Source organism: Platalea leucorodia (genome assembly GCF_965183815.1).
Source record: "Platalea leucorodia genome assembly, chromosome: 2".
NCBI lineage: Eukaryota > Metazoa > Chordata > Aves > Pelecaniformes > Threskiornithidae > Platalea > Platalea leucorodia.
In genome coordinates this window covers 128,471,322-128,614,083 of record NC_138824.1, presented here as the reverse complement: position 1 = coordinate 128,614,083, position 142,762 = coordinate 128,471,322, and the positions used below count along the sequence as shown (strand labels likewise).

The following is a 142,762-nucleotide window of genomic DNA, read 5'->3' as shown; positions in this document are numbered from 1 at the left end:
GAAAAACTAGCAGCTTTTTACTACTGCCATTCCCTACAGCCACAGACAAGCTCACACAGATGGGTGATGACAGTATCACTTATTCCCATCCCATTCCTATTTGTGATGTTTTCTCTCTCTGCTTACTGTTACAGCACCCATTGCTGCCATTTCTCAAACGGTCTCTGCAGGGGGGGACTTGCAAGCATTTCCCTACACCTTGCAAGCCACACAGTTTACACTTTAATTGGGATGTAGATTTTTTCTGTGCTGCTTCTGAATAACTAAAATGTCTTTTCATACATGTGAAGAGAAGTGTGTCATCCTTTGATCATCACTACTTTTCCAGTAACCATCCCCTACCTAATATATCAGTGGCTATTGCAGTGTCATTTCCTTGTATCCAGTGAATATTAGAAGAGGCAGGCAGATGAAGAACAAGAATTGAAATGAAATTCTGAAGAGAAATACAAACTCCTGCCATTACAGCATATTCATGCCGTGTCATAAGCCAACTAAAAATGTCTAGGCATGCTTACTGCAGTCATTCTCCTTCCCTGCCTGCAACACACTGCTCAGAAAAACAGAATAGAGGAAAGCAAAGCCATTGATGTCCAGGGGAAAAAGAGTAGGAAAAAAGACTTCCCGCCTCAGTAAACCTTGGGATTTGACACTTACGGTGCTTGATTCTCCAAAGAGGTCAATGAGAGGTAAAAGCTTTCATCACCTCAAAGAGCGCTTAGAGCTTTGTAGACTCAACCCTGTACGTCTTGACAGATGTTTTGATTTGTTTTGCTGAAATATGTAGGACGGGTAGGTAGATCTCTCCTACATGCTGTCTGTCTCTCACTCTGTATGCCTTACTTTTGCGGACATTTTAGAAAAATCTACTATCATGGTACATCTAAGCCAGTTCACTTCACATTGTGGGAACCAGCTCTGTGAGTCTCTTCAGAGCCCTGTCAAAGATAAAAAAGAAGTTTGCATAAACTTCAACAGGCTTTGGATCAGATTCTGCAGAATATGCCCAATATGGATTTTGCATTAAAAGCAGACACTTCTATATGCTAAGATTCAGCATTTTCAGAGAGGGTGAGCTATACAGGAAAGCATGTATTCATGGCATTTATATTTCCTTCCAATGACATATAAAGAAGCCATGCAATATATGGATGCATTTTGTTCAAGCTACCCATTTAAGTGAGGAAAAAAGAGAATGAGCAAGATTGTCCTTCCCATGTCATTATCAGCCATGGTGTGATTAGGAACAGAAGTTCCATCACTTTAACAGCAGACGTGAGAGTCTGGCACCCTTACAAAGTTGGAGGACTGTCTGTGATGACTTGAAGGAAAAAAAAGCTTTCCCTGTTAAGCAACTTTCCCGTAAGAAAAAGATGTGCCAATGGCAGCAATTTTTGTCACAGTTTGGTAACCCTAAATATTCCTCTCCATTAGCCTCCTGCATGCTGCAGTGTGAGCATCTGTAGGTGTCTCAACATCAGCATTTTCGTTTGGATTAGGTGAGCGCTTTTGATGAGACTTTCCTGGTTGTCCCCCATCTCCTGCTCTGGCTTGCAGAGTGGAGCAGCCTTGGAGCGCACAAGCAGATTCCTTTCACGTGGAATGGAAGCCAAAGACATGCTCCAGAAACACTCCCAACACACTCCAGCTGCTAACGGTGATTCAGTCCGTGGGTCCAAACTAAAGCTAGTCTGAATCGGCCTCCTGCCCCCCACCCCAAACGCCAACTGTGTCACTCCACAGGTCTGATCTGATGCTACCTCACCACTGGCTTATGGTAAAGAACTGAGATACCATTGCCACAACTACCCAAAGTTTGCCCTTTGTGCCTCTTTTTGTTTTAACAGCAGAGACCTGCTTACCCACTAAGCAGCAACCATCCAGTGCAGTGAGATCCCAGGTGGCATTGATAGCGCCAAGATGATCTTCCTACCAGGAGAGCATTTGTTCTTGGTCAGGTGTCCTGTGGGTGTTGCTGGTCAGCCAAGTCTGTCTGTTAGTTTAAACCCCTTGACCCATCATTTCACGCTTTTCAGATTGCCCCAGAAGTGGTCCTTTACTGAGATTAGATGCTTAGGGAGCTGGTTATGCAGATTCCTCCCTTCCCAAGGTAACTTCACAGAAATTGCAGTGCCAGAAGTAATGTGATATGAGCTCGAATATCTAGCCAAGTGATTCCCATGCAACAGATCAGATAATGAAATTCAAATGTATATCTGCAATGTTTGCAAGCAGCTGCTTGAAAATAGCCCAGGCAACTGTTTGAAAACAGTGCATGGAGGCAACAATCAGATGATTGCTATCGCAAGAGGTATCAGGAATGTTTGTTGTTATATCTGCCCCTGGGTTCGCTGGCTGCCCCGAACGCCACAAAGAAAAAGATAGACAAAGCTTAGACGCAGTGATGGGCACTCTGAAATACCGCCCGGTGGTGCGATGCTCTTTCTGGTACTCGGCAGTCCTCTGGGAACTGAGGGGCTCACCAGCTGGGGAGCTCCTACCGATGCACATGCTGTGGTGCGAGCTGATACCGCTACTGCGTGCTGTGGAATTAAATGACAGTAATTAAGATGGAAAGCCACCCAGGCCCCTTTCCAAAACGGGAAGGCACACAAGAGTCCCCCTGAGTCAGACTTGCTGCCTAGCGCTGGCCACCAGCTCTCACAGGGGTTGCCTGCGCAGAGTTTGTCCAGGCAAAATAGCAGTCAAAGGTTTCAAACAGCGGCGAACCCACTGTTTGCCTAATGAGCTGGTCTGCTGGTCAACTGCTCCCTGTTCAAAATCTTTTCTTCCTCCTACCTGGAACTTGTGTAGCATCGGGCTTAGCTATGCTCTTTTACAAATCTAGCTTAGATAGATGACTGAGCTAGCTACTGCCAGAAATTGTTGCCCCTCCACAAGCAAAGTCAGTTTTTGATCTTCTCTGGACTGAACTTGAGGCTCCCATGAAAATTACTTACTGAGCTCTTCCTCTTTGACAATTACTTGGACATCTATGAACCAGTCTTTAATCTCATCAGTGTAGTACAGGCTACGCTGATTTCTTTATTGCTTTTTTTTTTAAATCAGAAGGACACATGAAACTGTCAGATAGACATCTCTGATTTCCAGCAATCTATAAAGATAACTTTAATCAGATAAATATGAAATCTCATTTTTATAAGAGGTTTCATTGATTGCTTTTAAGAAAATAGGTTTGGGCATTGGCTGACATTGACTGTGGTACCATTCATTAATGCTTTATTCACCTCCCATATCTGCTTAGCCATAATTTTGCCTTGGACTGGTGTCAGACTAATTGGGCTTGGGAAATCCAGGTCATCACAATACCATTTTTAAGTACTGACTCACAGTTTGAAGGGGCTGCCATGCTGCTGGCTAGCACGTGATCTGCATGACACCAGACATGCACGGGTGCTCAGTCTATTGCAGGAGAGACCAGACAGACATACAACTCAGTCTTCTGCACGCGCGGGGAAGCAGTGCCCAGGACATCATGATTTCTGAGGGCAACCCTGCTTCATGCTGTTTAATCAAGAGCGTAACTTCAGCACATTTCTGGTCCTTTGTAGCTTCGCTTGTCTTTCAATATTTTTACAAATCACTGCCAGTGATTCAGGAAGCTCCTCAGACACTTCTTTCTTTCGATACTCTTGGTCGCAAATTTTCTGATACTGCTACTGTACATTGCTATAATGGTTGCTATTTGACATCCTGCATTGCTACTGATGAGATAGAAAGTATTTCTTCCTTCCTGAGAAATAAGCACATCCCATTTCTTTCCAAATAGAGAACATAAATATTCAATGAATATTTCTTCTTCTTGTGTATCACGATTGACAGCTCTGCCGCCTTTAACACTGGACCTACAGGGACTAACAAAGGGAAGAGAAGTTACTGAACTTGATGAGTGATGTTTTTTGTCAGAAAAATTGAGTATGAAATGCCAACAAACAAATTTAAATATGAAATCACAGGGAGGTTACAACCAACCAAATCACTGGGTTCTAAAATGCTTTCTAAACTCCCCCCCACCCCTTGGGATCTGAGGACAAAAAGAACTACATTAAGATTATTATTTTAATGAAAAAGATTATTTGGTGTGGCACTACAGATAGCAGGAGGATTTGATGATCCAAAAAGGTGCCTTTGAATCCTGTTCTCCTGTATGACAGCAAGGATTTCATTAGGTCTCAGTATACTTAAATAATGCCTTCTTGCCCTTAATCCTTAAACCCAGCATTTTTTCATTAATGCTTTATCGTCTTCCATCAGCTGTCTCTTTCCTAGCTGGTGACTTGTTTGCACAGCTATCAGACTTCCTGTTATTCACATTTCTTATATATAATAAGGTTTGTAATGATCATTATTGGCTGCCACTTTCACTTCTTGTCTTTACTAAGACGGACTTGAAATCAAGAAGCCTCTCTCAGAATGACAGGTTGTGGGTTTGGGGAAATCTAATTAGGTTTTCTCAAAACCAATATTCTTATTTTTATGCTAACATTTTTCCTTGTAACAATTACTTGACTGTAGCTGACCTCTGGAAATTGTCTTGGGAAAGTACCAAGTAGGCTGTTGCAGGCTCGGAAGTGGTCTGTCTGCACGCAGCGGAGTTCGTCAGCATTTCCATGAGGGAGCCACCAGTTTCTGGCTCTCCGAGTGACTCGTTTTTACCCTTTCTAAAAGAAAAATCAATCTATCATCCCCAGCAAGTACGAGATTGTTTCACTGGTGCCGGCTCCAAATCTCTGGCGTCCAGCTCCTCTGTTGGGACTTTGTGGTTCCCCCAAGCCCCAGCCGCAGGGGTGGGCTGCCAGGTCCAACAGCCCCAAGTATCCTGAGACCCAGCCGCCGCCTGCCAGCCTGGACGTGCCAGTGGGGCCAGGAGGTGAGGTGAGGCAGGCAGACGGGGTCATTTCGCAGCGGGGAGCAGCTCCCAGGGATCTCCTCAGCAGTTTTTAGGTAGAGCAGCGCGGGGCTTCTCACTGCACAGAGGGTTTGATAGGCAGCTTGCAGGGCGAGGAAGCCTGGGCACCCTGATGAAAAATAGGCAGGCTCTAATTGAATCCCTTTTGGTTTATAACCTGCTGGCAGCTCAGCTTCAGGAGTGTCAGAAAAATCCCCTGTGCGCTGAAGAAATACAACAGCTCTGGGCAGGCAAAGGCATTTTTCATACACAACCTCAGGTGAATCACTACGTTACGTTTGAACTTCAGTTCTTCATTAGCAGTGGGGTTGTTGGCTATTCCTCCCTACGAAAACCACACAAGCAGCATGAAGCACGTGAGTTAAACGAGAGTAAGCACTTTTCAGTTAGTGCTGAACTTTATAAAACATGAGACTGCGGCGGCAGTGAAGCTCCCGTGAGCACAGCCCTGCAGCAAACACGGCCCGGGTCTCCCCGTGCTTGGATGCCGCTGGCAGCGCAACACCCGGTGCAGCGACAGGCACTGGGGTACACGGGGTGGGACTCAGCGTCTTCATTGGTTCATCAAGCTTGCTGCTCATTTATAGTCGTAAATGAGATGTTTGGCTGCGGCGGTATAAATAACAGGTGACGTTTTAACAACGCTGGCAGCATTGTGCAGAAACTCTTTTAGCATTAATGAGTTATGGAGGTCCGTGTGAGTTTTGTGAGGTTTATTTATTCTCCTCTTTTGAGGCAATTGCCTGTTTGCTTCTGAAAACAAAAGTTAAAACCACTCACATGCATTGAAAACAGCTTCTCAGGAGGATTTCTGACATAGCAAAATGGCAGAGGTATAACTCTGAGTGAGTGAATGCTGGAGGACAAGAGATGACTATGAAGAGAAGCATCCTACATGCACATGTTGTGAGCAATGGGATGGGAACTGGTCCTGATAATTCAGCCTTCTGGACACAGGAGACTTGGCTTTAACAACAGGCTTTGTTGTTAAAACACATTTTCTATGTTGGCATCTGCCTCTAGGTGACCTGGGCCTCTCACATGCCTGGAACAGTCCATTACAATAAAATGGAATATGTATATATACATGCATAATATTGCAAAACCTTCTCTCACTGCCAGCCCCTTGCTTTTTTCTAAATGGCACAATAATTAGGGTGAACGATTTGTCACAGAAATATATGGAAAGTCTCAGTCTGATAACAGAGGGGAAAAAAAACATCAGCTGCAAATCTAAATAGTATAAGTACTGAAAGTCTGTACTTTAATCCAAAGCTCCTTGAGAATTTTAAGCTGTTTAACAATATTTAACAGGCTGTTTCAAGCCACGTGAAGACATTACACCGCTGCCTGCCAGTAACAGCAGCACGGAGGCATGGAGGGTGGGAGGGAGGGCTCTGCAGTCCCTCGCCTTTCCTTCGGCGCTGCTTTCTGCCTCCAAGCTGGCGCGCTCAGCAGATGCTTCTTAAAACCCACCACGTTAGCGCCGTTCCTCCCTCCCACCCCACCCACCCACTCGGCACCAGAGAAAGGATCTGCTGAACTTCCGTAATCGCCGAGCAAGCGACCAGCCCAGAGAAAAAACAGATCCCCTGCGGCTCCCGGCTCCCCGCGTGCATCCCCATGCCTTCCTCCTCCGCCTGCAAGAGCTGCAGAGCATCAAAGGTTGTGCATTTATAGTCTTTAAGCTCGTATTTGATGTCATTTCTCCGGGTAGCTTTACCTTGGCAACGCCTTCCTGCCTTGAGTGTTGTTGCAGAGTCCCGTACCCGCTTCTCCTCTCACCCTGCAGCCTGCTGCCACCGTGGCCATCCCACAGAAAGGGAAGGGGCTGTTCTCCTGCACGGGCAGGACTGCTCACAACCGGGGTGCATCTCAACTTCACACTCAACTGCTGCCCTTGCTACAGTGTGCAGGAACACTTTTAGATATTCAGAGCCTGGACCTGCGACAGTTTGGACTCATGGCTGATCTGACGCCTACACCGATTTTTGTTTTTCATCACCTGCTGAAACTTGGGTTTTTTTTCCAGCATTCCTGCTGAAATACCCACTGCACAAAATCGCCAGCCTGGTTATGGGCCTGTGTTGCCAGCAAGGGAGATGGAAACTTCTTATCCTCAGACTGGGGGCATGTTGCCGACACTAAATTTGGGATTTCCAGTTGCAGAATCAGTTTTTTCCACCCATCCTAATAATGCATCTGGAATACTGTGTCCAGTTTAGGGGTCCCCAGTAAAGAAACATATTAACACAGTTTGGCAGCGGGTCACTAAGATGGTGAGGGAACAGCAGCATACGACATATGGGGAGAGGCTGCGAGATTGGGTTTGTTCAGCCATAAGATGAGAAGGTATGGGGAGATCTTACTGCTGTCTGCAAGGGGAAGGCATGGAGAAGATCGAGCCAGACTTTTCTCGGAGATGTGCTGTAGCAGGAGAAGAGGTGCAAGGTGGAATGTGAGAAATTCAGATGTGCTATGGGAAAAGCTTCTTTATCATAAAGGTCACCAAAGATTGAAATGGTGCCCAGAGAAGTTATGAAATCTCCCTTCTTGCAGATATTCAGAACTCAGCTGGACAAAGCCATAAATAACCTGCTTTAATTGGGCCTGCTTTGAGCGTGGATTTGGAGTAGGTGGCCTCTGGAGCGCCTTCCCGACTTCAATTAGCTTGTGATTCTGTGAACTTCATTTATTGAGCTCTGCTTTTTCTTCCCCTGTGTGGCTTCTGTTAGCCAAACCCAGCCCCATTTCTCTTCTCTGTGATTTGGGAAGATGTGGCTTTATCAGCACAGAGCAGGGGTTGGAAACTGTTTTCTTCCCATTGTAGTGAGCAGATCTGTGCATCTTTCCAAGCCTTCGTTCTGGGATGGTATACAGCATGGTATACAGCTTGCCTCTGCCAAATAGTCACACAACTAAACTTCATTTTCACCTGGCTCGGAACAATCAATTGTGTAAGAGATCCCGTGAGTCTTCCTCAAGCACTGAAGAGCAAGAAGCTTTATCTTAGAATATACTGAGCCTTGAAGCCTGGAGGTGACTGACAAAACATAGCTGAAGCACAGTGAGATTATGCTTCTAATGACTTTTGATCAGGGAAAATAGTCCTGTTTGCTCAGTATTCCCTCCAGGAGTCTTTGACACCAGGACAAGAATTTGGGATTAATCTCAGCAAATGCAACTCCCGAAAAATCTTTTCCTAAACATCCAGGGAAATAAACATCTGTCTGTTTCCAAAGACTTGTTTTGCCCAGTAGTCATCCCTGCTGTTAATTATGCCTTGACTTTACTGTGACCGTGAACTCTCTCTAAAATGAAAAAAATACCTCTTTGATGTAGAGATAATATACTAGTTATAAACCCTATTCCCTAGCATCTCTCAGAACCGGACAACTAAAGTACTAAATATATGCAGTACCACTCAGAGCTGGTATTATATTGCCAGCACTTCAGAGTTAATTATTTTTGCTTTCAAAGGAGGAAAAGTAATTTTTAAATTGGTTTAATATCAGTCTCACACCAAAGGTGTTTCTTACTGCATTTCTTCCATAAGCCATCAGTAGCATTAATTAATTTTTTTTTTCCAGATCCTTCTTTCGCTGTGAAGACTGGATCTTTAAGTGAAATAAGTAAATAGCTGTCACCTCAGTAACGGGTCCTTCCAGAATCAGCGTTGGAATTTGTAGGATGAGAGCCACATCTTGGCTCTTGAGGAGAGGGGCACGGTAGTGTCAGAGTTAAAAACGCTCAGTAACTGGCAGAGAAAAATACCCGCCTTTACGTTGGGAAAAAACAGACCTTGTTGTACATCATGGTCCATGGTCCCAGGAGCAGTCCAGTGCTCAAAGCTACCTCACCGAGGATCTTACTAGCTCCCAGGAAGACAAGACTGGAAAGGATGGAGCCTTGTATCTCCTCATTTTAAACTTAAAAAATTAAACTTAAAAAATTAAAAAATATTGTGTGAGAGCAAGAGACCACTGGGCCCAGCTGCTGGTCTAATCAGTGGAAGAAGCTTACGAGGGAGCGAAAAACCAGGGCCAGGGGAAAGGAGACATTCCTAAATAGCCAGTTGCTTTATCAGCAATTACATCTTCTCTGACACCAAACTTCACTTGCTGATTTTTTTTCAAGTCTCTTTGAACATGTTTGTGGTTTCTGCCCTTGCAACATCCCACGGTTATTAGTTCCACAGTGCATGGGGTGTGTTGTGGAAAAAGCCCTTCCTGGTGGTCTCAAAGATGCTGCCCAGTAACCCAAGAACTAGAGGTATCCAGTGAAATCACATAAGCAGTGAATAATGCTTCCTCTGGGGGCTTCATCATCTTGTTTTCTGGGCAACAGTCGTTGCAAACGGACTGGCCAGGTCCCTGCATGAGAATCAGGGATACAAGACACTGAAGTGACAGTAGTCTTGTGGGTTTTGTCACCCTATAGCGCTAGTATATCCCTTCGAGGATGATATAACTGGGAGGAAGGCAGCCCTTGTTCCAAGATATGGGCATACCCGGCTATTACAGGGTCCTGCTCTGCACCTTGCTCCTTGCCAGGTAATTGCCAGACTTCTGCGACCCTTTATGATTACGTCTGGATTTTGTTCAGTCTTCCTGGGGCAGCACCAGCCTCAGCAGCGCATCCATTTCCAGAGCATCCTCTCTCCAGTGGGAGAGCTGAACTTTTCTTCCTACCTTTGCTTCCAGTCTCATCCTTCATTCATTTAAAGCATTTGACATAGGACGTGGTTGGAGAAAGTGGGGGATACCAGCAGGATTTCCCTTCTTTGCACACTTGGTGACTCCTTTAAGAGCACTTAGAATGGGAAAGTGCAGCTTCTGCATAAGGACATCTACTGACACTGTCTACAACAGTCCCAAGAGCTCATTAATTCTATTTATTCCAGTTTCCACTATCTGATGAGCATGGAAATCGCATAAAGGAATTGGACACACTTGCCTCCTGCTGCTGATGTGGTACCCAGGCTGTGAGTTTGTGCTACATTGCCACAGCGTGATCGCAGGCTAGCTTCTACTCCTTACCTTCAGGCTTTGCAGGCAGAGAGCTGCACCAAACAGAAATGCTCTGACTGCCTTCCGAGGTCACCTGTTAATCAAGCAATGAGGACAAGAAATTAAAATGTGCATATTTCAATGCAGAATAGATTTACCCCTTCCACCAGCAAGTACTAGCAACACCGTACATTTTAGCATCAAATCCCAGTAAAATTACTTAGACTCAAGATGGCACATAGATTCCAGCGCTATCAAGTCACAGTTACAAAGCCGTAGTATTGCGCCTGACAGCTTTGTACAAGGTTTAAAATCAGGTAAGCCTTGAGTTAACTTAGTTGTACATAAATACGCGAGCTAAGACAACCTCACGTCAGGGCGCTGTATTCCACACCTCTCCTCTCATGCAGAGGAGAACATGTTAGAGGCAAGCCATGCATTTCTTTCTGGTACAAGTCATTTAATAGCCTCTCTATATAAATGTGTATGCGCACAAGCACAGGCACACATACTTACAGCCTCACCCTCAGCTTGAGAGTGTTTTTCCTGGGATTTGCCGTTCACACACTGTGAGCGCAAACAACACAAGACATGGTATTTTCAGTTTGGTCTACTCAAAGATATCCTCTACGTGTAGGATATACAGAAGGAGCTACTCCTTAAGCTTTCAAGGTTGCGGTGATTGCTGTCAATATCCAGCTTTTCCCAGCAGGGGAAAAGTGTGGCAAGTTCTCTACAAAGCTTACTTATAAGAAAAACCCATCAGAAGCAGTGACAGACCAGGACATCCCGCAGGTCAGGTGGAGGAGAGGCAATGGGATTTCGTCTTATGTGCACCAGAAAAGAAATCAGGTTGCATTTTTTAGGTTGTCTGATATTGCAGTTCCTTACTACATGGGAAGTGAAGGGACTGGGTTTGTCAGACTGATGTCACCCTTTCTAAGCCATCCTTCAAGTGACCGGGCTCAGAGGCATCTCATGCATGTTTTCAGCTGCTGTTATTTCTCCTGCTTGTTTAGTTGCAAGACTATTTGTTCATCTTCAGATGATGTTTGACATCTCACTGTAAATAGTCTGGGTTATAAACATCTCAGGTGTCAAAGTCTAAGTGTGTTTGCCTGCCATTCTGGTTTGCATCTCTTTCTTATTCTGCCTGCTCAGCAGCTGTGTCCTTGGTGAGGACTGTGTTTGAACTTGGAGTCTGATTTAGACACAGGTTGGGTATTAACCAGTTAGTAGAGCTGGCTGGAAGATGAATATTCAGCTCCAAACCAGGAAAAATTACTCCAGAGGGGCTGGCAAGGAGCAGGGGACCTGGAGGCCACGAGCACATGGCTGCTGGGGAGAGACAGGGCTGGGAACTGGGGCTCAGTCCCACAGCAGATGGAGTCACTCGATGGACCAGGTGCATCCTTGCTCCTGTCTACTTCTGGCAGGATTTCAGAATGGCCACGTTCCTGCAAAGCATTTCCTACCACTTTTGGTCAGAAGTACAGCCTAATCCAGGCAGGTGAGGGCCACTTTTCACATGGGAGATCTTTACCAGTCCATCTCAGCCTGACATTGCAGAGCCAGGCAACCTGCAGTAGGCTGAACACTGGCCAGCAGCAAATATCTGATCCAGCAATAATTCAGGGGCCAAAATTCTCAAAAGCCAATCAACTTACATCATTATTTTATAGGATTTAAATGGAAACAGTAATTCATCAGAAATGCATAAGGAAGTGACTCTCCATCCAATAGACATGCTTCCCATATTAAAAGAGACGCAGAAGCAATTATCTTCATATGCCTTTTCCTATGCAAGTGGCTTAGTATCATGCCTCCGTCTCAGAAGATATTAAAATGTGACTTGGGATTAATTAAATCACAAGACACCTGGAGGGAAAGTCAAAAGCATGTACACTTTCTATTCCAGACATTTTAAAGTGAAGAAAGACGAATATTTACCACAAGACCTTTCAGTCTTGATGGGGAAGAGGAACTGAAGACCAGCTTGGGAATTTCAGGGCAGAGAGCACAGAACAACCCAAACCATGAAAATGTACGTGCTTGCAATTGTAGCTACCACCGCATGCAGCTAATGGTGTCTAGTGTCCGGCAGCAGCTGAAGGGCTAGTGAGAGGTTCCCGCAGGTGCTGCACATTGTGCATGTGACTATTTAAATTCAGGTTACCTATAAATCAACAGCAGACCCCTTTTAGTGATAAGTCTGGTGATGGCAGCAAATAGAGTGGCACTGCCTTTCAGTTGCTTCCAATTCATCACGGGAATCGAGGCTGCAGCTTTCCACCCCCTGCCACCGCAGCGAGAGGTGAGGCGTCGCTGGAGGGAGGAAGGCTAGGGCTGGAAAAGCACAGGCAGACTGAGCAAGATGATGGGATGAACTCGAGAAGACATAAGGAAACAGATGCTGGGCAACCAGCAAGAGGGGAATAAATGCCTGGTTATGCAAGGGGGTTGGGAGCAGGTGAAAGATGGGGAATGGAGCTCGGGATTGCAGTAGTAAGTTTGTGGATCAAAACTCTAGGAGCTGTTAGCCACAGGTGTTGCTTGGGGGTCTTACAGCCAGGCCCCAGGCTCCTTCTAGCTCCAGGCCTTTTCTTCAGGAGGCTGTACAGCAGGCACACAGGCACAGCAACACATCCTTCCCTGAAGAGCTGCCACAGCATTTTCTCAGTGCTGGCGTGTTTTCAAGCTTCCCTCCTGTGCCAGGTAAGCTTCCCCTGTTATAAGCAGTCACTACCCTTCCTCTGGCATCTCCCAGAGAGCTGAGGATGGACTGGTAGCCCCTGCTTTCTCCTTGAAACCTCTCTCTGGTTGGACTGTGTCTGGCAGCTGTGGCCCCATGTGGAGCTACCCAAACCAGAGCATTGCTTTATCCCTCTCTCACCTGGTTGCAGGAGGACGACGTGAGCCCCTTGCAGCAGCCAGCTGGGGACCCCTACACACCACGTCCAGAGAAGAGCGAAGGCTGCAGAAGCACTGGAGGAGCAAGAGAGCACTGGAGAGCACTTCTCCCTGCCAGGCCAGATGGGAAAGCCAGCACCTACAGCCATGGCACAAGGTGCTGGGTGACAGTCAGGCCAACACTGCGTGGAAGGAGGCTTTGGTATCTCAGTGACAGGCTGACAGCATTATGGCAGACCACTCCTGCTTATCCTGCCTTCCTTCATGGCTCATAGCAAGGTGGGTTGGTCCCATCTATCCATGCGGGTTTTCCAGTATGTTGACCAGGAGTCCCTCTGCCAAGCCTCTTCCCCAGCTGTGTCACCCCCTGCCTTTGCTTCATTTCCAGCGGATCATTGCTGAATACAGAGCTGAGCCCCCCATCTCACCTCCTGCAGAGAGGCTCAAGGTTGCCCCACTCTCCTCCCCCATCTTGTTCCAGCCATTTGGGCAAGGAAAGCTGTGCAGTGTCCTCCACCTCCATGCAGCTGATCTCCTTATTGTACATGAGCTCACACGGGTCAGAGTCTCTGAGAATAAATTCACCCGAGATCAAAGTGGAAATGAAGTCCCAGTGTCCCTTGACTCCAGCTCAACACCTTTCTTGCGCTTTCCCACCATACCAGCTAGTAGCTCCCCAGCAAAACATTGCTTTAATGTAATTTCCCAATTGTTAGTGACTGTTTCCTGAAGGATTAGAAACTGGGGAAAGCTTTAGTGGAATGCAAAGAAGTTAAGAGAAAGAGCCAACACCATCTTCAGGGAAAAGCTCAAGGAAAAGCGAGAGAGCAAACACGTTACCGTGCATCAGCTGGAGCAGAGTAGCTGTCCATCTGCCTCCTACTACCCTGTGTAGGAAAGCAGGTATCCCAGCAAAGCTTCAAGCCCTGGTGGAAAAATTGTACCGTAATCCATGTTACCGTGGGTTTGCCCAGGCGCGAGAGCACAGTTACACAGAGGTGTCGGTGCTTGGCTCACGCGAGGTGCCTTCCTACCCAAGGCGGTTTGTTTGTGTGCCTGAGCCCCTAGTGCTTTTAAACCGAGCTCCAGAGCCATTTCACAGCCTGCATCGGCTGCGGCGACGCTGGCTGCTGCCCCTGCTCTCTTTATTCATGAGCTCCTCTCTCTGCGGGAAATGCTCCTTACACAGATCTCTTGCTCCCCATCCCTCCTCTCCCCCGACTCCCACTCGCCAGAGACAGGATGGGATCCAACGGTGCTCTGTCAAGTTACAGGGGCTGCCTGACAGCCACGGTGAGGGAGCACTTTATATTTCGGAGCTCTGCGCAACGATTGCCTAATTAATCCCCATCCCCCACCCCGACATCCAGTACAGAGTGAGGACGCCTCAATTTTCTCGTCCTCCTGATGTGGGGAAGATGCAGCACGGCAAACTTCAGCGATTCAGTCCCGTTCAGCGCGAGAAGGGACCTGGAGAGAGGACGCTAACGCTGAGACCCCCGGCCCCAAAGTAGAATACGGGGGAATAAGGAAGCCGTCTCATGGGCAGGACTTCTCCTCACCAGCATCCCTCTCCACCTCGCTGTGCTCGGAGGACAATTAAATTGCACTGTCGCTTCCCTTTCATTGTGATCTGATTAACGGGGGAATTAATGGGGGCAGAGGAAGAGGCTGCCTTTTCTTTTCCAGGCCTGCGCGAAGCCAAAGCCAGGGCAACTGGCTGTGAGCCTTCGTGAAAACCACGATGCTTGCCAGGATGCCTTTATTAGAGAGGAGAAGGGGGAGAGGGGACAGGGCTGCTGTAGGAACGAAGGGCAGGTACAGACAGCAGCCTCGTTTACAGCAGGGTTTTGCACCAGTGCAGCTAACCCTTCAGTTCAAAGTCCCCCCACAGGCGTCTGCCACCAGCGTAGGCTGGAAAAAAATCACAGCTGAGACTTCTTGGTGGCTGCACGAAGGAGCAAGTCCATAATACAAGGAGGGTGTTTGGCTCGCTTGATCGCGCAGCTCCAGAGCTCACGCAACACCTTCGAGCGATGATTTCCCATTCTTCCCTAAGGACCCACTCCTCCCCTGAGCTCACGGCGTCGCCGTCCCCGTGGAGCAGCCTGCAGCAGTCCTCTCCCCCGCTGACAGTGCCACCCTGATGGGTGACTGAGCTTGCCATGGTGCCTGTCACCCGAGTGGGACAGCAGGTTGCCGGATACTGTTGTGGAGACATGCATACTTGAAAATATAATAAAATCCCAGCTTCTCACAGGTTGTTTGTCCGGGCTGTGGGTTTGCTGTGCTGCAAATGGAGGCATGGGAGCTGGCTCTTGTGGTATCATTTCAAGTCCATGGTGGTGTCATGGTTTGGATGCACTACTCTGCAAGCCCAGCTATCGCTGCTATTACCAGCTGCAGTCCAGAAGCTCGTTGGCAGCTTTTGCACAGCATGGAGCCACAGCGATTAAACCATGGGGCCAGCGAGCTCTGCGCAGGATGCACATGAGGATGCTTTGTGAAACAATTCTCTGTGTAAAGCCAGATGGACTCCAAAGGCATCTGGTTTCATGGCACTCCTGCTGCTCCAGAGCATCCCATGTATCCCTGTGCCACACTGCCTCATGCCCTGGGAGCAGGGCTGTGTGATGGCACTGGGACAGGTCTGTGCTAACAGGGAACCGGGGAGTGCAGGAGCCAGTGGGAACAAGCCCAGAGAGTGGTGGTGAATGGAGTCAAATCCAGTTGGCGGCCGGTCACCAGTGCTGTTCCCCAGGGCTCAGTGTTGGGGCCGGTCCTGTTCAATATCTTCATTGATGATCTGGATGAGGGGATCGAGTGCACCCTCAGTCAGTTTGCAGATGACACCAAGTTGGGTGGGAGTGTTGATCTGCTGGAGGGTAGGAAGGCCCTGCAGAGGGATCTGGACAGGCTGGATCGATGGGCCGGGGCCAACTGTATGGGGTTCAACAAGGGTCAGTGCTGGGTCCTGCACTTGGGTCACAACAACCCCATGCAACGCTACAGGCTGGGGGAGGAGTGGCTGGAGAGCTGCCTGTTGGAAAAGGACCTGGGGGTGTTGGTTGACAGTCGCCTGAACATAAGCCAGCAGTGTGCCCAGGTGGCCAAGAGGGCCAATGGCATCCTGGCTTGTACCAGGAATAGTGTGGCCAGCAGGACCAGGGAAGTGATAGTGCCCCTGTACTGGGCACTGGTGAGGCCACTCCTCAAGTCCTGTGTTCAGTTTTGGGCCCCTCACTACAAGAAGGACATGGAGGTGCTGGAGCGTGGCCAGAGAAGGGCAACGAAGTTGGTGAAGGGTCTGGAGCACAAGTCTTATGAGGAGCGGCTGAGGGAGCTGGGGTTGCTCAGCCTGGAGAAGAGGAGGCTGAGGGGAGACCTTATTGCTCTCTACAACTGCCTGAAAGGAGGCTGTAGCGAGGTGGGGGTCGGTCTCTTCTCCCCAGGAACAAGCGATGGGACGAGAGAAAACAGCCTCAGGCTGCGCCAGGGGAGGTTTAGGTTGGATATTAGGAACAATTTCTTCACCAAAAGGGCTGTCAGGCACTGGCACAGGCTGCCCAGGGAAGTGGTTGAGTCCCCATCCCTGGAGGTATTTAAAAGGTGGGTAGATGTGGTGCTCAGGGACATGGTTTAGTGGTGGACTTGGCAGTGATAGGTTAACGGTTGGACTCGATGATCTTAAGGGTCTTTTCCAACCTTAACAATTCTATGATTCTATAAGAGGAATAGAGAAGACATATTCCCAGGTCCACGCTCCCCCTCTGCAGAGCTCCTGTGGTACCTTTGCTCTTTGCTTTCTGTTATATTCCATGTTATCGACATTTTTCTGTTCACCTGAGTAGCCCAGCCCGTGGATGATCTTCAGGATCTTGGAGACCAAAGAGTTGATTGCGCATATCCGTCTTCCAGCGTCCAGACTGAGGAAAGAGAGAGGAGACCTGATGTCCCTGGGAAGCCATGGGTCATGTAGTTGCATTGGCTACATCCTTAAATTTACATCTTCAGTACATCCAGTGCTGGAATGTCATGGTAATATTTTCTGTACCTAATACTTTTTGAAAGTTCATACACATTCAAACTGTTGAGATGTGCTTGAATCCCTCAGGTCATGCTAACTGCCTTCTGTGTGTGGGATAGTCTCTCCAGATGGCAGATCACATAACAGATGAGCAACTTCATTGTCATTTCTCTGCAGAGCTGGGGAAGAGCAACCCAGGTCAATGGAGAGTTTCTGAAGAAGCTTTGTGTGCGTGGACTTCTCCCTGACACCAGGGCAGCGGAGGTGGTGGCACAGCCAAGGACCAAAGGAAAGGGCCAATTCCCTGCTGGGGCTCTGGGGATGAAAACAGTACAGAGCAAAAGTAGTGGGTCAAAAACATTTTTGGAGTCTGGAGACTCCTGGGCAGGAAGAAGAAGGTTTAAGAAGTCAAGGCAGGTAGATCACCCACCCACAAAACTGTGAGATGGCTAAAAAAGCCCGAACGGTAGCCTGGGTGAGGAAGAAAATGACACTAAGCATCTCAACTGTGTACCTTTGCACATGCTGACTATCATAGCTGTACAGAGGCATAACTGCTGCTCAGGAGCACAAACAGAAGGAAATGACGATTCTTAATTTCAGAAATAAAATGACAGAAGGAGGCAAATTAGTAGTGAGTTAAAAGTTACTTGAATTCAAAAGAAGCCAAGGACCTAAAATTGCATAGTGAGTGCAATGGTGGGTCTGTGTGTGTTACAACCTAATGAGGAGATGGCAACGCCTACCTGTATCTGATGAATGAATTATTAGCTGTTAGTTCTTAACTTCCACGCCTATCTATCTCCTTCCCTCCCATTTTCACCTGGGGCTGCCTCTTGAGCAGGCACGGTGCTGATCCAGCCTTGTCAGTGGGACCAGTGGGCTGAGTTAGCTCAGGGGTCTGAGAGCAGACGCTCTTTTAAGACGGGTTTATTATCCAAATAGTACCCTGCTGCTTTGTTTTAATTACTGTTGCTTGAATTCTGACATTAGGTCCCACCAGCAGGGTCAGCTTTGCTGTGCTGTCACTGTCCTCCGTGGTCCCACAACTGCCCAGCGCGGCTCCTTGCGGACCCGATCTTGACCTGTGCTTGGCTACACCTCATCGCCCTGGCCTTTCCCCACTGCCAAAACAGCGGCAGCAGCGAGCACAGTGTGGTTTTGTCTGAAATGTAGGGGGGTGGGCGGATCTGTATTCCCAGTAATGCCCAAACAACCTCTAATGACAATTCGGCACCTAATGCTTGTGTCACACTGCCAGAAGGTGTTAATGGTGTGTATTAATGAAGCATGACTTCTGCTGAGGTTTTATTTAGGCGGTGATGGCATGAGGATTGTGGGAGACAGGCGTCGTAGCCAGTGACCCTCTGAAAGCCAGGGGAAGTGTGCTAGGAAAGGGAGCTGGAGCTGCAGAAACTAATAATGTCACTGACTTCAAAGATGAAGGATTCTCTTTATGCTCTGAAAGTGACTGAATAAAATGACTGCCATCATTACTTAGCAAAATAGGATTTTCTACTTGTGTCGGATTATTTTAAACATCAATTTGATTAGCCTGATTGCTGTTGATTTGTCCCTAAGAAGTGTATTACATTAATTTAGCCTTATATCTAGAAAATACTTTGAATTACAATACCATTTATTAACGTGAGTTGCTTTTTCCCAGCAGACATGTTAGCTTTGCCCACAGCCCTTGAAGCTTGGTTTTTGGAGATGAGTTCACAGTGTTAGTTTCAGCCATGGGCAGAGCTGCCCTCTCCACGAACACTTGCAAGCCACTTGGCCATAAAGGGGCTCCAACCATCCCGTCCACTTAGTACAAGAGAAAGTAGATAACCCCTCGTACCCCGCCGCACTACAGGCACCTGAGGGGCAGGGCTAGTTCACACGTTCTGGATAAACCCCTGACATGATGAAAAGCACTGCTTTTCCTAATGTTTTGAAGGAGGAGGAGTTCCCGGGAGAGGAAGGAGGAGGAAAGCTTACTGCATCCTTGGTGAAGGCACCACCAAAGGTGAGATCCTATGGCCTGGGAATGTAGCCAGCATTTAAGCCCATTGCGCTAAGGTGTATGATTAACAATACATTGTTCCACCTCCGCTTCCTAGCTGTGATCCGTGCTTTTACTCACTGAAACCTTCCTGGTGAGCTCCCATCCACTCACGGCACCAGGACAGAGATCGCTCTTCATCTTCGGACACAGATTTGGAGCCTTCCTTCTGAGTAAAGGGCGCCTAGCGACCCAAACAAGCATTTTAAGGACACCCCTGTATGATTTTGTGCAGTTGGTGTCAGTAACTGATCAAGGCATCTCTTAGGGTGCTGCTGTAGTCTTTGGCTGCAAAAGAGCTGCGGCTTTTTGCTCATGTGCCTCATGCGTGGGGCCAGCCCTGGAGGTGGCCAAGCACTGCAGCAAGTACCCGTAGCAAAATAAAACACAGACTGACCTCCTCCTCAGGATAAAAGCAACTTGAGAAGGAGCACCCTGTTGAGTCCATCTGGAACTGCTGAAGGACATACTCGGGGAATTTCAGGATTAGTCTTGGCAGCAACAGAGCAAACCCAGGTTATTAAATCCTACAGCCGACTAGGAGCGACTCTGGGCCTCGCTCCTTTGGCCGCCTCTTACAGCCCAGACGCACTGGGAGCGCTCCCTCGTATCATCAGCTTCTCGGTCCTGCCAGGTGAAGGAAACGTTTCCAAGATTTCATTTAATACCTGTATTTAATCCATTAGCTCTCCCTGCAGACCTCCTGAAGGCTGGGCTGTGATTAAGGAGGAGATAAGTGCCCTGTTTATTGCTCTCCTGATACTTCTCCACTTTCCTCTCCACTTCCATGGGCAGTTTTTACCTGGCAGTCGTGCAGTGCCTCGGAAACGCGCATGGGACCCCCCCCCCCCCCGCCCTGTCCCCTCAGGACAGGTTGAAGGGGGGAGACCCCCCCCAGGTCCAGCAATGCAGCTCTCACTCTCCTGTGCCTGCACCAGGGTACGACGCTCCACTCATCACAGAGAGGGAAACGTCACGGGTCACACCACCAGGGAGCAAGGGGTCAGAGCTGGGAGCAAAACCCTTGCTCCAAGCATCCCGACCTCTGAGCAGACATCCGTATCATCAGGAGTAGCCAGCCTGGATTCACCAAGGGGAAGCCATGCTGGACCAACCTGATAACCTTCTGTGAAGAAGTGACTGGCCTGGTAGATCATAGAATCACAGAACGCTTTGGGATGGAAGGGACCTTTAAAGGCCATCTAGTCCAACCCCCCTGCAGTGGGCAGGGACACCTACAACCAGATCAGGTTGCTCAGAGCCCCATCCAGCCTGGCCTTGAATGTTTCCAAGGATGGGGCATCTCCCACCTCTCTGGGCAACCCCTTCCAGTGTTTCACCACCCTCATCGTGAAAAATTTTTTCCTTGTGAATCTACCCTCCATTAGTTTAAAACCATCACCCCTTGTCCTGTCACAGCAGGCCTTGCTAAAAAGACTATCCCCATCTTTCTTGTAGGCCCCCTTTACGTATTGAAAGGCTGCAATCAGGTCTCCCCACAGCCTTCTCTTCTCCAGGCTGAACAACCCCAGCTCTTTCAGCCTTTCCTCATAGCAGAGGTTTTTCCATCCCTCTGATCATTTTTGTGGTCCTCCTCTGGACCCTCTCCAACAGGTCCATGTCCTTCCCATGCTGAGGACCCCAGAGCTGGACACAGGGCTCCGGGGGTCTCACCAGAGCAGAACAGAGGGGCAGAATCCCCTCCCTCGCCCTGCTGGCCACGCTGCTTTTGATGCAGCCCAGGGTACGGTTGGCTTTCTGGGCTGCCAGAGCACATATTGCTGGCTCATGATCAGCTTTTCATCTACCAGTACCCCCAAGTCCTTCTCCTCAGGGCTGCACTCAATCTCTTCATCCCCCAGTGTGTATTGATACCCGACCCATGTGCAGGACCTTGCACTTGGCCTTGTTGAACCTCATGAGGTTCACACAGGCCTGCTCCTCAAGCTTGTTCAGGTCCCTCTGAATGGCATCCCATCCCTCAGGCATCAGATGTCCCCTCAGATGAGGGGACACCAGTGGATATTTACCTGGACTTCAGGAAGGGCTTTGACACTGTCTCCCATAAGATCCTCATAGAGAAGCTGATGAAGTACAGGCTGGATGAGCAGACAGTGAGGTAAATTGAAAAGTGGCTGAAGGGCTGGGCCCATGTCGTGGTTTAACCCCAGCCAGCAACTAAGCACCATGCAGCCGCTCGCTCACTCCCCACCAGTGGGATGGGGGAGAGAATCAGAAGGGTAAAAGGGAGAAAACTCGTGGGTTGAGATAAGAACAGTTTAATAACTAAAGTAAAATAAAAATAGAACAGTAATAATAATAATAATAACAATAATAATAATAACAAGTAATAAGAGTACAATAGTAATACAAAGCAAACGATACACTCTACAATTGCTCACCACCCTCCGACCGATGGCCAGCCCGTCCCCCAAGCAGCGATCGTTGCCCCCTCCCCCGGCTAGCTCCCCAGTATATATATACTGAGCATGACGTCCCATGGTATGGAATAGCCCCTTGGCCAGTCTGGGCCAGCTGTCCTGGCTGTGCCCCCCCCCAGCTTCTTGTGCACCCGGCAGAGCAGGGGAAGCTGAAAAGTCCTTTACCACTGTGAGCGCCATTTAGCAACTACTTAGCAAGAACAAAACGTCAGTGTATCCTCGACATTGTTCTCATCCTAAACCCAAAACACAGCCCCATACCAGCTACCAACAAGAAAATTAACTCTATCCCAGCTGAAACCAGGACAGCCCAGAAGGTGGTGATCAGTGGCATGAAGTCTAGTATGAGGTCAGTAACCAGCGGTGTACCCCAGGGGTCAATGCTGCATGCAAACCTATTCAACATCTTCATTAATGATCTGGGCGACAGGGCAGAGCGTACCCTCAGCAAGTTTGCTGATGACACCAAACTGGGAGGAGTGGCTGATACGCCAGAGGGTTGTGCTGCCATCCAGAGGGACCTCAACAAGCTGGAGAAATGGGCTGACAGGGACCTCATGAAGTTTGAGAAGGGGAAGTGCAAAGTCCTGCACCTGGGGATGAACAATCCCATACGTCAGTACTGGGGCCACCCAGCTGGAAAGCAGCTCGGCAGAAAAGGATCTGAGGGGTCGTGGTTGACACCAAGTTGAACATGAGCCATCAGTGTGCCCTTGCTGCAAGGAAGGCACCTGGTATCCTGGGCTGCATTAGGTAGAGTATTGCCAGCAGGTTGAGGGAGGTGATCCTTCCCCTTTATTCAGCAGTGGTGAGGCCACCCTTGGAGTCCTGTGTCCAGTTCTGGGCTTCCCAGTACAAGAGAGAGATGAACATACTGGAGAGAGTTCAATGAAGGGCCACAAAGATGATGAAGGGACTGGAGCATCTCTCCTATGAGGAGAGGCTGAAAGAGCTGGGGCTGTTCAGCCTGGAGCAGAGAAGGCTCAGGGGGGATCTCATTGATGTGTATCAATACCTGAAGGGAGGGTGTAAAGAGGATGGACCCAGGCTCTTCTCCAGTGACAGGACAAGAGGCAATGGGCACACACGGCAACACAAGAGACCTGAACATCAGGAAATGCTTTTTTACTGTGAGGGTGACTGAGCACTGGCACAGGTTGCCCAGAGATGCTGTGGCATTTCCACCGTTGGAGATATTCAAAAGCCATCTGGACACGGTCCTGGATGCAGCCTGCTTGAGGTGGCCCTACTTGAGCAGGGGGGTTGGACCAGATGACCTCCAGAGATCCCTTCCAACCTCAGCCATTCTGCGATTCGGTGATTTTTGTATAGTTACAGCCCTTGGTATGAGGAAAAGTTACCAGCAAGCCAGACCAAGAGTCACCTGCAACCATCTGTTCTCCTTGATTCCTTGCCATTAAGCTATAGGCTTGAGTATCATCTGTTTCGTTCTCTCAGTTTAAAGGGCAAATTTGATTTTTCATATTTTCCCTTTTCAAAATACAAAGGGAGGGCTGGGGGAAGGGAGGGCGAAGTGGCCAGGCCGGGAAGGAACGAAAGTAACCATCTCCAGCAGACCACACTCTGCGTATGGGTCTTTCCGCTAACATGCTCCGTGAATCCTGCAGCATGGCCATGGCTCCTGTAAAAAACAGAAAGAACGAGCACGAATATCTGAGTCACGGCAGCTCTCCGTGCTTCTGCGGCTGTCGCTGCTATGGCACAGACTGCACCGGTCTCACTGAACGTTTGGCTCCTTCTAGCACTAAAAAATGCTGGATTTCCCAGTCAGAGCAATCCATCGGCAGCCGTGGGGTCAGAGCGGTTCCCATTTCTGCTTCGTTGTTACATCCCCAAGTTTCCTATGGGACAGAGAAAGGTCCTGTTTCATTGCCCCTTTCTACTCAACAAACATTACAAATAAAACCTTAGTAATGCTAGATTTGTTTCCCTTCCAACATGGATTTCCAGTGTTGATGCTCTTTTTATTACTGATAGACATGAAGCAGTTTTTATACCCACTGCGGACTTGACGTGCGCTAGACATTTTCTGCAAACAGGGAGCCGTTCATCTCCTGTTCATTGGTTTTGACCACCTGAGCAAATGTGCTTCCACGCACAGTATTCATTTGTCTTGGTTTTGGTATTTCTAATGGCTTCACTCACACCTTTCCCGGGGCAGACTCCATTAGCATGTGAATTAGCAATCCCACAAGGAGCTCATTAGTACGGTGCCAAGCCAGAGTCTTTAGTTCATGGGAGCACCTGGTCCACTGGTGCACCGAAGAGGCTAGTGCCTGCTGCATGAGGAGCAAAAAATGCAAAGAGTTAAAAAAAAAAAGAAAAACAACATTGAAAGGGCTGAAAATGTGGCATTTTGACACCTCTCCAACTGGAAGAATCCACGTCTGCTGCCGCCTATGGAGATAAGCTCTTTTATTCTGGACTTCAGACAGGCTGCAATGACGTGACTGTCTAGATAACAAAAACTTCAGCTATTATTTGCTGCTCTTGGCAGTAGCTGCTGCCTAAACCATACAAAATTCTTCATCTGTTAACGTTCCCAAAGGGAGACATGTTTCAGGAGGGCTCAGAAGCTCCCTACATGACTTTATGTACTTGTTTCTCATACACAGCCATACCAGCACACTCAGATGAAACACTGGAAGAAAGAGGTACTTTATAGTGTGACACCGAACTCATTTTTGCAACTCCTTGCTGCGAGGTATTCTTGCACCGAACCTTCCAGCACGGTGAAAGTAGGAGTCAGATCGTTCAAACGGACCTGCAACTCCTGGTGAAGTTGATATTGCTAACTTGCGACCTTCCTGATGCGTTTGTATAACATCCAAGAGGTTGGCACGCTCAGAGAACATTACCCTTCCTAATGGGCTCTGAGGCAAGGGAATACACCAGGATAAATGCAACATGAGCCAAGTCCCTCTTCAGCATATTGCATTTTTCTTTGCTCGGATATAGCACCCATGTGGCCTGGGAGAGAGTGCGAAGGTGAAATTTCTCTCAAGATGTGTCATTTTCTAAAGGCCATATTTCCCCTAACCCCATTTCCCTCCAGTCTTCCCTGTTGTAATGGGAATAGTTTTCATCTCCTGTCATCACCAGAAGGGCTGAGAGACGTTGAAAGCACTTCTTCTTGGAAGAAAGCATTGTATGGCAAAGGAAGAATAATTGTGGTGACAGCGCAGGGAGAGCAGATATGTCTCCTTAAAAATATTTTACAGCCTCATTTGCATTCCAAAAAAAAGAAATTTTTTTGTTAGAAGCAGCAGGGAAACATCATGAGAAATGCAGCAACTCTAAAATATTGCCAAGGGTCAAAAAGTACAAGGGTTAAAAAAATAAAACAAAGACCAAATCCAGTCCTACCAAATCACACCCAGTTCAGGCAGCAAAGATTGCATGTAAGGGAGTGACCAGCCCGGGGCTGATGCCGCTTCCCTCTCCACTGTAGGAAATTAGGGGGCCTGGTAGGCATTGCTCCCGAGCCCAGCCAAAGCCTCATCTCTGGAGAAGGCATAGACCTACCCCATCCTCCGTTAAGCCTCTCTGCTGGGACGCGGTACAGCGGTGGGCCTCAGCGTGACAGTGCCACGTGCCCCGAGAGTGGACGTGGCACAAGCCAGAGCTGCTTGTGGTGGTGGTGGAGAAGCGACTGAAACTGCATTTTAAATGGACACCTGTGTGTGATTGCAGAGGGGCTGAGTTTATGAAAGCCCATCAGCACTCATCGGGAGAACAACCAGCACCTCTGCAAAGAGCAGGTATCGATAATGTGACCAAAATGACCCAACCTATCATTCCCCCATATGGGACAGGGCTGGTTCAGGTGCTGCAACCTAAGCGTACCCAGGTCAGCTGGTAGCAACCATTAAATAGTGCTTGGCATACTGCTCTCCTCCTTCCCCCTCAATGTATGTTACGAGGACACAGGAAAAGCATGGACTCTAACAGTGCCTGGCAAATTTGGCATTAGATCAGGCAGATTTCCATTGTCAGAAGCGCAGAAAAAAAGAAGTGTTTAAGAATAGGAGGATCCCTTTACCAGGTGGAACTGAGCCAGGCTTCTCAGCTCTACGCACAATTTTAGCTCACTGCAAAATTACCACTGCTCACCCTCCTTCCAGCAAGTGATGGGATGGCAGAGGCTGGTGATACGGATTCCAGGTGAAAAATAAGCAGAAGCAGTATGTCAGGGCTTTAATCACATCTGTATGAAATGTGATTTTTTCCTCCTTGCCAGACATACCTTTTTTTTTGTATACAGACATTAATGCTCGTGGAACAATATTTGATCAGCCTTAATTTTCAGGCTGGATCCTTGCCTGTTTCTCTGGCTGAGCAGCCCGAGGCTTCCTCCTGCTGCCGTGGCCAGCTCTCGGCGGGATTTGCGCATTCGTCGCTGCGTGCAGCCGGGGTGAAGCGCAGGCACGGTCGCTAATGCACTGCAGTGGAGCCGAGTCGCTTCCGATGCGGCTGGCCCAGCCTCCTCTCTGCCATCCCTGGCTGGTTCATTAGCATCAAACTGTTCAAAGGGATGTAAATTAAATTATATTTAGGTCAGAAACATATTTTGAGCAAAAATACCTATTATATTTAAAGTATCTTGTTCAGAGACTCTCTGTCTGCTGCTTCCAGGACGGTTGCACAAATACTCACTGTCCTTAATATGTTTTTTAATGATACAGCAGGCACTTCCAAAATCTGATTTTTGTTTAAATATAAATTAGGTTCATTCTCTCTCTTAATCTAATTAATGCTGGTAAATAAGAAACCACCTTCTGGCAGCTCATTTAGGTATCCCAAACAGGCAAAAGCCCAGATGTCCCTGGCTAACTTTGAAAGAGAGAGAAAATAGCTCTGCCATCGAGAGTGATGGGGTTGTAGTCCCGGACAGCCGGGCGCTGCCGGTGCTCTGCTCTCTGCTAGGAGGGAGCAGGCAGGCAGGCAGGCAGGCAGGCAGCTTTCCAGGAGCAGCAGCAGTCGGACATCATTCCCCACGCTTTGGGCTGCCGCTCCTTTTAGGCAGCAGCCTCTCCATGATGCTCTGCAATCACATCTTAAACAGCGTCAAGCATCTGGCTACGTCTCCTGTCAAGACTGTTTGAGTGATGATCTCCTTGGACTTTATAAATATTGATCATTATTCTGGAAGCAGCTCAGCAGACAGAAGCTACTCCTCAGCCTCGGCTCCCGCGCTCCTGGAGAAGAGGCTGTGTTGACTCATGGTCAATACACTTCAAACTGGAGTGTATCGTGATGCTTAGGGATCCTTGGCTCTCCATGCTTAGATCAATACTCCAAAGCCTCCTGTGAACCAGCCAGGGACACGGTTACCTTGCCCAGGGCTTCCAAAGGCACACAGCAATACCAGTCCTGGAGCAGCCCAGAGCGATTTTTTGCAGCGCTGCGTGACACCCCCCTCCTCCAAGGAACCGAGCCCACCGCCTCACTTCTTTACGCCGATGCATACCAGGGCAGAGGAACGGGGCTGCTGCTGCCTCTCCTCCGCGACCCACCCAGAAGAGCATACTGGACAGCTCGCTGGCTTGCCCCACTGCTTTCAGGCCTCACGTCCCTCCACCTGCTCCTAAACTTCCCATTGCCCTGAAGGCTTTGTCATGCATTTGATTCCCGAGACAACTTTCTCTCTCCTCCTACGGGGCGCAGCGGGAGACAGGGACCCAGGCACACAGCGTGCCCTGGCGCTGCAGGCGTCCCCGAGGCAGGGCTCCTCAGACGTGTCAGGGAGGAGGTGATGCTGGTTTTCCGCCCTTCCTCCAGGGGGTCTTCAAATCCCTCAAACCTCACAGAGCAACCCTCTGTTTGATCTGTTTGAAGGAGGCAACAACACAGGAACAGAAGAGCTGGATGGACAGGGATTCCTTGATGGAGGAAGCCAATTTTCAGGAGCGTAGTGGAAAAAATTAAAAGATTCCTGTTTTCCAGTGTTGATAGCCATCTTCCCCTCCATCAGCAGCTTCACCGATCTGCTCTGGCCTGCTCTCTGCTGGGCCATGGAGGGTGTCACTGTGCTGCGGTTTCCCTGACCTGCCATGGGAGCGGGGACAGAGGCGGCTCTCGCACGGCTGCGACAGGCACCCGGCACCTCTGACCTTTGGGGAGAGGAGTAGGAGCACCATGAGAAATGCGTTTTTCTTTCCAGCCTGAGCTGCGGTGGCCTGGTCTCAAGCACACTCGTCAGACAAAACGCACTTTAGGCTGAAAGCAGACAGACAAACTGGTTTGAATGGGGTGAGACAGAGCATTCACCCAGGAAGGCTTCAGCGCTCGAGCACGCTCATGGTGTTATTAGGTTAGCGTTAATGCAGCACATGTGGTCCAGCAGCCAGAGGAAATGGCTGGGGCCTTCCTCAGAATTGATGGCTTCATCCCTTGCATTAGCACCAACCTGCTGGCGGTGGCTGGCTCCGCTTGCAGCAGCGGCCGGTCTTCCTCTTCTGGCATGTGTGCAGAGCCCTGCTTCGACTGCAGGACAAAAAGAAAAAAAAGGCGCTATCGATTGTACGTGCTCCTGTTCTTTCAAGCAGTGCTTGTCATGACAGGGCAGCAGCAGCGTATAGCTGTCCTTCGACAACAGCCCTAACCGGCTGGAAGAGAGCAGAGCAGCCATCCTTTCCGAGAGCCAGAAGCGGTTAGGGAGGGCAGGAGACAATGACGGCATCTGCTCCTGTATCTTGACCTCACCAGTCCTCCTGAGGGCTGCAGGCGGTGGATGAGAGACGGAGGCATGCCCTACAAACCACCGCGCCGATTCCCTCACGTGCAGGACAGGCCTTGCTGAATGACAAACGTGACAACCCCCATGCAAACCACAATTAAGTATGTTTCAGTAAAACCACTACTTTATAGATGATTATGCTGGATATAGATGCAATATCAGTGCTCTTATAGTAAAACCCAGTATTTCTTCACTTAAGCTTTAATAAACCTACAGCTTGATTTTGCAGGCTAAAAGCTCAGTTATAAACTACTGGTGAGTTACGAGCATGAGTAGTTGTACTCTAGTCAGGGTTAGTTCTCCGTTTCTGTCTTTGGCTCCTTGTAAATCTACCTGCTTTTCTCCAGTGCTAACCTTGAATTCAACCAGATTAAATCTAGACAGAGTTGGTACAGCACTTTTTTTCTGTTAGCTGATCACTGAATCTGACATCAGCTCTGTGGCTTGATATCTAGAAGCTTGATAGCACATCTTGGAAGTGTGTCTACACAAGAGTACCATTTTAACGAGCAATACGATGTCTGTGAGACCTCCACCATCAGCCTACGCTTCCCTCGAGGAAGGAGGAAAGGAATGGAAGAGCTGATCAAAAAGGGCCTCCCACAGTACCAGTGTAATGAAACATCCTACCTGGAAGTGCAGGAGATTCCAGGAGGCATTCAAGGAAGCTCTGGGAGGAGAAACGATGTGCAGTGGGATTTCAAATAGCCCTTCCCTCAAAGGAGAGCCTCAAATTGTTTTTTTTTTTTCTTGAATCAAGTAAATCAAAATGATAAGCAATCAACATTTCCAACTAGGCACACGACAAACTGGAAGATGACAAAGGGGAGAAGCTTCTGTTTATTTATTCCTCTTTAAAATGACTTAAAAGCAAATTTAAAACACTATTTAAAAAAAAGAGGAAATTCAAAATATCAGGAAGCTGAAAATAAAACCACAAAGTAGGCATTACAAGGTTAGCAGAACATAGAAAGCATAGTTAGTATAAAACAGATTTACAGTCTCAGTGAGCAGCAAATTCATGCTGCCCTTGTAAATGGAACAGCACATAATACTGCCCCTACCCTCTGGAACACAAAATTCTTTTATCATTTTGTTTTATTGTAGTACTGGATAGGAAAACACAACAATTTTAAAAAACAACATTTTCAATTGAAAGAGAAAAACATCAAAAATACGATATTGCTCTGTAGGCACCGATAAATGTTCTTCTATGGGAAAAGAGTGTGCCAAAGCAGAATTCAAAATTGCATAATTCCTCTTAAAATGATACAGCCCTGGTGTGACTGCAAATAAAAACTAGCTATGCTATTTCTCTGGCGCTGCCTGACTGCAGCCCTGCCCACTACGTACCGCCTGCAACACTGGGGTTCAGACAGGGCTGGGCAGAAGCACCAGGCAGCAATACTGGAAAATGAAGGTATATCCTGATAAGTCAGAGCGCTCTGACAGCTGAGACCCGTGGAGGGCTTTCATTACACTGACAAAGAGTGACTGTGTGCGTTTGCCAAGGCTTTCGCTCTGCGTGCTTCGAGTTACACCTGACCTTGAGGTGTTGAGACCTCGTAAGGAGCAAACGGGAGCAAGAAAAGGTTGCTGCCTACAGGCCCGCTTAGAAATAGCCACTGCGGAGGCCAGTGGCTGCTGGCAGGAGGTCAGCTACGAGCCCTGCCCAAGCTTGCCACCAGCAGACGAGTGCTTCCCTCCTTCCCCTCACTGAGCACAGGCAGCTGTAACGTGGCCGACACGCTCCTCTGCAGAGCGCTCTGAACAGACTACAGAGCCCTTATGTCCTCTGAGGGCAGGGATGTGGACTTCGCTGGGGTCTGCAACAAAAATCAGCCCAAAGCAATCGGGAGGAGGCAGCTGCTGGGGCCTTGGACAAGGTTAAAGTAGTGCCTGTGCAGGGCACCCTGAAGCAGATTTTTATCTTGCAAGCATGCTCACTTCTGCGGCTTGTCCTCCCCTGCCTGTTTTGGCACACGCAGCCTTCCTGCTCCCCCTCTCTGGTGGGCAAGATGCCTGAGATTACCAGTCCCGAGCCCCAGTGTCCCTGCGCACAGGGGAGGAAAGATGCACTTCAGTCTTCTGTTTTACTAGGGAGTCTCTGAATTAAAAAGTCACTTTTTAAAAAGTGCCATGGCAGGAAGCAGTTAATCAAACATATCCTCAAACATGCGTCGCCCCATGGCTATGTAAACCTCTTTTTCTTCCGGTGTCATCTGGGCCACCAGCTCAGGGCGCTGGCTCACTTGGCTGTAAGAGTGCGGACGCCCAGCCACTGTGACGGTGGGGTCCTCTGCCACCACCTCAAACTCTTCATCCTCCTCCTCATCCTCCAGCCCATATGTTGTGGTGGCTGTGGCGGGAGGGCGCGGAGGGGATTCCTCCTCCGACTCGCTTGTCTCGCTCTCGGAGTCACTAGCGTTGGCACCGGAGAGAGGAGCGGCACCTCCAACAGTGACTGTTGAAGCAGAAGGTGTCTTCTTCTCGTGGATAAGCAGGGCACGCATCACCTCCTCATTATCATCCAGAGCTGCCCGGCCCTCCTCACGCTCCTGGAAGGCATCCAGATCCCGGCCCCCTGCAAAGAGACACAAGGGAATGATCGTTTCCTCACAGAGATCTGGGTGACGGCCCTGAAGGCTTTCGGGACCCCTATTAGTTACTGCCACTGAGCACGCTTGGCCAAGTCACATCCTTTCTCTACGTCAGCCCCTTCTCTCCCTTAAAAGGCAGAGATAGTTATGTTTTTTTCTCATAACAGCAGAGCTGTTTTTTTCTCATAACATTTCCTAGGAGCTGCGAGGCCTGGAGTCACCGTGGCTCCCAGCTGGGAGCCGCGGCCAGGAGCACATCGTTAAGAGAAGACAACAAACGCATGATGGGCAGACACCTGGAAAAGATCCTCCCCGGAGGTGTCCAACTCAGGCGCCCCTCAGCTGGGCTGATGCGCTTCCTTACTGTGGAGCAGAAAGCAGTCCTTGGGACCGAAATCTGGGCTTTCCGATACCCAGACTGTGCACCTCATCATGACACTTGTCAGAGATACACCAAGTATCGCAGTGCTGTTTCACAGGTGAACAAGCACAGGCTGTTTCCTTTTTGTCCCTTTGTTTCCAGGTTGTATGACCACAGCCTGGAGGACTCACCGTGATGACCGAGACCGTGGGGTGTTGCCAGCACAGACCATAAACACAGACCCAAAACCAGGCCCTGCCCTGTTGAGCTCCCTATCTATAAGGATTAAGACAGAGAAGCAGATGAATCCAGGCAGACAGGGAGTATGTGGAAACCATGTGTTATAAAACAACATTCAAAGTAGCCGTGTCTGGTAAGCTCAGAGGTGCACCTACCAGCCAGGAAGGGGAAAAGCTCATTACTGGAACACGGTGGTAGCGAGCAGGATCTATCTTGTGAAGCAGATGCAGCTTACAGCCTGCAGCCAAGCTGTGCAGTGCAGCGTGGAAGGCTGTCTTAAAACAGCTCCTGCTCTCCAAGCTGAAACACAACCCAGCCAGGCTCTCTGGCTCCCTACCTGGACCTCTTATTTGAAGGGGACTGCAGTTTCCCAGCCGACAGACACACGGCCTGTGCTCCTCTTTCAGTAAGCTTGGCTGTACAATAGCTGGGAGGGTTTGACATGGCTTGGGTAGGCAGCGTGTCTGCAGTTCATGGATTCAAAAGGTAAAAATCTGTTAAAAAAGTGGCATTCGGCAGAAAACTTCTCCTAATCCTACATTTGATGAGAGGACCGTGAGTCCACCCAGCACCAATAAACCTACAGGCAGTATGGAAAAAAAAGAAAAAACCCAGAACAAAAAAATGAAATACAGAGAACCTTATGTAAAAACAAGGCCTAAAATGTAGGACAGGCTCCCCATGGCAAACTCTCTCTCTGGCACCTAAAGACGCTGCCTATGAACAATCGCTGGCGCTGAGGTGACGGCATTCTGCGTTCATACATGAATGCCACTTGCCTGCTTTTCCAAGACCTGGACCCTCATGGTTTCAGCACCACATCCAGGCAATCGTCGCCCAAGCTTTCCCCCTTGGTCAAAAATGCACTGGTTACTTTTTTCAACTTGAGATGAAAAAAAATGCTGAGAAACAGGTGAACTAAGGAAATAAGTTCTGCATTTAGCACTAAAAGCCAGGGGAGTCTGTGCTCACTCCATTTCTGTGGTAAAATAAAGGCCAAAAGACCCACCCCTAACTTCATTGGACTCATGTTTTTATTGTAAATGAAGTTGTAGTAATGTGCGATGGCTGCAACTACTATTATTAATGCACTGGCAAAATTCTTGAAAGAAAAGGAAGAATGAAGGCGTTGTGTTGGCAGCCTTGTGCTCAGCTTGCTGCTTGGGACTGTGGAGCATAAGAGGCTATTGGAGAGCATCTCTGTGAGATAATATCGTAGCTCATCACATTGAGAGCTGTGAAGCGACCACAGCCTGGGGTAGCTCCACAAAGTCTGACTTTGTGGCGCAGGAACAGGGCTGTCTCTTGCTTGCAGGAACTGTTCCTGACAGTTCCAAGCAGTGAATCTTTTCTGTCAACAGTCCCAAGTTTCCTTCCTCCCTGTTTAAGTCATCCCAGAGGTATAGAAATGTGTCACAGCAGCAATTTCAGGCTATGTCCACAAGTCCCCTATTCAGTCTCCAGTAGTGGTGGAGGTTAGGCAGCAACGCCATCGTGCTGTAAGGAGATATACTCCCCCTCCATGTCCTTCAGTGCCATCGGAGAAACATTTATGCTGTGTACACCAAAAGTCATCTCAAGGAGCCAATTTAAAACTACAGGTGAATTGAATGTCTAGCAGAAAAACGGGGTGAGAACTCACCATGGCTGGTGAGTAATAACGACATCTGCTACAGACTGCAGGAGGAGGTTGTTTCAATCACCTTACTTTGTTTAATCTATTTGGAAAAAGTTTGGGGATCCGTATGCTTGAAAGGCGTTACACGCAAACAAGATCATTAGATATCTTCTGACCATTATTTCACATCCATTTTCTTCACTTCTGCTGCACCTACATACTCCTCTCCTCTCCTGAGCATTGCACTGGTTCCAGGGTCTCATGCTTACACATGCGGTTCCCTTTTGCCATCTTCTCTTCCTAGGGCATCAACAGTTTCATTTTATAATCCTCAAATGACTTGGAAGATTGCATCTATTGATTCACTCTTGTAAAAATACAGAAGGTTTCTATTTCATATTTTTAGTGTGTAAGTTTAAATAGCACGCTTACCAAGGCAGAGTGTTTCTACTAGTGGTTACAACATCTTGACTATTGTCTATGGACAACCTGACCCAAACATGAATGAAAATAAAAGTAAACATAATGAGAAACAAACAGAAAACAATAAAGATTCCCCTGCCGTGGTGACAGACCTTCCTACTGTACTTCCCGCAGCTTTATTTCTGACATATTATTCATATAAAACACATTTTGAAAAACAATTGGCAAGAAGGTGGCTGGGAGCACAAAACCAGTGTTGGTAGATTTGGTAGGTTTCAGAGTGACCAAATGTTAATAAATGTTATTTTTCAGCAGTGACCTATTAGGGGGGCAGCTTTCTAGATGAGACTGAAAGACCTTTGTCCAAAAGCAATAAACCCTCAAGGTGGAAGACGTAACAGATAATTAACATTTTACAAGCACAAACAATTTTGTGGGTAACTCAGCTTTACTGACCTAGATTTCAATCCTGGATCTAATAAACCAGGATTTTTTACATCTACCTCCACATAGGTGCTTTGCACAGCAGAGGGGAGCAGACAAAATCTGGAGTGCAGCGAGCAGCAGCTGTACATACGCAGGGGAACGTATTTTTGACAGCACTCTAAGAGCATCACATAAGCAGAGCAGTACTTCTGCTCTGTGAATTTTCTTACCATCTTTGATTTCATCGGGGTCATAAGCCCCCTGCACAGTGCTCTCCCGTAGCCAAATTGGTCTCTCTCTGGCTGGCTTTCCTTCACTCGCAGACCGGTTAAGATCCTCCTGGTCCTCCATGCTGATGACGACGTTCTGGGTATACAAGTCCTCATATGATGGTCCTTTTGTAGTCCAAGCTTCCCGATGGTGTCCACCTGCAAGGCCAGCTGCTGTCCCTGAACCAGTACCAGCTGCACGCTCCTTGCTACATGAAAGTCAAAGAGATAAAAACAGAGCACTCAGAACAAGCCCTTTCTCAGCCAGCATTGCAACACTTAAGCTATGATTAGTTACCTCCCATAATCTGCACCGAGAACTTGCATTCTGATTTCTAACATGTGGTGCCAAGAATTTCTACGCCAGCTTGCTGGTTTGGGGAACTTGGGGGTCTCTAATGGGAAACCCTACAGGAGGCCACGGCAACTTCCACAACAGAGACTGAAAAGAGGAGACAGCACTAAAGCTGCTGATGCGCTCATCTAAAAACAAACATAAAATCTCAGAATACCCTGAAATAAGTGTCACAGCAGCAAATGTAGCTGAACAGCAGTCTGGTATTTGGAAAAGTCTCTTTTTGGCTTTTTCACAGCAACCCTATACTGCATTAAAAAAAAGCGCTAAATTTAAGCAAGTCAGATGACAGGCCCAGAGACCCAGCATCCTCAGATCTGTAAACCATTATTAATCACAGGACTCTGAAGGAGTTAACTCCCCATGAAAAACACAGTTCAAACCTTTGCTTGAATTGTGAGCGACAGCGCCCGTGGTGAGTCACATCTCCCGTGTTACACAGGAGATCCGTGCTATCCACAGACGCAGCCTCGGGAGGGCTGGGGAGCCCAGGCAGAAGAGGAGACGAGAGGGCACCTTCAAACCAGAGGAGCAGGGCTGGGCAAAGGGCTTTGTGCGGTGGTGGTGTGTGGGAGGAGGGAAGACAGAACTGTCTTCATCGTGGAAAAGCTGGAGAAAGACAGACGATGACTGACGCGAAGGGTATGGCAGTCAAAGCCTAGCCCTCCTTTATTTTTCTGAGAGAAGCTGCAGCCAGCACATTTTCCTCCAGGCTCCTTTCTAGCTCAGGAGACTGATGGAGAAAAGAAACATTCCTGCTTGGATCTGATGGAAAGAGGACATCAGGTGGAGCATTTTCTGCATAGAGGTGGCAATAAGCCTAAAATACTCTCTCTGGCCTGTGCTGCTACACATGCACTGATCAGGGAAAGCAGCTGAATGGAAACTCACTGCTGCCTGGGTGGGGAAAGCCAAACGTGACCGTTCCTCTACTTCAAAATCATATTTCATCTTCTCAGAGAAACAGATCCACTGCAGACTGCGCCCACCCTCAGCCATATAATTTCAGTCATCTAACTGAGAGTGGTACCTAAGGCTTTTCCCAGATAACAGACCTGCCTGGACTCCTCCTCTTGTCCAGAGCAAATCCGTCAGGGATACTCACAGTGTCCCTGCGCTGCTGCCAGCTGAGCTGACAGAAGTTGTCAGTGAGCACGGTTCAGCCACTGCTATCTACCCAACAACCTTTCCTCCAACTGAGAAGCTTAAAATAAGGTTGCAGCTGGAGAAGACCTGAGTAACATGCAATTTTTTAATTCAGCAAGGACTTAACCGCTGCTTGGTGAGCTAATTCTGCTGAAGTTTTAGGGGTAAACAGTGAGGGGAAAATATGCAGGTCAGTGATCATCTCTCTTCCCCGGGTAAAAAATATTGGTGTGTTCAGCCGCACTTTGGATTGAGGGCTACTCACAGGCTCCCAATAGTGAGTTTGCTGGGGTCTGTTAGCAAAATACTTCACAGCATCCGTGTTAGCGTGTGTCCGCACACTAACCGGTTCTCTCCTGCAGCCAGCCCTGCTAGGAGAGCTTCACAGCAGCCTTCAGTTTTGGGGGAGAAGACTCATGCACATGTATTACTTATATAACCTAAGGAACCACACGGAGACCTTCTTCCCAACGCGTTATTTCAAGTGTTGGTACCCTTCAGCTCCCCAAGACAGGCGTGTGTTCTGTGAAAAGCACCGCTCTGCTTCCCACACAATAGAAATCTCTAACTAGCGTTTCCCTGACGATTTTATGTAATCCACTTTCCTCACAAGATACACAATGCAGCTCTCCCTCCCCACAACTGCAGCGTGACAGCTAAATACTCAGTAGTGCCAGGAACTGCCTAATAATACTTTTGCACAGAGGTCCCCATAAGTGTGCCTGAAATGGACTTTTTTTCCTACGCGGTATCATTTAGCAGCAAAACACTTATTCCATGACGTCAGGAACATGTCAAAAATGAAAGTAAGAACTCTAAGAGACACCTACAGTACTAATTACTTTAAGCCATCTACTGCAAGGTCCCACACTTAGGTGGAACCATCTTAGACGCTTTCTGTCTACTTTCAGACCCTGGTGAGCTTTGCAAACGCGTCTCAATTTACTTCTTTGTTTGTGGAACTGCATCTTCAGCAGGAGGAGTTGGTAGAAGTCAGCAGCCCCTCACGACTACGTGACCGGGGGACTACTCCTTACTGCCAGAAGAGATCTTACTGTTTAGCAACCCTGTTCCAAAGTACAGGATTCAACACCATGGATCAGGCACCAGCAAAAGGCCAGATGCACGCGTTGCCTTATGGGCAGTCCGGAGCAGATGAAGGGAGTGCGCTCTTAAATCTCTCTCTCTCTCTCTCTCTTAGATCCAAGATCTGCTTTTTCCCCACCTAGGTCTAGACTTTGCATGGCCATCCTGCAGCCAGGAACTGTGGCAGCTCAGTGGCCCAGATGTGGCTACATTTGCTCTGTTACCATCTGTTTTACCTTGATGGAAATCCCTTAATGAGCCGTTAGCTGCCTTTAAAGGCGACATAAATAATCCTTGACATAGCTGAGGTATGGCCCACAGAAACCACACGGTGCAATGGGGAAACAACTTGAAATTTTCATCTCAATCCTGCCCAGACTATTAAGAAAAGGTCTTGCATAATGGGGATAACTCCTTTTGTGCCGTGTTTGAAATAAAGCACTTTTTCACTTAGCTGCTCTTAAGAGCTCCAACTTCACAACAGACAACCCGTAGTCCTTGACGGCATGACCGCAGAAATTTAATTCTGTGAAGATTTTTGTTATATAAAATCATGCAATTTTGACGTAAGAAAATGGAGGGGACATTAAAATCCATCTGTTTTAGAAAACCACAGAGAAGGGCTTAGGTGAAGCGGGTTTATTTTGAAACCTGTAGGGCTAATTCATGCCCTGCCAAGATTAAGAAAATTAACGGCCTCCTAGAAAGATATAAATGAAGATCTGCCCAGTTTCCCACGGCAGGTGAATGACAGTTACACAATGTCAGTGTGGTCGCTTAGAGCTGTAACTCTCCTGAAAACACATGAAGTTGCCTGCGTCGGTGCAAAGAGACGATGCAGGCCCTTCATGACCTTTTCTGTGTGTTTCAGAATCAGCAAATGTCAGTTTTGAAAATGATTTCAGACACTGAAGACTCCATAAAAACGGAGGGAATAAATAACCCAGGGCTTGGCACTTTAAAAAAAAAAAATCTCACAGCAGCGCTTTCATGCAATTAGCTGCTTTGAATTAATAAGAGTTAATAAATAATTAAATCATTGTATGTGCTGAAGCAAGTTGTGTTCAAGTAAGCATTTAAAAAGCCGCCTATTTATTTTGTCATTCCTTGCACAAAGTAATTAATCATTTACAATGTTTTTTAAGTATTTAAGAGTCAAGTAAGTGGGTGCCGCTATTTAACCATGGGACTGCACCAGGAATCTGCTGTGATAATTTCTTGTGCCCAGAAGGGGAAGGCTGAGAAATTACTCTCTTTTTGGTGGGGTTATCGCAGTTCTACTACTCAAACTACAGAAAAAGGTTTTTAAAGCAAAGGCTAGTGATTCAGCTTGGGCATAAAGGCTTCAAAGACTCCCCATATCACCAAAGCCATGTTGAGTGACCTTGGAAAAATCTCTTCCCGTCTCTATATTGCTTCTGTTTTTCTATCAGAATGATGAGGAAAATTAGCTACCTTCTTGGCTAGAAAAAGACTATGAATAGACAAAGAATTTTTTATTATATTAATTAGAAACTGTCTAGCATGAATATATGAGGAACATTCTCTCTCAAGGTTAGCCTGAGAGAAAAAAAGAGTATGCTGCTTGCTCTCCCATTAACTAAAGCCAAGCACCCCAAGGCACTGTGGCAATGCTTCCCCTCGTGGTACATTTCCCCCCCACACCTCGTGTGTTTAATTAATTTTTTTTAAACACAGAGAAGTGCATCACATTTCACCACAGCTGACAAAACTGACAGCTCCCCACATCTTTCTGCATTATTTAAACATCATCTGTTTTTGTTCAGCTAGGAATGTTCTGAAAGAAAGTGTCATTTCCCATGGGTAGGAACATTTTAAAGAGTTTTTGACTACAACATGGTCTCCTCCTGAAAAGAAGAGGTATGTAACAAGTAGGAGAAAATCAGAAGTAAAAAATACCCTTATTACAAGTAACGTCTTTGAACTAGAACGCAAAAGCTGGGTAGAAGCAAAAGAAATAGATGAAAGGTTTGAGAGAAAGAAGACAGTGTAGATGGCACCTTCAGAGCTTTGCCAAACAGCTGCAGTTTGCATGTCTTAAATACTGGGGCAAGGGCTTGGTATACATAGCAGCTGCAGCACAGCAAGCAGCAGGTAATTCAAGTACCCCACCCCACGGAAAACTACATGTGGGAGGCTGACCAGAAGATTAGCCATCTGCCTTGGTTAGTAAAAAATGGTTACGGCCCTTTGTCTCCTCGTAAACCACACATTCCTTGGGGAATCTTTCAGTCGCTTGCATAGTTGGTGCTGAACAAGTCAGTCCTCAATGCAGGCAGAGGTTGCACAAGGTTTGGGAAAGCCTCACAGAGCAGATGAACGCACTACAAGGAAGCAGCGGAGCGAGAGAAGAGCAGGCGTGTTCCCACCTCTGCTTCAGGGCAGGAATCTCTGTGGGTTCTGGCTCGAGGATTTCATAGGCTAAGTTAACATCTTCCGTCTCACGAAGCAGCGCATAGATGGGCTCAATCTGCTCATTAAATCTTGCCACGAGTGTCCTTGCGTCCTTTTTGGGCATCGCCGACTCATCTTCTTCCACTTCGGTCTCACAGAAAGTACAGCGGAAAGTTCCTAAAATGAAAAAATTGCTAAGCATTGGAAGGAAAGCAACAGGCCCAGCTCTTTATACAGCCTTTTAAACAGCAGCGCTTTGCTGTTTTCTTAGCTTGATGCTAAATAGCTTTTCTCCCCGTGACAACCCCTTCCCACACACAGTGTACCTGGTTATTATTTCAGCAGACAACAAAGCAGGCATTTTGATGCCATCCAGTGATACCCAGTTGGGTACAGCTTCTCGCTCTGAAAAGCCCAGATGGGCTGCAGTACCTCTACTGAGACATCTCCTAATCTCACTCCCTCTTTCTTGCTGCGCATTTTAAATGTCAGCTACAACTGGGCTGTGATAAAAAGCTTCACAATATACTCCTAGGAGTTCAAATATCGTCTGTTTCAGGTGCTTGCACTGGTCTCTCCCAGGCCACACGAACAGGCTAATTTCGCAATGAAGCAGGGTGGAGTTTTACACTGCACCAACCACTCCGCAGTAACTGCTAGTATAACCATTTTCACTCTGCAACTGATGCAAAAAAAGATGGAAAGATGGCTGCTCCTTCTGTTTCAGGGCCCAAACATGCAAAATAGTCATTACTGCAGAGCAGCAAATACAAAAATTTATCCCATCTAACCCCCATATTAACTTCATGAAATTAAGAATGGGAAGATAAGAATTGTACGAATGGCAATTAAGAATAAGCTCGTTTTACAGACCTCACCTGGATCTATAAAAACAGGTCAGACATAAAGGCAAGTGAGACGGTTGCATGGCAATGCAGTTACAAAAAACCTACTGAACTCCTGCACAGCAGGCTTTTCAGTTTCATCGCTCCACCTGCGAGTAGGACCTTCAGGGCAGCAGACGCACAGTAGGACCTTACCATATGGTCCAGTACGAGGGGAGCAGCACAGTGCAATGACTTATCCTTGCGAGCGCTGGACTGAGAAGGTACCTCTGCCTCCTCAGAACGCTTGCATCCAGAGCGATGCTCACAGGCGTCTCGATTTCTCTTGTCCCTGTGTGATTTTTTAATTTATCCATTCTGCGACACCTATACACAGCTAGCATCATCTCTCAATACCCCAGTGAAGAAAAGACAAGACCTTTTTACTAATAGGGAGCCTGAGGATAGGTCATACCAGGGAAATGATAAGCTTATGTCTAAAAATCAGTATTAGAATCAGTACTGAAGCCTGCTACATCGCCAATGCTATGTACGAACACAGTCGAAAGAATGGGGTTTGCCCAGGGCACACGGGCATAATGTAATGAGACAGGCTGGCAAGCCAGGGCTTCTGGTATCTTGTTTTGCTGCTTACACAGATTTGCAAGTCTTGTCACTTCATTTTTCAGTGTACCTCTTTCTCTGCCTGTAAGACAGCGATAAAAACAGACCTAACTTCTTCACTGATGGCTGTGAGGGCTAGACAATGCTTTCACGCCTCTTGGAAAACACACAAAAGCACTGTTTATGACAGGAGGTAGATCTGTTGCCTCTCACCACAGTCTGTAGAGATGCAGTTTTCTACCTCGGCACCGTCTGAAGTAGCTTTTGCTCCTTGTTACTCATAAATTAACGCGAGCGTGTTGTATATGTGGCCTCTAATATGTACACATTTCCTGCAATAAACTCTCTCTTTAGAAAGTTTGTCTTACCTACGTGTAAAAGCTAGAGCACCCAACAACAGCAATATGCAAAGTAAAGGATAAGTGGATGAAGTGCTCTTCTCTCCCATCCAAGCATGAAACACTCTGCTTATTTTTTCAGGCTGTAAAAATTGCCCCTCCTGATTCAAAAATTGTACATTATATAAGCTGTCAGCCTGGCAAAAATTGAAGCCAAAGTCTGGTCTCCTTATCCCACATCTGAGGCTATTGCTGTGACAAATTGGCAAACAAGTTGAATCAATTTAAAATAATTAGCACATCTCAGTCCCCATAATGGACTAAATGAACAAACACAGGTTAATGAGGAAAACTCTCCTCTTTTTACACCCCCCCAAAAGTCCGGTTACATGTTCCTGAGACTTTTCACGCTTCCATCTGTGAACCCCATGAGTATTTGCAAAAGATTAAGATCATAGGGAGAATGGTTCCAATTCAGAGTACCAAAAAATCAGAAAGTAAATACAGCTCTAATGAGACGGAACTCCTAAAGCTATCATGGATTTGCTGCAAATTCTACCCCTCAGGGTTCTTAATAAGCAAAAAAAAAAAGTTAATAGATGAATTATGTAAAGAATCTGGGAATGAGTGAAATGACAAGCTTCCTCCATTAATATGCTGATTTTTTTCGAAGTGATGCAGCATTTCACAAGAGGCATATGTGATTAGAGGGGAAGTTGCTTTGCCATGGCAGATGGCATTTATATGTTGCAAACCTCTTTTGTTAGATTATAAGAGGTCACAAAATGTCACCAGAGCTTTTATGACATGGCACATCACATCAGCAGTGACACATGTTCCTTACAGATAGGAATTGCACGTGACAAACATGAAGTGGAGGCCATCCAAAGGCTGAGAATGGCAACGTTCCCACTCCAACGATGTATTTCTTCCTTCAGCCCTTACACAACTGATAGTTTTCCATTCAAATATGCTGCGTAAACCAGGACAAGTAGCTATCCTGCGAACAGACATGAGGCTTTCCGCATCTTGGAAATGCTAATGGAGAGCGCATACCTCCCCTCCTTTCCACACATGCTCAGGCGCTCAACAGGCCTCTCTGGCTGCACGCTAAAAACCAGCCATCTGAAACGGATCTCCTCATCCCCTCCCAGACTCTCCAGGGCAGATACACTGGTAATCTGGCTCCCCAAGGCATACTAAGATTAAAACAGCTCAAGCTCTGAAGTACAGGGCCAGAATATTTAGAGATAATTCCTAATGACTTGATTTCAGTTGAGAGAAGGAAAAGGTCAACTGCCCACGCGCAGCTGATGTCCGTGTGCATGCTGCATCTGCTCTAATTAACACATTTAACTGCTACAGCCTCCTGAGCCCGAGCCCAGGTCCTGCTCGTACCCTTCTCAAAGAGCTCAAGCCTCACCTCCAGCCCAACAAGGTGTCTTCCTTCCACTCTGGCCTTTGGGATACTGCCCCAGGCTCTCGCTACTCTGACACTGACAAACTATTTAATTTTCAACCTAAACTTATTTCCATTCATTTCAAACCTACTTACTGTAAAACCAAAAACTGCACCTCAGCTCAGCTAGCTTTCATCTTGTTGTTAATCCTTCAGGTATATTTACAAACTGCTGTCTTACTCATCCCTCCACCTTCATTTTGGCAGGCTCAATAAGCCACGCGTTTTTCTTTGCCTTTTAAAACTGGCCACTCATTGCTCCGACCATGCTATCAGCCTCATTGGGCATTTTCTCCAGTTTGCTCTCATCTTTCTGCTGTAAAGCTGGAAGTACATACAAGTGCCCAGATGAGTCTTCCCAAAAGCCCAACAGCATTAGTGCTTCTCTGAGAGCCACTGAGACCTTTTAAGATCACAGTACAGATCATGAAAGCGCTGCCTCAATTATCACAAGATCTAGCAATGCTCCCAGACCTTTCTTCCTCCTTTGTAGTTTCCAGCTGATGAGCTCCATGTTTATAGGAGACATCTGCATTAGATGCTAGGTGCATGACACTGTACTTTATACTATACTTCCAGCTCTGTTTTATTCCTCCAGTCTTCATCCTCATCCAATTCTTTATTCTTGACTGCATCACAAAACATTAAGCTAATATATTTTCAAAATCTCCCACAACCTTCTTTTAGAAGTAGCATTATTACCACTACACGGAGAGTGAGCTAAGGCACAGATGGCACAATTTCAGAAGTATCTGCTGATTTGAGCAGTACTTGAATCAAATGCCTAAGAAATGCGTTTCTGAAACTCCTGTTTCAGCAAAGAGCATGCAGTATTTTTACCAATCTTCTTCCAGGCTCTAGAATCAGGCATCTCAAACAAGTTAGGTACAGCAGCTCATGATAGCCTAACTAATAATAAAAGTTTAGCTCAAAATGACTAGTCCGACACCACACGCAAACTCGGCGGGCCTGGAGGATCAGATCATGTTCCTGCGGCTACTACAGCCATTTCCTTCGAGTCATTCCCTGACCCTCACACTGCACGTTTTTCCTTCTTCTGCAGCAAGCCACACAAAAAGTGCATTATAAGCGCACAGCTCATGTCTCTTATTGAGCAAAGCATACGTTTTGTGGGGAAAAAAAATTGTGGCAGACAAAAAGTTAGAGGATGTATAAGCAACTTTAATTTCAGCACTCTCTAACCCCGAGTGCTTAATTTGATGTTAAAAAGAGAGTATTAAGAGCTTGAGGAAAGGACAGGAGTTTCCTAGGTTCCTACGAACAGGAAGCCGGACAAACGCCTCCCGCCATGCGATGTTGCACCGACAGCCACACGGTTCATCTGCAGACCTGGAGCCCTTGGGTCCGCACAGGCCTCCGCCATTGGACTGAATGAAATAGCAGAGAAGATGACAAGCTGCTAGCGCTGCGCGGACCGGCGGCGGGGGGAGCAGGATGCCCTGCCAGCTCGCCTCCTGGCAGCAAAGGGAGGATGAGAAGGAAACACCCTGTGCCCTGCTCTGTCTTCTCGGATGAGATGTGCTTTGTGGGAACCTGCTATCCTACCTGCTAGCCCCACGCCTGAGGTTTCCTCCCCAGCTCTTCCCATCTGCTCCCACCCCAGTTCCTGGCTTCTCCCCACTCTGATGGTCCTGTTCTCCTTGCCAGCAAGTCCTGATCTATCTAGTCCTGCTTTCTCTACTTGGACTGTAGTAAGGCCTTTGACACAGTCTCCCACAGCATCCTCCTGGAGAAGCTGGCTGCTCATGGCTTGGATAAGTGCACTCTGCGCTGGATAGAAAACTGGCTGGACGGCCGAGCCCAGAGAGTGGTGGTGAATGGAGTCAAATCCAGTTGGCGGCCCATCACGAGTGGTGTTCCCCAGGGCTCAGTGTTGGAGCCGGTCCTGTTCAATATCTTCATTGATGATCTGGATGAGGGGATCGAGTGCACCCTCAGTCAGTTTGCAGACAACACCAAGTTGGGTGGAAGTGTCGATCTGCTGGAGGGTAGGAAGGCCCTACAGAGGGACCTGGACAGGCTGGATCGATGGGCTGGGGCCAACTGTGTGAGGTTCAACAAGGCTCAGTGCTGGGTCCTGCACTTGGGTCACAACAACCCCATGCAACGCTACAGGCTGGGGGAGGAGTGGCTGGAGAGCTGCCTGGCGGAAAAGGACCTGGGGGTGTTGGCTGACAGCCGCCTGAACATAAGCCAGCAGTGTGCCCAGGTGGCCAAGAGGGCCAATGGCATCCTGGCTTGTATCAGGAATAGTGTGGCCAGCAGGACCAGGGAGGTGATGGTGCCCCTGTACTCGGCACTGGTGAGGCCACTCCTCAAGTCCTGTGTTCAGTTTTGGGCCCCTCACTACAAGAAGGACATGGAGGTGCTGGAGCGTGGCCAGAGAAGGGCAACGAAGTTGCTGAAGGGTCTAGAGCACAAGGCTTATGAGGAGCGGCTGAAGGAGCTGGGGTTGCTCAGCCTGGAGAAGAGGAGGCTGAGGGGAGACCTTATTGCTCTCTACAACTACCTGAAAGGAGGTTGTAGCGAGGTGGGGGTCGGTCTCTTCTCCCTAGTAACGAGTGATAGGACGAGAGGAAACGGCCGCAAGCTGCGCCAGGGCAGGTTTAGGTTGGCTATTAGGAAAAACTTCTTCACCGAGAGGGTGGTCAAGCATTGGAACAGGCTGCCCAGGGAAGTGGTTGAGTCCCCATCCCTGGAGGTATTTAAAGAACAGATAGATGCGGTGCTCGAAGACATGGTATAGATGGACTTGGCAGTGATAGGTTAACGGTTGGACTCGACGATCTTAAGGGTTTTTTCCAACCTTGAAGATTCTGTGATTCTATGATTCTCATCCGGGGCTTCTCTCACTTCTGAGACTTGCCCATCCATCCTTCTTTTCCTGGGCTGCTTTTTCCAATCTCGGCCTCTCCCCACTCCCGTGCCTCTGTGCTCCATGCTCTTTGATCAGCTAATTCTGCTTCTTAATTTGAGCCCCGGTCATCAGATTAATTTCCTGTTTCAAGCCAGAGAGATGGATGATCGTTTCACAGCACAACCTGCCATTCAGAACAATATAACACAGGCAAAGAAATACGCATTTCTCCCATCTCCTCTTCCATTTTCTCATCAGCCCATTCTTCAAAACAGCCATACCTTTTCCTAAGCAATTTAAACTTAGTTGGATGCGTGGAATGGGAAAAACTCAGCATAAAGTAAGTGTTTGAAAAAGTTTTGAACAGAACAAAAAACACAGAGCAATTCCTACGCCCGCCCTCCACAAACGATCCATGCTCATGTAATGGAAATACTTAGCAACCTAAGTAATAGGCAGCCCTGTCAGTAAAAATTATAATTAACTTCCTTTCATTTCTCATTGATTTTCAAGATTTAGAGGACTGTTTACAACAGCACCTAAAGGCATTTCTCTCCTGAATCATTAAAGAGACAAATAGTAGGCCGAGCGGCTACAACAGACCTGGATCATTAGTTACCATAACATACTCCACATTAGGATATAAGGATACTCATCTACTAGAAGTAGCAACCCGAGGGGTTAAATTGAAGCAAAGAGAGTTTTAATGACCTTAATGGACTGAGCTAGTAACAGAGCTAATTGTTAAAAGTTGATTGTTAACTGGATTAATGATAATGCAGATTAGACTGTAGGAGTGGTTGATGTTTAGTGATTCCCAGACTTCAGCACACCTCTCAGCCCTCATTAAACTGTCCTTATCATCTCAACGAGAAAGCAACCCAGTGTGCCTGAGTGGGAAACTGCTCCTGCCCCAAGGAAAGATGAGTCTCCTGTCGATTTTATCAGGTAGCTTTCCCTGGCCCCATCTCTCTTCTCTCCCCATACTGGAGACCTATAGTCCCAAGTACATTTGTATACACATTTGACTTCCAAAAACCCAGTTGTTTTAGGCAAAAAATAGAGAAACCCACCAATAAAATCTGCCTCCTGAACAACCACGGCAATACCATTCTCTCTTGCAAGTAATTCAGTGTTTCTACACATGCATTAAAAGAGCCAATTACAGAGCACAGTGTGTTACATAAAATGTAATGCCACATCTCATCTTTCTGAGACAGGTTTCATGGTCCACTGGATCTCAAGCTCTTGAGGACGCTCCACAGCCCAAGGCTGCAGTACTGTACCTTGAAACGTGACAGAGAAAGTGTATATTTTTTTATTAGTCCTGTTTGGGATAGTCCAGAGCAGACGCTGTTGTCAGAGCTTCTTACAGTACAAGAACAAACACTGGACCACGTGTAGGAAATGTCAGCATTTGGGGAAGATTTGCTAACCCCACTTCTGGACTAAAACACCCAGCTTTGCCATTGAAACCCAAAACGCATCAGGCTTCATTGCAACAGTCTGAAAAGGCTCGCTTTAAAATTTCTGACCGTAGAGAAGATAAGGTATATTGCAACTGAGATGTGTAACATTGGGCAGAGACGGTGACAGAGCAAATCCAGAACACGCAGGGGCTATCTGAAAGCAGAGAACTGAAAAGTACACAGGACAACGCTGCCCAGAGGAGACGGTCAATGCAGCGGCTGTAGTTCGAAGGCGAGTACGCAGCACCCCTGCGAACGGCGCTGCAACCAAAATCGTGATGCTCACCAGATGAGGCCTGCGCAGACGTGAACTCGGACTGCTAAATACAGCACCCTGCCCCCAGAACTGACCCCTCTCTTCGTCACAGGCTAAGAAAGTACAGCATCTCCTCTCTCCCCCTCTGCCTTTCCTGAAGAGGTACTACCAGGTGCACACAATTAGGATTATGGGCAGGAAGGACAGCAACAACCAATGCTAAAGGCTGCCTGACGCATCCTATTATCAGATCCTAGACCGAAATTTGCTAAAACATCTTTTATATCACAATTCTGCCTCAGATGAGTGAGGAAGCGTGTGGAGTGCGCGTTTACAAAATGTCAAGCACAGCAGTTCAGCTAGAAATGGGGCTAGGAACAAATAACGTAACTAATACTGTTATCTGAAGAGAGATTTTAATCTCTTTATGAATTTTTCTATGGTACCTGAATTCCTAAGAAAGTTCTGTTATCGACAGCTTACAACTGAGATCGAGAACCTAAAATGAAGGAAAAAAAATTCCTTTTAACTTTATGTGCCCCAAATCCAGACCCAGTTTCTCCCAGGTAGGTACATATTCTAGTACCAATCCTACCGAGTCAACAGCTATGAGATCGATGCTTCTCAGTATCAGACCATAAGGTTTTAAGACAGTTTTCTGTGAATTAAAGAACAAGCAAGGATCATTCACCTGCAAACAGCTTGTTTTCACTGGCCTGTTCAACATGATATGGGGCTGTACGGTGGAGGCAGGAGGATAAAACACAGCTCAGCAGCAGCATTCACATATATAACAGGTTTGGGAAGGAGTCTTATATACTTCTACCCTCCAAATCAGCCTTCAAAAAAGGTTTATTCTATGAATTCAGTAAGTGCAAAAACCAGTATTTGATCATACAATTCAACACCATTTCATAATACGTGCACACCAAGATATAGCTCTGACTTTTGAGTACCTGATTTTGAGCCTTAATAATGCTTCTTAAACATTTTTCTTGTTTAATATAGATTCAGAGTGTTGAATTGCCCACCAGGTATTAAACAGAGAGTAAACATTTCATTTGGGATTAATGTCAATCAGTTTTCTTTTCAAAGCTTCTATTATTGTAATATAGATGTAGCAGACACAGCATTTACGGGCACTTATGCAGTAGCACTATTTCTGATTCAGATGAGGTAATTCTGCCAGAAATGTGTTCAAGAAGGTTCAAAACTGCAACTCGCCAACATATGAAAAATTATCAAAACAATTTGTTCAAAAAATAAAAACAAGATGGCAACTTACAACAACAACAAAAAAGAGGTAAAGGCGTACTCTCAAACACGCAGCATGATTAGCAAAAGGTGAAAGAAATATATTTTATAATTGCCATTAACCAATGTCTCACTATAATCAGACGGAAATTTCACTTAGCCAGTGCATATGTTCATGTATTATTTATTCTCCCTGAGAGCAGTGTGTAAATGTATAAAAATTGAGGACTGGCAGTCCTGGAAACAGAAGGTCTCTCTGTTAAGCTGCAGAGCGGATTTACTCAGGCAGCTACATTATCCTAGGCATAATTTGGAAAAATGGTGGTGCTGGAATGTTATTACAGATGGCCAAGAATAGTGTCCAGCACTTGTTCTGGACCCTCTCGGCACAAAATGAACCCTGCTGTTAACAATAAAAGTAGGAATTGCTGAGGTAAGACACCCTTGGCAACACCTTTGAATACATAAGGACAGCATTTTTCTTCCCCGAAAATCTCAAGCATTTAGGGACAGGGAAACAGAAGTAGAAAAACATTCAGAGACTCGCTCCAGATCCCCGTTTCAGGCAACGGCAAACACGAAATACTTCCCATGCCTGAGATCCATTTGTTAAACCATGCTAGCACTTCTGATTTTCTGGAAGACATCTATCCTTCCATGTTTGCTGTGACTACCGAATCCCTTTACTAACATATAACAGATTCCCTGAGAAGAGAGATTTACAACTCTGGCACACTTACTATGCTACTTGTAGTCAAAAAGAGTTTCAAATTCAAGAGAAGGTGGCTCAGAAAAAACCGAAACCCTTTACTTTCAAATTCTCTTAATGTGTGGCAAGAAAAATTCCCTACTGCATAGGCTTCCTCCGCAAAGCTACTAGGGCCGCCAACAGAGAACAATACAGATTAATAAAAAAATTTAAAAATGTCATTTTCTCCTCATTATAATAAACTCCAGTTAAAAAGAAGGGTACCCAAAGGAACACGCCGTGGATGCTGAGACTTTGCATTTCATGCACATCCGCTCCTGTACGCACAAGAAATCTATTTAAGAACAAAGAGCAAGAATGACATCCTTAAACCATCGTCCCGAGGCGGTATCTGAAAGGCTAACAGGGCCAATGTCAGAAGCATGCGTTACCATACCAGTGCTCCAAGCAGCGGCGGGCCGTGGGATGGCAGCAGCTGGCAATGGCAAGGAAGAGGAAGCAAGGCCGCGAGCTCCGAGCCAGCGCGTTGTTTCCAGCCTTATTCTCAATGGCATCACACAATGGGCCTACACGAAGAGGACAAGCTGCTCTTCAGTCTGCTTTTCCCTTTTTGTTTTCTGAGAGGCTTTGGAGGCCCTTCACAACGAACAAAGTAGGTTTTTCAGATGCTGGTTACTTAAGAACAAAGACGGTCCATCATCAGAACAGATGTCATGTTACCCTCCTTCCTGAAGGTCTGGAACAGCTCATGGGCAACACTCGCCAGCTATTTACAAGCGTAAGAGATCATGCTCCGAGCCTGCAGTTTTTGAAAGGTGCCCCAGCACTGAAAAAAAATATACGATTGTATGTGATAAGAACGTGTATTGCCCTCCAATTGACTTTTTGCGATTCACTTTTTGCTGGGACTATGAAGGATGATGCAAGCTAGCATCTTCTACTCAACTACCTTGTATTCTCGGCTATAAAAAAGGTAGCAGATCCCTTTCTGAGACTTGTGCACATACCCTTTGCCTGGAAGTCCCACTTTTTAACTGCTGCCTTACACAGTATTTTTATAAATCTATTGATTCTTTTTATATTTCTCACGTTTTATCACATGAAGCCTCACTTGTTACCTGCCATCAAGAAAAGCAGAATATTCATGTATTCTTTTTTTGTACCTTTAGATATTCTTCTGGACAGTCATGCCATCCCCTGTTCTCCTTAACGCTATGCCTTTTAAAAACTCCTTCATGCATAAGTTCTTCTTTCGTCTTTACTCTCAAAGGAAATACCTTTCCCCCCCTCCTTGGGAAAACTGGGCATGCCAAATGAGACACCCCAAACCGGTCCAAGGGTGCGTGAAGGGCCACCTCTCACGGCTGGGAAAGGATGACAGCCGAGCCAGATCCCTCCTGGAGAACCCCCTGTACCCAACCTGGTGCTCAGCGCCGTGGCCAGAGCCGGACAGAAGGGAACGAAGAGAAGTCAAAAGAAGTGCGATGGCAAAGTTTCCTCCAAAGATGGTGCACTCAGTGCCTGACCGCCCTCCTTCCCTCCGTGTCCATACGGACCCATCAGTGATGGGAGCGGCACTGAAAGCTTGGGCAGCGCTTCGCAGCTGAGGCAGTGGCTGGCAGGAGGGACCCCATTTTCTCATAAAGTAGAAAAGAGAGAGCAAATGGAAAGAGAGGCTTCCCGGGACTGAGCTGAGCTCCAAACTGCGGGAAGGTGCCAGAATTGCCGTGGAGAGAAAAAACTTGGCAGTTTTTAAGTGGCAGAATTGCACGGATGCCAGGAGGTAACCTGGAACAGAAAGGGAAGGTAACGCACACTAGGCCTACAAAAATGTTGGAAAAATAAATTGGGGGGGGAATAACAGGGCACTAGGTGAAATGTGCAGGAGAAACTGCTGAGGCTGCTCAAATCCTGGCCCATGATACTGGACAGGATCTCTTGTGAAGCCGGGACTGAGGTCTGGGTAGCTGTCTCCCACGCTGCCTCAGAGAAAGAAGCAACAGGGGAGATTTATTTTTCTGCCTTCCCAGAGAACAACCTTATCTATCCCTTTTCTTTTGACTGGTGCAAAGGGAACCACATGGGCCTACGTCGGTGAGAGGGACTAAAACGACAGCATGGCCTAGTGAGACAGTCGCAAGTGCCGTGGGCACATGTTAAAAAATAAGATTTCTGCTAACAACCCTTCAAAGACCAAATTCCCAGCACTCTCACCTCGACTACCTGCTTGGAAAGGAGGTGCTGTTTTCAATTACTGCTCTTTTTAGAGGAAAAATATCTTCTACAGCTAAGGGCAATTTTTGCCTTCTCTACTGCAGTCTCTTATCACAGGTTTCATGGTAAAACTGAGAAATGCTCACCGATGGAGCCAGGCATCTCCGTACTGCAGGGTTTGTATATAACCCTGTCTTACCAGCATCCGACCACTTAAAAAGATTTAAAGAGCAAGCCATCCCATGTGCACATAACTTTCTTTAAACTGTTCTCTCACTCCCGCAACTTGCAGGCCAAAAGAAGCAGTTTGGAAGGGCAAGGACAATGAAATAAACTGGTTCCCGAGATTATTTCACTTATTAAAAAAATAAGTAAGACAGGACATTTCAGGCACTAGAGATGCAAAATACTAAGAGTCTGACCTTCCTGCAGTGGCACACCGGAGAACTGATCAGAAACAAAGCCAGCGAGACTAGTTTTCCAGTTCAGTCTGACCTATGCATAACAAGAAATAAGCCAGTAATTTATTTCCATTCTCATCATTTGCAACACCAGCAGGAGAAAAGGACTTGTTAGCATCAGGAGTATTTTAACAGTGTTTCTGACCTAAAGATTACTGCTGTTGCAGATGACCTGCTAATGATTTGCCATCTCACTCATGGAACTGTTAAAGAGACGTATTGATGAAGCTTATAGTAATGCCAGACAAAGCAATAAAAAGCCTCCTTGACATCTGCAAATTTTGAGAGTCCAGAGGGACCACCTCTCTTTATGTGATTCTATCTTATTTCTGCTTTAAGTTCATTTCTTCTTACTGCTAGCATCTCAAATTAGATCACCTGAAAAATTAGAGCTGAAGAAGCTTAATTCAGCCTTGCCTTGTCTTCCATTCACTGTTACATACAGACAGAGCCCTCAGATTATTTTGCATAGGAAATACCTCTTTAACAACCTAAAACAGCACTACCGTTTAAAAGTATAGAAGAAAGTACAAAAGAAAAGAAGAGCGGTTAAAAAACGCAAAGAAATAGCACATTTCATCCCACCTTTTGTATTTTACAATGTATGTTTGTGGAGAATGTGCTATTTAAGGCAGACTGTACAGACCTGACATTCTTAGATAAATCAGTATTTAATGTACCATCTGAAATGTCTTCCAAAACAAAAACATAAGTTTTCCATAAATTACACCCCAGCAAAATATATCTTTGGACATCAGGCTGGATGAACACTGACAGGAGATGCCATGACAGACAGGCTGGACAACAGAAGCTGAAGACACAAAATAAGGAACGTAGTTTAACAAATGTACTAGGCTAACAAAATAGACTGACAGTTTATCTAAGTGGACTAAGTGATCGAAATTTATTGTTGACTTCCATTACAAAACAATAACCAAAAATGTACTGCCTATTTTATTTCTTTATTTGATCAAACAAAACATCTAGTTCTTACACCATTTCATTAACCTCTTCAGTCAAACAGAAAAAAATAACAAAGGTAACACGGATAAACTACTCTTCGGATTGCTAAAGCATCAAAACTCCGGAGTTGTACCTCTGATACTGCCTTTCAGCTTTTGCCTAGTCTGTTTTATGAGCGTATAGAGAATTAATGTTTGTAAAGTGTTTTGAGCACAGCAAGTGTCAAGTCCTTTCCTCTGACACAGACCACAGATCCAAACCAGGCGCATCCATGGATAATGTTTCACACTATCCATACCGATAGCGCTCGTAAAGGTCCTATAAACATCTTAAATGTTTTTATTTCTGATGATCTACAATTCCACCGAGACAAAACCAAGAAGAAAATGACCAAGTTTTCCCAGCTGCTTTTTAGGAGCTAGGCGTACCTGCAGATATATAAAAGAATGTGAGTACATTAAAAAAAAAGCCAAAACCCTAAAAACATTCCTGCTTTTCTTTTTATATAGTCTTTTCTCCATCAGAAACTTCTCATATCTTCAAAAACAAGTGCTTCTCCGGTAACTCATTTTACAGAGCTGCTTCTCTGCTCTTCCTTCCCTTTTCCCAGGGGGAGCAGCGGCTTCACTGATCATGTGCCACAACAGCTCCTGATTAATTCTGATAGACAACCAGCAGTTAGCTGGCACATCATCATCATCGCCCTAGGATGAACAATAACCTGCCTCGCCATCTGCTCCCAAATTTATTTTTAACCAGTCATCGCTCCCTCCAGTGCGCTGAGCGTGGCGGGAATGGCACCCTTCCCCCTGGAAGCGTTGCGCTGCGAGGCGGTGGCAGGGGGTAACGTCCAGTTGCGTGTCCCTGAGCATCACGGTGGATAGGAAACAGATGGATAAATGCACGATCAGAGGAAAGAAAAATTGCTTCTTCACCACAGGGGCAGGTAACTGCCTGTTCTCCAGCAGATAGGGAGTGCCTGCTGGTTTTCAGTTCTTTGGGCAAGCGTGATAACGTTAAATGGTCCAAGGTGGTAGGAGAAGTAGGGGGAGGTGATGTGTGTTGACCATTTACCGAGGCCCGTGCAAAATTTCAACATAAAAGCTTTTTCAGTCACTTCACCTCTGAAAGTTAAACCTATACCACATTGACAGACAGACACTGCCCCAAGTGAGCTGTGCTGTTGTGCCAGTTAGTCTCAAGCCATGACATCCCTGGTGCAGCATGGACTTGATTCATTAACTTCCTTTGAAGAGGAGCAGCAAGATGTTACATCAGCACGGGAAGCTAGCTGGGAGCCGTGGGAAGGACACGAGCACAGGCTTGATGAAGTCATATGGCAGCACGGAGGTTCGTTTTGTAACTGCATGGCCCTGCTCACTGCCCTCGCGCTCACTTTCAGGTACAACAGTACCGTCCAGGAGGTGACCATTACAGTGTCACTGCGGCTATGCCGCTGCTGAGAAGGACCGCTGTCACCAGCAAACTGCAGGTGGACAATGACATATGTGGAAACGGATGTCATGTTGTAATAGAGACTTAGAAAGAAATCAGGTGGAGCCTAAAGCTTTGTACAGCTGGTAAAATGAGCTATACATCTTTGCTATATTGTCAGCAAGATCTGATGGTGATTACTCCACAGAAAACACGGAATTGTTGAAAGCAGTCTCCGGGATATGAAGAATCGTCAAAATCTCAGAAGGACAAACACAAAGGGCAAAAAGAGAAGCTCTGAGGGATCTGAGAAAGAGTAGAAACATAGAGGGACCTTAGCAGTTCTCCAGTCCAGCCTCCTGGTCAAACCAGGGCCATCAGACCTGACTGCTCATGACTTTACCCAGTCGTGTCTTGAAACCTTCCGAGGGTGGAGACTGCACAACCTCTCCGGGCAACCTGCTGCACTTGCTTGACCACCATCACGGTGAAAAGGTCTTATATCGGGTTGGAACCCCTCATTTCAATTTATACCCATCACCTCTCATCCTCCCACCAGGCACCACTGTGAAGATCCTGGCTTTGCCTTCCTGGCAGTCTCTTGTAAGTGACAGCTATTAGATGCCATGCATCTGATGCTGGACTGTCCTGCAGAACATCCTCATAAGCAAACCAGGGAGAAAGGCTAAAGGTGAGTTGACAGTAAGGAGGATGCACAAATGAAAAATATTCTCAATGAGAAGGTATCAATAATTCGGTATCAGCTGGGATAGCCCTATGAAGTGAGGCCCTGATGACAGCTATATTTTCTAGTGACTGGCAAATAACTAAATTCCATGAATTTAGTTCACAGTTTAGAGGGCAGAAGGGGTTACAAATGCTTTGGGAGACAGGACTGCAATTCCAAATGGAGAAATGCTTGGAGTAATTATGAAATTCAGTAGAGACAGGCAGAAAATACTGCACTTGAGGGTTTTTTTTAAAAAAGGGGAGAGGGGGGTTGCCAGAAGGGGAGAAATGTTTCGGTAGCTCACTGTAAAAACTCAGGTTTATAACAGAGGACAAAACTGGGAACCAACAGTGTTGCGCTGCAAAAAAAGAAAATCTGCCTGCTGTGTATATTAATAACTATGTCGTGCAAAGCGTGAGACAATAGTACGTTATCCTGCTTTCTTCTGCCCTACAACTATCTCTGCTGATAACCCGCGTGCAGCTTCAGATCCCATACCTAAAGGTGGGGACTGACGGTTAACGATTCCAAAGGAACAAAATGACACAGCTTAACACATGTTTCATTGGGGAAAAACTGGAAAGACAGACTTGTTCAGTTTTAAGGTGGTGGTGGTAGGAAACAGCAAATTTTGGATATTTAGTATGTGACAGTAATGAAAACGGTAACAAACTGTTCTTCAATTTCACACATACACACAAAAGATTACTCACAGCTTTAATTTGGGGTAAAAAAAAACTTTAGGTTAGGGTATTAAGAAAAACTGAGGATAAGTAGCACTGAAATATGCTAGTCATGGAGATTAAATTTATCCTGCTTCAAAACAGAATAAAGGGCTATCTCTTCTAGCCCTGCACTGTATCTGAAAATAGCCTTCAGCATATTCTGAAATGCAGATATCTTTTACTGTATACTCCTTCCCTACTTTGTGCCTACTTTTCAAAGCAGAAACAAAGATAACATTTTTAAAGCTGCAACAAACATAAAATTGACAACCGAGTAAGAAAAATTCAAACAGAACTTCCTTCCCACCACCGAGGGATGGTTAATAAATAAGATTGCTAACAGCAGCTTTCCTTGGAGAAGTTGATTCTGCATGAGGCAGCTCTGACACCAGCAATTACACCACCATGTCTTTAACTTGAAGTGAAGCAGCATGCTCTCATGCAAACTTTCTTTTGCTCAACAGCAGAAATTATGAATAAAATTTCCTTCTAAGAAACTCCTGTAAGAACGCTGAAGACCGTCATGCTGGGGAACCTCTCTGCCCACTGTGCTGTGCCCGGACTGGAGGTCCGTCTGATGCTGTACAACATGGGATTCCCAGCATGAGAAGGAACGTAAGATTATCCATTCTCCCTTTCCTTCTTGTTAGTTCCAATAAATGATATTTTAATCAATACCTCACAGAGTCTGCGTGCCTTTCTTACTGGGGTCATAGCAAACACTTGTACCAGTGCCTTACACATATGACTGATGCCGACCATCTGCTGACCTGTTTAAGTGAAAATCACAGCAGTGTTTTTTACTTTAACACAGTATTTCACGTCTGACTCGGCACTCAACATCTCATGATGCTCTTGTCCTGTTTTCCCAGTCTCCAACACATGCAGGCTGAAAGAAGAGCATAAAATTGCAGGTTGATTCCTATGAGAAATTCTTGATCCTCACATTCTTTTCTATTGCTCCTGGCACACTCACTTACAAGGTACGCTGCAAGGCACGCACTCGCCCTTTGGGAGACGCCGGAGAGAGTGAACTTGCTGATTTGAAAGTGGGCTGGAAGAGAGCTTAATCCAGCTTGAGTTAATTTAAGTGATCACCACTAAAAAAAACAAACCCATAACATTCTTGATCCTTTGTACTTTTTAGCAGTTTCAAGGCTGAAGACAAAAATTTACAGCTGAGGAATGTTACCAAAAGCTACCTTCACGCTCAAAACACTGTCCAGAATCTGAGCCGAGATATTTGTGATCTCAGTTTGCTATAGGTGGTTTTAACAAATCAAAATAAAGCACACTAGAATAATAATGACTAGCATAAAAACTATTTTAAGATCAAGTGACAGAGTTTGTTTTTATAAATAAAAAGGTTTTTTAATGAATAGCTTTCTTAATGAAAACTAAAACCTATTATTTTTGTAGGACAGTTCAAGGTCTCTCCTGGATTGGACTGTTCTATACAAAAGAGAAGTTTAACATACACCAGACCATATGTGAGCTTAATTTTAACACGTGCCAGTTTAATAGGTCTTCCAGAGTCACAGAATGAAACTGGGATTCCTATGGTGCACATGACAGCTAGAGAGGGCTCTTCCCACTGGACTTAAGACACTTAAAACCAGACATGAACATAGGGGCCACTGGTCAGCGGGGCTCCCTTCCCTGGCAGCGGAGAGAAAGAAGCTCCGTTACAGACCTCTCCTGCCTCGGGTGTCCATGTCTGGCCTGTAAATGCTTTAAGTTAGGAAAGATGAATACCTTGTCCAGTATCTATGCCCAGGTTTGGCAGGAATTTCTCTCCCCCTCTCTCCCATTTATCCAGTTGCATTATTAGAACATCTTCTAAGGCCCTGCAAATACATTTTTAAACAAAACCAGTGCTGAGGCTAATTTTGGCTTCCTTCCAAAGTCTTCAAAAGAGTAGAAAAGTTATCTGCATCAGTTTCCTGACCTGCGTTTTATTTTTATTTTAGCAGTATTAGCTAATGAAGAGTGCCACCGTACATTTGATATTTTGCAGCACAGGCAGATGAAAGATTTTACAGTTTCCAACTGTGACTTGAGAAAGAAAATAACAATACCCAAGCCTTTCAGGTTTTCTCTGAGGATGAGAGTTTGGAAGTCTGAACTCAGAGTCTCTTCCTAGGTTTGTCACCAAGTTATTTCCAATTAGGGACCCATCATATACATATCCATGCAACTTATGTTTACATATGTATATAACTTCGCAAGACCTCACTGTAACAGTCAGTTATTGCCATTAGAGAAGAACATTATTCACACAATTATTAGTTCTTTTTAATATATTAATTTTGCTGCCAGTAAGTGCCAACATATTTTAATATTAATCATGAAAATACAGCTTAGTGCAAGCGTACACTGTCTGATACAGCATAAAAGGCAGTAAACTCATTTGCAGAAAAACAATATATTGCATTTCTTTTGAGAAGGGCGTTTGCGTATTGTGTCGGATACATATGTACAGAAGTAAGAAATAAAGTTGCAAATCTACCTTAACATTGCTAATTTACTGATGTTTGAGTATCAGTTATCCACTCTTTTTCAATCAAAGGCAGAAAGCTCCCGTACTGTTCTGTTTCAATCTTTCAGGTCCATCACTGCAGTAATTTCTAGAGTCCGATGTCAATAAATTTTCTTCTCTGCTCTGCCTCGTCTCTTGGAATGTATACATTTTTGAAAAATCTAACAGAAATAGTATTCTGAGTACTCCTCTATTCTTGTATTAAATATACTTCTTTACAGAGCAAGTTTCTGTCAAAAATTTCTCTTCCCACTCAGATCAATGGTCTTTCTTTATTTACACAATCCAAGATCCCCTCTACCACTTTTACATCAGCTTTCCTTTTAACAAAAAACTCTGACTTTCCTAAATATTTCCCAATGAATTCTGCCTCATTCACAACAATTTAGGGAATGAAGCAATTTGTTCTGGTTCCATTTGAACACACAGGGACCAAGGGATGTTTTGCCTTAGAGCTACAACTAAATGAGGCGAACAGAGAATAAAAACAAAAGCAAAACCCCAAACCACATAACCTCGCTCTGCTGGCACCTGCACCGATCACTTGCTGCACTGAGAAAAGCAGAGCTTTTAACGGGAAGCGGGCACAAAAGCAATCGCTTATTATCACCGCAGTCCCGAACCAGAACACTCTCGATTCTCCTTGGGCACAAGATGAAGAACAGCACTACAGAGTTAGCGGCATCCTCTTCTGTGTGCTCCAAGGACTACCTTTCAGCTACTTCATCGTGTAAAAGTCACAGCCATCCCCAGTTAATCCATTCATTGTCTGCCTGATGCACATCCAAAGAGATTCACAAAAACACGGCGATGCAGGTCAAAGATGCAAGAGAAATCTCTCTCCGTTTCACAACAAAGTATTCAGTACTTATAAAGGATTTACTTCAGGGTCATGGAAAGCCAGACAAAAGATTTCAGTTGAAGCACGAAGAAACGTTCAGATTTTTGACAAAAGCCATCAGCAAGAGATCAAGGTACTTTATTAAAATCCATGCAAGTCTCTTGAAGAGCACAAAACGCTGCCTTTCAAATTTATAAACAAATCCAGAGTCTGATTTAACCCTTAAATAACAAAAGGATAATGCTCTGGATTCCGAAAAAAAAAAAAAAAAAAAAAAAAAATCCAAAAAATCCAAGACAATGATCCGGACACGGGGCAAGGGACTGGAAGTTACGTTTGGAAGGGAAGGGAGGAAATCTGAAGCTCCAGATCATTGGTCTCCAAACTTTTTTGATTGCACACCCCATCAGTAAAATTTTTTTTGAGCACACACTCTCAATATAAGGATATTTACTTATAAATTACATACAGGTACTACCATACTAATATATTATGTACATTATAAAACATACATAGAAATAGAATTAGGATGAGCTAAAGATGAAAAACTGGTTTACAAGTTTTTTATTTTACTAATGGTACAAAAACTGAACAGCATTTACCTTGAGCTAATGCAGAGACAAACAACTATGATGGCAACGAGCACTGCGACTGGCATTCAGGACTTGGGGAAGGGTGGAGGATTGCTGAAACTCACGGCTCATTTTGTTAGGGATTACACTTCGTAACACACTCAAGGAAAACTGGAAGTATGGAGGGAACCGAGCAGGAATATGAGTTACTACAGAAAAAAAAAAAGTGAGCCCAATCTTAAGTTTTGGAGAAGCTAAAAGATAATGGGAAAGATGGGAAACAGTCTATTTTGACTGGGGGAAAGGAGGATGTTCAACTGTTTTGTGTGCTCATCAGCAAACCAAAGAAACGTAGTCCAGATAAATTCATCAGAAAATGACTGTATAACTGGTGGAGGACATCACTTTTAGTAAAAAATCATGGTTCACTGTCAGCCTTAGAGGGTGTTTCAAGGGTCTATCCTGGTTCACTTCTATTTCATACTTTCTACTAAAGATTTTGACTGTAGAATTGTATATGCATATGCAATGTACTAATGAGATGAAATTGGAAAAGATGGCAAATCCTTGGTAGAAGACACAATTGGAATGAAAAACCGTCTTTAAAAACTACAGAAATTGTCAGCAGTCAACAAGATGATGTTTACTGAAGTCCAAAGCATCACGTTTTTTGTATTATTCACCCATACCAGCACTTTACCTTCTGCCTACAGAAGACTGTTGTGAGCCTTATAAGGCACCTTTGGATTGGCAGAATAGGGATGAAAACAAGATTTCAGATCACTTCAGTGTTCAGCCAGTGCAATATTAGGGCACTTACAAGGACCTACACAGACAAGATCAAGGTGAGTGCCTATGCTTGAGACTATACCACTAGGGATATTCTCAAACAAGATAACTTCTGAGTAAGATACCAATTCCAAGCTTTAACTGCTATAACCTGAAAAGAAAAAGCCTATCACAAAATACATTAAAGGATTTTGCATCACAGCTGACAGCAGTTCCTCAATGAAGAGTCATCACAAGTTGAGGAATCAGTGTTTTGACACTGAGAAATTGTATAGTGTACCTGCAAGCAAACACTGCCATTACATTAAAGAAAGTGATTTTCTATAGCCTTCCAAAAAGAAAAAAAAAAGAAAAATCAGCAAATGCATATTTGAAATTTTTTGTCACATGAATTCTTATACAGGCAGTGATCTGAGAAGAAAAAAAAAAACAACTACGTAGATGAATTCTCAGACACAGATTTCCAAAACCAATTTCCTGTCTCTTAGCATTCAGAAGCTTACAGGGTCTTAATGCTCCTTTCAAAACTGATTATAAACAAACATACGGACATTAATTGCAAATCTCTCAGCTCTCACAGGGAGTTTCAAATAGAGGGCCCACCGTGCTGTTTACTTGCTTTTGCTTTCCCTCTCCTTAAGTACGCACTCATGCTTGGTACCACAACTGCTTCTACTGGAGCAAGTGGAATTGGCACAACTCCAAGGTAAATTGCCATCTTGTTGTTAGAAATGCACTGTGCACAGATTTAACTTGTATTTTACCAGATTTGATATAAGTGAGCTAATAAATTAAAATTCAAATAAAAAGGGGGTAAGAGAAACAAGCTCTTATTCCTTTCCTTCACAGGTAGAAGAGCAACAGCACACAAATGAACCTGAATTTGTGATATAACTCATCACCTGTACTCTGAAGAGGGAAAAGCAGGGTATGAGAGATTCATTTTTGCCAAAGGTAACAAAGCCTCTTTAAATCCAAGAGAAGAAAGACAGAACCTCAGAAATTTGTACACACTTATTTATAATTTTGTCTTCTAGTTAAATATAAACTATAAAGATGAAATTTTGTAACAGTGCTGAAGACTAGCAGAGACTCATTGGTATTTCTGAGGCATCAGTCCTACTCACGTGGGATACAGAGGCTCAGAGTTGCACAGAATTGGAGACCTGCAAAAAATCCCTGCTAAGAAAAATTCTGCTTCTAAAGCTGTCGGTCTAACCAGACAAATCGAGCAAGTGTGAAGAAAAGGTGTTATACATTTCCCATTTTGAAGATGGAGAATCTAAGTAGTAAGTCATAAAGGCATACAAGTATGTGGTAGAAGGGGGATCTCTGGAGCTCATGCCCAGTATGTCAACCTGCAAATTTCTGCCGTGGTATCTAAATGACAGAGTCACCCAAGGAACATTTAGGAGGATCCAAAAGTTGCATGCTGATGTGGGCATGGGTCAAGCTCAGGCTTAGCCGCCTCTTCTCTGGTTCCACAACTGAAGCTGTTTGTCCCTGCATGAGACTGTAGCCACTGCAGTCTTGACAACATACAAGGCAGCAAATCCTTAACCCGCAAATTCCTGAAAGTATACTACAGATTCAGATGGTGATTAGGATCACATTTTGGAAGCAAATATTAAACTGCTGAGGAGCACAGCAGCCTTCATTGCTTGAAAGCAGCAAGTATTTAAAAGAAGGGCAGACATGGTGCTCGAGGACATGGTTTAGTGGTGGGCTTGGCAGTGACAGGTTAACGGTTGGACTCGATGATCTTAAGGGTCTTTTCCAACCTTAACGATTCTATGATTCCTGTCTGCTTTTGTGATATAAGCAGCGTGACTGTGTGTTGAGCACACACAGATCTTGAGTTAAATACTTTAAAATCCCAAAATGGATCAAGTCAAGCACAGAACCAGCCCAAAGTTTTAGCTGATACAACTTCACATACAGCAGGTGAGGATTATTACCTCTTCCTTCATCAGCTTCTCTGATATTTTTAAGATTTTACGTCAATATTTTTATACACACATATCAGCCAATTTAATTATGACTGTTACTGACCTCTCATGTGAAAAAAATGTGGCGTTTTGTTTGTTTGTTTTTAAAATTGATGTGGTCTGTTCCCAACAATAACCATATATTCCTGTGATCTTGTTCACAAAGCAGGGAGAATCACTGAGACTGCCATCTCTCCATTTCAGCTTGAGTGAAGCATCACAAATCACCTAATCCTTTGTCCTTTATGGTCAAGTTACATCCTTGTCCTCCACTCCCTGCAAGATCCTACATCTGCTTCTTTTCAGGCTTGAGGGTAGACAAGCAAACCCCTTTTTAATCAGTTTCACCAGCTCCGTGCAATTATTATGGAAATTAAAAAGCAGGTCTCTCTTCTCTCAACTCCAGTGAATTACATTCAGAAGTTGCTAATCTTCTCTTTGCAACTTAAACTACAGTATTCAAGTATTTCCATAATCACAGACATTAAGAGTTTATATACTCAAGTTGTGCAGTAAAACCGCTAAATGCATTTATCTACTTGTCAATAAGATTGTTTTCAGAAGCAGAGTAGCTTTACCCTTTTTCTCAGGCTGAATTCAGTAAGCTAGATCATACCATTTCAGACTAACAGCAAAGGTAATCCAGAAAAGACAGCCTGCCTTAGCTCCACCTGTAAGCACAACCAAAGATCTTGTATTAGCCACAGTTAAGTCCCCAGGCACAAGCAGGAGAGTAAGAATAAAAGTATTAAACAGCCCAGGGGGAAGAAAATTTTTGACTGCAGAGAGGGAAAAATTCTTCCATGATGCAATTTTAGACTGGCATTATCAGAGCGATTTTGTATTATTGAGCTTTCTCCTGTTCTGCCAAAGCAGCTGCCTATTTCCTTCCTACACCCAGATTTCCTTTAATCATTGAAGACAGGATGCTGTGTTCTGACGAAATGCCTTTCCTGGCCATCCTGGTGGAGGGAATTAAAAGCTGTGCCAATCCTTTTGAAATGCAAATCTTCACCGAGTAGGTTTCATGCCTCTTGCTATTATTGCCTCTCCCTGAAGAGCACATGTTAGGTGGAACAGTGAACAGTGGACTGTTTACTTATCTTCTAAAATGAATATTGTCTTGCACTTGCGATCCCCTAATCTCTTCATTTTCCTCTTTCCTCCTCCCCAAATCTCACATTTTTCAAGCAAAAAAGCTTGTTACCTCTAGATGGCAAAAAAGCTTGATCCTCCAGCAGCGAAATCTTTAATTCTCTTATCTGCATAGCCAATATGGCACAATAGAATTTCTTTCTTCAAATATTAACTATTTCTGTTACCTGTTGAGATCTTAACAGAATAAACATGCAGAATAAACAGAACAAACATTCAGCCCAAATGTTATCAACAGAAAATATTTTTGAGCAACTCTATACTGATGGGAGTGGAGTTCAGAGGGGTTTTTTTTGTCTATTTGAGGAACAGAAACTGATAATTTTATACTATTTGACAATGATAGGCTAGTATCAGTAAGACCTTACAGACTCTAAGAAACTTTCAACAAATTCAGACAGAAATTTTAATGTTCATAGCCGATAACTGATTAGCAGCATGTTTAACAATACAAACCTTACCTTATTTTTGGCTTCATTTTGTAATGAGACTCAAGAAAAAAAAAAAGAAAGCAGTAAATATATTACCTACATGCATTCCCAGCTGCACCTATTCCTCAGAAAACATGGTTAGCAAGAAACAGAACGAGCACTTGGAACATTTTGTTGTTGTGGAACAACATTTTGTTGCTTGTGGAACATTTTTGTCCCTTCAAATATTTTAAATACAAATCTGTTCAACACTGGCATACACTGTGGGCTCTCCATTTCAGTTGTGCGAGTTTGAGACATACACCAGGCTGTCTGCACTTCTGATTAAAAAATGCAATGACAACCAACATACAGTCTGTGGGCAAGGAAGGACTCTCTAGAAGAATTTGCACTTGCGTTCCTCCTGCCGCCTTTTTTCAAGAGTCACTTTGCCACAAGCGTGCCTATCAGGCCACGTTTAAGTAGAACCACCAAAGCATAGATCCTTTGGGTTGGCTGCCTTGTAGGCCGTGTGTCCAGGTTCAGAAAGAGTACTTCTGAGACAATATTCCAATCCATGCACCTAACCTTTTTGAAACGTGCAACAGCTTCAGACACAGCGGAAGATCAAGCTCTCTTGTAGCTCAACAGAAGGCTAACAGAAGCAAAGAACATTTGCTTCTCCTCCTAACTTTGTAATCCACTCAGATCTCTGGACAAGTCTCCCAAATGCTGTGCCTACATTTCTCCATATACCATACTGACATTACCTTTACCTGCAACATGGATGTACACACAGCAGTTGGCCACTCTTTTGGAAAACCAGCTGTCAAATTTCTTGCCCCAAAATGTCACACAAGATAGAAGGAACCAACAACTTTCTATTAAAATGAACTTCAATATCGCTTTGAATTCGAGATTGCTGTTGGTAACCTCAAACCCATCCACCACATTTAAGAACCAGATTAAATCTGGCGGGGACACAAACAGTTATTATTTTTGTAAATGAAAGAAAGCAGATTTTGTGCACTAGCAGGTCACGTGCGGATGGCAACTGCAAAAAGTCTATGCTTGGCATGTAAGGGGATGGCGTTACTGCCAGCTGTCAAGCATTTCCATTAGGGCACCTGCGGCAGCTTCACTTGGCATGCTCCTGCAAGCAACTTCGTCCTCACAATACTCAGCTATTGTGAAAACTGGCTAGCAGAAACCATCCTCATTGGAGCCCCTGCGGCACAATTGATCAGCTCACTATAGAAACCCCATGTTTCTCACTCATTCATACAATTGATATTTCTTGGTAAGCTGGGAAACCAGTCTGAACTGACATGACAACAGAAAAAACAGCCTGAATGTTGCCAGAGGGGAAGTCGTTAATTTTTCAGACACTGTAACAGATTAGCGGAAAAGGATATTTGCCCAAACTCACAGATCAAGGATCAAATGTACAGCTCTTGAGTACAGAATTAAGTGGCAATAGAGACCAACTTTGACCTTCTTTTCAATACATGACAATGCATTCATGTCTTTGAAGTGTGAAAAGCTAAATGCAAAAAAAACCCCAACCTACAAACCCCAACCAAAACCAATCCACCAAAAAAATCCCAAAACAACAACGCGCACCCCACCCCAAAAACACACACACCCCCCCCCAACCTAAAAGCACTGGCAAGAGAAGGACTCTATTCCCTTGTCTTCCCATCCCTCAAAAGTAAGAGATTTCACTCTTCTGCCACAACTGCTTTTCATCAGGTTATTCTCAGATTCAGGCATCGGAAAAAAGATCAAAGAACAGAAGATGACTTCACTAGACACACTGAAAATTAGGCCCGCCTGAGAAGGCATCTTCCTTTAACAAGAAGCAGCTGAACTTGGAACATTTTACCTTGCAAGGTACGGTATAACATCTTACCGTGCAAGGTACGGTATAACATCTTACCGTGCAAGTTGTTACAATTTCTACTTCTGTCTGTAGAGGACCTACTTTCATCCTCAAAAAAATACTGTAAAGCTCCAAACACTCCAACTAAGTCAGAACTGCTCTAACCCTGGAACTGGCTTCAGCAAACCGTTCTGGGCACCTTTCATTTGTCTTCTAGAGTTTGCGTACAGCTTAGCAATATTTTCAAGACTTTTACCTCGACTTGTTTAAATCACATTTTGGTCAGGGCTCCCAAAAGACTCCTTCAGATGGGCAAGAAGTTTCCACTGTGCACCTCCACACAGCGGAAAGACAGACACATCTCTGGTGCATCTGAGAGGTACATGCAGAAAATGGGGGGGGGGGGGAGAAATCCTTAAGTAAAATACTTCCTCTTGAAGAAATACCAGGTGACCACAGATACTTTGCCTTTCCAACTTCACCCTCTAGAACTCGTGAATAGTTGAAGTAAAGCTGATCGAATCTACCTGATGAAGCATTTCATGGGAAAGCCCCTGTTACCACCAATCTTACAAGACTGACTTACAGACTCATGAAGGATTCATACATTACATTTCACTGTTACTATTACATTTCACTGTTACTTCATCGTGACTTACCATTTGTGGCCACCGTAATTATAGTGTGGCTATGCCGTCTCGCCACCCGTCAGGCAAGACTGACAACGCATCAGCACCATGCCTGACCTGCAGCATGCGCTGGAAGACGTATTTCAGTACAGGGTGGACACACTTGGCCCTCTGACTTCTACCCTGAGAGCACTTTGGGAGAAAACACACCATGCTGTATTATTCCCTTCTTAATTTGAAAAACAAAAAGCCACCAGCTTTTTCTGGCCAAGGACCAAGTACGGCTACACAAAGACAGTCCAGGGGCTCAGTCAGCAGTTTAAAATACATTTCTCTAGACCACTGTATGGGATACAAGCTAATAAGCTCTGCTGGGGGCCACAGCAGGTTATCAGTGGAGAATGAGGCATGCAAGGGCATAGCAGTGCTGTAACTCAGTTGTGAAATAGCAACTTGATCACAGCCTGCAAATGTATATGCGGAATTGCCTATATGTATTTATTTCGTGGGCATAGGTTAGGTAGCAAGCTCCAGGAAATTCAAAAGATAGCAACTGAATTTGCTTCTGCCTTTCACAACAACATTAATCTACATTTCGTGCTGCAGTTTCCCCTTCCTGCTGACCCGGGTTTGCAATTAGGGAAGGGAAGGAATTTAACATTTTGTGTCTTAAAAATAAAATAAAATAAAAAAAAGCACCTTCAGAACCACTTTATATTATCTAGAGGAACACCGAGTTGCTCATTCATCTCAGTGTGCAGACCATTTTTAGCCCAACTAAATTAAAAATACTGTAACAGAATTTTTGAGCATTCAAAGACATTTCTCTTGAAAAGGTAAATGAAACATTCAAACAAGGGACTGCATGAGACACACAGCAAATTATTGATCGTTCAGAAGCACCAGATGATTTAATAAGTATTCAATATAAAACTGGAAGAGAGGAATCCTTTCCTCGTCTCAGTAGGAGCTATTTCTGCTCCAGCTCATATGCACAACGTCAGCAGCTCTGAGCTGAACAGAGTTCTTCCTTCTGTCCTACTGTGAATAAATTAAGCCAGACAGTAAGCAGAGAAAGACACAACGGGACAGAGGGAATATCCAAAGGAAGCTCATTAGGAGTTAAAGAACTTTTTTTTTAAACTTCAACCAAGATGACTACGCCAAAATACCAATTGAGCCAACATACTATACCCTCGAATTGCATCCAACAGCAGAGAGACTGCAAGACAAGTAACAGGACTCTCTGTGAGCTCCTGATCTGACTTACAGATACCCATCCCTAAAAGGATGACACACGTTGCAGATGGTATTACCGAGGATGCAGTTTCGAAAGAACAGCAAGTTACTGGAGTAAAAGACAGGAATGCTGCAGTCCAGCTTTCATCACTGCAAATAGCTTAGCAATATTCACAGATTTCACAGAGATCTTCTTGCTGTTATCTATTCCAATTTGCAAAGCCAAGATAAAAGTTAAAGTGATAACCTTTACTTGAAGGGCAATTATTTCCTGCACTTCTAATAATAAAATGTCCTTTGCAGATAAAAAAAAAAATGGTATCAATACTGTAAGTCAGGGCATGAGTTTATCAGATACTTTTTTTTAATCTAAGAGACACAGCACACCAGCCAGAGGTCAGTGTGGAATACAGGGAAGTGACCAGCCACCATTCTACAGGCTACAGCTTTTCGGAGTTGCTCCAGTGACTTATAATCCTCCGGTCTGATATTCTGCATAGCACAGGCTCCAACACTGCCTTCACCTCTCTCTCCACCAAGCTGAGAGATCCATGGCTAGACTAGATAGTTACCTTTCAGACAGGGTGTCCAACCAGCAGGGAATGAGTTCAAGTTACAGATGTAACCTACACATCTCTTTGAAGTCATTCTGAAGCGGATTCTTACTTTTAGAAAATCATGCATTAATTCTGATATGTTTTTCTCAGTTTTCCCTTCCCTGTGGCTCCAGGCCTTATCAAGCTGAAGCAGAGTAAAGCTGACAGGAATACTCTTGGAGCTTTTGCCAGCAATTTGAATAGAAACAGAGAAACTAAGCAGAGCATGGGCAGTTTCCTTCTGCTGGTGTTTGCCAAAAGCTCTCAGTGGCAGCACAGACAAACAAAATGTGCCTGTAAAGTCAAGAAAAATCACACTGATGGGTTTACATACACTTGGAAAGCTAACAACAATAAAAAAAAAAAAATCTTCACAGAACTTGAAGTTGTTCAAAATGGAACTGCTCTGAATCCTTTCTTTTTCAAGGGAAGTCTCTGGCATGCCAATTTACAAAAAGACTTTTTAAGTCCTGATTCTGGCTGGTAAAAAGCTGCAAATTGTTGTAGTAGTAATATCATACAGCACATGCACAGCAGTACATGGTAGACAAAGCTATCCAGATTGCCTGCTCTGAAAATCATTGAACCTAAAGGACAAGAATCAACAGCATATAGATCAAATAGGACTGACTACATTGTGTGAATATATAGAATAAATAGCTCTAAGTGATTTATTTTTTCCAGTGGCTGGAAGGGACAGACCACAAAAAGAGATGTACCAGAAATGGACACAAGAGCTCCGCAAGAAAAGGCAAGGCAAAAAACAGGGAGAAAGGGAAGCATAAGAACAAATTAACAAAAATAGATAGGACAGGCTCAAAAGGAATTTGAATCAGATGAGGAAGATTTGAAGCTAGTGTAGAACTTGCCTGAGGAAGTGGAAATTCAAAACAAGAAGAGAAGACAGATGTGTTCTGAATAGCTCACTGGGGATGAAGTGAGAAGCTGAGCACTCAGAAGAAAAGGCAGTAGCTCTACAAGTCCACACGTAAGACCAAAGCAAAAAAATCAAGGACGAGTCAAATTTCCAGCCTCAGTAACAGGGCCCAAACCATACAAACACTCAGCTGCATACAGGCTGCCTGAACGTGAGATAAGGTGCCTTGTAACACGTACAGAAAACCAGCCTCTGAACACGTTATGTGCAATTCTGTTATGATGCACACAAATGACATGTGAGAGGCTGACAGTAAAACAGGCGGGGTTAAAATGAAATTCAAGGTGCTGTCTTCCCTTCCATTAAACTGATATTGCCACCTTCAATCTGTTCTTCCCAAATTAAATTCCATATCAGCACACAGAATAAGAAAGGGATCCAGATACACGGTATGTTACTGCTACAGTGCATCTTCAGGAACAGTAAAACAGCTACATCCAAAATCATTCACCAAACCAAGAGCAAACTGTGGGAGGGCAAAGAGCAGATAAGTAATTAGCTGCTATGACTTCCAATAACAACAAAAGACTCCAGTGATTACAACCGCAATTAAGAACATCCCAACAGCATCATCTTCTGATTCACGTTACCCACTTATCTTTCATCCGTTTCTTTCCACTATTATTCATGCCTTATCTCACTGAATGGTACAGCGAGGACACTTAATGTATAGATGTACGTAAGGGAGATCAACCGTAATTACAATTTACTGTTAACATCAAGATTTTTCTTCATAGTAACAGAAGTGAAAGAAACATAAGACTGGATAAAAATTATATTGCAAAGGTAGAGGAGAACAGAGGAAAAACTACTTCATCTAGCCTTATATTTTATTTCTAACATCAAATTCACTTGCTACGCTGGTGAGTATCCTGATGCTGCTTGGTATTTAGAATACCTAAGGAAATCCAGGGCTGAATAACAGTGTGATGCACTGCAGGATCTCATTTCTGTCACTCCTTCACTTCAACCCCACTCTGCCTTTTGCAGTTTCTAGTCACATACTTTCTTTCAAATTGACCTTGAATTTGACAGTCAACTCCAACACCACGCTAGATTTACAAATATGATTAGGGTACGAGAACAGGATACATCAGAGAGACTGTCCCCAACCAGACCCAGTTAATCACGCTACAGAACGCACGTCCATGAACATAATTTCCAGTTTTCTGACATTCAATAAATTAATCAACCCAAGCCCATATGTATAGAGAAAAGAAGACAGCTCCCTCTACTGGGTGAGACCATGCAGCTTCTCTTGTCCTTCCCACACACTCTGCAGAACAGGCGTGTGCATATTTAACTCTCCAAGAATTTTTTTTTAAAAATCCAGTCCACAAGACGGTATCGAGTTGTTTAGATCACTCTGCAATTTCAGGAACTGGCCTACAGAAACCAGATTTCTAGAGTTTTTACATTTAAAAGCACAGAGAAGAAAATTCTTCCCATAGGTCTGCGTAAGAGCCTGATGAAGTGACATCTCTAGGTGAAACACTTGAAAATCCAGTGTCCCTTATGTCAGTGTCCACTGTCAGCCCAGGTCTGGGAACAGACAGAGTTCAGCAGCATTACTCGCAGTATGCATTTAACGCGTGGCTTGTCTTACTGCTACTCAATTGAACTCTTTCTTGTACATCCCTGCCTCCAGAGATAGCTCTTACCTTGTTTAAGGGAACGGCTGCAGCTTTCCACCTGCATGAGGCTTCATCACAACGGCAGCTGCATGCAATTGCTAGCATGCAGAACAAAGAGCGATGAAATATCAGGGCACAGGTAGACAGCAGACGGTGCCACAAGTGGAAGGCAATGATCTGTATTTCAAGTGCTTATATTAGCATCTTCTAGGAAAACTACAATCTTTTCCTTTCTCAGTCATCCCATCTGAAACACGAGGCTAGAAGTCACACTTCTCATTCATACAGCAGTAGTCTTTTTCTTCCTTTAGGTCTCAAAACACTCACAAAAGTGGGTAGGAACTGTAACAACCCAGCCTGCACCAATTCCCATCAAAGGCACTGCCAGGTCAATAGGTAAACCACAAATCTGCGACCTCGTGAATGAGAAAGTTCTTCTTAACTTTGCTACAAGTTTCCACAGCAAACTTTTGCAAAATAAAAGCAGGCTGTGTCCAAGCTGTTTGCCTCTAAAAGCAGAAGTTAATGTTGCCTCCAAAGAAGCAGTATCAGTAAAAATTGCCACTGAGGGGAAAGTGTGGTATCTGGACATCTGTTCAAGCTCTTCACTTAGAACAGATGGGGCTCAAACTCACGACCTGGGCACGCCATGCTTACAGCTAGCAGGCACTTGCTGGTCATACAACCAAGTGACTCCTCCAACACAACGTGCTTCTTTCTTTTCACTTTTCAAAAGATCCCTTTGTGAGTTGAAGAAGCAGCAAAACTCTAGTTTTTTTCATCACCTTGACTTTCACCATCTGATAGTTTCTTTAACATTACACGATTCCTGTCCTTGAACTTCCTACAAGAACCAGACAATACTTGTTCAACCTTTGACAGCATAGTAAGGTTTTGGAGCTTTTTTGGGTTGAGATGTTTAACGGCAGAAAAAGGGATGGCGAAAAATGATACATAATACTTCTAAAAACAGAGATCACACTCTCAAAGTAACATTTATACCATTTAAAATCTACATTTAAAATTACCTTAGTGGCAAACGTGTTACTATATTCAAAAATATTTTTCCAAATTAACTGGATGAACAGCAACCAAAGTACATCTATACCTATGTGCCCTGAAAACATACCCTTCTTACTATCAATTATTTTCTCTCAACAGACACATTTCCACATTCCAAAACCACCAATAATCACATCTTCTGATGAAAAAATAAACACCTCAGTTTATTTAAAAAATTATTCACAAATGGAGTAAAGCACAGAGCTAAAAAAGCCTCCATTTGACAGCTGGTAACCTATACGAAACAGACCTCTGCTAAAGCCAAGAGACAGACACAGATGCTGTGGTAAAAATTAAAGAGCACTCCAGATCCAACTTATGGACAGGCTCTTCAGAAGCACTCTTAATTCACAAATTGCAATAGAATGACTACAGTCATGGAGACATTCTGGAAATCTCCTCACCGTCACCATGATAAGGAAGGGCAAGAGCAATAACCTCCTCTTCTAACCCTTTCATACTACAACAGTTGCTCAGAGTTTGCATTTGAGTTGTAACTAGGGAAGAGGAAAGTGAAGCAGAAGAAAACACAGGACATCTAACCCATCCTCATCTCTGAGTGACAACTACAAAAAGCAGACCGTGAAACAGGACGTCTTTTAACAACAGATCGCCAGTTTAATGCAGCTTGGTCTATACTAGTGCAGAGGATGCCTTCCGTGCTCTACCTGCTCCGTGGACTAACAGACTTTGGCCGCGCAGGCCTTTTAATACACAAAATTTTATCGACATGGCTGCAGTCCAGGAGCAGCTCAGGTCAACCGTGACTGAAATTCCCGTGGTTTTCAGCTACCCCTCAGCAGTTGTACTGCCCTGAGTTTCAATGAATGGGAGAGGTTTATGTAGAGCACTGATAAGGACTAAAGACATCCTTGAAAAAGGACGGCTATTCACTGTCTGATAAACCTTATTCCTCTGCATGCCTTGTCCTCATGAGCTCCCTCTGTGAGAGACCCAAAGGTGTCTCAGTTCTTTTCTAATATGAAATTCCAGAGGAGTAGGAAACATATGCAGACATCTGCACAATCCACTGCAACATACAGCAGCCATTCTCACAAAAAAACCAAACAAAATTGCCCACTTATTTACCGGGAATAGAAACAAGCAGCTATCTCATGGTCTGGAGACAGTATGAGACCTTCTTAAACAGTAACTGGAGAGCCCTATCCAAACTGGTATTCCACGTAAAAGCTCTTGAGAAACAACAGTATCATCATGCACTATCTAGACGAAGCTATCATTGACTTAAAAGTTATGTAAGGAGAAATAGAATGTACATAAATTCTAGACAGGTATGTTCTTATTGAAAGTAAGTGAAGGTAAACTGGCTATCTTGTTATTTGCATTAATACTGACAGAAACCAACTGCTGGGAATTGCTGGGAAAACAGCACTCAACCTTTCCTTCCATCAGCAAAACTGCAAAACGCTCCGTGTGCCAGCGAATGATTTTGCATCGCGAAGGCAGCCAGCGCCCGTACTGCAGACAAACCCTGGGTTGACCTCATCAGTTCCTGGAGCACAGGCCTTGCCGTCAAAGCCGAATCCCAGTCTTCTGCATCTCCTCGACAGCCGGTTCTTTGCTCTTGGAACTCACCACCCACGCAGGCCAGGAGGATTCACCTGCCAAGCGTTACAGGTCCCCTTGGGATGAGCGCCTCACACTCCCCACTATGTTTGTTCTCTGCACAGCTTCTCTATTCTCTCCTTACTGAAGCAAACTGCAGAAGCACTCTCCTCCTTCTCCCCAACACCCACAACAGTAGCTGCCACAGATGATCATTACTGTGGAGAGCATGTATAGCTTCTATACTCAGTGGTCAGTACAGAAAATCTGTGCTGGCACTGCTGGTTTGGGTGCTCCATGAGGGAACAACTTCTCCTCGGAGAGCTGTGCTGGATTACAGCAATGACTGTTATGTGACTTCGTGGATTCTGCTTCTCTAGTGCTAAATATCATTTTCATGGTTGTTCAAGTAAAAGGAGTTTCACAGCTCTTGATCATTAGAGGCAGGAAAGAGGGAAAATGATAGGCTGAACATCTGTTGGGTGTTTGCCCTTCTCCAAAGCAGATCAGACATCAGAAACCCTAGATTAAAAGCTTCAATACCACTAAACAGTGAACTTTTACAGTTTCTCATTATAACTGACACAAAGCACCACACTCCAATGTTTCTGAGAGCTCTCCTGATTTTTGCTCTTTTATTTATGTAGAAAAGTAAGATCAGGACAAAGAATTCAAAAGGAAAAACTAAAAAATAAAGAAACTAATGCAGAAGGTGGAAGCCTAACACCCAACCCCTGCTCCCTGCCTTCCCCCCAAAATAATCCCAGATTAGACTAGCAAAATAGGATCTCATCAGGTGCAGGTGTTCTTCCTTTTCTTCCCTGGCACAGAAGCACAAAGTATTTGCACTGCCCCTGCAGACAATGACACCCAGAAAAGATTCTTATTTCGTATGCATGAGGCAGATATGCACCTCCACTGAGACCGAGGCACACACTTGAAAAAGAATCTTGTTTACTCCCAACCACAGACAAGTCTATAATTAATTTCTTTTAACTTTCGTGAGACTGCTTTACACTGGGGAAACAAGGTTGTGCAGTATAATGAACTGGCTAGGAGAAAATTAAACACCAACAACTCACTCCTTGCATGACCATCTCTAAATTAAAAATTTTTTGCGTACCAAAGTCAACTACACATATGCCCTCTCTGCAAACTACCACTAACTCATACAGTTTACAGGCAAGACCAGGTTATACTGAAAAACTGTCCGCTTCTAACAAGGACAGGCTGCCTCATTCACCCTTGAATTCGACTGCGATAAGACCTCCATTTCTCTACTGCTTGTCACTCAAGCATTTTACCAACATTGCTATTTGCCTGTACAGACTGTATAAGTCCGTATACATTACTTTTCTATTTTGCTCAAACATTTACCACCTGCAGAAACAGAGTGCCCTCTAGCTCTGGCCGAACTCACGAGAAGTTTCCTAAGACTCTGTTTTCTTCCAGTCCAGCACTTACAAAGAGCATTCCGTTACCTGTACTCTTACCTGTCCTGGGGTCAAACAGCTGGTTGGCCTCCAGGTCTGTGAAAGTGCTGAAGCAAATGGGGCATTTAAAAGAGGCGCGATTGGTGGAGTCTCTTTCATCCGTCTCAATCCTCCTCCTCATGTGGTCCAGCTTGTACTTCACCACATTAACCAGAAGGCGGTAGTTGATGAAGTAGTAGTTATGACGGGTGGTTTTGCCATCTGGAGCCGTCTCTACCCTCATTCTGCATTTGATGAACTTGTCACCCTTGAGGGTGTTGAGGACAGCTCGCAACTGCTTCCTATCAAACTTAAGGAGCTCTAACATGTCCTCTTCCTTCACGCAGGGGTTCCTGATGAGAATGTCCAGAGCCAAAGCATGTTCAATGCCATAAAAGCCACGCACCACGTATTTGGCAAGGCGTTTGAGAGCTGCTGGGACCTCAGTGAGGACGTCTGGGTCAGTCATAGCAGGTTCAGATCCTGAGCTTCATGTATACTGCAAAGAAAAAAGGCAGATGGATTCTTAGCTAGTCTTCTGACTTCAGAAGTTTTGATTTACCTCACTTAGAGCTAAGAAAAGGATGGGGTGTTTTCTATTTCTCTCTCCCAAGCCCTGTACTGTCTCCTTAGGTGTTAATAATGCCAATGCTACAGAAGTAGAATTAGGAAATGGTACCTCTCATTTAAAACAAAATGATGGAAAACTTAAAAAAAGCACGCAAGAAATCAGTACCATAACATACGGCAGATTTCACTTCTACTCAGTCACAGCCAACAGAGCTGGAATAAGCAAGCTGTCCTGAAGCTGAGCTCCAGCCGACAGCTTCATGATCAGCTGAGACTTGTAGCTTGGGAGAAGCAGAACAAGGCTACAGCAAGAAAGGTCCTAAGACAGCCCAAGAGTGGAGTAGTCTTATGGCCCCAGCTGATGTCACTTCATCACACTGTAAGTAGCCTTGCCTGCTTCTACTCTTCAGACATCACTGGGCAGAGATATCACATGAGGACAGCCTGCTAGTACAGACTGGTATGCGCTCAAGCAAAAGCTCCCAGCTGCACAATGAGAACAGATAGACTTTTTCCTTACTTTCTGATAAATAGACCTTAGTCAACCGTCTGCAGCATGAAAACTGTTAGCACGACCAACTCCTACATCACAGACTGCTTCAGCCTTGATCTTAGATGAGCAAACGGGCCCTTCCAAAGGACTAATCCTTCATTTAAAGTGTCTCACATTCAGGCCTTAGAAACCCATGGATAATATAGCACAATAAATGAAGTAAAAATCAAGGCTTAGTAAACATGAAGAGATGATGTGTTTAAAAAAAAAAAAAAAAGTATTCCATGAAGTATCCCTTGAGTTACTTATCACGACTTACCGTGCTGTCTGTGACAAGACAATAATTTCTAAAGTAGTACTGTATTTTCACTTCATTTTTCTTCACCTTAACATCAAATGGCACAAATGATCGTGACAGTTATGTCAATTATGCACAATGGTCATGCTTCTGTGCCATAGACAGGATCATATATAGGATCATATCACGCAAGGAATTCCTCATATCATCACCCCTGCCACAGACGTAGCCAAAAATCAAACCCCAGCAGACAACTAACAGCGGTGATTCTTCTGAAGCACCCAGTTTTGTCCAGTGAAGAGAAAAAGGGAAGCAACTCCGTAAGGCACAGAGCAAAGGCTTACTGTCATCTCACAGGGTGGTTTTGCACATTTTCCCTCCACTCTTTCAAGTCTATGCAACTGTAGGCAATAGCAAAATTCCCCTCTACTCCTAATGCCCTTGGATTTCCATGTATGAAAGGTTCAAGATAAGTATGAAGTATTATAGGTGCTTTTGAAACACCCATTCAGGGGGTTGTACTTCCAGTCAACTTCAAATAAAACTTTGAATCGTTTCTTTCAATATGAGACTTCTGTGCTAGTTTATGAATAACCATTTCTTAGGCAAAAGGTTCCTTCAACTGAAGAAAACCCCCACACCGTAATTTGTTTGTTCGTCATTGCTAAGCAATTTTTATCCATGAACTAATACCATAAATAGTAAAACTCTGCCAATCTCAGTTTTCACTTCCATTAGATGTTTCACACACTGTATATGTACCTCCCCAGCACTCAAGTCTCAAATAAAGGAAAGAGGAGAGTGACAGCAGAAGAAAGGATCTGGATGGGTATCCTATTTTCTTCATCGCTATCATAAAACCTGTAATATCCTTTTTGACAAACAACATTACAGAACTTTTCTATACTCCCTAAACTAAGACATCCCCCTGAAATCAGCAGGCTTTACATGTAACCAAGCAGCTGATGACTCACTTCCACCAGCTAAGACTACTCAAAAATCTGGGATCATTTATCACAGTAGCTTGCCTGGATTATTTTTTGGGTTTTCTTGGTATGAGAAACACTGCCCTCTCAAAAAACTTTAAGCAACATTACCCATTGAAGCTTTACTTCTCTCCAACCCCTACCCCCTTCTGCAACTGAGGTATGCTCCCCTCAAGGGCCAGTGCAACTGCAAAGCAATTAGGCTGTGGATTTCGGAGCTTAACAGTAAGTAAATGAAGACTGTCCTGTCTTTTCTGCCTTTTGGGTAAGAAAAAACCCACCTTCATTCTTTTCTTCTAAAATGCTTCCCTGCTTGAGCTTTTTTTTTTTCTCTAACTTAGGGCCAAACAGTATTCACAGTGCTCAGACTGAAACAAACTGAACAACATCTCTTGACTGCTGGTGTGCAGGCTGAGAATAGCTCGCAGAAAACAATACTTGGGTGTCCAGCTCCAGCTTCCCTTCAAGGAAATTAAATTAAAATATGTTTATCACGTCATGAATTAGCCGCGAAACAAGTACTTCTAGAGTCAGTTAGCTTTCTTTTGCATGCCAGATACATAATGATTTATCTGACACAGTTTTACAGAGCTTTGCATTAAAGGTAAAAGTGTTAGCAATAAAAGGATGCCCCATCGTGAGTTAGGCGCACAGTATTTTTGAATCTCTAAGTCAGACCCAATCTGAATACCGTCACAGGACACTGTCCTTGAAAATCAATTTCATTCTATTGGAATTTTTACAGTCTTTCAGTCACATAAAGATAAATCTTGCTTTTCACTGAATCTGTCAGCAACATACTGATACTACACAACAATGTCGATGCAGAAGCTGGCCGGAAGCCTTTATGTATTCAAATTGATTAAATCTTATTCAGAGTTTAAGCACAGTATAACATTAATGTAAAGATCAATTTTAAATAAAACCTGGCACCCCAAAAGAGATTGAAAAAGTCAAATTTTGAAAGTCAAAAGGTTTTTAAGTGCTGATCTCAAAAACAAACAAACAAACAAACCTTCTTTCCTCACCAATTCACTGTCCCCTAAAAATTCCTTGCAGAAAAACTTGGCGATGCAACCTGTACTGGGCACAGCGACCTTCAGAACATCAGTTGTAACAAAAAAAGGAGAAAAGTGTTTTTAAAGAAGCGCATCTCGCTCTGGATACCTCATCTGAGAGCTGATGGAAAGCATTTTCTCTGCAAGGATCTCATCAGTAAGACAGCTGTGGATTTCCACAGCCGCTTTCAAAACAGGTTTAAGGTACAATTTCCCAAATAACGCACTCAAACAGCTTAAACTGAGACCTACAAGGGACCAATAAATAAAACCACCTCTAAGAGTATATACTTTTCCCTTGGTTTTCAGCAGTAGCTAGAGATTTAATAATACTTCTTAGTGTGAATCACTAGAAAATATTTTTTTTTCCATCTAGTGGAACCAGGAGTTTTTATACAATTATTTCTTCTCCTCGACTAGAGATTTTTAGCGATGTCCAAATCTATGTCCTCAGGTAACAGTGGCCATCTTGAGTGTAACACTGGTTTTCTTCCAGGCATGGATATATGGAAACACAAGCATTCTGAAAACACCACAAACCATTCTTTCCCATTAATGCCCACTTCAAAAAGTTGATTAACACAGATTAAATTCTAAATCCTGCAGAAGACAGCCTTCAGGTGAGACAATCAACTAATGAGGGTCAGCTTTAAGAAGAAAAAAAAAAAAAAAAAGGAAGAAATAAAGCCACCAAAGAACACCCTTGTCAAGCTTTGCTACACGAAAGTCAACAATGCTGAACACAACTAACTTAGCTCTAAAAATGAGCATGGACACATGTTCAGCAAACACCAGTTTTTATCGCACATTGAGGTCTGATGCCAAACTGAGCTAAAGCAAGGGCTCAAACAAGATCTGTAGCGTTGGATGAAGGACGCATTTTGCAACATCATTCTTGATAACCATGTTCTCATGTAAGCTATGTGACACAATGATGGCACAGGAGCAAGCATATATCACTGCCAGAACTCACCAGGCCAGGACCTGACAAATTGTTTCCTAGAAGCTGACATCTGGGCCACAAAGAATCCCAGGCTACAGCCTATGAGCTGCAAATCCTTACTACCTTTCACCAGGCAAGAAAGACAGTGATCCAGCTCACAAGTTGCAATCCAGTGCCACAAGAATAACAGTTTTAAATTCAAAAGCAGGGGACTTTACCATCGCATCCTTGAGCGGTGATTTCACCTTCCATCGAAGCAGTAAGTCAAGCCTGAATTAATTACGTGTGCAAAGAAATATGATAACATCTCCTAATAAGGTTTTAATGGACGTGCATCTGTTTCATAATGTCTGTACTGACCTTAATAATGTATGAACATCAAGGGATGTTGTCAGGGAAAAAAAAAAAACAAAAGAAAAACAATGGCCAAGATACATCACTATGCAGTAAGCACCTACAGCACCAATAACAAAGCACGCTGGACAGGATGATATTCAGAAACACCCAAAAGAAAAATTTCAAAATTTAAACATGGGCTTTATTAAAAGAGACAGCTACTGGGGAAACGTTCTGGGTAGTTACGCAAATATAATTCGGTATTATGGATACAGGAGGAAAGTAGATCTGTCTATGTTATCACAGTAGGACAGCAAACCTAAATACACTTTAAAAAAAAAAAATCCTCTAAATGTAAGAATATAAAAGACAACACTGCCTATAAAAGACAACACTGGGAAGAAAAACCTACAGTTCCACAATACAATCAGATCTGTTGGGTGAAGAAACTCAGGGTACAGTCTGCAAAATGGAGATCACACCTCAGGTTGAGTAAAATGTATGAGGCGTAGGTCTTGAGCATAACTAGAGATGTCAGAAAGGAAATCGAGAGGAGAGCAAGTGACCACAAAGAAACATTCAGTATGATGGAACCAAAGACCATATTAGAAGCCAGAAATTCAACTTGGCAATCACCACTGGTCAGGACTTTCCTGATGTAACATCAAAGCAACTGAACTCTTCTTCTCTATGTACAAAGGTTTCAAGAATTCTTTTGCGAACTCAAACAGGAATTATGCTAAGGCTGTTGGATCTGTTTGTCTTCCTGTTTTTCCCGACTAAAGCTGAGACAAAAAACGAAAAATGCTAAAAAGGTGATACCTAGGAGCCACAATGTAGATGAAACTAGAGCTACAAGTTATGAAAACATAAGTCAGCCAGTGAATTAACCTGAATTTTTATCCAATACCGCAAATGAACATCACCTTGTTTTAACATATAACTTTGAGGCTTATATTAATTTCACCAGTAATTTTACCTCAAAAAATTTTAATGAAGTCTCACTGTTCATATATTTGACAAGGCAAACATTTTAAAAGCGGGATCTTGAAAAAGGAAGCAGACTGCTCTTCAGACTCATTTGGGTATACAAACCCTTTACAACACCCCAAATCTCTTTTGGAGGAAAACTTGGCAGGGTTGGCTGGGAACCTAGGTCTATCAGACACACTGTTCACACTTAGAAAGGTGCTTCCTATTTTTCCCCAGATCTAATTTAAATTGTTAGTGCTCTTTTTCACTAAATCTTTGAGTCCAGGTTTTGCCGATTTGTTTGGAAAATGTTTCGGCAGGCTTCTGCCATAAGATTTTTCAAAAAGGCAAAAAAAATTACTTGCTTACACCACTGACAGCTTCTTCAGGAAAAAGCAAAATCACATTATAATAAGAGAGTCCTTCACCTGTAAATGTGGCAAGTACGACAGGCTTCTGGGAGCCAGTGTATACCATATCCCACTCCAGCAGTCACTAGCAAACACCAGATCCTAGTTTTGTAGTCTCTCACTCTAATAAAATTTAAAATTCTGTCTTCCAGAAGATGACGGGGTTAAGCTGAGAGGAGCGATACTGAATCTTCCCGAGTACAGGGAGGGAAAGCACAAATTTCAGAACTATAGTGGGAAAACATGCTATCAAGATTTTAAATGTCTGTACAATGTAACCTCAGACACTACTTGTCCCTTCCAGAAAACGGCACAGAATCTTCCATTTCCAAGTCTGCTTTTTTTGCCTTTCTCTTTAGTGAGTGGATGATCAGTGCAACATGTCCCTATTATCCAGAACTGCCTTTATCCCATATCTGTTGCAAACCCAAAGTCTTCTGGCATTTTATCAAAAGCTTACTGAATTCCATTCCCTGGAGACTTCAGGAACACTGCTGCTCAGCCTTCCTCCTGCACTATATCTTGATGAGAAATCATGTATTTTCATTGCAAGACCTGCCCTGAAGTATTAAAGGACAAAAGAACAATCTGCTTTCACTCAAATCCTACCTTCTTGTTGGCATTCTGAAACCAAGAGGCCACAGGTCTCAAAGGGTTTTCTTCACTAAAGATGAAAAGTTGTGTTGCAGCTGCACACAGATAAGCTGAAGGGCCTGGCTGAAATTAGGACATTTTCACCTAATTTCACAAGTAAAAATATATGGAACCACACACAATAGGGACACAAGGTCTGATCACGCAAGGCAGCAACTGAACAATGCAAGTCCAGGATGTAATTCTCAATCACATTCATAACCTAAAACTGACATAAACAATAGCAAGATGTCAGTAAATTAAAGGACTACCTATGTGCATGTATACAAACAGATGTAATATTCTGAAATACTTCAAATGCACATTAGCATTAACAAATTATTGACAGTTGTAGCTGTAGAAAAAAATGGAGTGCACTATTTATGGAAGACCAAACTTAGTGGTAAGAATAGTGAAGGTACCATTTCCTGTTACAGCTTAAGTCAAATGATACCCTTCCTCCCATAAAGAAGTCTTTCTTTTCCTTCCCAGCCTTCAGCCACAACCCTCGCCATTCTGTGCTAATTTTGACAGTTGCCTATTCACGTAGCAAGGTGAATCAAGTCGATAAAAAGCGAAAAACTAACATGCCAAAAAAAAGTAGGGTATTTTAGAGGGAGGGCAAGGGGGGAAAAGTTCAAGAACTGAACCATTTATGTTACCAGGCTAGAGCCTACGCAAAGCAGAGAGAAGAAAGCATGGCTAGGGATGTAGAAGAGTGAGCTTTCCCCACGTGGTGGCAAAGATGTTAAATTGACTCAATTGTAATGTGAAGCCACTAGAACTTTTTAACCATGGACATCAGAAACTTAAAATTTACACTTTGATGTGAACGTATACCAGCAGAAGAATATCTGTTATTTTGTAGACATCTCAGCATTGGCCCTCACATAATGAAGTTCTAAGGTCTTGGGGTTTTTTTAAAGGAAAAAAAGTAAGAGCATTTCTCACAAATATCAAGCCTAAGAACTCATGATTACACTGACGTACAGTGGGCTTAACCCCAGCATTCCTTGTTAAGTTTCTGACAGGAAGAAAGCAGTAATTGTTTTTCATATCCTGGCTTCAATGAGACCTCGAACACCACATTTCTCATCATGGCAGATGATGTGAGTGGTATTGTCTGACTTTCAGGAATTCCAGAAAAACAAAGATTTATGAAAGTATTAGGTTCAGAAAAGTTTTAGTGCATCAGGGTGTAGCAAACAAGTGTATATACTGTGGATCTAAGCAAGAAAGAAACAGAGAAACTAAATAACAAGATACCAGGTTAGCTTTAATTCGTGTAGTTCCTTGTTTAAAAGAACTCCCTAAAGCATCCTGTGTGAAAGTGAGCTGTTAAATAGTATCTCAAAGGAAGTGGAAGGTAGGAGTGAAACTCCCATCACCCCTTATTGCTGCCAAAGGGTATTTGCTCCTCTCCCAAGCACATGGCTCTGCCCTCTCCCATGCCAGCGCTGGCACTCACAAGACATTCCTGTGCACCAATTTGCATCACTAAAAGGCAGAAAAATACCTTTTTTTATCTTTCACTAGGTTTTTTGAGAGTTTAATCAGCTAGTGGAAGAGTCTGATGAGCAACAGAACCAGCAGATGTGAGAGGATGCCAGTGCAGGGGAAGAGATGAAAGATGAAACTCAACCTTTCGTACCTGAAAAATATTAAACCACCTATATTTCATGAAAATGTACCTTAACAGCGCACTGCTGAACACCTTTTTCAGAATGCAGATCTTCCTTATTCATTCTGAGCCACTTGCAACGATACAAGTTCGACAGTTGGACCCATTTAACAGCTTAGTGCCATTATGAGATGTGATGTTCATCTGTTTCTCAGGGAACCAGCAAGCTTGTGAAGCCAGCAGAAAACTAATGCACAAAAAGAAAGTCATCTTGCTGACCTGGAGAACTGAATGGTTTCGCTGTATGGGCTCAGCCGATGGCCAAACGTGGCACAAAGGAATGAGTTTAAAGACGTCCCTTTGGCCAGCATCAGGCTGTTGACTCGATACACCCAGCTCATTTCACGGCACCCTAGATTTGTTACGGTGTCAATTACTCCTCTGATTCCCATAATCTTGCAGCTTTCTTCAAATTACAAATTGCACAGACTTCCTAGGCTACAGTAGCAAACTAAGCTTTAAAGCCAAGCAAGCAGAGAACCCCTTCTACTATTTGCATGGCTTCCTATTCCCTACCCGCTTTTATGTGCTGAGTTTTAAACATCCGACTGTGTAGGCGCCTATGGGACCAGAGGCTTGAGGGGCTCAGCAGTATCCCTAAAACAACAAACAAGAAAACCCCCGTAAACAGCACACGAGGAGAGGCCGGCGGTGGATTGGAGCCGAAGGCGCAGCAGGGCCCCAGAGCAGCGGCCCAGCCGGACACCGCGCGGGGAGCACGGCCCCCCCCGGGCGCTGCCGGCGTGCCCGGCCCCTCCGCGGCACCCAGAAGGACGGAGGGGCCGGAGAGCCGGGTCGGGGCCTCAGGTACCCGCCGCCCAGCGCGGCGGGGCCCCGCGAGGCGGAGCGGGGGGAGGGGGCGCCCGGCCGTTTCCCCTCGCGGCACCGCGCGAGCCGCCGCCCGGGACGGCCGCTGGCTCCGGGACGGCGCAGCCCGGCGGGGGGAGGACCCCGGCGGGGGGAGGACCCCGGCGGGGCCCCTCCGGCGCCGCAGGGCGGCACGGCCGCCGCCCGGGCCGGCACTGACCTGCCGCTGCTCCCCGCTCTCCCCGCTCCGGGCGGCGCTTTCGGCAGCTCCGCGAGGGCACGTCACAGCCGCGCGCGCTTCTGGCGTCAGCGGGGCGCCGGGCGCCTGGCCCAACGGCGCTCCGCGTACTGCGCATGCGCGGTACCGCCCCCCTCCGTGCCTGGCGGGCCGTGAGCCCGGTGACTGAGCGGTGAGCGACAGGAAAACGAGCCAATCGTGTCCTCATAGAGCCCCCAGCGTTCCCCCCGCCATGAGTTAAACCAATCAAGAGTGAAAGCGATGCCGGTAGCTAGGGCAGACAGCCAATGGGCTGAGGGAAGTGGCAGGAGCGTGCGCTGCGATTGGCGGCGCCGGGAGAGGGCGGTGGTCTACGGGGTTGTTGCTAGGTAGAGTAAGATGGCGGCTCTGGAGAGGGTGAAGGTACTGGTGTTGGGCGACTCCGGTGAGTGTCCCTCCCCCCGCCGCCACCCCGCCCGGCTCCGCGGCGGGCAAGGGGCGGCCCCGTCCCCCGGTCCCCCCGCCGCGCCGGGCCGGGGCCCCCTCCGGAGGTGGCGGGCGGCGCATGCGCGCCGCGCCGCTCCCTCGCCCGCCCCCTCCGCCGCCCCCTGACTGGAAGCCGCCCGGCGGGAGCCCCGCTCCCCTCCCCGCCTCCGGCCCTGGGCCCTGCGGCCGGACCGCAGGCGTCCCCGCTGGTCCTTTGCTCCCTGCCTCCCTTCCCCCTTTGCCCCGGCCGTTGGGCGCTGGCCGGTGGCCGTTACCCGCTGCTGCCGGCACCGCCCGCCGGTAGTCAGTGCCTCTGCCCGTCACCGCTTGGCCTTTTCACCTGCCCCAGCGCGATCTGCCAGGAGTTGTCCTCTGTGTGCACTTGCAGGTGTCGGAAAATCCTCGCTTGTTCACCTCTTATGCCAAAACCAGGTATTGGGAAACCCGTCCTGGACAGTGGGCTGCTCGGTGGATGTTCGAGTAGGTGACGCGACCGACCTCCTGGTATCCCTGGCTTAACGCATAAGGGAAGGGCCTTGACGGTTTTTTCTTCTTTTCATTACTTTCTGCCCCAGAAAGAAGTGTGCTTCAGTGTTTTGTTTTGCTGAGAGCCTTATCTTTTGAAGCAAATAGGATTAAACATGAGCTGATCACTTGGGTGAGCAAGTTTTGACCTTACAAGGTTGTCAAAAGCAGACAAGATACTTGTCATTCACGGCGCCTCTCCTTACTGCAGTGGCCACTGGTGCGTTACAAGTCATGGAGCGGCCAGTTTAAGTCAGAAGGCACAAAACTTAAAGCACGCTTCCCTGAGAAACACTTCATGCACAGCTAAATTGTCAGCCAAACATACTGGGGAAAAACAATTTGCTTGTTTAATTTGAGGGTACTGAGCATGACCGTAGGGTTGCTTCTCTTTCTCTCTGCTTATTGCAGGACCTGCTATTAGAGGGTTGATGATATTCATCTAATAGTTTTTGGGCCCAACCTACAGTCTTCATGGGGTGGTGATAAATGCTTTCTTCCTTCATTGCTCTTTGCTGCATTCTCCTTGAAATGCGTTGCCATAGGTTAGGAATGATCCTGTCTTACTATCTATGAGTTTCATCTCAAAGAATGCCGAAATATATTTCCAAAATTTGGGGAAAGAAACATGGCAATCCTGGTTGACTGTGGAGCAAAACTACCTAGCGGATCCTGGGGCAAAAATTGTTGGTTGATTAATTCAGTTGAGATGTCAGTGAGAATTTGGAGAGGAAGAAGATGTGGTCAGTTGGAATCTGATGCGGTCACCTGTGTTAAAGTTCTTGCAGTACTACCATGTGGCTTTTAACAACTGTTAAGAAGTCATGACCTGACTTTTTCATCTGCTTTAGCAACATGCTATCTCTAAGTGCATCATGAGGCATTAGGTTTGTTAATATTGAGGTGGAAAGGATACTCTCTGCTGACTCACCAAGCTCCACCTCATGTAAGAGCTGTGGTATCCAGTGACCACTGCTTGACTCATTCCATCTCTCTTCTACTCAAGAGATTTGAAATGGTGTCAACATGAGAATTTACAAATTTCTATCCAACTGCAATAATCCTTTCAGCTGAATGTGTAAGTGTTGTGTGGATTAACTCGTGTGAGCTGGTGCTGTGGTTATGTATGATGTGAATTTTTCATCAGATCCATGACTACAAAGAAGGGACTCCAGAAGAGAAGACCTACTACATTGAGCTGTGGGATGTTGGAGGTTCAGTGGGTAGTGCCACTAGTGTGAAAAGCACACGGGCAGTGTTTTATAACTTGCTGAACGGTAAGTTTGCTTGGTGTAAATCTGGTTTTATCAGTGTTTCTGTTGTGAGCAGTCTCTTGGTTCTGGGACAGGATTCCTTTAAGTCTGGTTGAGGGCTATATTGTTCTCTTTTCTGCTTCCAGTACATTTATACAGGAAAAAAACTGATACCATTCGTAGGCATAATTTTATGGATTCAGTTTTGAACTGGAAAGCTATTTTAGGCAAACCTGTGCAGATGTGCTTCATCAGCCTTTTACTTCAGTCTTGTGCAGCTGGTGCAGCAGGGAGTCTTTGAAGTTGCAATGGGGTCCCTTCCAGCTACACTTGCAGGCATAAAGGTTGCCTTCACCTTTCCAGGCCTGATATACATGCAGAAATATGATTTATATTTTCTTGTCTGTTCGGTTCCAAAACCTACGGCAGGGAAACAATTGTTTGAATTTGTATGAACTTTTGTAGTTATATCCGACCTTGACAAATTTGAACTGCTCTCCCATAAAATTGCAATATGCCGATAACCATCTTGCCTCTGCTCATTTAATTTGCCAAATTAATTTTAATAATTGAATCTTGCAACTTGCTCTAGATACAAAGTAGTATTTTATGCCTTCTGTTGAGATACTAACTTAAAGGCCTAGCAGTTCATCTGTACCACTAAGAAGAGCAAATAAGAGATTATAAACTTAATAATGCAGTATTTCAATTGTTACTTTTTGGCATCCAAGGATAGTTCACCAAAAATAGATGTATACCAGATTAACAGCTGCTTCTGAAATCTGTCTCAAATGTTCTGTTTGATTCTCATTTCTTGTTCCCAGTCATTTGAGGGCCTCTCAATAATGTGTTTAGCGATACAATAAACATTTTTGCTCTGTGATTTATTTAACTAGTTGTTTCCTCCTCCTTTCCCAGGAGGAAAACTCTGTGTAGGTACCTCTTGCTTTTATTGTTAACCCAACGTCTGTAAGTAAGGTTTGAGTTGAGTTGTGCCCTCAAAGCAAGCCTCCTTGGTATATGAAAAAAATTTATTTCTTTTTGACACCAAATCCACAGTATGCCAGTGAGTGTGGATCAGACTTGGAAATATCCTAGAACAGCCCATTAGGAGATGAAATCTTGAACTTATGTGTCTGAATTGTAATTGATGGCTGTATTAAAATAGAGTTATTTATCTCCCTACTGCCCAAAAGATATCATTGGGCAGATCGCATATGAAAACTGTTGACTTTGGTAGTTAGCCTTGGCTCTGGTTTCTTTCATTAGATTAATTCCTTCATTAGAGCTTGTCTCACAAATTGCCTCTGTTTGACCTGATTTAAGAAGACAAATGCGGTCCTTCTGCCTGACTGTTTGTGCTTTCTGGGCTTGTAGTGGTCTGAAAACCTGAGATCAAAAGACAGTTAATACTTGGTTGTTGCAGCATGTGTGCAGGCTGTCAGCGAGACCTGGTTGTTGACAAGGTTAGGTACGGTTTGCTTTTGGTTTGACTGCAGGTCTGCTTTGGTGTCCCTGCATCTGGGGTGTGGACTGTGATAGCCTGGGACAGTGACTGGGCGGTAAGGCTGTGGCTTGCAGGCCGTAACGGGGGAGGAACATTTCCTTGAGTCGTCATTGGTCCTGCCTGCCCTTTTTTGATGTTGACGTAGTCTTTTTCTGCTGGTGGAACTAACTGTGTAGGTTTTTGATGAAGCAGATAAGGGAACTGACCAATCAAAAATATAACTGAGGAAGAGCGTCTGGAGGTGGAGAGTGTTTCCCGCAGATGATGCAGCAGTGCCTCTGAATCTTGCCATAGGCCAAGTTATGTTGTCTCAGCCTTTTTCTCCCTACGCTGGGGGTGGACACGCAGTTGAGTTGCCTTTTTATGCTGTTACTGAGATAAATGCTTTGAAATAGGGCTATGGTTGTGATATGCTGGGAACTCTCATGGGAGAGTCTGTGCGCAGTCGTGTAGGGCAGTGGAGAATGTTTGTGGAAATGTGGTTTGTTTGTAGTGTGTACAGTGGGTGGCACCTTTGGGAGTTAAGGTGAAAGATTAAATTAATAAGTTTTCTCCACCTGTGGGCTGTGAAGTGTGTTGAGAACGAATCCTGATGAAGATAAGGGCTATCATTCCATTTTGTCCTTGAATTAATGACGGCTTGAAGTCTGGAGGAAGTGGGAACATTCCACAGGTTGCAGAAGGTGTGAATAAATAGAAGAAATTTGCCAGCAGGAGCTGGTAATTGAGTTAGGAACTGTGGTTATCAGAAGTGGGTGTCTGTTAATAGCACAGCTAGGAAGTTTGGCTGGCTGTTTTTCTGTCTCAGAATTTACATTTTGAGGGATCATGGTAATGAAAAATGCTAGAAGCTTAATCTTAAATACATGAAATCTTATTAAGTCATGTTTCTACCAGCCATTTGGTGGACTGTGAAAGTTTATCGGAGTCTGTTTCCCCTTTGGATACCTCCCCAAGCATCTGGCATTAATTCTTGAAAATGCAGGAAAGCAATAGTGCTCTCTAAACTCCTTGAAACAGAGAAACAGCCTTTAGACTTCTTAGATGGTGTGACAAAAAGATAGTTATGTTTACCAATGATGTAAAAGAGAGAAAGGCTAAATTCTCTGCTGCAGTAATACAGAGTTTCAGTATCATTAGGACTAGGCAGAGCAGAATCAGGGAATGCCTGCAAGCCTCTTGCAGATTAAACCCTGAGGTGGCTGCTTGTTTCCTCCTTTCATGAGATTTTTCTCTTAGCTCTTATCCAATTCCTGATAAGCAGCTTTAAAAAACCTGTTGCATCCTGATATTTTCAGCTTTACTCATTCACTGTAACTGAACCAGTTATATTTCCCTTTCTTCATTCTCAGATATCTGGGAACCTGCAGATGTCATTTTGGTAAGATAAGGAAAAATATATATATCATTAAATATAGCATCTTGCTGCCTTCTCTTTCACTTTAGGGATAATTTTAGTGCATGACTTAACCAACAAGAAATCATCCCAGAATTTGTATCGCTGGTCTTTGGAAGCACTCAACAGAGATGTTGCTCCAACAGGAGTTCTCGTGACAAATGGGTAAGTGAAAAACATACATGCAGGGTTAAGGCACAGTAATTCCAAGCTGTTGTGGAAGTCTTTGTTCATCCCTAAGGCTACTTGAAGTCCACACGGAATTAGACGTGGCTAGACTTTTAAGAAAGAAAGAAAAAAATGGGGGGTATCAAAGAAAATCGCTGTTCTTTTCGTTTTGCACTGCCAATTAGGCCGTTCTGCCAGTAGATTCCAAACTGTATGGCAGAGGCCTTGCTTTAAGGGGAAAGATGTTTACTGTGTCCTTCGTTTGTGTGAGGCCTCTGTGAGAGTGGGTCCAGTCCCCGATACCTGAAGACTTGTGTGTCTGTGCCGAGCCGTGCAAAGCCTCGATGCACCAAGACTGAGGAAGTTCACTTAATTACTGTTTGGTTTGGGCAGTGGGGGAATTATTTCAGGAGTGTGGCTAAAAAAGAGCTTAGAAAACTCTGCTTAACCAGCATGTTCATAATTAGCTTTCCAACATCTTGTCAAGAGTTTCCTCCTGTATCTCCATGCTCCTGTTGTACATGTAGTCAAGGAGGTTTTAAGATCATTGATAAACCTCAGACATGAGCAGGGAAGCAATAATAAGGGGTAGCTTTTTGTGGGAAGAACATCAATTGTTTATCTGCCTGTGCTGGTACACAGTTGTTTCTGTAGAAACATGGGAGAAGGGAAAGAGGGTTTGCACTATATGAACTGCAAATTTCTCCAGTTTTTCCACATACAGGTTCTTCACAGTTGTTTTAGTTTTCAAAAGCTTAACTTCTGTCAGGGACAGACGCTCAGCCACTGGCAATTGCTTGGTCAAGTTGTTGCTGTTGGTTGTAAAATTACTTTCTAGAAATCTTGGTTCCGGTAAAAATGAAAGACAAGTGTGAGGGGAATTACTGGAGCTTGGATTTGTGACGACATTTAATTGCAATATTACTTATTTTATAAAGGCTATCTTTGATCATTATTCATATCTGAATCAAAGCTTGTTGGAATTCAGCTTGTAGTGGCTACCTTTACTTGAATGTAGAAGAATTAGTAGCTTGCCACAACAGAATTGTTATTGCAACCCTCGTTGATCTAAGGTGGAAATGGGTAGTGTTTCACAGTTGCAATTTATTTCATTGTCCCTCCTTAAAAAGTGTATATATGTAGGAACTTTAGATGTTCAGAGATGCCAGCTCCCTGATCTGTCTCTGGTGGCTGCGTGCACTTGGTACAATACTGGAATTCCTGTTTCTTTCCTGCTTGTGTTAGCATTTCTTCTGTGGTTCATCTATGCCAAGAAGAAATCCAACTCACGGTTTCTTTTCTCTTTCCTTTCAGTCCTTGTGTAGTGACTTAGATGCAGAAGCCCTCCCTTAATTTACAGATACAGCACATTCTCACTTGGATAAATAATGACCCTTAATGAATAAATGACCCTTATTTGAAAGAGACAGGGGAGCTGATGGCGCCCCTGTGCCCACTTACATGACCATCACTTAATTCGGAATTGCATTTGTTTCCCTCATCAGTGACTATGACCGTGAACAGTTTGCTGATAACCAGATTCCACTGCTGGTAATAGGAACGAAGCTGGATCAGATCCCAGAAACTAAGCGGAATGAAGTTTTGACCAGAACAGCTTTCTTGGCTGAGGATTTCAATGCTGAAGAGATAAATTTGGTTAGTATCCTTGTCACCAGTGTTGTTTTTCTTTTATACGGGAGTGATTCCAATTTTTAGTAAGTAAAGATGTTGTTACAAAAATTGGGCTTTTGGAGATTTTCTCAGTAATGCTGGAGTCATGCACATTTCGATTGGCCATCCCCCTTGCTTGATGAAACGATCGTCTTTGTTTCACTATAGGGAGGTATAGGAGGTGTTAGATAAGGTCACTGAAGCTTAGAATTGATGCTTGGGAGTTAAATTTTCTCTTCCCTGTTCTTAGTTCTGACACAGACTGTCTCTGAATGGAACCAGATCACTTTATTTTTATATATGTATATATAATGTGTGTATATATATATATAAATATACATGTGCTGTGTGAATGCTTGTATATACACACACATGCGCACAGATGAATGCACAATCTCCTGTGTAGCCTGTACCAGTCATTAGCTGACTGTATAGCTGGTGGCAGAAGGAAGACGTGGAGCGCATGGGGGGCAGTTAGAATTCTCTGCTTGATTCACAGAAGTTGGCCTTTTCTCTCAAATGACTGTGGAGCAGAAATCAGCAGGCGTACAGTGTTTTCCCCAGCCGATTGCGTGTGCACATGGCGGGGAAAGGGTATGTTGATTTCCATGTGTGTGGCTTCCTTGCATTCATTTCCTTGTCCTTGGTTTGTTGTTTTTTGTGTGTTCTAGGATTGCACCAATCCTCGCTACCTGGCTGCAGGTTCATCCAATGCTGTCAAGCTAAGCAGGTTTTTTGATAAGGTAAGTCAATTAAATTATGTTTTATTGTTCTATGTATTGAATGCTGTGATGTGAACATCGGACAAGTTAGCTGCTCCTTTCACATTCCATTTTTTGAGTTGGTTCAAGCCAGGTGTGGGGAGTCCAAAGATTGGTCTGCTTTTGGAAACCTCCAGAAAATAGCTGACCTATTTGAAGGTTTGATTCTTGATTGCAGAGAGCAATGAAAAAGAACTCACAAATGTGCAAAGACGCTCTGTGCATGCTTTTGTCGTCCTTTGGCAGGCCAGAGAGTTTGCAGTGTAGTATTGTGGGGAGTTACAAGACTATGGTTAGCTCTGTTGTTCCTGGTTAAAGCAAACCTTAGGAGTTAAGAAATTTGGCATATTGCTCTCCCTTCCTGCACAAGAGAGCATCAAGGCCTACTGTGAAAATGACAGAAGGATTGCTCTGGTTTAAGCATCCCCTGGACAAAGAGATCATAGTGGAGCAGATCACCTCCTGTAACAGATCATGCTTTAGAGGAAATTTGGGATTTCTTTGAAGGAAGGTGTAGATTGTACAGGGTGATACAAATCACTTTTTGATTCTTGGATTGACAGCACTGCCTCCATAGGTATCCTTCAGCACAGACTGTGCCTCATTCTCAGAGAGCGAGTCAGTTGTCCCAGTTAGCCGTGAGTTTCAGTGCTCAACTGCGAAGTGTTGATTGGAACCTGAGGTCATGCATATGCTGTGCTGGCTAAGATCATTCTCTGTTTTTCCCAGGTCATAGAGAAGAGGTACTTCTTAAGAGATGGCAATCAGGTTTGTTATTTTTCCTCCTTTTTTGTTTTGTTTCTCCTTGTATAATGTGAACTGCTGACAGAGTCCTCTTTAAAACATGGGCTTCATGTGACTTAAATGATAATCTATGCTGGTAATTGAGTTTTTAAATCTGTGGGAGCACAGCTGTTTTGGATAGACAGAAAAATGGCTGACTCTTCTCAGCTGAAGTATTTGTCTGTAATGTGACTGGCAGCAAAATAATTAAGTATGCTAACATAGTAGAAGTTGCCAGAGTGAGGTAAAATGGGCAGATAGGATCTCTTTCAGATCGCTCAGCTTCAGGCTGCTTAGTTGCAGATTTAGGCCAGAGATGCTGTCCTGAAGGTCAATGAAAAGACTGTTTTGCACAGCTGGGACTAGCATTTTCTGTTTTGTACAGGTAGCTTTCATAGAACCCGTGGAGCCACAAGGAAAATAGCAGTATGATACCAGCTTGTAATTCATTCCTAAACGGCTGAATGAACTGTTTTCAGTACAGGTGGTGAAGAAGTAGCAAAATGACTCTCCTGGTTTGGGCAGGCCACTTCAACTTTTTGTGCCCCCCACCTTCCCATGTGCACTCTGCTATGTGGGGAGTAGCTACTAAGTTCTACTTACATCTGTGAGGTGCTTGCAAATTACCCTGAATAGCACCACTGAAACACAATTGAATGTATCGTTAGATGTAGCTGTGCTGCAAGCCCCTTAGGGAGAGTGGGAGGAAAAAATAGTCACAAATTACAAAATGCTTACTTTCTGTGAGCGTTTTTTTATGCCTTTTAAAAATAAATTTGCTTTTTCCTCTTTGAGTTCTGCATGATGCCTTTTTTCCTCCCCTCTCCCCACGTTCTAGTGAAAGGAAGTCTCCCTTTCATGGGGATAATAGCTTAATGCAGAAAGCTGGTTGTGTGCTGGTTGTCTTTGATGCGTGATGCAAGATTTTTATTTCTCTTACTTGATCATTTTTCATGGCTAGCCAGGGATTAACTTTATATTCCTTATGGCCGCGTGCCAAAGATTACAGCCTTCTGATGACTACTTTTTATCTGCCTCACTGAAAACCGCTCAAAAGCTTAAAACAAATCTTAAGTAGCGGACAGTCATATTTAAAGAGACAAAATCCAAATGGGAACTGGAGATTTCATTATAGCCTCTTAATGTTATTTGAAGTGATCTACTTAATGTAAATCTTACAAATGTGTTTGTGGGTTTTCTACAATAGGTCTCTTCGATCACTCGTGTTTTGAGGTATTTCTATTATAGACTTCTTCAGGATGAAAAGAATGATAAGTTTCAAATTGTTTGTAGCTATGAATTTGATCAGATCTCTGATAAATAAATAATTGTTACTCTTAATTAGTGACTTCGATATAAAAAATGCTAAACCAGATAAATTTTTAGCTATGGTGTCCTGCTACTTTTTAGTTATAATGATTGCATTTTTCCTTTTTTGAATTCCCAAAGCAGTTTTAATGAGACGAACCTTTGTGCAAAATCTGCCTGATTTTTCCCTTAGAGATGATTGCTTCTCAGAGATGAACAAAACAATTCTTGAATGAATACTGTGCATATCTGTTTGAGTTTTGGGCCTGAAAACCCTAACTAAATTTAAGTTGTGTTGGTTTTAGTGGACTTTTATCTTGGGTAAGCTCTTTAGCTTTCTCAGTTGACCAATGAAGTGTGTAACCTAAGCAATCTACTTTGTATTATAAATGACATTTTCATCCCATACTATCCATACGTGCGCATATTCTCGTGGCTTGATTTGTAGTGCTTGGTTGGCACCTTCCATTTTAACATACTGTATTTCCTATGAGAGCGTGGAATTGTTTTGGGAGGATGTGATTACTGGGTCTGCTGTTTCTGCTAGTGTGTAGTTAGATATCTATTAAGTTATTCTGGACTGTAATCAAATAGTTTTCTGATGCCACCAATAGGACAGACATACAGTATTGGAAAGCAGTGCATCACTTTCTTTTGGGGGATTCACAGATGCATGGCATTGTAAATCTGTTTGAAATACCCTTAAGCCAGGGAAGCTTCTGATGGTTTCAGGTAGATTTTCTGTGTAAGCACCCGTTGTCAGGGTGTAAGCAGTGCCTGCAGATTGGCTGCAAAAGCAGGAGTGCGAATCCTTTGCATTGTTGCAGCCATTTCTATTCTGATGGTTTTCTTAAAGCTTTCAGCAATTGATAAAACTGTACTTTCAAATACCAGTGAAGCGCTGCTGTCTCAGGTTAGAAGGCATAAAGTCTCAACAGCTGTTTAATAGAACTTGGTAATACTATTTAATAGTTTTAAAAATGAACGGAGGAGAAATTCTCATATGAATTTGAATCTGGGGGGGAAATACGGACTTTGAAATCTGTCATTAACTGGTTTAGGGTTTGCCCAAGAAATTAAGGCTTTCATTGTAACCCTTGCCAGAAAGCCTTCAGGAGCTCCATAGAACAAATGAGCCATACTCAAGTTTTGCGTCTTGTTTAATTGATGGTGCTTCTCTAGCAGTAAGCTGAAGCATTTTAGTCCTGATTCTGGAGACGGCGTGGAAGAGGAAGGCGCTGTTGCAGTCGGCTTGGTAACAGGCACTTGAGTGTGGGCTAGAGGGAGCTCATGCTGATTCTGACATGACGACTTATCTTTTCTGTCTCTAGATTCCTGGCTTCTCTGAAAGGAAAAGGTTTGGAGGAGGAACACTGAAGAGCCTTCATTATGATTGAATACTGAAGAAGCGGAAGATGACTTCTCCGAGTTCCTAACGACATTCCCGTTCTGACTGGATGCTTAAAGACAATAATGCTTATGTCAAGCAGAGTAAAATGATACACTTTGGCTGGGTAGACTGCCGAAGCTACTTTTGCTGGAAAACACTTGGGGAAGAATTTCCAAAAATCTAATCTGAAGCCTAGAGTGTTTCTTAGGATTGCAGGCTCTCTGGATATATGGGAACATTTGGGGAAAGTGTGCAATAAATTCAATGCCTCTCACACTGCTGTGGGAAACTTTATCATACACAGCATGGATATATGACATCTTTGTCTCCATTTTGGAAAACTTAGGGACAGTCTTTGCAATGAATTACATTCATCTTACTTCTAAAGGAAAGGTGACGCTGAGTGGGCTTCTCACTTACAGTAATGCGAACAAAACAAGTGAGCAAAATGTAAGGATGGGTAAGGAATGGTCTGGAAAATAATAGAATGCCTTCCTTAAATGAATGATGGTGTCTCACCTGGAACACACTGTTCACCCCTATTCAAAAGGGATAAAAGAAGTCGGCAAGAGATGAAAAACGATTTGAAGCCTTAAAAAGAAAATCATGAGTAGAAAACAAGTGGAATTAATTCTGCTGCTTAAATTAAAATTATTTACTTTGGAGAGAACAAAGTGAATCATGTACTCCTGTTTATCTTTTCATAATTGAGTGTGGTCTTGTTCTTAAATTAAAAGGCAATGCACTGAAAGCTGATGGAAAAAGTATGGTTTTATACAGTGCTTATTTGGAACAACTGTGACATGGTCTTACTGAGCCTGAGAGCTTAGTGCATTCAGAAAACATGAAATGTAAGAACATCCTCTGAATTAGAATGGATAGAAATTTAAAAGGGATATAAAGCCCTGTAAAAAGTAGGAACTGAGCATGATTAGAAGGAGGGTTCTGTGGTAGGGATGTTTCCTTTTTGTATTTAGTACTAAGGATAAAGGAGACTTGACCTGGTCTGATCTACTGTGCAAGCTTGTCTTCCTAAATAGCCCAAGCTTTGCACAGTTTCTCACCTCCTCATAATTAGATGGAGTGGTAAAAGCCTGATTTATGGCAGTTTTTTTCTTTCCCCTCCTTCCTCGCAGTTACCTCTAATGGTTAAGCCTCTGGCAAAGGCTAACTAAGAGCTGGAGTTAGATATAAATACAGATTAATAATAAATGGGGGTAGAAGAAAGTAAAATGCCGGTGTGAAATTGACAGTGAGCAGAGTTCTGCAGTCTCCAGATTACACCTGCCTACAGCTCTTCTCTAGCAGCTGCTTGGAAATAAATGGAAAACTGCCTATTGCCACTAATCAGGCACAAAAATGACAGCTAGGTGCACCAGTCAAACTTATTAAAAATATGGTTACTTTGCTTTTCCTTAGGCCATTTCCAGAAAGGTCTCGGAGCGTTTGCAGACATGAGTGCAGTCAGTTTTTAGATGCCTGTATGAATTAGGTTATTAGTCTACATTTACTTTACGACCAGGGAAAATAAGGTACCAAAATATTCCTAGCAGATAACCCGTGTCCGAACTACGCAGCTCGTGACAGCGCCAGTGTCTCTCTCTGCTCCTTTGACAAGGAAAGCTGGAATTATTTTCTAAAGGTCAGGTGCTGTCTTAGGGCAATCAGGTCTGGGCTCCCTCCGGTGACCAAGGAACTGCAGAGCAGAACAAGCAAGCTAGGGCTATTTCTGCCTTCACCCTCTGGCTTCTTTCGGAGAATTGGAAGTGTTGTAGAGTAAGGGAGGCCGTTTAGTTTAAGATGCTGCATGAAGCAATGGTTGTACAGGTCTTCGATGGGGAGGAAGCAACTATCCTAAGTAGCCCTCGTCAATTAATCAAAAAAGGAGCGTTGCTCAGCATGCTGTAGGGTGGCCGAAGCCCTAGTTGCAGCTTAGCTGTATTTGTGCATTTCGCTCCTGAGGCTCCACAAAGACGAAACGTCTTCGTATGAGAAATCTTGTGAAGGTCGGTTCACACTCCAAAAAGAGGAGAGAATGCATCGTTCCTATGCATCAGTGGGACTGAAGGTGATGGCAGTCAGGATTTAGGAGCGAATTAGAAAAAGATACTGTTGTGATAGGAGGGAGACAAGATAAAGGGAATAGCACCGAGGAAAAGTGGAGCGTGTGGGCAAGCGGTAGAAGGTTAGCAGATTGAGAGAGAAGCTTGCTTGAGGCTGTGGCTCCTGCTCTAGGCTCAGCTAAGCTAAGTCTGTCTGGGCTCCATCATCCGGCTGTAGCCATAAACCCCCTCCCAGGCAGCCTCCAGCCACTCTGGAAGGGACCTGCTCTGTGGTCTGACCGGTGACTTCACGGACTGCCTCACTGTCCCAGCTGCAAAATGAAGGAGGCTTCCCTGGAGGCAAGGCTCTGATGTATCTGTTTATCGACTTGTAGTGCTTTCAATACACTGGGAATTAAAGAGTTCACCCTTTTTAATTTTAGTCTGGGTGCTCAACTTGAAGAAAATGAGTACTAGAGTTGTTCCAAGCTGTTTGTATTATGATATTTATTCCAATATCACCAACCTTAACTGTCCTACAGAAACAAATCGTTTAACTTCAATAGCTAGTTTTAACGCACTGAAATCCTTTAGGTAGCTGTCATTTGGTTATAATTCTAAAGGGTAAAGGCTAAATTTCTGTGCTGTTCTCCACCAGTAGCCCTGAAAAATGGTTGCAGACGCAGGGTTACAGTGCTTTAGCGTTTGTGTTCCCAGATCAGAATAGATTGCTTTGTAAGACACCTGTGTGGGTTTTTCCATGTATTTTTACCTACTTTTCTTCTGGTATTTCATCAGGGCAGAGTTAAGGATATTAGCATATTCAAGTTATGTTTAAATATAATCCTGAAATCTCATGGGTTTTCCATGCTTGGAGTATGGGTAATTGCAGTATCCCTGTTGGTGGTTTTCACATTTACATGACGGGCACACGCTGTAGCGTTGTTGAAGTAGCTCCATACGATTTTTATTTGGAGTGGTAGCTTCTGTTTTCCTAAATGTAACGCAGAGGCAGAATGGACTGATAATTATAAGTAAGACAAACGATGGGAATTGGCAGAAGCTGTTGCAGGCGCCGTTAACCTGCTGACTGCGTGTAGTGTAGGATTAGGTGCATCTTTCTCTTTATTTTAATCAGAGAGAGCAGCTCCATACACAAGTGCCACCAGTTTAGCACCGTACCGTGGTTGTACCCATATTGGTTTTGTGTATGGAGCAAGGATATCTCTCACCTGCTGTGGCGTGTATCAAATGCCAGGATCCAGCGGGCGATGCAGAATGGCCACCCCAGTTCTTTTCATTGGCTTTACCCTTACTGCCCCGTCCCTTCCGTGCTTCTGCTTTGCTTCTATCTCAGAATCTCTGAACATCCGTTTGAAATTGTCACTAAAAAAACCTATCATCTTGATCTTTCTCCCAAATATTCATTGTCCAGCCAAACCCTGTTTGGTTTTTGGATCACAGGCTTGAATGCAGTGGTTGTCTTACACCCATGTTAAAGTAACGTTGTGAATCCAACATCTTAGCTATTTTAAGGCAAATAGGTCTTCAGTCCACGTTAAGCACCTTATTTGTTTAGATCTCAGCAGGTAACCATAATTATGTATAATTTTTCCTCTTAGGACAAGGTGGTGTGTAATGGAGTTGTGTTTGTTGATGATGTTACGTTTATTTTTAAAGGAAATGCTAGCTTCTCATCAGAACCAGGAGTACGTGAGCAGCCGGAGTCAGCCGCGTTGCTGTTTGCGCCTCACCCGTTTCGGCTGCCCAGAAAAGGTTCACCTCCGATTTTGGGGCTGTGGCACCAAACACTCTCCCTGTGCCATACTTCACTCCTCCATCTGTGTGGTTCACCTTTCTTGTCTCCGCTCCCCCCATGCCCTCTGTGACCCTTCTGTCTGTCTCGCCTGCGTCCACCCATGCCCCCTTTCTCTGTCCCTCCAGCTCCCTTTCGCCCAATGTCTATCCCCCTTTCTGTCCCCGCTTCCCATGTCTCACCCGCCTGACCCCTCCGTCTCACCGGGGACCGCAAAGACCCCTCTCTTTGTGCTCCCCCCGCTGGTCCCCTCTTTCTTCCCCTATTTTTCTCTCTGTTTCTCTCCACCATGCTTTGTCTCTCTTGCTGTACCGCTTGATTTCTCTCCGTCTCTCTGTTCGCCTCTCTGTGTGTGTCTCTGCCTCTCTGTTTTCCTGCATCTCTCCTTCTGTCTGTCTCTCTGGTGTCTGTCACAGGCACACACGTTTCACATCACAGCGCTTTTACCCAGTTGCTTTAAACTGGAGCTGCTCAATCTCTCCGTTTTATTTCCCAGGCAGAAATGCACGCGCAGATGCTGCGTACCAGAGGTGTCGGTGAAGGTGGCTCGTGCAGGTACGTTTGAGATGGGTTAGACTTCCCGTGCACACAGGGGTGAAATGCATAGCAAATAAACAGTGAGCCTCCCCTCTTCCCAAGGGGCTCGGCAGAGCTTTCTTTCTCGTTGATTTATGGCCAGTTCGATGACCAAGGGGATAGTCAGAGGCATGAATATGTCCTAAATACGGAAAATCCCCCAAATCTGCCCCTCTTGATTTCCACGCAGAAAAGTAGGAAACCCACGTGTACAGTAACCTTAAATTCTTGAGTATACGGTTTTGTTCTTGTCGCAGCAGGATTGCGTGCTCCTTGCAGCCATCTTTAGCAAAGGTGCCACTGGTTTTAAGCCTGTGAAACCTATCCAGTAATGGCAGTTTGGGTGCAACCTTAATACAAATTTTCATTATTGATAATCATATTTGCAGAGGCAGCTGCAATATGCTCCATTTATCACAAATGAGAGATGAAGTGCTGTGCCGTAGCCTGCCATCAACAGATTTTTCGGTGAGGTATAGTGAAGTCCGGGCTTGAATCCTCATTTCTCAGTTGATAAAGAGGTGACAGACTATACTGATCAAAAACCTGCTTCTGCTTTTCAGCAAAGGGAACTTAATCCTTCTATTTCTTTTCTTAGTCAGCTCTTCCCATTAGAAGTCATGTTCCTGTCTCACTTTCCTTACGAGGACGCCGGTTACTTTGATTCCTTTACAGGGTTGAGCAAGTCTGTGGCTTAGTGCAGCAGTTTTCTTTGACAAAAAGCCATTATCATTATTGATGACCCTGTCACTGGCTGGCAAGTCACCAGAAAGCGCTCAGAGGTAAAGCTTCCCTTAGGGTGCGCTTTGCTGCAGCGCAGTGCGTTAGGTCCTCGGACAGACACCGGTTTTGGAAAAAACATCAGGTAGGTGTCGGGTAGGAGAGGGGAAGGAGAACAAAATCAGTCCCAATCCTCTTTAATTTCCAACGTCCAATCAACTGCAACGCTCTCCTACCTAGTGACGGCCTGATAACATAGCCAAAAGTATTGTTCTTAGTATTATCCACTTGCACTACTGTGGGTTTATTCTAACATCTGATCGGTAAATGTGGAAAATGTTTATCACACAGGAGAATACCCAATGAAGAAGTGAAGAAGAGTCTTCATCACTAACCGTGGGTATACGGGCAGCGTAAGGGCTTTGCAGTTGTGCAGGCAAAGCTGCAATAAACCGTGATTTTCAGGACCTGAGTCTAAACGGATCTTGAAATTAGATGCAGTTCCCTAACAGTGAGAGTGATGATGCCTGAAATGGTTAATGGAAGTAAGTAGACTTGCCATCGTTTGGCATTTTTCAGGACAGAGTTAGTAGTTTTCTGAAGGACATGCTTTAACACAGCTTTGAGGAAAGTACCCCCGTATGTTTGTAAGGCAGTTGGTTTAGATGATCAGAGCTATCCGTGGCAGCAAAGAGACTGAAATATGGCTTTGGCACTTTAGCTGCTTAGCCAACCCCTGCTGCAAATGCTGTTAAGTACGGAAATGTGTTTTCTTTTTCCTGCTTTGGCATTATATCCCTGAGATACAGCTGCTTGTGCCCCTTGGGCTTATCAATGCACAGGAACTCTGGTTCCATACCTACTGAAACTGCACAGGGAAATTCCTTTGCAGCATACCACCACGGACTTCTCTCAAAAAGATGTGGAATACAAGGCAAGCTCATCAATAAAAACCTACACTCTTTCTTGACTAGATCAACCAAATGCAAGTCTGGGCTGTGTGGGCACTGCAACTCTAAGTTCAGTCATTTCTTTTGACTAGGAGGCAAGGCATGAAGTGAAACAGTGCGTGATTAACCCGTGTGCATCTATGTTCCCTTTGACCTGAAAGTTAACGTTTACAAAGTGGAAACACACTGCTGGCTTCGGGTTAAAGATTTATTAAAGGACAAGGAGGCCCAGTAGCTTTGAAGGCTAGGACTACGTTCAGAGTTTTTATCTTGCTGCCTGAGACCATCCTCTCTTCCTGAGGCTTGTTCTGCTGTGGCTTATGTGGCCGTGATGTGTCCTACCCTTGATGAATAAAAAGTCGGATCGCAAAATTCAGTGACTGTCCAAAATGAACACCCTCCATAGCCGTTGCACCGGGGAGTGGGGAAGGACAGCACAGGGCAAGGTGACTGAATTGCCTCCTGACTCCTAGGAGTGGTTCTTCTAGCCTGAAAGCAGAAGCATCACATCAAGGTGAGCAGGTGGCTTCTCCAGCTGCTTTTCATGCAGCATCTGCTTTTTGGAGACGGGGAGTATGTGCTTTCCACTGCAGACAACTTTTATGACCTTTCCAGCACAAATAAATTATAATGATTAACCTGTCTGGCATCTGCTGCTGAATGGTCCTAGAAAAATGACAAGGACGTATTTCATAAGACCCACTCTACAAAAAAGTACATGTTATTAAAAAGAACCTTTTTTGCTGCAAAGCTGTTGGCAGAGATAAAAAAGTATAAATATTATTGCTTTATTGTCTTATATTATGACGAAAGCTTCAAAAAAAAGAGATTAAATCCTCTGGTACTAAGTAGCACACTAGCAGATAAACAAAGACAGCTGCTCCAGAGAGCTCCTGTCCCATTTGGCGGTGTGCAAAGGGTTAACGACAGAGAAGAAATGCCAGTTGGGGAAGCTGAGATTGTAGAGACAGGGGTGAATGAATACATTAATAAATATGTACATCAATGAATGCCTTTTAGCTGGACAAAGATAGGCAGGAGAAAAGGTTGGTCCTTTTAGAAACGAGATACTGTGAAAAGCAGTGGGCCACTGCAACAGCAGGTCCAGGGCCCCATTGGACCACACATGGTCCCTCTCGGTTGCCTCTTACGTACGTTGGGCACGCAGGCCGAATCTGGCGGTTTACCACAGTAAAATTCCCAGACGTTTCAAATCATTCACTCTGGGGTGACATCTGTTGTGGTTCTGACTATTCTGCGACATCCAGTTGAAGACGTCACATCGGCTTTCTGGCAGGGCTTGTTGCCTTCACCAGTGACAAAACCCACCAGTGCCGCTCTGTGCTGCTGCGTCAATGTGGGGCTGGCTCGTTCTGTTCTGCTGGTCCCCTTTTCCAAGACTTATGAACACATTCAGATCAACACACACACAACAGAAGAGCTTTACTTTTGGGCTCGGACAACCACTGGCTACAAGAAGTGATGGTGAGCCGTGATCCAGTAATTGTACCCATCATAGCAGCGCTGGCAGACTACAGTCCGTGCTGGGAAGCACCGTGCTAAGCACGGAGTAGAAGTTTATGAAGATTTAGGCCCTGCTCTGGAAAGTGTATACCTTAATAGAGAAGTATTAAGGTAAAGGGACGGGGAAGAATATGCAGCCTTGCCTCTGCCACATGGCATGAAATGTGCATTGCACAGGAGAATGTTAATGAAGAGCGTAGGGAAGCAAAGGGACTACTGTCCCTTGTCTCTCCCTCCCATTCTCTCAGGAACCCAGGGCATTCACCCGTGCAATGGCCCACCACCTGAACTTTTAAACGATTTGGCGGGAAACGAAAGGTCTTTTAATGCGCATGCTATGAAGTTGAGTTATTCGAGTCCCCTTTGTCTATTGGATCAAATATAAGCTGCATCACCTTCTATTTGAAAGGCGTCTTCCATTCTCCTCCTCATCTTTCATTCACCACTGGGATGTTGAACACTGGATGCCATTTTCAAGCTGTTAAATTTTCAAGCAAGCCCCTTGGTACTTTCTCTCGTTCTGCCTCTCTGACTTAGATGAGCTCCTTGCATATCTCCATCATGACGCCTGTGAGAACAGTTCACATCTAATAAGCTGCTGATATGCAGGTACCACACAGTTGCATACACATCATGTGGTAGAAAATACTGTTGCATTGATGTCTTCTGCTTTTTACGTCTCTCTTTTGTGTCTTGTTATGTATGTGGAATCTCCTTGGGGTAAAGGCCACGTGAAACCATGCGCTGGCCAGATGTCATAAACCCAGAAAGATACCTGAGAAGGCACTGAACGCTTTTACTGCTCGTTCTTCCACACTTAATTCATTGTATTTATGTTTATGTGATAACAATTCATTGTGTTTCTGAATCATATTTATGTGATAACAAAGACAGTTGCTAAAATATTAATGAAGTACGTGTATACTTAATGTTTTATAAGATCTATATTTAAGAGCTGCTGCAACTAACTAAAGGGGTTGTTTAAGCAAATCACAGAATCGTGGAATCACTGAGGTTGGAAATGACCTCTGGAGATCACCTAGTCCAACCCCCCTGCTCAAGCAGGGTCAGCTGGAGCCGATTGTCCAGGACCATATCCAATTGGGTTTGGAATATCTTCACAGCTGGAGAATACACAGCCTCTCTGGGCAACCTGCTCCAGCGTTTGACCACCCCTTAATATTCACATTTAAGGGCAAAAAGGAAAGTCCACAGAACTACAGACCAGTTAGCCTCACCTCCATCCCCGAGAAGGCATGCTCCATCCCTCCAAGGGATGCTCCATCGCTTCAGGGCAACTAATCCTGGAAACCATTTCCAGAGACATGAAGGACATGAAGATGTTTGGGAGTAGTCAGCATGGATTTATGATTTCCCTCTTACATGGGATGGGCTGGGTCAGAAACACCACAAAAGTGTTAAAAAAGTATCTTTTTTTCTGTATTTCGTATAATTTGGAGGTCAATAAATCAAGTTTCAGTTCAACAGTGTCTCATTAAATAATGTTTTTCCCTGTATGGAATGGAAAAGCAAGGTTAGGCAGCCTAATAAGCTTTAAAACATTTACATGGCCATCAAGTGAGTAAAGTAATACTTTGTCGTTTCTTAGGAAAAAAAAGCAAGCAGGGAGCAGGTCTACGCATAATTAAAAAGCAACACCTTTATTTTTACCTGTCCCACAAGAAGAAAACAAGAGAGCAGGGCCTGTCGAGGTGTGAGCAAGGGGAAATGTAGGTTCTCAAAGGAGACTGTAAGCTAAAATGTGATGTTAGCTCTCCTGCTGCGTGGCTCAGGGGAAGGGGATCTTGGAAATCCCTGAAACTTTGCAACTTTGGTTTCCAAAACTGTAGTCAAACGTGTAATTCTTCACTGTCAGAAAACAAATGAGCTGAACTCTTTACTCTTAAATATTGTCTGGTAGGAAAGGAGTTTCAAGGGTGGGTGGCAGATGCTGGATACTTTATTTCTTTGGCAATGATGAATCACTGCTCAGGGTGAACTAACGTATTCGCAATCTCTGCCTTCAGCTGGAGAACTCCTCACTGCTGGTGCATTTTTTTATGCTGGAAGAGGCCAGGGTATGGAGAGAGCCTTCCTGGGCAAATGAGAAGATGGCAAGCAGTAATGGAGACCTAAAGAAAACTTATAACTTGGAGATTACTCAGTCTATATTCTTCTAGAGCCTAATACAAGGGAGTCCAGGTCTCCAGTTCGAGACTTTCAGGTACTGCTGTAATAAAATGATGGAAGTTCCCAGTTGTACTCATCTTCAGGCACCCACATTGTAATGGGGCTACATTTTGATCTGTTTTAGAGAAAACATTACCTAATATTGTGCAGCCAGGTTAGCTGAGTCTGTTCCTGATGACTCTGTGATAAAACCATTAGTGTCATGAAACCAGAGGAGCCCAGCTCAGCCCCTGAACTGTCCCTAAGCTGGGGGAGTTGGAGGCAGTGGGTCAAGGTGGCTCTCAAGCAGGCAAAAAGTCCCAGTAGAGTTTAGGAAAGGATGGGACACTTGCTTTCTTCGGTCATCACAACACTGTTGGTCGTGAGGCACCAACTCCAGCCAGTGCTGCCAATAAATAAGTCTTCCTGCTTTCCAGACAAGTCTTCAACTGCAGCTCTCTATCTCCATTTCCAAATAATTCCCCCACACGCCATGTCTCCAGGGCTGTATCTGTGCTTGCTTTGTTGCTATTTGCTCAGTGTTTGTCATGTGCAAAACAGTATGCAAAAATGACGACAGAACTGGCTCAGAACGCCTCAGCTGTGGAGACAAATGAACGAAGAAACAAAGAAGAAGCAGGTGAGGTGGTGTGGCCTGCTGTGGTGCTCCGGCTCTAGGGAGACAAGTGTGGTAGGGGAAGAGGAGATCCTATGTCCAGTTTTGGGGAAAGACCGATCAACGCGGCCTCAAGCTGCACCAGGGGAGGTTTAGGTTGGATATTAGGAAAGACTTCTTCACCGACAGAGTAGTCAGGCATTGGAACAGGCTGCCTAGGGAGGTGGTGGAGTCTCCATCCCTGGAGGTATTTAAAAGCCATGTAGATGTGGTGCTTAAGAACATGGTTTAGTGGTGGGCTTGGCAGTACTGGGTTAACAGTTGGACTTGGTGATCTTAAGGGTCTTTGGCAACCTTAACGTTTCTATGATTCTATGATTCTAACTGCAGCAGGTTCAGCAGTGGCCAACCATGCTGACTGGGGGGCTGGAGCCCACATCTTGTGAGGGACTGGGCTTGTTCAGCTTGGGGAAGAGATGGCTTTGAGGGAACCAGACAGCATCTTCCAATACCTATGGAGAGGTTACCAAGCTGATGGAGCCTGGCTCTTCACAGCAGTGCATGGTGGGAGGATGAGAGACAACTGCCATCAGTCGAAACAAGGGAAGTTCAAGCTGCATATAAAGAAAAGCTTTTTAACCGTGAGGGCCATGAAGCAGTGGAACAAGGTGCCCAGTGAGGCTGTGCAGTCTCCATCCTTGGAATTCTTCAAGACAAGACTGGAAAAAGTCCTGAGCAGCCTGGTCTGATCTCAGAGCTGACCCTGCTTTGAGCTGAAGGTTGGACTAGTGACCTTCTGAAGTCCTTTCCAACCTGAATTATCTTACGACCCTGTGATCCTAAGACTAGGGGCGACAGCCAAAGAAAACTAGCTCTTCCTCTCCCCCCACCAATAACCGCTGTCTCTTCATACGCCCCATCTTCTCTCTTGTAGCAGCCAGCCTCATTTGCCAGACCTTAAAAAGTGGCAGCTCTCGGTGGCTCTGATGTATTACTCAGGGTGGGGTAAGGAGGTGCTGGTTTCAGAGAAGACAAAGCAATTAAGACCTGTCCCTCCTGCAGCCCAAGCTCTCGCCGGCTGCTGTGGGGGCCACGCAAACTGGTAACTGCTTTGGGGAGGGAAGGCTTCCAGGATGCTCCAGGAGAGGAGGAGATGTTAACCAGGGTCATGTTCGAATGTCAGTGTGTGCCTCCCAGAGACTTCCTCCTGGCAGGACTTATAGCAGAGCAGGTCACGGACAGGGAAAAAAATATTGCTTTTTTTTTTTTTTTTCCCCCTGAGGAGAGATGAGAATTCAAAGTAAAAAAAAACCAAATAAAATCAATTGATTTTTTGTTTTTTTCTGCAACTTCTGGAAATGCAGAGCTACTTTCATTAGTATTCTGTAGCTAAATGCTTGCTGCCACTCCTTCCTCAGCAACAGCTTTCTTGAAAAATATTAATATTTCAGAATTTATAAGTTGCCCTCTCTAGCTCTAATCACAGGAATACAAAATCCTCCCCTACCTTTGGCCCCAAACTGCTGTGTAATATTGCCACATGGTGTTTCACAAATACCACTACCTTCACCAAGACAGAGATGCGATCCTTTCTATCCTCAGTGTACCATGGCTCAGAAGCATAACGAACAAATATTTGTTACACATTTAGAGGGTCGTATATGAAAGTTGCTAGAGGTATAATTCATGAAAGAAGCTTATAAAACAATTGCAAAAATGGCTTTTCTTTGTCCTTAAACACCTTGTTCTTTTTTTCCCCTGCCATGTGTGGGAACTACGACCCCTTTTTTAACATCTAAGGTGGAAAAGGAGCAGTGAGGGAACCCAGTCCCCCTTAATCCCCATTTGTTATCTTCAAATCGATCCTGGGGTTGGTTCGGCGGAGAAGGGCTGGCGTTTGGTTAAACACAGACTGGGCTGAGCAAACAGGTTGAAAACTCCCTTGGACTTTCTCACTTCCAGCACTGTCAGCCTGCCACCAGCCCGGCTCGGTCAACCAGCTCGCAGGCTTTGCTTGGCAGGCTGCTCCGGCCAGATACCTGCTTGGGGTTCGTGTCTGCTCCAAGAAGAGGAGGACCAGGAGGAGGATGACGGGCTTGCAGGTAGGGGGTCGAGTGCCCGCGACCCACCACTGCTGGTGGTGAACACTCTGCTGGCACCATTTTTTTGGTGTCTCTTTCATTTTAATGTGCCCCTCTTTTGTGTTTCAAGGTGCATTTTTAAAGTTCTCTTGGGATAAAGGATTTTTCTGTGTTTCGTCTATAAATAGGCTTTTTTCTCCCTCTTCTCCTCCTTTGGAAGTCATTCTTGGTCAGGTACAGGACCTCTTCATCGCAGGATTTGTCTTTCCCCCGCCCTCCACGCGCACCCCTCCTCCTGCCCCGGCTGCCGGGGGGGTGTTTCCCCCTCAGCCTATGAAATCTGGCTGGGAACATCTGCCCAGATGTTGCAACCCTGGCCGCCATCTTCCCTGGCAGCCCAGGGTTGCAGCGGCTCCATCCCGGGGCAGTTGCTCAGTGCCCCGCACAGGGCACGCCGGCACACCGGGGCTCCGGCCACGCTCTCCTCTCCGAGCCCCAACGGGGCAGCCAGCAGGAGCTTCCCCTGCCACCATCTGCCAGACCATAGGGGAGTTTGGGGAGAAGGGCGGGATGTGGCGGGTTTACGGCTCATGTGTAGCAACTCAAGGATCACAACCCCGACACCCATCGGCACCTTGCTGTGGCAGCGGGGGGCCAGCCGCCCCGGGGCCATCGGGGTGCGTGAGCAACGCTGCAGCAGGCGGGAGCAGCAAGGGCTCACCCCAGGAGCGCGGTGGGTGTCAAGAGCTTGTGCAGGACCACCGTGTTTCTCCCCAGACTTCAGGGCTGTCATTGTGACTAAGCCCTTTCCTAGCTCTGGATATGCCTGAGATATATGTGCGTCTTCCTTCGCCACCTTCTGTGATGTTCATTATTCTACATAGTGGTCTTTCTTACAGTCGTCTTCTTCATCTCTGAAGAGTCCTGTCTCCTCATACAGCAAAATTTTGCTGTGCTCATTCCTTGCTTGTCCCTGACTCCCCCAGCTCTCACCATCCTCTTTCAGCAGCAGGGCAGCCTGGCCCCCATACCACTTTGGACGAGCGGCCTGACAGCATCTTCTGTCTCCATCTCCAACTCGTTCCCAGCAGCGCCTAACACCTTGCTGGCCGCTGTGACTGTGGCTGCAGGCTGAGCACAGGTCTGCCCAGAGCTGGCCACGGGAACAGGCTGCTCTGCTAGTGCCTCCTCTCTGAGACGCCATATACATCCATCCCCTGTCATTACCTCTCCCCAGCCCATCTGCTCCTTGCATCTTTCCTCCAAACGCGTTGCTTCAGCCTTCCTCTCCTCTCCTCCCATCATCCACTCTTCTCTTCCCTCCTCCGCTGAGTGCCCTGACCCACCTTGGCACTGGGCAGGTCCTTTCAGGAAGGGTCTGGCCCTGGACCATCCCTGGCACTTTTGGAGCAGAGGGTTGGCGAGACGTCGGGAGATGGCAGCTCCTGCTGGAGACGTTGGCCCTGTGGCACTGGGGCAGCACCGGGGCAGAGCTCCGGTTTGGGTGCTTTGGTTTTACCCTGCAAGGAGACCGTGGAGCCCCACAGAGAGGGTGAAAGACCTGCCCTGCTCGTTGCCTCGATGGCTCATGTCCCTCTTTCTGCGGGTTTGTGTTAGACGCTCTGGTGTTGACTGGTCTGAGCTGGTAAAAAGTGCCATGCCTTTTGTCTAGAGATGAATGTTGTTTTCCTGTGTCCTGCAGCAGGAGCTGATAGAGAAATGTATTATGCAGCATTTGAAGAAGGGCCTTAATTATTTTGCAGTCTATGTGTTCAGACTTCAAATGCGTTTTTCCCATGCCTGCTGTCTAATCCAGTGAACAAAAGGTTATGGTTTATAGGTCAGAGCACGACACCCATTGCGAGCACTCTGCTTTGCATCCCAGTTATTCCAATCAATGAGCTTTGCTGAATTTTTTATGCTGTGCTGGGCTTTTATCTCTCCCATTTTATTGAAAAACAACAAAACAAAAACCAAAGTGGAGTCAGATGAATTCCTAAGATCCTGTTTGCATAAAAAGCTGCAGGATCTCGAACAAAATAACAACAACAGTAATTAAAAGCAGAAGTGAAAACAAAGGACCACAGAGAACTTTTTGTTTTACAGAGAAACCACCTGCCCAATTACCAGAATAGTGCCCGTCAACCTACACAACATGAAGACACCTAGAACATGGCTAGCAACTGTGGAGGCCAGGCAGACACCTAGAGGGAGGTCACTTTGGACTAAAAACATGGTGCATTTCATGGAGAAGGGTTGGCTTCCATCTTTCCAGATCGTTTTCCCCCAGGAAGGATGCTCTGGTGTGGGTGCCGGGCAGAAAGGGGTCATTTCCCCTGGCTCGGGGCCACCCTGTGCAACACAAACTGGGAGGTGGGCTCAGAGGGTCGGCAGGGAGAAGGGCCGTGGTGTGCCTGGCCCTTGCGCCGCTGCTCCTGGCCGACCTGCATCAGCAGGGTCCCCGCGTGGTGCTGCACAAACCCGGAGCACGACGCCTCCGATGCACCCAGGGAGCTGCTGCGGCGCAGCTATTTTTGGCAGCCCGAGTAGTGTTCGACACTAAGGGCATGGAGAGGAGAAAAGCCTCTCTGAGGTCTGCCACAGGGAAAGACGAAATAAAACGAGTGAATGAGAAAAGCCACGCTGAACATCCAGGCAAAGCCTTGGAGCCACACTCAGGGTGATAGATCACCGGTAGGACGACGTCTCCCCTCCCGTGGCTGCAGTCCTGCCAATGTCTTTTTTTCAGCCCTCGATGCAGTAACCTGAGGATTAATTTCTTTTTTTTTTCTTGGCAAGGAAGAATCGATTTGACCAAACAATGATGCAGCAGCTTCTGCCCCCACTATCAGGGCAGCGGGGCAATGCCACCCTCCCCCAAACACCACCTCGTCCCCGACTCAGCTCCCCTGCCCTGACGCCCAGCCTCCTGCATCGCTGGGCGACGACCAGCGGCTCTGCAGCCCCTGGCGAGGCGCAGCCGAGGAAGGCAGCAGCTCTCCATCCAGCCCAGTGGGAAGCTGCCTGCATCGCTGCACTGGCGAGCCAGCTGCCCGCGTGGGGCCGGGCAAGGTGCTGTGCAGCACCAACGTGGGCACGGAGCAGCTGCCAGCACGAGATGCTTGCTGCTGAGTTGGCTTTCTTTCCTTCCCCTGGCCCAGCAAGCAGAAGCAAAGGGGTTTGGGGGGATGTGGATGGGCAGGCCAGCTGTGCAGGTCGCCAGCTTTTTAGCCTGAAGGACGGGGGATGGATTTCTCACGGCAAAAGCTCTCTGCCTCCTTTCCCCTTCACCCCAGCAGCGTGGCAGGGGGCTGCTGGGGATAACACACACTGGTTACCAGATGCACAAACCCACCAGAGAACCACAGACTGTCCCCTCCCAGCTCTCCACCAGCTTCAAGCTGAGCATTTTGCAGATGATGCTTAGCAAAGCAGCCTGCACGTTGCATTAACCCTCTCCTTGCTGTGCTAATGGCAGAGCCTGCTGGGCCTTGCTGGCTATGCCTCCAGAAAATCAGCACGCCCCTCTCCTCCTCTTCCCCCTTTCCTCCTCTTTCCATCAAGGCTGCCCCGCAGGCAAATGCTTCCACCACCTTTACGCTGCTGGTAGAGGAGGATGCAGTGCGGAGGTCTCAGTTAATTCTGGAAGTGCTGCAGTCCCATCAGATAGTGCTGCATTTCCATTTAAAAGAGGGGAGGGAAAAAAAAAAGAAAGGAAAAAAAAAAAAAGAAATGCTCCAGTACAATACATTTGCCAAGGCTGCTTAGGTGACCTGCTGCTTTGCATATCAATATGCTCCTTGCAGAACCCAGCGGAGAGCAGAGTCCTAGCGATGTACATTCATTTGTTCGTTTGTAAGAAGGAGAGAAATATCCTCCCTGAACCAACAGAAACCGAGATTTTCAGGTTCAGGCTAAGCAGGGCTTCCAGCCAGCCTGGCTCCCCTGGGAATGGGCTTTTCTTACAGGTCGCTGAAAGGTGCCTGAGGAAAGCACACGGTTTCCCAGGAGGTTTCAGGTTTGATCTCTGAGTGTCTGCTACACTGGGAAATTTCTAGGGAGGGCTGCAAATTAGGCAAGGCTGAGAATCCCTTGGGGAAATAACCCAGGCGCTATAATAATATAATAAACCAGGTCTGGGGGATTTGTCTCTCCGCCCTTGTGTCAGACCCCTGCCTCCCGGGGTGTCGCACCGCACCGAGGGAGGGTGCCTGCCACTTGCCGGGGCTTCTCAGCCCTGGAGCCCCCGGCAGCCGCATCGCAGCGCCGCAGCCGCCCCGTCGCAGCAAGCGTGCATGTGTCAGCCAAGGGTTGGGACTCCTGGGCTTTGCCATCCCAGCGCCGCTGTGTGAGGCAGACGAGGAGCCCGGCTACTCTTGCAGTTGACGGAGGGGAGCATTAATATTTAACTCTCTCCCCGGGCCACGGAGCTGAACCATTGATCGCTGCCAAAACACCTCGGTGTTCATGCAGAGTTCAACAGAGTTGCTTCATGCCTTTCTATAGCATCTGAAGGGACTGTATTTACATTTCTGTCAGCGCAAAGCTAAGGTCTCTGTTATACCTGCTTCCCTCGTGTGGCTCAGGTTTACTGTGCGGCTTTTCTCAGTGCCACAAAGCTGGGAGCCGCATCCTCCGGGACCCTGCGGCTTTTAGCCATGCTCTCCCTCGGACCACAGCAGCTGTAGGCAGAGCAGGTATGGGAGAAGGTCCCTTCGATCCATGGGTTTCTCAGGTACACATCGCCCTAGAAAACCAGATTATCACCTGGTAATGGATTAATTCTTGCTTACTACCATGGTTCACGCCCAACTGGGCGATACTCACTTAGGGCAAACCAGTGACATGGTTTAAATCCCAGCTGAGTTTCCTTTCCTCCCTCATCCCAGCTACGTCCTGACCTTTTTCTTGATGGTCATGGGGATGTATCACAAGAACCTGACAACCAAATGACTCCCGGTTTCAATCCCTGAGCGCCCGAGGGCCATGACTGAGTGCACGAATTTGCAAGGCAGTCTGCAGATTTTGGAACATCCACAATTCAAGTGAAGTCAGATTTCACTTGGACGGTGCTAGCACACCTCCATAATGTTGGTGTACAGTTCTTCCTATTTGCGACCCTGTTGTTCTTGAGTCTGACTGTATATCTGATATTTGGCTTATTTCTCAAGTGCCTGCATGGTGCAGAATGTGGTCAAAATGTACGTGCAGATTCAGCAGAAGAGCAAATCCCGTCTGTGCTTCCCAGTCCACCTCACGGTTAGCTAACGAAGCGAAGCCAGGAGCTGTGAAAGTGGTCTGTGGCAATACGCAAGTAGATGACTTGAGAAAGTCTTAATGCATACAAAGAGCCTGGAAAAAAGCACGGGAAGAGGTGGATGGGTTGTCTGGAGAGGTTTTGCTTGTGTTTTCAAAACACTGATGAGTTGTGTGGTTTATTTTACAGTACATGTCAGGATTTGGAAATGAACATGTTTCTGAGGATCCACGCTGTCCAGGAGCTTTACCAGAGGGACAGGTACTGAGATTTTTAATGTGCTTTATTAAAATGACATGGAATAGAGCGAATATTGGTTCCCTGGGCTTCTTTTCACCTTAACGTGTTTCCTTTCTCTCTGCCACCACAAAAGTCTCCAGGAGCCTTCTTTATGCAGGACTGGAATAATAAGACGCGGGCAAAAATCAGAATTAAAGATTTCCATTCATACTGTCTGGTTTTAAGTTACTCATGAGCTTCCAAGTTTCACCTAGGGAGTTAAGACTTGCCTAAATTACCTCCACTTAACACCATTTTTTCCAAAAGGAGTTTGCAATAGAAGTGGCTCAGCCACACTGAGAAGGAAGAAGCCAGAGCAGAAGTTTGAAGCTTGGCAGAGAGATGTGCTCACGCAGGAGAGGCGGCTTTCGGGACTTCTGTAGGAATCAGGTTCGATGAGGCAGGTTTATAAGCCTTTGGCAGGAGAGCAGCTTCTTCGTAGGGAGGGGACATGAACACTTGGAGTAATAAACCGACAGATTCATTCTTAAAAGTAACTAACTTCTGAGCATGTTAGATTAAAATAAATTATGTTGGTTCTTTCTGTTTAAAGAAAGGAATCACGACCCATGTGATGCTAGCCACTCGGTCCACAGAGGCAAGAACAAAACCCTGAAGAATTAAAGCTCTCTCATCTCCTTTACGCTGGTCTCCTTTACACCAGCACACATTTTGGGGCTGACCGTGCCCTCCCTTGGATGCCCTGTAATCCCTTGGACTTGGATGGCAGCAGCCGACGCTCAGTCGATGACATCCCTTGGTGCAAGTCAGCTCCTCTTCATCCTCTGTGCAAAGGGGCCAGCAGAATTAAGGTCAAACAGGGAACTTCACCCTTCGCTTTTCCTGAGTTTTCTGGATCTCCCCAGTTCTGACGTTTTACACGTTGTGTGCCAGTGTAGATAGTAACACACAACACTAGAACACCTTAAATGCATATATATGTCCCCTAGGTCTGCATTGCAGCCTATGGTGTGTCCACAAGAAAGAAAAACCGCTGTGCTGGATCGGACTGATGGCTCAGCTGGTGCTGTGTCTTGTTTCTGAGATGGGCTATAGCAGAGGGGTGGAGAAAAGATGTAAGAAAGAGGCACCTTAAAACTGGGAGATCAATAGCGGTGACCGCTGGTCTGAACAGGCAGTGGGCTGTGGTGGATGTGTTCCTCGTGATTTCTCAGAGCAGCACCCCTTTCCAGGAGAGGAGAACCCTCCGGCTTCTGCTGGAGGTACCCTCATCTGGACAGAGTTTGGACTCGGTGTCAAAAGAGTTAATAGAAAAATCTGAACACGAGTTAGACAAAAAAATCTCCAGTCCCAGGGGTGGATCCTTTCTCTTCTGCAGTATTTATAAAAGACTGGCATCTGCAGTAGTGCTGGCTAAGATAAAAATGACAAGGGCTATTGATCCCCCTGCTTCACTGCATACCCATACTGAGAAGATGGAGTTTGAGGGCTGGAAGCTATGTGCATTTTGAGAGCTTTACCTCTTCCTTCTGCCCACCTGTCAGGGCAGCGTTTGGTACCGTATGGATGGCTGATCCGCTCAGCCGCAGCAGGATGACAGGATGATGCTAAACTAGACCTTGCAGGAGGGAGATGGGATAGCGAATGGTGTATGACTGTCCCACCGGGGTATTTCCTGCAGTTCTTGGATGCCTTTGCTTCTTGCTGATCTCTGACAAATAGATGCTGGCCTACTTAGATCAAAATGTTTTGTTTCTGTTCTCTGAAAGGGAGGACTCTGTCCTTCACTTATGAACTCACAAGGGCTGCTAAACCTGTGCTAGTCATATCCATGGCTCTGCAAAGGGGAAAGTGCCCCCTTTGTACGCCAAAGGAGGGCTGTCACTGTGCAGAAGCCCTGCAGAGAAGCAAAGGCTCCCACACAGGTCACTGCCACTCTTGGGCAGCAAACACCACTGGCAGGAGAAATGGGTATTTAGTGTGTAGGAGGGAAGAAGCAAAGGTGCAGCGATTGCGAGTCTTTATCAGCTCTCTGGAAAGCCAGACAGACATGATGCTCTGGAGCTGCCCGTCTGAACACTTGATCTCAAAAAGATTTGTGCCTAACAACAGTCTGCTTTGCAGTCTGTAAGTGTTGGGAATAATCCCCTTTTCCCTGACACTCCTATCACCGACCCTACTGAGCACTGCCCTGTACAGCTTGCTCTAGCAGCGGGCGTGTTGCCTCAATGGCAGTGCCGACTCCTTAGGGCACTTCTGTGGCCTCTTGCATGCAGGAATGGGGTTTGGAGTCTGGCTGGTACCCTCAGGGCATCCAGCCTCATGGGAGCAAGAAGATGTGACTGCCAGGGCTGATGCACAGACTCGGGAGCACAGTCCACCCCATGGCATCGGGGCACCGGGCACCTGCCGCAGTGCTCTGCCGTGAGCTCCAGAGCTAAATCCCATGCCGCCGCCTCTCACTCCTTATTTTTCCTTCTCCTCCCGTTCAGAATAACCCGCAAGTCTGCCCGTACGGCCTGTATGCTGAACAGCTCTCGGGCTCTGCCTTCACCTGTCCCCGGCCCACGAACAAGCGAAGGTACGGCGAGCCCCGGCAGCGGGTGGGCGACGTGGGGCGCGTGGGGCAAGCAGTGGGCAGCGATGCCTCTGTGCCACCAGCGCTTTCTGTGAGCCCGGGTGGGTGAAAAACCTTCACCATGTGCTGGCGGAGGGGCAAGGGCAGAAAACCACGGGAGAGGGAGTGGAAAAGCTTTGGTGGGGCAAGTGGGTTGCAAAAATGCTGTGAAAAGGGGTGTCAGTATGGGGAAGAAAAGAGTTTTCTGAGCAAGGAGGGGAGGGGGTGTTCATGGGGGCCTGATGATCCCGAGGGGTCTGTGTGCTGTGCGAAACAACCTCAGGGTCTCAGCCCTGATACTATTGCAAAAACATCACCGCTGCGAGTGGCATGGGTAAGCACGACGGACAGTGTCAAAAACAAGCCTCTGAGCAGGACTCTTCCCTCCTCCTAAGGGATGCTCCTGCATGCTGGCCATGGCCGGTGAGGCGCCAGCTCAGGCTGTACCCGTTTCGGGGCTGGCCAGGGGCTCAGACCAGCGCCGGGCACCCAGCACACTGCTCGCTACCCCGCGTTCCCAGCAGTGCTGGGGACAGCTTGTTCCAACTGGTAGCAAACGTCCCGGAGCTCTGTCCCGGTCGTCGTGCTCCAGCCATGACCAGATTGCAGAAGACGGGTTTCTCATTTTGCTTCTCCCACGGCGGCTTTTCTGTCCCTTCTGTTGTTCGTTCAAATGAAAGGCGAATGCATCATCTGAGCTGCCTAGCAGAGCTCTGCTCTCCAGGCTGGTGCCAGCTCGTGGTGTGCGTGGGAAAGGGATGAATCATTGTTTGCTGCACGAAGATGTCCTTGATGGAAATTTTCCAGCTCTCAAGGGAGAGCTCCCTCCTCCCCTCTCCCACCCACCCAAACTGCAACCACCGCTGTTAACACATCAAAGGCATTGGCAGCCCTGCCTAGCTCAGGCTTTCCTGATTACCTCTGCTCTCCTGCTTGATTAAAAGCCCAGCTTCAGGCTTGGCTGCACCTGTGCACGGTGTGCGGATGCCGGCCAGGGCCACCGGAGTGGTGGGGGTGGCAGGGGCTGCAGCCATGGACACAGCAGGCAGCAAGGAAGGAGAGTGATGGTCCCAGGCAGTGATGGAGGCATGGGGGACCTCCTACAGCAATAGGAAGCATCATCCCACATAAAACTCTGGTCTTGGCGGCACGGGCTCACTGGTGGTCCTATGGGTATGGCCAGTCAGGCATAGGATGCTACTGTCAGTAGTCCATCCAAATTCAGATACTGGCTGTGACCTTCTGTCTCCTGAAAGCTCCTCTGTACTTTCAGTTAGATAGCGTGCTTGCCCCTGTCTTGTCTGAGCTGCTTTGTAGCTGTGTTTAAATAGGCTTTTTTTCCACCTCAGAGATTGCTTTATTTCAGCCACAGATAAAGGTGTATTTTTATTTTTTATATCCATATATATATGTGTGTGAATATAAACATATGTAACTATATGTAAACACAAATATAGCCATATACCTACATAGAACAGCATATATTTGTATTTAGAGCCTATAATCCAAAGCTATCTCTCTGGAAGCCTCCGGCTGTGAGCTGGTGTTTGATATTTAATACACCTTTTGGTCCAATTGCCACCAATGTAAGTGTTATTCATGCCTTTAGGAGCTCAATCAGCCAGCAGGGTTTAACCTCTTCCCCAGGCTAATCCAGGTCTTTTCCTTCTTTGTAGCTGGCTGTACCGGATCCTACCTTCCGTCTGCCACAAACCCTTCAAACCGCTCAGGGAGGGCCACTTGACACACGACTGGGATGAAGTTGAGCCTGACCCCAACCAGGTAACCATGCTGGAAAGAGCCCTGGTCCTGCCAGGAGGGCAGTCAAATATTAAGCTAACCAGGGGTGCAAAGGCACTGAGCTGCAAGAGGTCTGAGGAGAGCCGTAGGGATCTGGGGGTCTGGCCAACACAGGAGCTGGGTCCTGACTGCCACCCGTTGTTCCCTACCTATGGGTCATCCAAGGAAGGACAGCCCTCGATGCGATGCTTGTTGCTTCCCACCTCGACGGACGCTTGTGCTGCTTCCCAGCACGGCCGCGGTGTCACAGGGTTTGGTCTGTGCTATCTAGCATCTCCCCTGGGGGCTCCTCTTGGCCACCTCTCAGGCTGCTCTCTCTTCCTCTGCAGTTTCCCCCGTCAAAGGCCCACCATGCCCCAGCCCAGCAGGCAGAGCAGCAGCATGTCTCTGCCATCCATCCCCTCCTTCCCTGCGCTGTCGGAGAGGCTGCTGGCTGCCAGCCCGTTTCCCTGCAGCCTCGTGGGAAATCAAGCTTCATTCTGGAGAGTCACGCAGAGACACGGCATTTGTCTTCCTCTGTTACGGCCTTGCCATCATCTTTAATCATGATTTGTTCCCTGCCAGACCCAGAACATTTGGCTTTGCTAATCTGACTCTCTCCTCCTGCCATTCTCCTCTCAGCACCACCTCATGGTCATCGGTTTTTACTCCTCTCAGGTTTTGCCCTTTGATGCATTATCATTAGCTAATTTCCAGACCCCCAGCAGCCTCACCATGTGTCTAAATACTTTCTCAGCTCCGCTGGAATGTTTTCCAGCCACTGACCAAGGAGCAGTGACAGGCTGGCATTTAGGTCCCTTTGGTGCTCCTTCCCAAATGAAGCTCCAATGACTTCTGCTACCACCTCATCCATGCCTGAAGCCCTTTCGTAGCCCACATCTACCATTACGGTTGTTTATGATTACGGTAATTCCAAGATGCCCGGCTCTCAAGCATCTCAAGCCATTTACGCGTAGTACATCCGTTACCTAAGGGAACAGCAACGAAGCTCCTGCCCGCTCTCTCTCTCACCGCTTTCGATGGCAATCATCAAACCCAGAGGAGTTATTTCCTAGCAGTAAGTGGGAGCCGTCTTCCTGCCTTCCTTCTCATCCTCTCTGAAGCAGAGCCAGAGACCAGGTTCCGTTTGTTGGACGAGACCGACGTTTCCCTGCGGTGCTTTGTTTTTTGCCCAGCTCACCTAAGGTGCTTTCCCGATTGTAATCCCTTGAAAAGGATGGCCATATGGAGGTACCTTATGCAAAGATCATTGAAGTCAATGGGAAAAAATATCCTTTAACGCTGCCCAAAGACAATGGCAGAATCATAAAAGGCACAGGAGACAAAAGAGAAAAGGGGACAAAGGTGATGAAAAAAATATGGGCTGGCACCTGTGCAAGAAATGGTGAAACAGAAGAAAGCTCTCCAGCCTGGAACAGAGATGACCAAGGAAAGCTATGATTGAGAGGCAGGGAGAAAATTAATACCAATAATGAATGTCACATTAAAAAAAAAAAAATGAATGCATAAACTGTGAAACTTCTTGCCAGAGGATCCAGGTGGGTTCAGAAAGTGATTGGACCAACCTTGGAGAGAGAAAACCTGTGAAGTAATAGTGAGCACAGAGGTGCCGTATCTCAGGAGGCTCACGGATCACACAGCAGGGAAACAGCTCTAAAAGCTTCCCCATTTTAAGCACCTGGCGCTGGGTGCCACTGGCTGTCTTGGACTTCTCCTCTGGCTCAGGGCGCTCGTTCTTCTCTTCTTGCATCGGTGAGACCCAAACACAGCAGAGAGGCAGCGGACGAACAGCGCACGGAGCCAGGCAGTGGATTTGCAGTTTGCAAGCGTTGCGGAAGAGAGGGGCCAGAAACCATTTTCAGTTGCGACCAACGGGCTGGATGACAAACCGCTATCCTGCTCTCCTCGTCCCACGGGAATGACAACTGTGGAGGTGTCCACAGGGACCAAAGGGAAACTGAAGCTGTTATGTAGGAACTGCACTATACTTATTACTTCATCTGCAGATGTACTGTCATCTTCCACATTCCTCAGTGAGAAAATTTGCTTCCCTTTAGACCATCTTTATACCTGACATTTCTTTCTCTTCTTTTGCCTGTTGTCCCTCCTTCTCTCTTTCCCCCCCCGGTCTTCTCTCTTTGTGTCTCCATGTGTCCTTTCTGTCAGTATTTCCCAATGGTTTCTGTCAACTGGGTCCCAATTCCCAACCCCGAAGGCTTAAAACAATCATTAGAGGAACAGTTCACATTGAGATGCCACCACTGGCCTTCACAGCTGCCATGAAATGAATGGGAGCTGGGGAAGGTCCCACTGCTGGGGGTGGCAGCAGGCTCTGGAGCACCTTTTGACCATGCTTTGTGTTGGCCCTGGTTCATGTCTGGAAGGCTGTCTTGGAAACCAAAGGAAAACATGCTTTAAAGAAGTCCGAAAGCAAAACCTGAGGTTCAGCCCTATCTTACTGGCTCATCTGTGAGGTGCCAATACCTCGCAACGGTCAGATCTGATCTGCTGGTGGGTGCATTTGGTGCCTCCAGAACACGCAGCTTCTCCAGCAGTCTCTTCCCTTCCACCCTATGGAAGCTGTGGGGCCAGGCCTGGGGTGCAGCTGATTAATTAGCGATGAGCCCCTGCTTCGCTCAGCCTTACTTGCAGATGTACTTGCTGGGCGCAGTTGCCTGTTTCCTCCCGAGGCTGGCTCTCCAGGAGAGCCTGACAAGTCACCTGGGCACCCACATTTTGATTTGGGTTTGGAAAACTTCCATGAGGCTTGGGGGAATTTAATATCTTTGTATCCCTTTCAAATTTAGCTGAAATTTCACATAGTTCAAAATTTTGGGGAGCAGCAGGCACAGGCACACAGTGCCATAAACTTTGTTTTCTCAGGGCACCAGCCTGAAAACATGTCAAGAGCTGCCGGGTCGGGTAGCTAAAAGCAAGAAAATGTTCTCATGGATGCCCAGAGTCACAGGCGCTTTCATCTGGGGTCAAGCGCATCGATGCAGAGGATATATCTGGCAGCTGGCCACATCAACATCCTCCTAATTTTGGGGTGTTTGGGTTGGTCTGCACTGAATCCTCCCAGTGAGAGGCTCTCAGCCACAGCACCTCATCCCCAAGAGCTGCAAAGACCCTTAATATGACACTAGCAGTAATAAATACTTCACACTCCTCTGGCACCTTCTGCCTGAGGATCTCGACAGGCTTTGCAAGAGGTAATTAGTGCTGCTCGCAGCTCCCACTCACACAGGTAGAGACATTTCTGCTTCAGATGTGGGGAAAATGAGGTGGAGCAAACCGGAGTGTTACGCTCGGGTCGTGGAGGGAGTGAATCATCCAGCGGAACACGGGACCATGACAATTCAGCTGTGGAAAGCCGGCTCATCTGAATTTCTTTGCTCTCAACAGTATTGTTAGGAATAGAGGAAGAGACGGCTTTTAAATAGGGTGGGTTTTTTTTAACCTTGGCACTACACAGGCCTGTCAATTATTTTACAAAATTAAGATTAAAAAGGGAAAAAAGCTCCATAAATCAATAGAAACCTGTAAACCAAATTAAGCAAGGCAAAGAGGAAAGAGAAAGCTACCTCAGGAGCGGGGGGGGGGACAGAGGTCTGCTTTCTTTTGATTTGCCACCATTTGCATTATAACCACTGGCATCGCTTTTTCTGCTTTTTGTTTGCTGCAATCTAGCTGCGATGGAAACCTTTCGAGATCCCGAAAGCCCCTCAGAATAAGCTGGACTTTGTGAGCGTAAGTTGGGGGACCAGGGCATCTGGGCATCCTCCATCTCTGCTCCACCTCGGGGGGTAGCAGAGGACACGGGATGCTCAGCATTGGGCTAACAGCAGCGGGTTTGACACTTCTGGGCTTGCAGAGCATCTGTGGGAGGGGAGAGGATCCCAGATTTCAGCCACCTGACAGTAGACTTGATTTTCTTCATTGCGTTTCAAGGAACTCTTCAAAAAAGCCCAGTCCCTGGGCTGGAAAACACCAGCTTACACAGATTGCTAAGGAAACCTTGAGATATTAAAGTAAACCCAACATGTTTGGCCAAAGACCATATGCGGACAGGCTGGTAGCAGCACGGGAAGCAGGGAGGGGGGTGAGCCCCAGCAAAGAGGTGGGATGAGGGGAGGAAAGGGGGCTGGCCTCTGCCCCGCCACCCGCCGCTCACTCCCGGTGCTTTGGGTTTGCCCGCAGGGACTGCACACCTTGTGCGGTGCTGGTGAGCCCAGAGGACGCAATGGCATCGCTGTCCATATTTTTGTCTGCAACACCTCCATGCTCGACAGGTCAGTGACTGCTGCGCCGGAGGCTCGGGCTGCCCCGGGCTGGCTGCCTGCGTGCGTACGTCTGTTGCCGCTGTGCTTGAGTCCAGCTGCTCCCAGCAGTGCTGTCTCCACGTCCCTGTGTTCCTGCGTGCACAGGCAAAGACGTTCATGGTGTCCATGGCAGGTGTTTGCAAAGCAGGTTGTGCTCCATGGCCAAGTACTGGGGGCGTGGGTGGGGAGCCACCAAGAAAAGGAGGGAGCTGGGCATGGGGATGCAGCAAGAGGGGATGTGTTGGATCCGGGTGCTCTCGTCCCAGGGACTGGAGCTGCTCCTCAGAGGTCAGCACGCATGCAGCCTCTGATGGGCATCACTACCCTCTGCAGCGGCTCATGGGGGAAGTCAGCCCTGCTCCCCAGTTTACAACGCCTGATGCACCCATGGCCACAAAGGCAGGGACCTGGCAGAGGTCGGAGGAGATCCTGCTTCCAGGCCATGCACATTAAACCTCCCTGCCTCCTCTCCACTGGCCCGTATATTGCATTCACTGACTTGCAAACAGCATTTCTGGTGCCGAAGGAGAGACCTCCGCCACGTCAATCTCCCAGCTCAAAAACTCCCCAGCTGTGGTCATGGTGTGTGCCTGGGACTTACAGCACCCTGACCTTCCCGTTCTCCTTTTTCTTTAGATGCCTTTATAACTCGGATGGCGATTTCCTAATTGGTGAGTTGATGCTTCAGCTTTTCCTTTCCCCCACAAGGGTCTATCATCTGGATTGCCACCTGCCTCCCTCTTGCTCCTCTAGAGCCTGGGCCCAATGGCCAAGATTGGAAGGGAGGGTTGGCTTCACCCTCATGCCACCCAGATTTGGTGGTCTGGCACCAGCCGGGCTGTTGGGCGGGTTGCACCGCTCCTGTGCAGCTCAGAGACCTCAACCTCTGTGCCAGACCTCAACTTTGGTTTTGAGCAGTGACCCAGCTTCCTTGGCGTGGTGCTCAGGGATCCTTTCCCAGCGCTTCCCAGACTGGTATTAGGCACGCCACAGGCTGAGGTTTTCTGGAAAATACAAGCCTCAGGATTTCTGAAAACTTGACAGCTAGATGCCTTCATTGCTTCAGTCCAAGAGTATTTGGCACGGCAGCTTAGCTCCTGCGCTCTGCCAGCCTCAGGCAACCAGACTGCCACGGTGAGTGTTAAGCTTGGCACGTAAAGTGCGCACATGCCAAAAAATATTCTGAGTGGTATCAGAAGCCTGATATTTGCTTGTGTCTTTCTTGACCGAGGGACAGAAATGCCTTCGGGTCACCAACAGAAGCAATTCTCCCATAAAATAGCTATTAAATTGTTCTCATTCACCTCCCTCAATACTGTGAAGTAAAAATGCTAGGACAGGTTTTGTAAATCTGCTAGTTTTTCAAGTCAAAATGTGAGCTCTCCTGTGCCAGGACAGTCCAGGAAAATAATGCAGATGTTAGTGTAGCATTGCGTCTACCCTCAGGAAGCAGGGAGTATTAGCTATTCCCAGACTTCTCACACTGCCAGGGTCATGAGGATGGGTACATGCATCATTTTACATGAAGATCATGATATGGACAGGTAAGGCCCGGGATATATCAACACCCATTTATCTGGGCTTAGCATCTGTGGCTCAAACCCGACGTCAAGGGGATGCGAGGTGACGGATGGCTTAACCTCACACAGGCGCCTGCTGTGACGTGGGGGCCACGGGGCTGGTCTGACAGCTCTCCCTCCGGTGCAGGCATCTCTGCTGCAAGGCTCTGCATGGGAGAGGGAGCCCGGTCCTGCTGTGAAGCAGGGTCAGAAAGGGCCCATTGCTCTTCCCTGGAGCCCGAGTGCTCTTGGTGGACAGAGGAAGGCATTCACCACGTCGCTTCAGCTCCTCTGCCTGCATTTTGTTTCCACAGTGCCCCAGCAAGGGAAACTCCTCATCACAACCGAGTTTGGGAAGATGCTAGTGGAGCCCAATGAAATCTGTGTCATTCAGGTAAGGGCTGACTGCACCTTGCCTGTGGCTCAGAGCCTGATGTTGGAGCAAGCCAGCTCCTGCATTCAGCTGTTCGTGGTTTGTCAGGGAAGTCCTGGGAGGATCCTAGTATCTTCCTTTGTTTTCCAGCAAGGAATGCGTTTCAGTGTGGAGGTGTTTGGAGAGACCAGAGGCTACATCCTGGAGGTGTACGGGGCACACTTCGAGCTGCCTGACCTGGGACCCATTGGTAACAATCTCCGATCAGTCCTACAGTGAATTTCATAGAGACAGCCAGGAATTACAAGCCCCAGCCCATCCTTTTATCTCCTGTGTAATACATCCGTGCACCCGCTCCTTCCCAAAAATGCTTTCCATCCCAGCGCTGTTATTCCCCAGCAGAGCAAGCATCCCCCTGAAGAAATGTGACAGCCCAGTTGTTCCAAGGTTCCCCTGGGACTGAAGGGACCATTTCTCTCCCCCTTTTCCACTTTGTCTCTCCCTTTCTGATCTGGGAGTTCCCATCTGCTGGCTCTGAATCTGGTCCTACCAAAACAAATTCAAAAGGCCATCATCGCTGATGCCCCTTACTTACAGGTATGGCATAAACTGGAGTAAGTAGGAGATAATTTACCTGGTAAAAGGAAAGGCAGATTTCAGAGGCAACAGATATTCTTGAAGCCGCATTTTAGATTTAATCCAGTGCTTTTCCCCCCACCTCTGTGAACAGAGGTGCCTTAGAGCTCTAGAGCCTGCAGTGCCACAGTGTCAGAAGCTGTTCTCCCTGGAGAATTCAAAATCAGTAAAATGAGCAGCACAGGACCGGAATCAGCAACACATTCGCACCTCTGTGTTGTGCTGCCAGGGCGGATCTGCCTTCACTGAGCACAGGTCTAGCTCTCCCATAAATCACAGATCCTCTGCCAGCTGCCTCCTGGCCCGTGCAATGTCACAGATCGCGAAGGCCCAGCCTCTTGCCGTGACAGAGACATTGCGAGGGTGCACGGCATCCGAAGCCCTGCCATCCCTGCTGTGATTTCCCAGCCAGCTTTCCAGAGGTGCTCAGCTCAGGATATTTCACCTTCCTTATCCCTGGAGTACTCACCTCCAAACTTTTCTTGCTGAGAAAAACACCTCCTGGTTACTGCTACTAAGATTGTCTCAGGGAAAGGAAGTGAAACTGAGCTAAAATAACTACAAAACCGGTACCAACAGTTCTCCACTCTCAGACTGTTTTTGGGGTTGGTTGTTTTTCATTTTAGGTTGGGTTGGGTTTTTTTCCCCACTAGACTGGGCTTGTTTTATAGCTCTCTGAGATCTAAAAGACTGGCCATGCTTGAAGGAAATTGCCTAGGTATTATCAGTCAGTAACAAGCTTGGCATGGCCCATCTGCATGCAGAGGGCCTTTGCAAACATCTCATGGCCATACTGAAACTGAAGCCGATCGTTCTTGCGGTGGGGAACCAACCCAATTTACAGCCATTTAATGGGACCCCGAGCACCTCTCCTGTGTCATGTGCTGACTACATCTCTCTCCACATCAAGCCTACAGTGATTTCTCAGCAGCTTTCCTTTCAGCCAGCTGAGGTTACCTGCCGTCACCCACTTCGTGCGCTCTGTGCCTCCTCCACTTCATTATTGATATTGTTGCCCCAGCCTGTTTGTAACAAGTTTTCCCACTAGCTGGTTTTTCAGACACTGTTGGACTGGGTTTGGGGGGGGGGGGTTTTAGGTTTCCAGAAGGCAGGAATCTATTATAAGGTTTACTTTCTGGAGAAAAGAAAATGAGTGCACTTGCCTGTAAACCTTTTCAGGAGGTGGTAATTATAAGAGCTCCTCTTCTCACCACCTACCTGCCTTCCCCTCAGAGACCAAGATCCTTTGTATTTCAGTCTTACTTTATTCTAACTTCACTTTTCACTTGAAAAATGACAGCTGGAGAAAAGCACTGACTGTTAAACCTTAGCAGCAGGTAGTAATGTCTGCATTTTTATCCAAGAAATTCAAAACCACTTTGTAACAATAATACTAATGAGAAGAAGAATACTTCAGCACCCGTATGGTGCTTTGCCCTTTGAAAATGCACTCCTCACGCTAGCCAACCCCTCAGTATGCCCAGAGTCTATAGGTATCACCATCACTATTTCATTACTCTTTTTGCAAGCATTCAGAAATGTATTTGGGCCCCTCATGACCTGCCTCGTAACTTCTGCATGGCTAAGTGTCCAACCAGCAGGATGTCCAGGAACAGAGAGTAATTCACCCTCCATTTTTTGCTTAATTCCTAGTTGTTACATGCCTTTACTTGAGGATGAAGTACTAATCTTGTTCAGAAGGGAACTAGGGGAGACCTGTCACATAAGGTGAGCATGGACTTAAATGCTAGGATGTATTACGATTACCTACTCATAGGAGCACAAGAATACATGACTACTTCAGGTCTCATGGTGGGCCAAGAAGCAGTAAGGTCATTCAAAATGCAGAAGGACAACCACGAAGCCGGGAAATTGCACCAGCCGCTTTGCTTGCGGGTTGCCCAAAGAGCTCCGACATCTCTTTTTCTGTCACAGGAGCCAACGGCCTGGCCAACCCACGTGACTTCTTGGTGCCCGTCGCGTGGTACGAGGACCGTCAAGTGCCGGGGGGCTACACGGTGATCAGCAAGTACCAGGGCAAGCTGTTTGCAGCCCAGCAGGTGAGGATGCCCCGGGAGAACAGGTAACACTGAAGCGCAGCAACTGCCAGTGTGTGGCCTGGGATATGCAACCCAGTAGCGTGTATGTAGTCTCAGGAGCTCCTGCTGGTTTAAGCGGAGCAGGGCTGAGCCCTTGCCTTGTTGGGTCATTCATCTTCCCAGTTGAGGCTCCTCAGTCTGGAAAAAAGGGTTTGTGAAGACTTGGTTGCCCAAAGACTCAACGATGGTCTTTTTGCCTCACTGTTTCCTTATGTTTATAGTGACAGAGAAGAAAAGAGGAGTTGGGGCTGCTGTGAAAAGCCAGGGTTTCCTTACCAGAGAGCCAGCGTTGCAGCTGGCCTTGTCCAAGCACTGCCTGAGCACTCGAAAGCCCTTAGAGACCAAACCCCAGAGGGAGGGCTGAGGCTCACCAAGTGGAAATGCTGAGGAAAACCACGTCCTCGCAACGTCGGGCTGTGCCTAAAGGGCTTTGTGCTCCAGGTGCTGGTGCACCTCTCACCAGCACTAAACCCATTTTTAATTTGGGAAAGAGCAGTGCCCTGCATATGTGCAGCAAGTTGGAAGGCTGTGTATGGTAACCCTCTGTCTCTTTGCTTTGGTAGGATTTCTCCCCCTTCAATGTTGTAGCCTGGCATGGGAACTACACGCCATATAAATACCATCTGGAAAAATTCATGGTCATTAATGCTGTTGCTTTTGACCACGCGGTAAGTTCTGGAGCTGGGCAAGACAGACCAATGCTGCGTGCATACCGTACCATCCAAACTCACCCTAAGCTCCAGGGGCTCAGCACCTGTTAAAAAATATGTGGTGCTCTAAGAAACAGTGTGAAATCTCTTGCGCTGCTTTCCCTGGGCCCAAACGAAGCTCCTGTAGAGAAAGACAACCTCCTTTGTGGTACAAAGACATAACTCGAGGTTGATCAGCTTCTTAAACAGCTTTATGCAGCTTAGCACAGAATTTCTGCGCCCTGGAGGATATACTGAATACTGAAGCCAACACACACTGTGCAACTCAGCAAAAAGATTTTTTGCTTCAAATTCTTGCCTTGATTTATTTCTTGCAATTGCACAGACTCCTTCCCCTGGTTCCTCTGAGCCCAGCACTGATATTCGTTCGAAGAGCTGGCAGCTTTCATTGCAATAATTTCTAGATCTTATGGAAAATAACTAAAGCCAAAACTAATGTGAGCAGCTCTTCTAAAAAGGAAACCAGCCCAGTGGGAGAGGTGCCCGCAGCGATGCCATCTCTTGGCGCTGCTTCTGCAAGTGGGTGTACAAGGAGACTGGAGGGTTTCTAGTGAGACAACTAACAGAAAGTATTGTTTAAACTCCAGAAAAACCTGCCAGGAGAAGGATGGTTTTGGGATCGAAGCCCAGAAAATCACTTTACTGGACTAGAGACTTCAAAAATCGTTGAAGCAAGCCACAATTTCTCTGCACTTTGTTCTCCCTGTTTGTAAACTAACAGGGCTGTGAGGCTAGATGCCTCCAGCCTGATGTTCCTGTCCTCTGTAACCGGCTAAGGAAGAAGAGGTGCGGTTTCGTGGTAGGAGGAGTGCTGGAGACCGCTCCTGGGATTACAGTACCCCACCTTGCGGGGCTGTCCCTCCCCTGCATGGGTGCCGTCGGCTCCAAGGGCATCATTGCTGGGGCAGGGAAGGCTCTCCAAGGCTGCCTAAAGGAAAAACCATCCAGTCCCATCACTTGTCTCCCATGTTCAGCAGGGGATTGAGATGCTGGGTGCTGTCACACAGGGTCACAAATCTCACCCACACCACCAGGTGCAGGTGGTAAAAGTGTTTTGGCAAGGGAGAGGCCGTATCAGTCAGGTTTACCGGCTGGATGGCCTGAGCAGATAGCTCTGAGCCCTGCTCTGTTTCATGCTTTTTGCTTTGCTTTTTTCAGGATCCTTCTATCTTCACTGTCCTGACAGCCAAGTCGACCCGTCCTGGAGTGGCACTTGCTGACTTTGTCATATTCCCCCCGCGATGGGGGGTAGCTAACAACACCTTCCGTCCACCATACTACCACCGTACGTCTGCCTTTTGTTGGTTGTGCTCGAGTACAGGACTGCAGGGAAAAAAACAAACCTCCATTTATTTGAGAGCACGGGCAGGGAAGAAGCAGTCTGATTTGTTGCCCCTGGCACAGTTAGAGTCAGCTTCTTGGAGTCAGTCAGTCCTCCCTGGAAAATGAACAAACCCAAAGACGTTCCTATTTAGAGCATCTCAGGAAAACTCAGAGATGATGGGCTGGTGGTGTCTGCATAGATGGATGCATCTGGACTCAAGGGGCTCCCGCTGAGACCGGGTGCATATTGAACTTGGCATTGCACAAATGCATCAGAAATTGTCTTGTCAACCAGCCATGAATTGCCTAATATCTCATTAGAGTACATAGATAAAGAACAGCAGAAAGGAAAATATGACATCACAGGCGGTGAGAAGCAAAGCTGGCCAAGGCCACTTTCAGGGTGAGATCAAAGTTACAGCAAAGGATTGAGTTGGCTCTCGTGAGCCCTTCTTCACCACCTGCAGAGTGATGGAGGTACCACTGGCGTCTAAGAAGCCAGAGATCAGGAGCTGGGCTCCTTCTCAGGCAGTTGGTTGATTTTGGGGGGATTCGGTTGCCATCACCAGAGCTGGTTTCTTTTTGGCAGTTTTTTGGTTTCGTCTTGGCAGAGCATGGCCACATATTGCATTGAATGGATGCTAGAAATCCAGTTGCCCACACGGGATTGCCCTTCCAGGGTAGGGATGAGGCAACCTGCTCTATGAGACTGAGGGGGAAAGCTTGCTCATGCACCCTCTTCTGTCAACAGCTAAAAGGCCCCATCTCAGAAGCTATATCAAGGTCACACTATGGTCACTTTGAAGTGCTGAGAGGCTTTCTGCACACTTACTAACCACAGTTTAATGGCCAGCTCCTCCTGCTACTCAGACGTATTTCCAAGCATCTTGGGGGCTGGCAGAATTAGTGGTGCTTGCAAGGCAGCTGTGCCGCCGTCTGAGTAAATCCCACAGGCAAAGTCCTGCCCTGTCATTCTGCTTTCATTCCCAATAATGAGTGTGACACGGAAACATGCCTCCTGACCCGCTGGGATAGTGCCAGGTCACAGTTACCTCTTTTATTAGACCCTAAAAGGTGAGACACACAGCCGGTTTACCACGATTAAGTTGCTGCGCATCAGCAGAGCTGTGCTAACTTTCCACAGACACATTGTGTTGAACAACACGAACTTGTTCAACCTTGCTTCATCTGTGGTAGAAGACGGCTGAAATAATTCTCGTTCTCTTGTCTGTGTCGTGAACTAAGAGTACCCATGCAGACAACTACCACAGCTACTCCCTTGACAACAGTACCTTGGCCATAGGCTTGAGCACTAAATTCATGATGAGCAGGTTGGTTGTCTACTCTAGCCCAGCCACGGAGGGGCAGAGCTTGAGCGGGTAACGCAGATATCGCAATAGTCAATTATCAAGACACTGCACGTTAGTTCCCTCTGAAATTAGTGCAGTGATGAGAATCTTGTACCACTAGAAAGGTGTAACGGGACAGAGCAACTCTGGGATAAAAGTAGCACAAGGTCAGTGCTGCTGAACTCTCCTCTCTCCAAATATTTTACAAAAAGCCTACTTTGTTTGCCAGAAATCCCCTGTTGCCTCCTCTTCTCAGGTGCAGTGGAAAGCCGGTGTTTGGAGAACTCAGGTGCACTCAGAGCGATGGTTTCCGTCTTGCCTTAACTTTGCCCCAAGTATAAATATAGCAATGGTGGTCCAAAAATTTCCCCCCAGACACTGCAACAATTTCACATACAAAGGTGGCTGTGCAGCTCATAAATACTGACTTCTCTTGGTCACCTTTCTACATCCCTGGAGGCTGTGAATTACTCCTAGGGTCTTTGGACCACAAGTTGAAAAATGTGTCTGATGATAGAGCTTTTATACCATATATTGCATCTGTGTCTGGGAGAGTACTTGTGTGATTCTCATTACAGTGGGACCTAACATCTAATGGCCACTAAGGGATTTTAACTTCACAGCATCCTGCTTGTAGAGGACAACGCTATTTTACTGAAAGGAAATGGAGGCACGTCTAAGTTCTTGGGGTGATGTAGGAAATCTGCGAATGAGTAAGCAACTGGACTCAGCTCATCTCGTATGTCCTAGCCTGGTTTCCTACTCACCGGCCCATTCTTCGTAAGCAATAGTATGAGTCCTGTTGCAGGCGCGTTGGCGATCCAGCTCTTAGGGTCTGTACAGCAGTCTGAGTGCACTAAGTGGAGTACATAGAATCACAGAATCATAGAATCGTTTAGGTTGGAAAAGACCCTTAAGATCATCGAGTCCAACCATTAACCTATCACTGCCAAGCCCACCACTAAACCATGTCCCTAAGCACCACGTCTGCCCGGCTTTTAAATACCTCCAGGGATGGAGACTCAACCACTTCCCTGGGCAGCCTGTTCCATGAGCGAGTTCAATGAAAAACCCATAATAATCTGGTTTTACATGAGATACTGACAACTTGGGATGAAAATTAATAAATGTTTGCATACATATATAGGCCAACTCTGCTTTGAGCTAAATTAGTTTTGTTGTTAAACACTTCAGACCCTGGATTGTACTTAACGAAGACCGAACTAGTGGTTGAAAAGGGCTATATATAACATAGCTACAGAAGCGTGTCCTGGTTTCGTAAAAACTGACCACTAAGCAGAAAGTTGCCATATTGTTTAGTCTCATCAGGTCTACTAAAGCTGAAAGCTTGGGATGGCAGTTGTTAAAGTACTTCCCTTACAGGAAGCATAACTCAGTAAGTACTGGATGATTAGAGATAGATAGCCATCCTTACCTAAGTTAGTGGTATATTACTCCATTGGTTTCAGAGGGTCTCCTTAAAAGTATTCTTCCTTGGGGAAAGATGAATTTGGCTCCTTGTCTTTGGCCATACAGTGGCTCTCAAGAAATAAGTAAATAATGCATGAATCAAAGGATAAGGTACTGAAGCGCCTGGCTGGACTGGAGGCGGGAGAAGAATATCGAACAAAATGCTTTCAAGTTCATAACCTGGGACAGCAAACCAGGCTCTCTCACCAGACTGCCGGCCAGGCACACTGTGCCTCCGTGCCCGCAACACAGGGATGGTTATATTGAACTTTATTTCCAGTGCTTTAAGATCTCTAACCCAAGTCTGTAAATATCACGTTACACCATGCAGTCTGTATGCAGGTGTACTACTTACACAGCTTGAGGTGGTAGGAAAAGCACAGGTCTACCAACATCAATGCACCTTCATTAGGGAGCTCTCAGTTTCAGAATCCAGATAATTAAGAGTGGGATACATCCTGTACAGCTTTACAAGCATCGCCTGCAGGATCCCTGATGTCCTCTCTTGCGATGTCCTGCTTAGGAACCTCCACTCCACCCACAGCCCGACTTAGCTCATGGGTTTCAAGGAGCTCACAGCCCAGCTGTGATGTTTCCAATCACGCTGCGTTGCAACCTCTTCTCTATGTCTCCTGCAGGGAACTGCATGAGTGAGTTCATGGGGCTCATCAAAGGCCACTACGAAGCAAAGGAGGAAGGCTTCCAGCCCGGAGGGGCCAGCTTGCACAGCATGATGACTCCTCATGGGCCAGATGCTGACTGTTTTGAGAAGGCGAGCAAAGCCAAGCTGGAGCCTGAGAGGGTTGCAGAAGGGACCATGGTAAGGAGCCAAGGGAGCCAGTAAGATTTCGAATACAGCACGGCATCCTGCGGCTGTGCCACTGTCAAAGTACAGCCCAGCTGCTTGCTGGCAAGTTGGAAAAGTCCTTGGAACAAACGGCTGCAGCATTCACCTCCCTTACCGATCAGCACCGTTCAGCTCCCAGGAGCTCCCCTGGAGACAGGCAATGCCAGACAGCTTTGATCATCTGCCCACATAAATTGTTGCCTGAGCAGGAAGCTGGGAATTTTCATGCTGATTAATTTAATTTTTGTCTTAGCCTATGGACAAAGAAACAAAACCCCTAACTGTCCTCCTTTCTCCACCCACTAAAATCTAATGATGATCATCAACAGACCTTGAACTAGAGCTTTTGGAACCTCACCTTCCTGGGTATGCGGGGAATCCAAAGTCACTCCGGAGACCTGGTTAATACCAGCATCGCAATGCCAGCTCTGAAGTGCTTTCTCCTCCTGGCTTGATCGGAGGCAGAAATTGGCAGGGCTGGACGGTGTGTGCAACTCCTGTTTGTGATAGAGCAGAGCCACCTGGCCTGGACGTAAACTTGCACTCTCTTGCCCTAACCGACCTTCCCTCTTCCCAACAGGCTTTCATGTTCGAATCGTCCCTCAGTCTGGCCGTCACCAAGTGGGGCCTCCAGACCTCCAACCGCCTAGATAAGAACTACTACAAGTGCTGGGAACCTCTGAAAAGCCATTTCAACCCTAAGTGCAAGTAAAGAGAAGTATTTCTCGCTTGCAATATGCGAATGAAGACAGGGAAATCCAGCATACCTACATGTGGTGGCACAATTGACTCGGACAACACAGAGTGCTCCAGCACAGAACGGTGTTTCCAGCAGCCACCGAGCCACAGAAATGATCATCCCTATGTAACTTGGGAAATGCAGTAAAAAACCATCATTATTCTTAACTTTCAAGTATCCAATTAAAGCTTTCCTGGTGACACACTGAAGCTGAAGTACTTGCGTGGCTCTCACTGTGTAGTTGGTGTGAATGCTGTACCTGATGCAGATACGAGGTAACAGCCAGCCCCTCTTCACAGCCTCCTGAAAACACGACCTGGTGCATCTTTCACAGGGAGAAACTAGGGATCTATAAAGTATTTTATGCTGTCTGTAGCAGAAGAGCTTTCCGAACAGAGCCGAAGGCTCTGGCAGACCTAAGCCTCCTGTTAGAGCAGGCCATTTCAACCTGCTGCCCTGTGGCGGGTTGCCAAGGAAAGACTCGATTGTCAGAGAAGTAGACTGCAAATTAGAAAAGGTTGGAGAATCCAAAGCGCTTCACTGTTAAGTGAGGGAAAGTTTCCTTTCCAGCCCCACGCTCTGGCCATTCTTCAACATCGGTTTGTTTGTCAGCACTTGACAAATTCTCTCACTAGTTAAGTGCTAATTTGCAGCATAGCAAATGCAAAAGGGCTTGTCTGGCCAGTCCAGGCATTTATTCCTGGGAAGGTACCTGGAAGAAAGCTCAAGTACAGACAACAACGTGGAGGACCTCAAAATTCATTGGAGTATGCAAGCCTCACCCCCAGGTGGGGAGTTCCACAGGGCGGAGGCAGAAAGCGAAGCCCCGAGGAGGCTGGGAACCAGGAGCACAGCCCAGGCACCCCAAACCTCAGGCCTGTGCTTTAGCACGTACCCATGTGAAACAGTTCCTAAGCTTGGTGCCATCAGGATCTATGCTTCTTACTTCCCAAGAGAAGTAATCTTCAATTTTCTAAAAGAGAAGGAAATGTAGAGCTGCAACACCTAGCTTCAGACAGTTACATCCATCATCGGTTTTGGATCTGCACCAGATCCTTGGTGAAAAAAAAGCATCCGCTTTGAGCAAAGCATTACATTATAAAATCCACAGGGAGATGTTTACTCTAAAATAGGCAGCTCAGAAAAGGACGTTCAGGAGAATCAATTTGCCAGAGAAGCTGATTTAATCAGACTGATCCAGGGATAAATGAGGTCTAAATCTTGCACAGGCACAGGGGAAAAGCTTGTTTTCTGTTTGGGACCTAAATTATCATTCAGTGACCTGCAGGCTTGAGTTTCTCTTGCTATAGACTCATCACTGAAGCAGACACGGGTGGTAACATATCAGTCAAGGGTAAAATTCCACAAGGCACATTCGTTCTCCTGTCTTCACCCTACATTTCTGAAGGGAAACTCCCCTTTCCTTCCTCTATGCACCCAGCACCACTGCCTCAAACCGCCAACCCCACCTCCAGTAGCATGGCACGCTCGTTCCTTGTAAGAAAACAGCTTGGGGAGTTCCACAAATAACGAGAGAGAAAAGTAGGGCAGCCTTCCCCCAAGCACCACGCTCAAATCTGCAGGGACGTAGCATCAGGCACTCTCATCTGCAAAGGAAAGGGCTGTGGCAGGTGCTGCGAGCATCAATCCAGGGCTGGCCTAAAAGAGTAGAGGCACCGCGCTCACCCACAACCCGTCCCGAACCACTTGCTCAACTGGCCTGAAACAAATACAGCTGCAAGGGAGAATTTACATATGTGGCAACTCAAGCTCCAATTAGCTGAGGAAATGGGTCCTGGGAGATCAAATTAGTTTGTGGCAGCAAGAAGAGAGTTAATTTAGCGTGCTCAGACAAGCAATTATTTCTTTCCCTAACTACCACTTTCTCCATGCACTGATGCCTCTTTCTCTGCACTGACCCACTGCCTATCTTGTAATATCATTTGTGACAGTCTTTTAGAAGCTGTTCTGCACAGAGAACGATCTGGGTTTGCTTTAGCTAAGCTAGCAGAAGAACAAGCCGCAGAGATAGGTGCAAGAGGGTTGTTGAGAGCACATACGGGACTGCAAAAGCAGGCCACGGCCTTGCACAGCTGCTGCACACAGCCTGAGGGCCAAGCCCCCGCTGCCTCATGACCCAGACAGGAAAGGGAAGAGCTACGATAGGAAACACTTTAAAAAAAATAAAAATAAAAAATAATCAGGAAACACATTTTTGCCATGAGGGCGACTGAGCACTAGCACAGGTTGCCCAGAGAGGCTGTGGAATCTCCATCCTTGGAGATACTCAAAAGCCACGTGGACACAGTCCTGGGCAGCCTGCTCGAGGTGGCCCTGCTCGAGCAGGGCATTGGACCAGATGACCTCCAGAGCTCCCTTCCAACCTCAGCCACTCTCCGATTCTGTGAAAAAGCTCATCACTCTGATGAAGAGAGACTGCAAATGGCCCATACTTACATCCTAACCATGCAGGAAAGGGATTTAGCAGAGCTGCTGTTGCTGACTTCACTGTCAAGGACACAGTGAAGTTTCCCAGCAGGCAGAGGGACGTTCTCAACTTTTACATCAGACTGAGTTTTTGGCATTGACCTCAACATTTGGGAAGAAACCGCTCATGTAGAACGTCTCAAGAACGAGGGTTGTTTGGATCATGATGGCACCTACAGGCCATGTGGAAACGCAAGTCTGAATTAAAAATCTTTTCCTTGCGCTCACATTTCAGTCCTTTGGCAGTAACAATTCCAGAGCCCCCTATACCAGCTGACCTGGGCAGAAAAGATTTGGGTTCTTACAATAAGCGGAGCAGACATCTTTGCAGGCACAAGACTCAGTTACGCTTCATGGTTTGTTTTTTTTTAATCATGGCCCATGTGCAGGGGTGAGATGGAATTCTCCTAGACCGTAAGGGAATCAGTGTCAAAAATAAAAATCCTTATCTTTTTACTTCTTGTCTCCCACTCACAGGAATCACAGAATTAGTGGAAATGCTAGTCACATATAGCATGACAGTGTTCAGCCCACTATTTCCAAGTCTGGTAGGGTAATTTTATCCAGAAGTCTTTTGCAATAAACAAATGCATGGTTTAGGCTTGTACTTTATTAAGGAAAAGAAAAATTAACTCAACTTACTGAGAGCAGGCAGGCAGGCTCCTGAAGTTATTAAAAATGTATCGCAGAACTTGCCTATTATCCGATTAGGGCAAACTACATAGTCAAACCAACGCCAGGAAGAAATACCTAGTAGGCAAGCAGTAGTTCCTTAGGAAACCACACTGGGCTTGCTTAACATTTTAGCCTGCTACTGATTTTAAACTTCAGCCTGTGCTGCTCTGACAGCAGCAACTTCCAGTTTAAAAGGAGCCTCTGCCTGTAGACCAAAGGAGTACACTGGTTGAGTTCAGGACACCCTCTCGGTATCAATCTGCATCAGATACAAAGATCCTGCATTTTTGCAGTTTCCATAATTGTTAAAGATGCAAGACAACCGGCGAGCAATTAAGATTTATTCTTGTGAAGGAGAAATGTCAGCACACAATACATCTTATTTTACTCATATCCCGTGAACAGCACTGCAATTCCAGGAACTTAAAATACACTGAACGGTCGCTTGTATTTACCTTCTTGGATAAGCTTCTCTTTACGATCCTGTGGAAGAAAGAGAACATTCATCATTATCCTATTAGAGAAGTTTCGATCAGCCTGGGATGAGAGAAAAGCAGTCCTAGTATTTCAGCACGGACTATAGGAAGATAGCACCACATATGATCTTAAGGGTCTTTTCCAACTTAAATGATTCCATAAGCACAAACTCTGGTAACAACTGTCGTGGTTAAAAAGTAAAAAAAGAACAAAGCATTTAGCTTCACCTGCCAGCTACAGAAGACGTGCTCAGATTGACCTCTCTGCACATCCATCCACTCTCACAGGCCAGCAGAGACCAATTCCTGTGATGTATTTTTCACCAAACTAGCTGCGTCACATTTAGTTTCCGCCTCCTCCTTCGGGCTGAATAACCCAGTTTAGAGATCTAATTATGGAGAAACTTCTTAATAACTTGCCTAGATGCGCCTATATTCACTTTCAGCCCATTTGTATCTCACTCTGCAGTCATGTACCTTTCTGACAGGTACCATTACAGTACACAGCCACTGCAAACATTGCCCAGATACCTTCTGCCAGATAAAACCAGAAGACTTAGCTTAAGACTTGGCAATTTGTATTTTGCTTTCCCAGACACGCAACAAACACTCCTCAGAGAAGAGTATAATAGTTATTGTGCTTTATATGCTACCAGAAAACAAAGAAAAATCCCCAAGCATCAGTAAGGGAACTGGAATAAAGGAAAACAAATTGTCCTGGAGACTATATTGAAGACTTCAGCTTAAATATTCCGTGGCAAGTATGTCTAGATTTCACTCACGCAGGTTTATTTTCAAGCAGTCACATGCTAAGCCACACTTGGTGGCTAAGCCCAAGTGTGGCTTTATGTACAAAACAGAACCAGCACGACAAAATACTGCAGAGATGCTGAAGTCTCAAAAACATTTGTAACAACATGCTCGGCATGTTTTCTAAAACCTGTATTTTCGATTCATGCTAGTAAACACCATTCTCTACAAATATCCTATTAATTTTAATTAATGTTTGTGCTTCCCAGTTTACGACTTGATCTAAAAATGCTACTTTTGTACAAAAGAAAGAAATGAAAGTGTTTTACAATAGCCACAAATTCACTAGTAAAAACAGCCACTGTCTCTCAGGCATTTTCTTATGCATGCCTATAGCTGAGTATTTTCAGAATGATCCACCATTGCTCAGATTCTGATGCCTGCATTTCAGGAGTTAGAACAGAAACAAGATAAACCTTCCAAAATCTTAAAAGTCCACCCAAGATCAGGCACTGCAGTCAGCGTAAGTACTCCTCCCCATTTGCTTCATGAGATTAGAGAAGTAGTTAAGCAATTCACAGAGACCTTGCTAGGTCGGTCATCCATATGCTCCCTATTTATTTATTTATTTTAGAAAGCACAGTTACTGCATGTCAACAGCTGAAAATAATAGTCTTTTATGATTAATTTACATCATCAGTGCTACAGAGAGCTTTATTATAGCAAAATATCCTGATCAGGGAAACTGTGACCGGCCATACGCAAGGGTACAATACAGGGCTGTCAGCACAGCAGGACTTTGCAAACAGTTATGAGGCTTTGAGAGAGCAGGCTCAGTATCAGCCTTCCTTCCCTCGCTACTTCAACGGTATTAATCATTGTTAGGTGCAAGAGGATCCCACCAATTAAGCCTCCAGGCGGATCTACATTTCCCAATTGGGTGTTCACTGGCGTTCAGTTGCCTTACCCTGTCAGTTTTGAAGACAGCAACCCAGAAGAGGATAGGGCCTATCGCAAAAAGCGCTCCCAGAAAGGACGTCTTCGGCGTCGGGTGGAAATTAGGGTAGACGTTCTGCGTCCTGGCGTAGGCCCAGCGGAGCAAGGCAGGATCTTCCTGGGGGGGAAGAAAACCTCCGTCAGGCCCGGGGGCCCTGCGAGGCCCACCCGACTCGGCGCAGCCCCGCTTGCCCCCGCCGCGGGGCTGAGGCCTAGAAAGCGCCCGGCCGCCTCCCGGCCCACGCCGGGAAGGGCGTCAAGGTCACGGGGAGGGCAGCGCCCCGCCCGCAGGGACCCAGCCCCGGGCCCCGCTCCGGGACACCGGGCGAGGCGGACAGGCCCCGCCGCCCCCCCGCCCGCTCCCCACTCACGATGACGGCCGGTGGGTTGGGGTTGTTGAGCTGCAGCTGGTACTGCCGCTTCAGCCGGGCGCGGATGGCCAAGCGCTCGGCTTCGGCACGGCGCTTCTCCGGCGACGAGTCGTAGGTCTCGGGGTCGAGCTCGGCCGGCAGCGAGACGAAGCGGTTGGGGCGGTACGCCTCGGCGGCGGTGGGGGGCGGCCCCGCCGCCATCTTGGAGACCCGGCGCCGCGCCGCCCTGCCCGCGCGCAGGCGCGGGAGGCGGCGCCGGCCTCGCGCCGCCGGGGGAGCCCCGCCCCCGCCGCGCCCCCTGCCGGCTCGCGCCGGGAGCGGCGGGAAGCGCGGCCTCCCCCCGCCTCAGGCCCGGCGGAGCGGGGCGTCCCGCCGAGGGAAGGTGGGACCCTCGTCGACGGCGGTCCCGGCAGCTTAAACGGCCTCTTCCCCTCCCCCTGGGACAAAAAGGACCTCCGGGGCATTGCTGAGGCCCAAGGGATGTTGTGCTGTTGAATTTGTTGCGTGCCCAGGGGATAACAGGGCGGCCGTCGCCGCCCCGCTCTCTGTCGCAGCCCTCAGCAGCACACATTTAAACAAAACATTCAATATGACACAAGCGACGTCTCGCAGGTGGGCTGGACGTTGCCAAATCCCGCCGTCATTGATTTTCAGCTTCAAATCGTCTCTCTGATTCTTTAACCGAGGCCGGGCTGGTTGGCTAAGCCGCCAGATAACCTCCAGGATTAACCTGCGGTGGCTCGCCGCCCTGATAAACTTTATTGACAGGTTCGCAAATCACCCTCTGCTGATTGACATGAGGCACAAACAGCAAGCTCTGGCCCAAAGGTTTCGACTTCAGGAGGTTTCTTTCTTGTCAGTATTAAGAGCTTTGCTCTCCAGAGCTGTAAAAAATACATGCAAATTGCCTTTCTGGAAACAAAACTTGCCAGTAAACACATTTTCGGCTGTTTTTTCTTCTTTTGGTACACAAAGCAGTGATAGCAGTTATGCTGATTGAAACCAAGTAAGTTAATGGCTGTGTATATATAGTTATGGCCTCATTTACACAGGGGTACCTCTACAGACTCAGGTAATGTTGGATGAGGGATTACAGTTTGCTCCTAAGCACATACAAAATAATATCGCTGACTTTATTTAAGATGCTGTGCTTTGGCACCACAATGATAGAGCAGAAGCGCTGCCTCACATCTTATGATTTCACTCTGCTTTTACCTAAGCACTTGGAAAACAGATCATCTCCTCTTGGTCTGAGCAGCTGATTAGGAGTTGGGGCTTTGCGACTCGCTTCCAGCAGGATGAAGTGCAAGTTGGATATTCCTGCAGTTTGTGTACCTTGAGCACACCAGCACGGCAGGAGCTACTTTTCCTTCCCTCAAGTTCAATCCTGCTGTCCTCCCAGAAACTCTCTTGGTGTTTCTGCAACTTTTCTACACTCATTTTCTTCACAAACACGCATCTGCAAATCCAAGTGAAAATTTCCACCGCTTCATTCGCAGTCAGCTCCCAAGGAAGTATTTCTTACATGCCCTGCTCCTTTGTTTCCCAGGGCTTTCAGCTTGGGAGGGCGGCTCCTGTTGCATGGAACAATGTGCTCCCTTTACTTTCCCGTTTCATGACTATCAGATTTAGTGAGCTCTGTGTCTCCAGCCCCACGATCGTCTCTCTCCACAACCGGCATGTGGAAAGCTACGTTAGCAGCATGGTACATATACCAGCAGCACTGCCATGTGGCACTCCTGTGGTACTTTCATCTCTGAGGATTCCCGAACACTTAGCACTGTGTTTCCCTGCTCGTGCATGGCCTGCTTCTTTAAAAGCTGTTCCTCCCTGCTCTCTCTTATTTCTTAATAAATGACGCCTTGAAATGGAGAGATTCCTGGCAGGAACGGGGGTGCGGGTTGGATAAGCGTACTGGGAAAGGATAGCTGCTCTGTGGGAAATGGTGGGTGTCTTTTTCCCCTCTTTGCTGCATCACAGAGTGGAACAGAAAACTCCTATCCCTCTGGATCTCCCAAAGGATTTTGAAACAGCCAGATGCTTTTCCTCCAATCTGTTGGCTTCTGAGGTCTGTCTGTAATGGTGTGGGACAGTTCCTGTGGGCAGGAGCAAAGATGGTCTTGTGGTGAAGTCACTTGGCAAAGGCAGCAGGTTCAGCTCCCAGCCCTGTTGCAGACTCTTTGCGATCTTGTCTGTGCAGGTCCAAGCTGTGCCTTCTCCTGCTCCCCGGAGCTCACAGCTGTGAGTGTGCATGCTTGGCATGCAAACAGTGCTGAAATTAATTCTACTGGGAGAAAAACAGAAGGTGCAAAGCTGCATTTCCATTAACAACATAATGTACTGTATTAGAAAATCGAGCAAGCAGCCACTATGCTGAAAGCACCTTTGCATTTCATCTCTAATCACTAAGTCATCCTCCCTCCCAAAGGATCAAGTTCCCTACAGGGAGTCTTTTCTGAGAGATGTCACTTGTTTCATGGGGTAAGAAAATAACCAAGTTGCTTCCAGAGAAGCGTATTCTCTGACACTCAAGCCTGTGCATTGCAATTTGTTGTTTTCACTCCTCCAGAGGTGATTTTGTGCATTTTCTTCATTTCATAACAGCCACGTCTCTAACTTTAAAATGCTATCTTACAGCAAAAGCCCGAGACACCAACAGTGAGTGTCTAAAGCTTGCATAAAACGATGTAGGACAAAGACAGAAATACTGCAGTGAAAGCATTTGACTGAAATCAGTGGTCGTTTTTTTTCCTGCTGACAGGAACTGCTGTGCACAGTGAGAAATGCTGCGGTGACAAACTGGACTCCTGTGCAGACCTCCTGCATCATCTGCTCCATCTGGGCCACCCTATGGCAGACTCTGAACACAGCCTGGCTGCTACTGCAAACCACCTTTGAAACAAAAGATTTTGCAAGACTGAACAAGACCCTTCTTGTCCCTGTTTTTGCCAGCCAGATCATAAAGCTCATTTGACTCTCCTCCTGACTCCTGGTGTTGACCTAAGACAAGCGGCAGGAATATAAAACAGGCACTAGTGAGAGTGGGGCCACACTCAGTAGGGCAACACAGGCTTGAACTAGAATATGCTGGTCATAATACCACGTCCTGTGGGCTCAAACGCCAAGACTTCAAAGGTAAGACCCCAAGTGTTTTTTTTCCTTTTTAATCAGGACTGTTGACTATTGAATGTTTGAGGTTGGCAGTATTGAATCAAATTGACAATTGTCATTTGAAAATGCCTTTGAAGTTTATGTCATCTGTTTTCTTTGCCATCAGCAGTAACCAAAATGGAGAGAACCAGTCAAGAAAATTAGTCTTTGTCCAGAACCCTGTGGTGGGTTGACCTTGACTGGCTGCCAGACGCCCAGCCAGCCGCTCTCTCTCTCTCCCTTCTCAACAGGACTGGGGGAGAAGATTAGGTGGAAAAGCTCATGGGCTGAGAGAAATACAATTATTAAGAAAAGCAAAGGCTGTGCACAGAAGTAAAGCGAAAAGGAATTCATTCACTACTTCCCATCAGCAGGCAGATGCCCAGCCACATCCTGGGAAGCAGGACCTCAGTACATGTAGCAGTTTCTTGGGAAGATAAATGACATAATCACGAATGTCCCCCCATCATCCTCCCTTCCCTCAGCTTTTATTGCTGAGCATGACATCATATGGTACGGGATATCCCTTTGGTTGTTTGGGTCAGCTGTCCCAGCTATGTCTCCTCCCAACCTCTTGCCCACCTCCAGCCTACTGACCTTTGAGCTTGGTGGTGGTGGGGAGGTGTTGCAGACAAAGCCTTGACACTGTGCAAGC

The 142,762-nt window shown here is 46.1% G+C and overlaps 4 protein-coding genes across 8 annotated transcripts; 2 read left to right on the top strand and 2 right to left on the bottom strand.

Moving 5' to 3' along the window:
* Positions 1 to 28,957: 28,957 nt before the first annotated feature.
* GTF2E1 (general transcription factor IIE subunit 1) lies at positions 28,958 to 84,224 on the bottom strand. 4 transcript variants are annotated; one of them, XM_082338033.1, is made up of 5 exons: positions 84,123 to 84,224; positions 74,725 to 75,214; positions 39,042 to 39,243; positions 34,026 to 34,273; positions 28,958 to 30,711 (listed from the first exon to the last, which is right to left on the bottom strand). In XM_082338033.1, exons 2-5 carry the CDS (start codon positions 75,182 to 75,184, stop codon positions 30,281 to 30,283), a joined length of 1,341 nt encoding a protein of 446 aa, XP_082194159.1. In that variant the 5' UTR covers positions 75,185 to 75,214; positions 84,123 to 84,224; the 3' UTR covers positions 28,958 to 30,280. The 4 variants fall into 4 exon arrangements, with proteins under 4 accessions (XP_082194159.1, XP_082194161.1, XP_082194160.1 ...); XM_082338035.1 differs by having other exon boundaries at positions 74,737 to 75,214; XM_082338034.1 differs by lacking the exon at positions 84,123 to 84,224 and adding an exon at positions 83,106 to 83,887.
* Positions 84,225 to 84,441: 217 nt separating this feature from the next.
* Positions 84,442 to 96,728, top strand: RABL3 (RAB, member of RAS oncogene family like 3). The gene is made up of 8 exons (XM_082305120.1): positions 84,442 to 84,564; positions 84,994 to 85,085; positions 86,278 to 86,407; positions 89,337 to 89,451; positions 90,960 to 91,110; positions 91,797 to 91,868; positions 92,616 to 92,654; positions 95,309 to 96,728. The coding sequence occupies exons 1-8, from the start codon at positions 84,519 to 84,521 to the stop codon at positions 95,372 to 95,374; spliced, it is 711 nt and encodes a 236-aa protein (XP_082161246.1). The 5' UTR covers positions 84,442 to 84,518; the 3' UTR covers positions 95,375 to 96,728.
* A 9,006-nt stretch (positions 96,729 to 105,734) lies between these two features.
* Positions 105,735 to 133,175, top strand: HGD (homogentisate 1,2-dioxygenase; the record flags this gene model as incomplete). Its single annotated transcript, XM_082336699.1, has 16 exons — positions 105,735 to 105,804; positions 112,448 to 112,631; positions 113,033 to 113,120; positions 113,308 to 113,379; positions 115,851 to 115,939; positions 117,652 to 117,757; positions 121,466 to 121,525; positions 121,976 to 122,067; positions 122,734 to 122,768; positions 123,971 to 124,050; positions 124,180 to 124,279; positions 126,601 to 126,725; positions 127,328 to 127,432; positions 128,633 to 128,759; positions 132,255 to 132,436; positions 133,044 to 133,175. The coding sequence occupies 16 exons, from the start codon at positions 105,735 to 105,737 to the stop codon at positions 133,173 to 133,175; spliced, it is 1,647 nt and encodes a 548-aa protein (XP_082192825.1).
* Positions 133,176 to 136,537: 3,362 nt separating this feature from the next.
* On the bottom strand, positions 136,538 to 139,203 carry NDUFB4 (NADH:ubiquinone oxidoreductase subunit B4). 2 transcript variants are annotated; one of them, XM_082303715.1, is made up of 4 exons: positions 138,958 to 139,203; positions 138,558 to 138,704; positions 136,820 to 136,847; positions 136,538 to 136,569 (listed from the first exon to the last, which is right to left on the bottom strand). In XM_082303715.1, the coding sequence occupies exons 1-4, from the start codon at positions 139,156 to 139,158 to the stop codon at positions 136,553 to 136,555; spliced, it is 393 nt and encodes a 130-aa protein (XP_082159841.1). In that variant the 5' UTR covers positions 139,159 to 139,203; the 3' UTR covers positions 136,538 to 136,552. The 2 variants fall into 2 exon arrangements, with proteins under 2 accessions (XP_082159841.1, XP_082159840.1); XM_082303714.1 differs by lacking the exon at positions 136,538 to 136,569 and having other exon boundaries at positions 136,690 to 136,847.
* Between the last annotated feature and the right edge of the window lie 3,559 nt (positions 139,204 to 142,762).

Coding starts and splice junctions, on each gene's coding strand:
- GTF2E1 (XM_082338033.1), bottom strand. CDS start 75,184: ATGACTGACCCAGACGTCCTCACTGAGGTCCCAGCAGCTCTCAAACGC. Junction 39,244..74,724: donor CAGGACAGGTAAGAGTACAG/GTAACGGAATGC, acceptor TTTTCATTTTAG/GAACTTTCCGCTGTACTTTC. Junction 30,712..34,025: donor CCCCGATGAAATCAAAGATG/GTAAGAAAATTC, acceptor GTCTCTTTGCAG/GGGGCCGGGATCTGGATGCC.
- RABL3 (XM_082305120.1), top strand. CDS start 84,519: ATGGCGGCTCTGGAGAGGGTGAAGGTACTGGTGTTGGGCGACTCCG. Junction 86,408..89,336: donor GTTTTATAACTTGCTGAACG/GTAAGTTTGCTT, acceptor CTTTCACTTTAG/GGATAATTTTAGTGCATGAC. Junction 91,111..91,796: donor ATGCTGAAGAGATAAATTTG/GTTAGTATCCTT, acceptor TGTGTGTTCTAG/GATTGCACCAATCCTCGCTA.
- NDUFB4 (XM_082303714.1), bottom strand. CDS start 139,158: ATGGCGGCGGGGCCGCCCCCCACCGCCGCCGAGGCGTACCGCCCCAAC. Junction 138,705..138,957: donor CCAACCCACCGGCCGTCATC/GTGAGTGGGGAG, acceptor CTTCCCCCCCAG/GAAGATCCTGCCTTGCTCCG. Junction 136,848..138,557: donor CTGTCTTCAAAACTGACAGG/GTAAGGCAACTG, acceptor TTTCTTCCACAG/GATCGTAAAGAGAAGCTTAT.